Source organism: Apodemus sylvaticus, chromosome X (assembly GCF_947179515.1).
Source record: "Apodemus sylvaticus chromosome X, mApoSyl1.1, whole genome shotgun sequence".
NCBI classification, from domain to species: domain Eukaryota; kingdom Metazoa; phylum Chordata; class Mammalia; order Rodentia; family Muridae; genus Apodemus; species Apodemus sylvaticus.
The window spans coordinates 31176719-31313640 of record NC_067495.1 but is presented as its reverse complement, the minus strand read 5'-3'; the positions used below and the strand labels follow the sequence as shown (position 1 = coordinate 31313640).

The window sequence follows — 136922 nt, the reverse complement described above, 5'->3', positions numbered from 1 at the left end:
GAGTTTGCAGTCCTGTTGGTGACTGGGCAGTCAGGAGCACAGGATCTTTTCATGGCTCATAACCCCACCATGCCCAGCAAGGCTTTTTTTTTTCAGCCCTCCAAAGCACACGGGGTCAGAGAGTCCTGGCTTCATGCCTAGAGTTCTGCTGAGACCATTCCTCCAAGGTCCCCAGCTTTCAAGACTTGGGACAACAGCCTACTAAGCTGCTCTCAAAGGACCCACCTGAAGATCAGAAGAAAAGTAGATAGTATTTTGGAAACCGCCAAAGCTGGTAACCAGGGTCTCAGATATAATAGAGACACAGTCACCCTAGACAGCTCAGCCAGAGGTACTTTCAGCCCAGCTATCAGGGAGCCAGCTGCAACTGCTTCCTCAGCCCCGTCCTGTTCACCAGAAGATCTGCCAGCAGACATCAGAACTTCAGCCACCTCCTGCTTAGAGCACCTCTCATTATACATAGTCTCTCGGTGCCTCGGTTTCCTCCTCTCTGAAATATACGGTGATTATATAGTCTTATCTCTGTGTGGTGAGTATAGAGGTCAGCAAGACAATGTATGCAACAGTGAATGCTTAGCAATGTTGTACTGAACATGAATGGTTGGCCTATGGCAGAAGCTCAAGAGCCAGTTGTAGCTGTCACTCCCTACCTCCCTGGGTCTGCAAGCCTGGCTGTGCTCTGAAGGACAAGCCAGGATGCTTTTGAAAAATGAAATTTGCATTCAGAGAGGTGACCTTTGCACTGTGCTTATGAATAGTGACTCAGCTTTCCTAGTGTGTTTCCTCAGTATGCAAAGTGGATGATAATTTGCATCAATAGAGAGTTTGGGCAGGTCTTACACAGCAGCTAGTAGAGAGAAATAGAGTGTGAGACTTTGAACTCTGAGGACCCCAAGCTAGCTTGCCTGGTGTGAGGCCAATTTAAGCATCTGCTGTGAACACCTAGAGTGGCCAAGGGCCTGACCTGTGTTCCATTCTAAACACTCCATTCTCCCCTGCAACCAGGGCAGGACATGGCACTGGAGAAGGGGCGCACATCCTAAGCCTGCTTGCAGCTTTAACGGACATGCTTTCTTCCTCTTGGCACATGGCACCTAAGGGCCTGTTATTGCAACGTGTCCCTGCTTTCCTTGAGAGAAATATGGATGCTGTTAGCAGGAAGAGTGGGGACGAGAAGATGATCAGTGGGGAAAGTGCTTTGCAGTCAAGCTTCAGAACCTGAGTTTGGATTCCAGGGCCCATGTAGAGCTGCAAACCTCTGGAACCCAAGTCCTTTCACAGTGAAATGGGAGACAGACAAGAGAATTCCAGAAGCAGGTAATCCCAAAGATGGGAGGAGAAAGACAACCAACCCAAATCATTGTGGCCAAATTAATTAAATGATTAAATAAGCATTCTTATTCATGTACAAGGACTGCCTCTGCCTACGGTGGGGTTCAAGAGGTCAGCTTTGGTCATAGGGAATATAAGGGTTTTATAGCTCATTGGGAGGGGGGTTCTGAACAAAAGGACGACTTAGTGGGCAACAGGGCTACACAAGTAGAACATTAGCATAAGGTAATCATAACAAAGACATGTTTGTGAGATGATCATAGCAACTTTTTGAAACAAAGACATGATTGTCATTCCTGGAACAGGCAGTACAGAACCATTTGTAGTTAAAGTTACAGGTGGGGCATAATCTAATCCTTAAGAAACAGAGGTTTAATCATAAACAAGAATGAATCTATAAGATTCTTATAAGATAGCTTTCAAGCCTAATACACAAGGAAGCAGAACTGTTCATCAGGATAGCCTGACATAGGCAGCAGAGAACAACAAAAAAGACCGTGACTCAGACAAGGTGGGAAGCAGGGGCTGGCACTGGGGTTATCTTTTCTCCTCCACAATGTGCCCCATAGCACAGGTGCTTGCACTCACAAACATGCACACACATCATATACACAGAGGGGGAAAAGAATGAAGAAATGAACCTGGAATTTGTTGGGAAGGAAGAAGGCCAAGGAAGCAGATCTTGTCTTTTGTCTGAGCCACTGCTAGACTCACCTACCAAGGCCACCTGCAGCCATGGGAGAGTGAGGTCACAGACATGCAACAGACAGATCTGCTTTTCCTCAAGGCTCTGTCCCCACACCACAGTCTTGGCGCCTAATGCCACCCAATGCCAGCTGTCCTCCAGAGCACAGGCCCCAGACCAAGCCCTGCATGCCACCACCTCCAGCTCCACAGTGACTGGCTCCGGGATCACACCTCTGCTTCCTGTGGTTGTTTGCATAGTCTGTGGATACCACTTGGCATATAGTAAATGCTAAATAAATGTTAAATGTTACAATATAGGTAGGAGTAAGGCTCCTGGGACCTAACATTGAAAGAATTCCTTTTAGATGCAGCCCCAGATGCTATCTCTCCCGTCCGCTGGTGGCAGCCAGCTCCTGCTGCCTCTGAGAGCCTCTAATGACTGCGTGAGAGGCCCACGCTGCATTTGTAAAATGCTACCCTTCCTAAGCAGGAACCCTTGTGTCTTCTACTGCTGTGCAAGGCGCCTGTGAAGTGGACGGGTCAGGGTTTGTTTTTCATTTTCTGTCTACTGTTACCAGGCCCATGTGTGGAAGCACCCCCAAGCTCATCAAGCAGCCTTGGGGTTCCCTCCACCCTCGCTTGTGGGAGCTTTGACTCAACCCTGCTCCTTTCTCTCAATTGATCAGTCCAAACACCCACACTGGGTGCTTGTGAATCTCAACTTGACATGGAGGGGAAGCCCCAGAAGTACAAGCACCCTGTGAGCACATGCTTTTCCAGCACCTTTGGGGGTGCCACCTCTCACTGAGTCCCCCTGTCGAAGCTATCCACTACGCTATGTGACCAATAGAACTGGCAGGAAACCATTTCCAGCGTCCTCTCCCCCTCTCTCCCTGGGAGACATTTCAACTGGCAACGCTGGGGGGTGAGGGCCGGGTGCCTCCGGGGCTCACCGAGGCAGTGGCAGATCTAGGCTATAATTAAACCAGACTGTGAACATATTGTTCATGGAAACCTTAGCAGAACATGAGTCATGTTGGCAAAGTGAATCACACGGCCTCAGAGTTTCCATTTATATTTGCTGAACTGGGGGACTTTCTGCCTCAGTTCAGGATTACTGTCCCTTAGTTGGTCTCTTTCAGCAACACAGCCTCAAGGATGGACATTGCTAAGGGGCACTTGAACAGCCAGGAAGAACGCTGAGACTGGGGCTTAGCTGACATTTAACATTTCCTCAATGCCAGGGATTCCTCCCCTGGGAAGGATGGCACCTTAAGCTTGCCAGAGAGAGGAAATAAAAATAGAGGGACGATTATAATATATCTAATTGTTTTTTTTTTTTTAACGAAAATTGGGAAAAGAGGAAGATATTGAGGTTCTGGGCTCAGATGGCTCAAATGAAGTCTCATGAATACCTTTTGAGCTATTCAGAGACTAGGACAGGTACCAGGCAGTATAGTGATCACATGCATCCTCCAACGTCTATCTGCCTAAGCTTCCTGAGTCTCTATTTTGTCCTCTGTGAAGCAGGGGCAATGACAATAGCCTTTTCCTCACAGGATGGCTAGAAGGTTAGTGAGTGATGGGAAGGCTGAGAACGGTATGCAGAGGACAAGCTGATGGTCTGCTGCCTTTCATCACTGACAGCAACATCACCAGCCCTTCTGTGGCATCACTGAATACCCACGGAGCTTTGCAGAAAGCCATGGTCAGGAGACTAGGCAGAGGTGACATTCCCAGGGGAGGAAAACCGCACCCTATCGGGTCAGTTCTGCTATGAGCAAGGAAACATCCATTCCATCACGTGCCTTAGCGTCAAGCCTGAGTGAGACTCCTTCATGCCCTTCCATGGTACTCTGCCACACTGGCTCTCTGGGAAAAGGGAACAACTTTCTCCCTTGAGATTCGCAGGGTGGGGTCTATAGCAAATAGTGATGAGTGGGGAGCTGTCTGCCACTTTGGGCCATGCTCCTACAGCCATGACAAAGCCACCCTCATCACTCAACATTTTGGAGGCACATCAAGTTCTAACACTGTCACCTCATTTGGGTCCCTCCAGAGGTGGGGACTGTTCCAATGGCAGATTCCCTGGGAGCCGTTTCATCTGCTCACACCCAACGTGCAAGTGAAGGGGCATCAAAGAAACAAGACCCCCTTCCCCAATGTGGAACTGCTTTATCATCCTATATTTCCTATGCTTTGAACAGTTTTTATTGGACCAAGCTTCAAGTGATGAATTAATTTATCCTCTTGCAATTTATTAATTGAAGATGCACATAATACCCAAATGAAGTTTCCATTTGGTGTGAGATAAATGGTGTTCCCAAGCTGAGGGAGCTGGGATTCTTGCCAAGAACAAAGAAATGTGACATTTTCATTGGCCCAAGATAATCTTATTTGGAACATTCTCTGAAAGGCTTATGGCAATATCTGACAGGCTTTCTTTAAGATAACTTCCATCCTAAGTAGTTCAGGGACCCCAGGAAGGGAGTCATGTGGTAGGGTAGGGATGTCCTCTGATCTCACCATAGGATATTCTTACATAAAGACATCTGATACATGTATTCTTCTGGAGAGGAAGGATGCTAGGGACAAAGCCTAGAACACAATTCCAAGTTAGACTACCCACTCCAACAATCCAGACTTCATGGTGACAGTCATTACATGTTCCCCAGAATTGTCACCTTTTTTAACCCTCTAGACACAGACTCTAAAGTTCCACTCTTGGCCTGAGAAGCCCAAATCCCATGCTAGGAAAACACATTCCTAAGACAGGAAGTCTAGGGCCCTCCTAAGGGGCCACCTGAAGAACACATCCAACTGACTTAAAATTCTTCCTTACCAGACGTGAGGGGCGATTGACCATGGGACGCCAGCTATCCCTACAGTATAGGCTTAGCCCTACTACTCTGCTTGCCTCCTGATATGCTGGTCCCCAAATATGCTTCTAGCCTTCTGTGCTCACCATCCGATATGCTTACCACCCAATATGCTTGTTTACCTAGTATGCACAGTCTGGCCGATCACAGACCCTAGCTGATATGCCAGAGCCACTCACCAATGCTGAGCTAACCTTGAGCCATGTCTTTAATTAGACATGCTTGTCCTTGTTCTGAATCCCCAATACTGTGGAAAGGGCACATGGATTAGATTCAAAGGATATCCATCAGTTGGACTTGCCAACTCCACAAACTCATCTGTTACATTTCACTTTAAATATCATGCAAAAGACTTTAGAGCTTGACACATGCCTATAATCCCTACCACTGAAGAGGCTGAGACAACATGACTTTGAATTCAAGGCAAGCCTGGGCTGCATAATGAGTTCAAAGCTAGCCCAAGTGACATAGCCAAACTCAGTCTCAAAATAAGACAACAAAATGAAAACTTTTGAGCTGGAGAGATAGCTCAGCAGTTAAGAACGCTGACTGCTCTTCTAGAGTTCCCAAGATCAAATCCCAGCACCCACATGGTGGCTCACAACCATCTGTAATGAGATCTGACTCCCTCTGTGTGTCTGAAGACAGCTACAGTGTACTCACATATAATAAATAAATGAATCTTTAAAAAATGAAAACTTTCAAAAATCTCATTGAATAGTTTTTAGGCAGCTGTGTATGGTGGCACTGGGAGGCAGAGGCAGGAGGATTTCCAGCTCCTCCCTGGCCTGAGCTACACAGCAAGGCTCTGTGAAACAAAACAGAACAGAACGAAAATTCTGTTTGTCTAGAGAATATAGTAATAAGGGGGAATAGAAAATGAATGGCAATTTAATTAAACCTGAAAAATCAATCTCTGAGTAAAAGCAAACATGTCAGTTTATTTACCAAGGGTAATGACACTGTATTTTCCCAAGGAGACTGTCAGAGTTAAAAAATAAAAATCCAGATATAGACTCTCAGAGGAAAAAAAATGCATGAAACAATAAAGATTGAAAATAAAATGCCCAAGAATTTTTCAGAAAGAAGACTGGAGAGAAGGCTCAGTGGTCAAGAGCATTGCTCTTCCAGAGGATTCTGGTTTAATTCTCCCACCTGGCTTCTCACAACCATCTGCAACTCCAATTCCAGGGGATATGATGTCCTCTTCTGGCCCCTGTAAACATGTATGCATGTAGAGTACAGACATGCATGTGTGCAAACCACCCATGCCAATAAACTAAAAGTAAATGAATCTCATAAAAAAGTTTTAATTAAGGAAAAAATATTTAGAAAAGTGCCAATAATAAGTAAAAAGCAAGTGCAAAGGTAAGAAGAAAATTAACACTCAAAATATTCCCTAAAAGGATCGTATATATGACAGAAATAGAATAAAAACACATATCTATAAACTTAAGGGTATTATATACACAGGTGCCAAAAGCATGAGTTAAAAAAATCTGTAGAAATACAAACAGAACAAAATAAAGTTTAGTTTTAGAGGCTTCATTCAATTATCTTTTAGAATTATATATACCTAGGGTTGGGGCAGTGGTTCTGTAGGTTAAATACCTGCCATACAAGTTATAAGTACCTGAATTCAGATCCCAGAATATAAAAGGCTTCTGACACTGTAGGTCTGAAACCAGCAGAGTCAGGCAGATCCCCAGAATTCGTTAACCAGCTGGTGTAAATGAATTTATAAGCTCCGAGTGCAGCGAGAGACCCTGAGTCCAAAAGGTGGCAAGCATTAGAGAAAGACGCCCACACTTGTATATGCGCACATAGGTACATATGCATATAGCACACACATACAACAGAAATAAGAACTGCATATATCTAATAAATGAAATGTTAGCAAGGGTCTAAAATAATTGACACAACTAATAATTTATGGTAAAAGCAAATGCATAGAGTTTTACTGTGTGTACAAGATACTTTTTTTTTTTTTTTGCTCAAATTCAAAATAGTTCTGTCACCAGATGTTTGGGGAGGTTCCATGCCCACCAAGAAGAAATTCTACAGCAGATGCCATCTGGACATCCTCTAATTCAATTCAATTCAGTTCTGCCTGAAAATAGGGTTAGACTCCACAGGCTAAAGGCGCAGTGGCACAGGAGGACTTCAATACCCACCCCTACCCCCACCCCCACCCCCACACACACACTCCAGAAGCCACTCACAAGCACTTCTGACCTGGCAACTATAAATCAAGAGTTGCCACAGCCCTCAACTCGGGTTTGATTAATATGCTAGAGTGTCTCACATAACTCAAGGTAACATAGTTATCTCTTTAATATAAAAGATGTCACAAGGGATATGGAGAGATGCATATAGTCACTGCTGGATGGACATCCAAGAGACTCTACAGGGTTGGCTTTAGGAAGCTCTCTAAGCCATGTACTTTGTGGATTTCTATGAAGACTTCATTACATATGCACAACTGATTAAAGTCTTGGCCATTAATGATGAGCTTAACCCCTCTCCAGTCTCTGGAGTTTGGTGGATAGAGCTGAAAGCCCTAGGACTCTAATCCTACCTTGGCTTTTCAAGGTCTAGCTCCCAATCAGAAACTTTCTCAGGCTGCCCCTGCAGTGAGCTCATTAGCATGCGAAAGGACACAGCACTTAGAGGATTGAAAGGGTTTTCAGAAGTGTATGCCAGGAAATGGAGTGAAAACAAATATACATTTTACAATATTATATCGTTTTCACATGGAAAAAACACATTTATAATCATAGATTGGGTTCATGGCCACAAAAAAACCAGTTATGATTTCAGGGGGGAAAAAATCAAACAATGACCACATTTAAATATGGAATTTTTTAAATGTGGAAAATAAGGAACTTGGTTCCAAAAAACTGTTAGAGAGAAAAATCAACAGGAAATTACTTCCTAGTAAAGGGGACCACTTCACACTAAAGTTGACACATGCAGTGAAAGCAGTGCTCAAAGGAAATTTCATAGCCTTTAGCATCTTCATTATTTCAAATAACCTTTACAAATTAGATCTCGATGCCAATCTTTAAAAAAATTAGAAAAACAGCAAAACTTTAACTCAACAGAAATCAGAAGACAATTTGTAGAGAAAAGACCTGAACATGCAGGCACAGTGGGGCACATCTGTCATCCCAACACTTGTGACAGGGACAGGGAGGGCAGAAGATGAAGAATTTGAGGATATCCTTCATGACACCATGAGTTTGAAGCCAGCCTGAGCTATATGATATACTGTCTGAAAGGGAAGAAATGGAAATAACTAGGATAAGAAAAAAGTGAAAGAAAATGCCTTCCCAACTCAGAGGGTCGATAAGTTCAGATGCAGGTACTTAGGGCTGGAGACACAACTCAGTAGAGTACTTCCATAGCATGTATGAAGCCCTAGGTTCTGTTCCCCAGGGCCACAGAATCAGAGTGTAGTAGTACATGACTGTAATCCAAGCATTCAGGAAATAGAAGCAAGAGGATCAGAAAGTCCCTGGGTTTTTGTTTTTGTGTTTTTGAAGTGCTCCAAAACCACTCATAGTCGAGGCGATTGGAACAGCTACTTAGAAACTGTTTTTGCTGAAAAGCCTTTACTCACTTTGGCCCATAAGGTAAGTAAGAACAGGCTGAAAGCTTGGCTCTCCTGTAGCTCCCTCCTTAACTTCCAGCCAGATTCCTGCTTGATTCTATATAGACATGTTACTCCCTCAAGGCAGGTCTGTCTAAACAAACACCCATTGACATGGATGAAACACCTAATCTGTTTCATTCCCCTTCTATGCTAAAGACACAAAAATAAGGCATTGACTGAAACCTGCAATTGCCTTGGACTCCAAGTACAGCAAAGACCGTAGGACAGCCCACAGGCCCCTGCCCAGATATGGGCAAACATCTAGAACAGCAAGGCTCTAATCTAGAGCGATTATGTCCAGAGAACTAAAGTGGGTGTTGATAGCTTTAATGATACACTGGCCCCAGCTTGCAGAGTCAGTGCTGAGACAATGACTGTTGTGATCATAAGAAGAGAAAGAGCTATTAAGATATGTTCTATGGGCAAGTGGAGGAAGGGGGTGCCTCAGCCGGCCCATGCCAAGGCATCCTTTCCCCATGAGGGACCACACACACGACGGTATAATATAGAATAGAGTTTATTTAGGGCATAGAATGGGAGTTAGAAAAAGTAGTAGAGGCAAAGAAAGGCAGAGACGAGGAGAGAGTAGAGAAGAAAAGGCCACATGGAGAGAGGGGGGAAGGGAAGGGGGAAGGGAAGACCCCAAGAGGGCAAGAGAACAAGAGAGCCAAGAGGCAAGAGAAAGGGAAGAGACCAAGTATCTCCTCTTATAGTGGGCCAGGCCTACCAGGCTGTTGCCAGGTAACTGTGGGGAGGGGCATGCCTGGCTGTTGCCAGGTAACTGTGGGGGTGGAATCCAGACAGAGTACCAACAATAATGACTAGCATCACTCTTCACCAGGGCTCGTAAAGTATCAATGCCTCTTGCTCCTTGCTCAAATTCTTCTTCTGTTAAACCAGAAGTTCATGTCTGTATCTGGAAGATGGTCCTGGTGGCACTGGACCCCTCTGGTCTGGTTGAATGCCCTGCTCCTTTTGGCTCATTACTTTGGCTGATGTATTGGCATGGGTGGCAGTGCATAGCCTGCCGGGGCTTCCACTCCAGTTACAAAACTCCTCAAACCCAGATCAAGGGGGAAAAACGTAATAAAGACACAGAGGTTTACCAGAGGACTGAGAAATATAATACAGCTGGAGATTTGGTAGAAATTAAAATGTATACAATTTAGAAGGAAAGGATGATTGCTTTGCAAAATTAAAGCTACCAAAATTGACAAATTGCCCAATTAGTACAGAACCGTTTAAGAAGGGATGTATTCATCTACTATTTAAGAAAAAAAAAAGAAAAGCTCGAAGGTGACACTGGCCCTAAGCAGTTTCCTCTGGCCTTGAGGGACAAATGAATTCAGGGGCTACTTGCTCCTGCTGAATGTCTACCACGGAATCCAGAGCTCTCATTGCCAGCACCCACATTAAGTGCCCTACAACTGCCTGAAACTACAGCTCCAGGGAATTTGAAGACCCTGACTTCTACAGGCCCATGAGCTCATATGCATGACCACACTCACTAATACATACATACATATGCACACACACACACACACACACACACACACACACACACATGCATACATGCACAAACAGAAATACTTGTGTATACATAAAAGTAAAATCTTTAAAAATAGATGATAAAGCAACTATTTAAAATAGGTCAGGTAATTAGATAAAGGGTGTCGGAGATGTTACTACTGGACTCCTCCATATAACCTTGTAAAACTAGAACTTCACGACTCGAATTACTAGTTGGAGGAACAGGACCTGAGCTTTAGCCTCAGGAGGAGCTGTGACATCTTGAATTGCTAAAAGGTCATTAATCAACTTCCTAAACCTGGATCCAAGATCCCTAAACCATTTAAGATTATTATATAGTGGGAGGCTTTTACATTTAAAGTAGGGAAGGGAAGGAGGGAAAACCATTGCCCGTTCCTCTAAGAGTTAATCCCAATGGGCCTGCCAACCACTTGGACAGCAATGTTTCTGGCCAGTGTCCACACTCAGTCTGTGAGTGTTTTCTTCCACAGTGAGTGGCCCCCCTTTTGGCCACTGTCCACTCTTATTTTTGTAAATGGTACCTATCTTCTAGACTATGTTGTGCATGCCTGGTCTGAATTCTTCCAATGGAGATTTTAAGGGCAGGAGTGGGGAGTCTGGAGTGAAGACCCAGTAACAGAACCAGATGAAAATTGAGTAAACAAAACTAAAGTGATTTGTTGGAGAATCTCGTACCACATGTGTTTTGATCATATTCACTCTCTCTCCCCAAGTCCTCTAGAATCTACCCTCTTTCCTACACACCCAACTTAGTGCCCTGCTTTTTAAAGCCATCAACTTCATTGTTTTCTGTCTATGCAGTCTTATTTGAGGGACCTTCCACTGGAGCATATTTGACATAGATTCTTTAATAAAAAAAAAAAAAAAGCAGGATCTCACCGAGTGACCCTGGCTATCCTGGAACTCACTCTGTAGACTAGGCTGGCCTTGAACTCAACATAGATTCATCTGCATCTACCTCCCCTACCTTTGCTAAGATCAAAGGTCTGTCCTGTCACACTTGACTTTTGACTTAGATTTTTAATGCATGCTGACATCATTATTAATGTTAAGATAGTGGTTCTCAACACTGGGTGCACCTTGGACTATTTAGGGAACTTTTAAAATGTATCAATCTTCCAATTAACCATCTGATTCATACCAATGTGCACCCTAGGTGAGAGATAGCGTCTCTCTAGATTTCAGCAAATGCAGCATAAAAAGAAGCTAAAGCAGCAGGCATCATCACTTGTGCCTGATAACATGCACATCATCCAGATAAGTTGGAATTTCAAACAAGTAGTGACTACTTCCCTACACATTTCCAAAATATAAAAGAGGGTAGATCACACCAATAATACCAGCACATGGAAGGCTGAGGCAGGAAGATTGGCAGACTCCAAGTTAGACGCCAGCCTGGCCTCTACAGTGAGAACTTGTTTCCAAATACAAAACAAATCAAAGCAAAAAGCACATACTTTCATTTTTAAAAATTTTGCATTGTTTACATGAAACTTGGTTTCCTGGTCATTCTGTGTGCTAAATGTGACAACCTAAAATAAGAATAAATGAAGTCTGATATTGTAACTGTCTAGCTTGAAAATGCAAGAGATTCTAGAATTAATAGAAATATCTCCTAAGGAGACTAGATACTAGATAAAACCCAATAAACAGCTTTTTTCCTCTTTTACCCTAATAGTAAGTACCTGTAAATGCATATAAAACTGAAAAATTCCATTTCCAGTCATGTGAAATATAAAATATTTAGGAATAATAAGAGAAACATAAGATAAAAAGAAAATAATTTATGAATAAATGATAGGTATACTTATAAAAACATAAAATTTTCCCAATGTAACATATACATTGTATTCCATTGCAATTAGAATCTTCTGGAGACTTTCTTTTTGTATGTTGGTTTTGGCTTTAGAGTTTCATGATGAACTGGAATTCATGGTGTAGCTCAGACAGGACTCAAATGTGCCACAATCCTTTTGCATTACAGACATGAACAGTCATGCCCAGCTCAGTAACATTAGCAGGGTTTTTCCTTGTAATTTCATAGAGTTATATTGTTTCCTATAGAGAAACAAATGTCCAGAACTAGCTAAGAAAACTGAAAAGGACCGTAGAATGAGATCATGGCTGGAGAGCAAGCCACTAAAAATTGAATAAATATAGTATTAGTATGAAAATGGACAAGACTAATGGATGTATCTAGAAAATCTAAATTAAATACTGATCAGTTTGATAAATTGGTACCTGACACTAGAGCCAAGCAGCAGGAGGAATGTGGACTGGTCAATAAACAAGGCTGGCATACTAGGGCTCCTGTAGAGAATAATATAAAAATAAACTACAGAGCCACTGGATCAAGGGTTGAGATTTGCCTGGCTCCAGGTTCTGGGTCCATTCTCCAGTATTGAAAAAGGGGGAAAAATCACAAAAACATAGAAATAAAGCTCATTTTATACATATAAAAATAAATTATTGTACTATAAAAACCTGAATGTAAAAAAGAAAACAAACAAAAACATAGGATCTTGTGAGAATATTCCAGAGAGTGAATCTATGCTCTAGAGAAATTGGGAGCACCTTCTATAATAGCCGAAGTATTTAAAGGAAATATGAAAGTAATTACTATTTTAAAATATAAAAGTTTTATATAGCCAAAAGTAACATGAACAAAATCAATATAGAAATAGTAGGCACGGGAATACTTTTCAACCTAGAACAACTACAGTGTTAACTCTTTTTAGTTAGGTCTTGCTAGCTCAATAACTTGCAATCCTCCTGCTTCAGGCTTCAGAATGTTAGAATTACAGTCATGCGTCACCAAACCTAGCTAGGATTAATTTACAAATTGCTGAGAAAAAGATTTATAAATCAAAAGAAAAGGGGACCAAAACATAAGAAATAATTTGTCAAAAAGAAAAATCTAAGAATTTTCCAGCCATTCAAGGAATAGATGAACTCAGTAAGATATCTGATAATCTAACCGCCCCCCCTCCCCAATTAGGTATAGATCAGCATTCCCACATGTGCGCAATATGCATAGTACTTTTTGAATTTTTTACCTTAGTGGTCAAGAACAGTAACTAGCTAATCACAGTCAGGAAGCCGAGGGTGGTGGATCCTTATGTTCAGCCTTCTCCTTTATGATACACCCAGGACCCCAGCCCACGGAATGGTGCTTCCTATAGTTAAGACGAGTCTTCCTACCCCAATTAACCTAAGCTAGAGAATTCTCCACAGACATGCCCAGATATTTGTCTCCAAGGTAATTCTAGATCCTATCAAGTTTACCATCAATATAAAGCATCCCAGTAATCAAAGCAGAAGAATGACTTAAATTAGTCCTCCACAGCACTGAATATTTTTATGGTAGTTAAAAAGAGTAAATTAATGAACAAAAATGATCATGACAGTACTGTCCACAATAGCTCCGTGGTCTACCAGTAGATGGATAAATACATTCTGATACACTCACATAATAAAGTATTCTACAGTTATCAGACTGAATAAGTAAATATAAGTACATTATGAATGCTATAAATAATAATGTTATATTATAGGTTAAGATTGAATGGTTTCTTTTCTATAGAATCCCACAAAGGACTAAAGAAATTTATGTGGTTAAAGTCAGGATGATGGGTACCTTAGGGAAGTGAGTGGCACCTCAGAGGAGGCATAGATAGGAGTGGCTCTGGGGTACTGGGAATGTTCTATTTCATTTTAAAATTATTTTCATATTTATTTATTGTATATATGCTTGTGCAGTGTGTGAGTGCACAGGTGCCACTGTCTGTCTATAGAGGTCAGAGAACAACTTGGAGAGTCAGGTCTCTCCTTCCACAGTGGAGGTTCCAGGGATCAAACTCAGGTCATAAGCCTTTGTGGCAAGTGTCCTCATTCACTTAGCCATCTTGACAGCACAATATTCTATTTCTTAGTTCAGTGCTGATTATATGTAGAAATTCATTAAACACTGTACTGGTCATTTGTCTTCATTCATTTTCTGTTGCCTAGAACAAGTTTCCTGAAACTGGATAATTTAGGAACTGAAGAAGTATATTTGGGTCATGGTTTTAAAGACTGGGAAGTTCAAGAGTATAGCTTTGGAGTGTTTTCAACATATGGTACAGGCCTTCTTGCTGCGGAATAACATGGCAGAAGACATCACACAGCAGGGAAGGCCTGTGCTAGCTCAGGCCTCTCTTCCTCTTATGAAGTCATTAATGTCAATCACGGTCTCTCACTCTACTGGACATTTCTGATTCTTCGTGTTTACCAGAAGCCTTTTCTCTAAAAGTCATTAACATATGAATTTCGAGATTAAGTTTTCAACAGGAGAACTTTGCTGGGGGAGGGGTGCAAATTAAAATGTATCAGTATTCAAAGGATAAAAAGGCAGGCATAAAAAGAACAGTTCCTGGGGCCTTCAGTCAGTGCCATACAAGAGTAAAAGCAGAATCCAGACAATGATTATCTAATTCCCTTTTCAATGCAGTACAAAACAAAAGCTCTGTTACTGACTCAAAGTGTATATGAATATACACATCTGTGAGAATATAAATGGTCTTATACAGATTTATATGCAGAGAGTAAAAATATGGAACATGGGTTAGGCTAATATGTCTTCTGTATGTGAAGAAGAATGGATGAGGGCCAGGCTAATGTTAGGGAAGGAAAAGTGAAAAGAATAAAAGTGTGGCCTTGTTTGTTTTTTTTTTATTAAATACAGTATGATGCCATTTATGTAAAAATTGTTAGAGAAATTTAGAAGTCCTACCAAGGTTTTAAAACTGTGGCCCAATAGATGACACATTATATAATCCAAATGCATTACATATTATGAACATTTAATCACTGGATAAAAATATGAAATCTAAATATCATTAACAAATGCTATGCATGCAGTCTATTATGCTAAAGAATGCAAAAACTCTATTTATCACTGCTAGTAATATAGGAACTCAGACAACATGAAAATCCTTTTATTATAATCACCTAGATACACTGAGTAAAATCTAGCATGATTATTTTAAATGTACAACTACGCACACAAATAATGAAAGCCAGCCCCTGGGTGCAGGAAACAAAGGGGTAAAGCAAAAGCAGAAGAGGGAATGCTTGAGATAGCAGGGGGCATTTGTCTGCAGAGCCTAGGGGTTTGGGATTTAATACCCCTACATGGGCACAGGAAATGAGGCTTTGGGCTTTAGGGGGTAAAGAATTAAACTGAGAACTTCACATAAAGCCAAGACCCTCAAAGAACTATTTTATTTATGAAAAGACTTAAAAACAAGAGAGACTATGGGGCCACGGGGCTTTGGGTGGGAAAATAATAAAAGCTCTCCTAGAATTTAAAACCACAGGGCTACAATTCATTCTGCATTCAACTCTACCCACATAATTCAAAGACTCCAGACTAAAAAGTTACATAAGACCAGTTCCTTAAGCACTGATACCCCTGGGAACAAGTCAAACAAAGACATGGAAGAAAAGCTCCGACATCCCAAATATCATGGAATATTCCAGACATACAAACATATGCAACAACAACAAGAAGTGCTACTAATGATAAATTAACAATGGAAAATTACAAATTCCACAAGCGAACAATCCAGACTGATCAAGTGTCTGCACATAGTACAAACACATACACAGATCCATACAGGTCATACAAGAAACGCAATAAAGTAACTGGAGACTAGAAAAGAACCAGCCAGTTCTAAAATAGAACTCTGTGTGGGAAGCAGGCAAGAAGATTTAAAAAAAAAAAAAAAGAAAGAAAGAATAGAAATACAAAACTCACATAGTATACATGGCACGAATCATTTTTATCTTATTTATTTTTTGAGATTATAATTTCATCATTTCTCCCCCCCCCTTTCCGTCAAATCTGCACAGGACTTTACCTTGGCATTAATCTTTTTATAAGAGCTGGGTGTGGTGGCGCATGCCTGTAATCCCAGCACTCTGGGAGGCAGAGGCAGGCAGATTTCTGAGTTCGAGGCCACCCTGGTCTACAGAGTGAGTTCCAGGACAGCCAGGGCTATACAGAGAAACCCTGTCTTGAAAAAACCAAAAAAGAAAAAAAATCTTTTTATAAGGATTATAGAAATGACACAAATTTCTTCATTAAAGTAGATGAACAAATTCTAAAATAATTAGAAAATATGTCATGTTCATGAGCAGGAAGAGTCAGGAAAGTAAAAGCTAATTTAGAAATGATGCAATTCTTATTAACATCCAATAGCTGATTTCACAAGTTTGACGACCTAGTTTTAATATGTGGACAGAGGGCGAAAGGACCAAAGAAACTTCAACAATCCAGAAGAGAGCAGGGCTCATGCTGCCAGAAAGCAAGAAACGTATAAATCTATAGTATTCAACACATGAGGCATTTGTGAGAAAACAGTCCCAGAGATGAGTGCATGGTAACAAGGAGCCTCAAATGGGAGCCATGCGTGTGGGGGGCTTCCTATGTGACAGATGTGTCATTACAGATGAACAAAAAAGAAGAAACCATTCATTAAGTACCCCTAAATCATTTGCAGAGAATTAAACAGATAAATGCTCTTGAAAAGCAAAATAAATAAATTTTAAAAAAGAAAATATTTGAAGAACTTCCTTGATTTTCATTATTCACAGTATTTTGGGTCTATATATCCAAGTGAACACCGAATTAACAAATACTGTAAGAATGCTCCTTGGGGAAATATAGGGCCAGGTTCCTGCTAGACTTTGGCCTTCATTTGTATCAACTGACCAATATATATCTTGTTTTTAACAAATATCTCTTTAAAATGAATTCATTTACTGTATATTATTGATCCATTGACACTAAACTCATGCCAACAGTACTATCACATAGGCTTGAGTGAATTTTAGTTAGCACATGTATTTCCTCCATAAGGTACCTCACCACTTTCTTATACTTAGGAACACTAGGCAACAACACTCCACCACTAGGCTTGAGAGCCATTTTCAATAGCAAACTCTAAGAAAATACATGCGAACACACATACCACCACCACCCCATCCCACCCCTACACATTAGTTTAATATGAGACAAAAGAGAATTAATTTTGTACACAGGTTGAGGACATTCCCCCGCTCCCAACTGCTGCCCAGCCCATTATGGAGGACACCACACACTGTAGACCAACTGTTCTCAACCTGTGGTTCACAACCCCTTCACAGCAACCCTCTATCTCCAAAAAAACAGTCACACTACAATTCATAACAGGAACAGAATTACAGATATGATATAGCAATGAAAATAATGTTATGGTTGGAGGTTACCATGACATGAGGATCTGTATTAAAGGGTAGCAGCATTAGGAAGGCTGAGAACCACTTCTCTAGACAGAGAAAGCTAGGTGAAAAAAAAAAAAAACAGTCCAGCACAAGCAGGGGCGTATATCTCCACTCTTGCTCTTCACGGTGACATGATGTGACCAGCTGTTTGAGTTCCTGCCTTGACTTCCCTGGAAAGATGGACTGAGACCTGAGACCCAGGATTATAAGCCAGAGAAACCCTTTTCTCCCCTGTGATGCTTTGGATCAGGTGGTGTGTGTGTGTGTGTGTGTGTGTGTGTGTGTGCTTGTTTGTTCTTTGTTGTTGTTTGGGTTTGTTTTGTGTTTAACTCAGCAAGAGAGATGCTCATGTAGCAGATAATATCTTGGTAAAATTTGGCACAGAGTTACAGAATTTTTGTGAACTCATTTTTAAAGATTTATGGTAAATCTATAGTCATATTCCATTTTTTAGTCTCCATTAATATGGCTAGCTTTTTTTTTTCTTTCAGTACTGGGTCTCCAACCTAGAGCCGTGTGCATATTTGTTTTGAATTAAATTTTGTTAAAATTTAATTGTTTCTCATTGTTTGTTAATGGTAGTCTATTTTGTGGTCAGTTTTCATAAATGTTCCTGTGTGCATAAAATATGTATTCTTTAGAGTTGATCTTAAAAATCATATTTCAAAAATTGATTTCAGAGTTGCTGTCTTAGTCAGGGTTTCTATTCCTGCACAGAACATCATGACCAAGAAGCAAGTTGGGGAGGAAAGGGTTTATTCAGCTTACACTTCCACACTGCTGTTCATCACCAAAGGAAGTCAGGACTGGAACTCAAGCAGGTCAGGAAGCAGGAGCCGATGCAGAGGCCATGGAGGGATGTTTCTTACTGGCTTGCTTCCCCTGGCTTGCTCAGCCTGCTCTCTTATAGAACCCAAGACTACCAGCCCAAAGATGGTACCACCCACAAGGGGCCCTCCCCCCTTGATCACTAATTGAGAAAATGCCCCACAGCTGGATCTCATGGAGGCATTTCCTCACCTGAAGCTCCTTTCTCTGTCATAACTTCAGCTTGTGTCAAGTTGACACAAACCCATACAGTACAATTGTCCCGTTGTCAACTTGGCACACAAACACATCACTATTAAACCTCAACCCTTACTTTCTTATTCATCTCCAAGATCTAAATAACTTTAAGAGTTCCACAATCTTTATATATTAAAAGTTCAATCCCTTTAAAATATCCAATATCTTTTAAAATTCAAAGTCTTTTAAAAATTCAAAGTCTCTAACTGTGGGCTTCACTAAAATACTTTCTTCCTTCAAGAGGGAAACATATCAGGGCATAGCCACAACCAAAAGCAAAATTCAAACTCCAATGGTTCAATGTATGGAATCCAACTCACGATCTTCCAGGCTCCTCCAAGGGCTTGGGTCACTTCTCCAGCTCTGCCCGTTGTAGCACACACCTTGTCTTCTAGGCTCCAGCTGCCTGTACTCCACTGCTGCTGCTGTTCTAGGTGGTCATCTCATGGTACTGGCATCTCCAAAACAATGCTGACTTCTGCTGAAACTAGGCTTCACCAATAGCTTCTCACAGGCTCTCTTCATGGTGCCAAGCCTCAACTTCTGTACATGACCCCTTCAGCCCTGGGCCATCATTGCAACTGAGTACATTGCAACTGAGGCCTTCTGTGGCCTCTTACAGTGCTGAGCCTCATCTGTTCTTCATGACCCCTTCATGCCTTCAAAACCAGTACCACCTGGGTGACTCTTACATGTTACCAAGTCCAACCCACAGCATAAGGTACAACCTTGGCTATCTCTGGAACACAGTCTCTGTGCTCTCAGAAAACACTTCCCAGAAGATTTCACCTCAATGATGCTGGTCTTTACTTAATCACCACTAATTTCTTAGCTCCAGCTAACCAGCATCAATAGTCCTAGTAATGCAAAGTTTTAGTAGTTCTTGTATCTTATTAATCACAGCCAATTCTTCAGCCCCAGCTAACCCAAACCATTGAATCTTCACAATCAAAATAGCAATGGCCCTGATAAGAGTCTTTAATCTTCCCCCTGAAATTACACAAGCCAGGCCTCCATCTTCTGCACTGTTCTCAACATTGTCTTCCAAGCTCCTACACAACATCCCACAGAGCTCTTAACACCTAATGGATTTTCTAGTCCAAAGTTCCAAAGTCCTTCCACAGTCCTCCCCAAAACATGGTCAGGTGTCACAGGAATACTCCACTATGCTGATACCAATTTGTCTTAGTCAGGGTTTCTATTCCTGCACAAACATTATGACCAAGAAGCAAGTTGAGGAGGAAAAGATTTATTGAGCTTACACCCCCCCACACACACATACACTGCTGTTCATCACCAAATGAAGTCAGGACTGGAACTCAAGCAGGTCAGGGAGCAGGAGCTGATGCAGAGGCCATGGAGGGATGTTTCTTAGCGGCTTGCTTCCCCTGGCTTGCTCAGCCTGCTCTCTTGTAGAACCCAAGAACACCAGCCCAAAGGTGGAACCACCCACAAGGGGTCCTCACCACTTGATCACTAATTGAGAAAATGCCCCACAACTGGATCTCATGGAGGCACTTCCCCAACTGAAGCTCCTTTCATAACTCCAGCCTGTGTCAAGTTGACACACAAAACCAGCCAGTACAATTGCATAGATATGTTTGCACATTCACATATCTACATAGTATATACATATACATTTATATACATTCATTCACATATACACATGATGCATGAGGTGAATTAGGCTTTCCAATATTCCATATGCTCATTTTATATTTGCATAATAAGTTACTGACAAAGGTATATCACAAAGCTTCTTCTTACCAATTTAGTCCAGCACTTATATAAGTTTCAGAATTAATTAGACAGCTTGGTTATTAGATGCATATATCTAAAATTATTTTTTCTTCCTGGCAAATTATTCCTTTTAGCATTTAATAATAATCTTTTCTGTACCCTCAATAATATTCTTTGTACTGTGAACTGACTTTCCTAGTAGTAAGGGGCAAAAAGAGCTGCACCTGTGTTAAAGATTATATAAGGCCAAATGGTTGAATGTTATGATTATGGAAAATGAAAATGCTTCAGACAAAATCAAATTATTTTGGGCTATTTTAAGTCCCTTTAAAAGTCATTCTTTGCCCATTTCTAGGTTTGACATAATGCCATAAATTTGAGAGAGAACAGGGGGTAGGAGGTGTACAGGGGGAGGGGAGTTGTAGGGAGCAAAGGAAAGGGGAAACAGGAGTTCACGTTTCAATTTGAACACATTTCAATTTAAAAACTAAAGAATGAATAAAATTCACTTCAGATGTGTTCTTAACAAGCCACTAGCTTCCATCAATCTATTCTAGCATGATCATCAGATAGCATGTGAGGCCTATGATGGAAATTTCAGCACTTTGCTGTATAACCCACATAACCAACATTGCCATCAATGTATTCATGTGTTTTGATATATAAATTTCTTTTTTCTGTAACTATGAAAATTATGAAATGGGTACCATGTTAGCGCACATAGAATTGGAGGCAATGGGTATGAACACACATTTAAATAATCACTTATTCTTCAAGACAAAAGTTGCATTTTTCCATCAATAGCATTAAAACCTACCTTGTCTGATATTAGTATTACCATGGTTTCAATTACATTGCTTTCCTGCGCCCGGGGGTTTCTTTTGCTTTCCTACAAGTTTAGCTATTCATTTCCAAAAAAAAAGGTATCTAATACAGTTTATTCATTATTTCTGATACATGTAGCAGAGAGGCTCACATGACCTGGATTATTTCTTGATCTCAAAGTTCCAAAGCTTTAAAAATAATGAAATATAGCCTCACCCTTGGACAGAAATCAGTTGATATGTAATCAGAATAACAGAATAAGCTACAGAGGGTATATAACCAAGGCCCTGTCTTATCCATCAAGTTGGCAGACCATATTAATTATAGTGCTCAATGTGAATATATTGACTTTGTATTTCCAGCAAACAAGAAAAATAGGGGGTTTGTTGTTCTCACAGTCTCTCCCAAGATTCTGATATGGTTCTTATCCCTGAAGGTAGTCCCCCACCTACTCAAGATCACTGATTATGGAATCTACAAAAACGGTTTGATGATGGAAATATTTTATTCAACAATAGTTTAGTATGCATCTCATCCTCAGCCACTTACAGATATTATACCTAATCATTTTCTCTCCTCCTCTCCTTCTCTCCTCCTCTCTGGGTTCCTTTCAGTATGCTTCTAAATTTCTCTGGTCTCCTGGTCAGGTATCATTTGAGACCAGCACTAGGCTCAAACCCAGTTTATCACTGGCGATGTATGGATCACAATACTGGAAGTAAATCTCATGAACTGATATTTAACATAATCTAACCATTGCCAACCAAGTTGGCAGCTTGCTAAGGACTGCCAGCACTCACACTATGCTGTGAATTAGGGTCTACTTTTCTCTACTACTATGAATTTCAAGGCCTTTGTTAAGACTGAAAGTTGGCATCATCTGTTTTCAAGGAGGCTGGGAGAAGTGTTTGTTTATCTTAAGCAAAATTGCTCTCTGGCTTCTCATATTTATGTACTACATAGAAAGCCCTTAAAAACTCATTAAAGTCTATGTTGCCATCTTTGTTGAAGTCCACTGTGCTGGCAAGCTCATCAATTTGGGAATCATCAATATGAACTTGGTAATGAGCATTGAAAAGTTTCCACATGGTCCGAAATTCATCCATGGAGATCAGACCTAAAGGGAAACAGGCAAAGGTGATTAAGTGGTGATGTTACGACCAAACCTGCAAGAGTAGGGAGGAAGCAACACTGACTGAATAGTAGCAATTAGCAACTCACTAACCTGCCTGAGGATCAAGACACCTAAGGAGACAGGAGACCAAGGTTGTAAATGTGAGAAACAGTATGACATTTACAGCTACCAAGGTTCCTGAGACTATTCTAATGGCAAAAAAGTACATGGTGAAGAAATGGTGAGTAAGCATGGATGGTAGTGGTATAGAAATCATAAAAACTAAAACCCAAGGATGTACGACACAGAGGAGGATGGCAGAAGAGAGAACAATATCAGAGCAGGACAAAGTGCCCTGGGAGTTGAGATGATGTTGTGTGAGTGCACATGTATGTATGTGCACGTGTGTGCACATAGCCCATGTCATAGTGCAAATATAGAGCTTAGAGGACACCTTGAGAGTGCCAGTTCCTCTTTTCATCTTTCTACCATGTGAGTCTCAGGGACTGAATACATGTCATGGTGGTCAGCAGCAAGCCCCTTTTCATGAATCATCTTATAGACCTACTGTTGCCTGTTTTAATATGCAAAGATATACTTTTCGTGGATCACTATTGATAGCTTTTCTTACTCAAATGTCTCTGCACAGAGGTTGAGATGGTGGCAGGGTGCTGAAGATGGTACCCAGAGTCTCATATACAACCTGAATCTTTTAAGTTTGAAAATCTGTAATTGTATATCAAAGTTAAATTAAAACCAGGTTTTCAATTTCTCAAACTAATCAACATTCCTTTACCTGATTGATCAGAATCGATGATATTAAATATGATTTTCAGGTCAGATCGGTATCTGTACATAGTTTCAATTAGATTGGACTTCATCTAGAATAAAGATTTTCTAAGTGTTAAAACATTGAGAATTAACAGTCTAGATTAATTTCAGCAAATGTGACAAATACAAAATAACCTCGCAACTTCTTTTTCCCTATCTTTTTTATGATGCAAAGGAATAAGCCCAAGGCCTTGCATGTATGCCAGGCAACTACCACTGAACTAGACCTTAAGGTCACCGATTTACATATGGGAAGGCAAACCATTTTGAGTCAGATTAAAGACTTGTTCTTGGGTTTGCAGGGACAAAGAGTCAATGTGACACCAGGAAATAACAATTACAAATGTACATAAAAGTCATTCCATTTTGTCTTCTGTGGGTCTTAAAGGATAGGAACAGAAGACAAAGAAAAAGGCAATTTTCCTAGCGGTAAGACAGCTATTGAGTGAGTTTTGAATCTTAGACGCTCTGTGCTGAGGCCTATGATCTGAGTCACCATGGTAAACTGTCCCTACCATCCAAAGCCTTCTTCCTAGGAATATTTCCCAGTCTAGCTGCATGCTTCTCTATGGCCTTCTTACATTCCCTGCAAATGATTGTCAGAGTCTTAGTTCCTATCAGCTCAACATTATAACTAATTAGTGATGAAGTGCTAACCAGTTACTGATGGGATCTGATCGGGGTCCCTGCAGTATTGCCATTTTAATAAGATATTTTATATCTCATAATACCTTAAGGCATATTCTAGGGAAAATCAGCAAATCTGTACATGTATGTCGAATTTTAAATAGTATTATTAATGAGAGAATGTTGCTATGTCATTATATGTGCCCTTCTGGGAGACAGCACTGATAATAAGAATATCAGATTTAACATAGGTTTGCTTACAAAGCTTTTGATTGTTTATTTTGTCTATTCTAAACAGGATACACACATTTTCCACCCCCCCCCATCCATTCTCATTCATTAGATAATTCCACTCCCAACTTCGGAAAGCACTAAGTTGCTTAAAGGTAGTCCAAGGGGTGCATTGAATCCGATTTTTAGCTGGAACTAATATGTCACTCACGTCTTTCATAGGCTTTTCAATGTGGATATCGTCAAAGCTGGACATGTAGTCAACACTTCCACTGGAGTCAATGGTTGCCAGATGTGAACTCAGAGATCTCCATGGTAAGTTCAGACCCAAAATGCTCTCCATAGAAAAAGCCCACTGGGCCAATGAAATCTTTCCTAACAGCAACAACAACGACAGCAACAACAACAACATATGATTGGCATATAATTTCATAAAGATGCAAGCTCTTCCTCAGACCTAGTGGGCAGTCTGAGGTTTGAAGGCCTGAGGGCCCTCTACTCTCTTCCATGATCTGTCCTACCAGGCCCTAGAGCCTTGAAGGAGAAATAAGCAAAGTAAGTCTTTCATGTTCTGTAAATCTTACTGTCCTATATAAGAAATTCCAATTAAGCATTAAACTTTTTCTCTTTTCCTAATATATGAAGTAAGGTGTTACAAAAGATTTGGAAACACAGAAGACTTACTTTTATTTTTAATATTTTAGCATATCACATACCTATTTTCCCAACTAATGTTTTTGTCCTTAATATTACATTGTAATTTATCAAACCACATATGTTTTTTATTTTTCTCATTATTGAAGATATATATTCATTTGGAGCAACTTTATATTGGGGATCAAACCTAGTATGTGTAATGGGCAAGTACTCTACCACCAAGCAATATTGCCAAACCTTGGCTTTTGAGACAGTCTCAATATATTACACAGGCTAGCCTTCAAACCTACAATTCTCCTTTTATCCTTTCAGACTGGTGTGAACCACCTTCCCAAAACTTAAGTGATTTTAAATAAACAATTCTATTATTTCTAGTCTTTTTACTAAGTACATAAATATTTATACATAAATACATAGTTTCTCTTTCATATTTTACTTATTTTATTTTATGTGTATGAATGTTTTGCCTGTATGTATATATGTGTACAGTGCCCATACCTTGAACACAATATGGAGCTGAAGCTGACCTTGAATTCTTTATTCTTCTGCCTCTACCTCCCCAATGCTGAAATTAGTCATGAGCTAACACATTCAGGATTTATTCTTAATTGTCTGCTTTTACAAACCATTAACAGATTTCAGAATGGAACTCAGTTGGTAGAATACTTGTCTAACATGCACAGATCCTTGGGTTTGATTCCCAGTATCATATAACTTGGGCATGGTGGCATAAATTTCATATCCCCAGCACATAGGAGGTAGAGACAGAAGGATCAAAATTTCAGGGTCATACTCGGTTACATAAGGAGTTTAAGGCCAGATTGTTTTAGAAACCCTGTCTCAAAAACTTTTAAATAAAAAAAAAAAACTAAACCATAAAATCAGGGTAAAATATATCAATATAATTGTTTTTAGGTAAATTACACAATATCTTCATTAACACAGCAAATTACATTGACTGGGTTTTGAATGACAAAACAACTTGGATTTTCTATTATTCATAGCAAATGCCAAACTTGGTTGTGATATACTAGTATTTGACTATTTCATTTATGATTTTTCCATATAAATTTATCTATAATGAGCCTTTAATTGTTTTTTTTTTCTTGTCAGATTTAAGCACCAAGTTTATGTTGACCTCCTAAAATATTCTGTTCTTATTCTCTGGAAGTGGTGTAAGATTTTCCTTGTTTTCTTTAAGGAGTGAAGCTGTCTGAAAGCAGAGCACTTTCTTGTAGAAACTTTCCAATTTCTTCATTCTGTTCCTTTAACAGTTACAGAGTCACTAAGATTTTTGGTTTATTTCTGTCTCATCTTAGAGTGTGGGTATAGATGTATATATTTTAGGAATATCTCCATTTGATTTAAAGTTCTAATTCTTTGACAGATAAGTTTTCATAATGTATCTTAATGATCTTAATGTTTATAAATTATGTAATAACATTCTTTTCTATCTTAGCATTGGTTATTTGTACTTGAATATGTCTTCTCTAATTTGTGCTCTCTCTCTCTCTCTCTCTCTCTCTCTCTCTCTCTCTCTCTGTCAAATTTACCAGTTTCTTCAAAGACCTATTTTCTTATCAGTTGATAAAAATTTCATCATTTAAAAATATACGTATTCAGAGAAGCCATTGTTTCTCTAATTTTCATTCTGGAAAGTTTACATGTTAAAGTTCCATCACCACTCAGCTTGACTATTATCATTTCTACTGTAATTTTTTTTCGGTGATACAAGAAATGCAATGATTCAAAATAGATTTTTTTACTTCCAAAAGTACATGTTATATATCAGCTGTCCCTGAATTCATGATTCCTTTGCCTCTGGCTTGAGTATTGGGATTACAGGCATGTGCCACCATGCTGAATCCCCAAAGTGGTTTTTCTGGTTAGATTAGACTGAGCTATCGTGGTGTTCACTATGTCAGGGTCTAAGTGTATTCTATAGGATAATTTCTGATTTCTGAGGGAGGAGTATTAAAATCCCCTACTATGATGGCAGGGGGTCTGCTTCTGCTAGTTGCTCTGTCAGGCCTGTTCTGCATATTTTGAGGCTTTATCAGTAGGAATATAAACATGCAGCACAAATTTGACTGGCAAATTAAATGTTTGCTATCACAAAGTGTCCCTTTTCATGTCTAGTAATATATTTCCTCAGAGTCTACTTTGTTTGCTATTAACAGAGTATTTTCCAGCTGTGTTTCTGTTAATGTTTTCATGCTATTTGTGTAAATATAACTTTCAATCTTTGTATATATGATCCACTATCTACTGGCTTTTTTCTCAGTTGCTGATTAGCCTATCAGTTGAACAGTTGTGTCTTTGTAAAAAAAAAAAAAAATGCGTGTTTCTTCTGCTTGCGTTTGAATGTCCTCTTTTCTATTGGTGCTCGGCAGCTTCATTACAAGTGAACACAAGTGCAGATTTAATTTTATGTATCCTACTTGGGAATCAGTGTTTCTATTTTATCTCTAGGACTCTGTCATCAGTTCTAGAAGAACTTCAAACATTATCATATTACATATATCCTTCCTCCCTTACAGTCTCTTTCTTTCTTTCTTTCTTTCTTTCTTTCTTTCTTTCTTTCTTTCTTTCTTTCTTTCTTTCTTTCTTTCTTTCTTTCTTTCTTCCTTCCTTCCTTCCTTCCTTCCTTCCTTCCTTTCTTTCTTTTGTTCTTTCTTTCTGGTACATTGATATGTTAGACTTTGATCCTCACTAGATAGATGTTTATTAAGCCCTCTCATTTTGCTGTTCATAACAGTTTTTCTGAGACAAGGTTTGGCTATATAGAACAGGTTAGCCTTGGGGTTACCTTGTTGCTTAGGCTAGCCTGGAAGTTCCTATCTCTCCATCTAATTCTTGAAGAGGTGTCCAATCTTCTCTTTAACACAGTCGTTATACACAGTCTCACTCTCTTAGTTTTTTTTTTTTTTTTTTTTTTTTTTTTGAGACAAGGATTTATGTAGCCCAGGCTGGCCTCTAATTCCTCACTTCCTGTCACCTTCTGAGTGCTGGCATTACAGGTATGTAGCACCCACTCACTCTGCTTCCTCTTTATTTTAACAAACACAGTACTATAACTATTTGAGACTTCTTCCAATCATATTTCAAATGTTTCCAACACACATCATGGTTCTCTTTTGTTCCTTTTCTCCTTTTCATTTCTTAGACATTTTACATTTTGTACATGACAACTCTAACAGCTGATTTCCTTGGGGGAACTAGCTCTGTTATTTGCTGGTTTTATTGACTCTTATTCATCATAGCTCACCTCCTGTGTTTAGCACTCCTTAATTGCAAGCTCATGCTAATTGATGTTAACCTCTGAATATACTAATGGCTACAATTAAGGATGCTTTCCTCAAAGATACAGTTGGGAACATTATAGAATTTAGCCACTTTGAAGGTACAGAAACCCTGACTTCATCTTTCCCATCCTTCTACCACGCTAGACTTTAGTGTCAGGATGGTTGCTAGAGCAACATTAGCCTTCACGACAGGGTAAGCGCGCCTGCGCCTTTGGGGCTTACTCGTTAGTTTGTGCTCTCGTGTATGATTCAAACCATCTTTTTGTCATAATTGGTTTTCTTTTTGTTCTTGTTTCTTAAAACCAAATCTCTCTGTGTAGCTCAAGCTAGCCTCATACTCATAATTCTCCTGCCTCAGCCTCCCAGTGGCTGGGAATTACAGGCATGTGTCACTATGCCAGGCTCAAATAATCATTCAAAAGAATGGCAACCATGAGACTTAAGACACTGTGAAGCTGACAAACGCATTACAGGTCTGCATCCTGCAGACTCTCTCTCTCCACAGCCAACCAGACTAGAGGTCTAACTCATGGCTGTTAGTTGCTTGAATTCAAAGAAGCTTACTGAAAAGGAGATATATTCTGCTTTTTTTTTTTAATAGCAAATAATGGACTTTAAATTTTCTTCTATCATTCCATTCTAGCAACTAAGAACTAAAATTCCATTGAAGAAAACCTAGTCTGCATATAACCAGATATGTTGAGAAATGGTAAACAGTTTATTACCTGACCTACTGTGGTCACGGAGATGGAAAGCATTGATGAGGTCAGTTTTTCGTGCAATCATTCTTTCCTTTAGGATCCTGAAGGCACTGAATTCCATAGCACTCACCCTGTATTAAGAAAGCAGCATTTCAGTGGCACTTACAAACTCTCTCTGTCCTGCTTCATTTTTCTATGCTATGTTACAGCATACCGGTCTCCACTTTAAATAAATTGCCTATGTTTATATGTATTGTGCTGTTAGATAGTAAATGTATGCATTTTTGTCTGCATTTCGAACATTTGTTAGATATTTTTAAAATCATCATCGACATCATTGTTACTGTTTGAATACTTCCTTTTCATTTTCTAGACATTTTATCTCTTGTATTTGACAATTAGATATGGTGAGGGGGTTGTGTGCTTTCTACTGCATGTGTGTGCAGATGAGAGGACAACTTTGTGGAGCTGGCTCTCCCCTTGTACTTTTATGCGTGTGCCAGGATAGAGTTTTCTTCCATTTGAAAGACTCATGCAAATAATTATCTGAAAAAAAGGAACTTGTTATATGAGATATTGAAATTTACCATTACATCACTGAAACAAAATAGGCGGTGACTGTTAAAAGAAGATATGCACATGAGCAGAGCACATCATAGGAACCTTCAAAATCAGCTTCAACTCTTATGAGGTCACCCAAGCCAACAGAGGGTGAATAATTCAATAGAAAAGACAGTCTTTTGATTGATGCTAGGACATTTAGTCAACTATGTCAACGTAAACTTCTTCAGCTCATTCTAAAAGAAATGTACAATTTCAGAAAAGATTCATTTCTTTTTAATATTTTCGGTGTGGAACCGACAATACAAAGCACTATCTATGCATCAAAAACATGAAATGGCAGGTGCACACTGCAGTCGATGAATAATAACCACATATGTAAGTAAATTAAATAATCAGCTACAAAGACAGAGATCATGAGATTAGATAACTTCAAAAAGAAACAACATCACACTATATGTAACCTCAGAGGAGACCTAGTTTAGTTTCAAATGCACAAAGAGTTTGAAATAAAAGACAAAAACAAAACAAAACAAAACAAAAACAAAACAAAACAGCAACCGTATGCACTAGGGTGTCATACTAATAGGAGACAAAATAGACAGATGAAAGCTGGAACTTGAGTAAAGGGGAGGGGGGGGTAATTCATAATGATAGAACACAAAACAACTATAAACATATGTGAACTTAACAACAGAACCTGAAACTGCATGAAGCACAAACTAAAAGAATTAAAGAAACAGACAACTCAATAATGATGGCTGGAAACTTCACTGGCAGAATTGCTCCTAGTCCCTTGGGACTGGTTCTACTTGGTCACAAATACAGTTAGTAGTATTATCAGAGTTATATACCTTTGGTGAAGAGGGTTCAGGCATGAGGTACTAGTTACTTGGTACTGGAAAAATTGTGGACTTGTACCATAACTTAGTCTGATGTAAGCTCCTCGGTTGCTGCCTTCTTCATAATAATTAGAAGCAGAAAATACAGTAATGACCTGATTTAAAAAACAGAGGATCAACTTCATTAAGTTAGCTCTCAAAAGATCATTCTATAAAAGACAGGGAAAAAAATCTCTGCAAATTATCCAGGTCTCACATGATTTTATATGATTCCCTTGAGGGAAAATAAGTCTTCAGTCAGTGTCTCCAGTACTCACTATTTATCCAACATTCCCAGGGTGTGGCCCTGAATGCCTACATACTATTTTAGTGCTAAATCTTAGAATTCTCTTTAATGTGTAGTTTGTAAATTCTAATTTTTCATTTGGAATAAATCCCCTATTTTCTTATCTTGTAATAACTGGGGGGTCAAAATAAAACTTAGTTAGAAGCTCATTCTTTTTCTTTCCTACAAAGATGAGAGATTTAGAGGGGTCCAAGCTGCGTAGAAATGTTTTAAGAGCAGAGACATAATGATCTGGGACTATGGAAGCATGGTGGGCAGAATATGGAAAGACAATTACTTGCTGGTGACAGGGAACCTGGCGTGAATCCAATTCTGATCCAATAAGAATGTCACTTCAGATGAACCACTGCTATTTTCTAATTACAAATAGAGTCTAAATAATATGTGCCTTATTTATGTTAGTATGGGCCAAAAATGAATGAATAGAATTAAGAACATCAAAGTATCAGCACGGATTCTATATTCATTGTTATTTCTTTTTATTCACTATAAAGAAAAAAGAAAGGAACCATCCCAGGGCAACTGAAGATAAGAACCAGTTTCTTAGTCTTTACCTTTTCTAGCCTTGTTGCCATAAGGGGAACAAGTCATTCCATTTTAATGTCAGGAAACTAACCACAGTAAGTAGCTAGCTAATGATCACCTTCTCAGTGAGTGGAAAGGAAGTATGTTCTGTGCATTCTATCCTTTTACAGGGAATTGCAGAAGAAGAAGGAGAGCAAACTGAATTTTTTGTAAGGAAAAGTATGCATGTGTATAATATGAGAATTGGCTTACAATTAGTAAAAAATGAAGTGTGCACACATATGTGCGTGTGTACCTGCATGTCTCTCTCTCTTTCTCTCTCTGTCTCTCTATGTCTCTGTCTCTCTCTGTCTCTGTCTCTCTGTCTCTGTCTCTCTCTGTCTCTCTCTCTGTCTCTCTCTCTCTCTCTGTGTGTACTCAGTGTTATTGTTATAGTTTAAAAGTAATGCATTTGGTTATTAAGTTAGAAGGAAGTACACTTGTGATGGTTAATTTTAATTGTCAATTTGACTGGATTACTAAGCAGAGCATAGTTCTCAGTATGCCTGTGAGGACATCTCGAGACAGGATTAACTGAGGGAAGGAAGATCTTGCCTGAATATGGATGGTACCATCTCTTGGGTTGAGGTCCTGGACAGAACCAAAAAGGAAAGGGGAGAATGGCATCTGAGCATCAGCATCTCTTCCCTCCTTCCTGGTCAGCTAAGATGTGATCAAGCAGCCCTACTACCATGCCTTCTCCATCATGATGAACCATACTCTCAAACTGTGCATCAAAATATATCCTTCATTCCTTAAGTTGCTTCTTGTCACTTGGTTATGGCAATGAGAAGAGTAATTAATGCAGTCACATACCAGAATTTCTGCTTCTTGGAATAGTAGAGATTGAAGAATAGGCTAAATATCTCTAAGCATAATAGACACTGAAATACCATTGGTCAATTTTCTGTTTGATACTAAGGAAGACATCTCATGAGGTTTTAGGTAGGGCAACGCTGTGCGGGCTTGCTGCAAGAATTTCATCCATGATGTTAGCTCACCTTTCCATCATGAGAGATTTCATACCCATCAGGTTTACACTCATGAGACCTAATGAGCATCTTCAACTGGTTTTTATTAAGAACCTTAGAGGTAACATCTGGTCCAAAATAGCAGCCCCCTCCTCGGCTTGTGTTTGGATAACAGCCCTTTTTGCCTCTGGGGTCACTCCACAGAATGTCAACAATCTTGGAATAATAAAAAATAAATTAGACTTCTACTTATAAGTAACAGTCTATCATTTTTAGACTCCAATTTACTTGACAGAAATATTAAAGTTATCTGTAACTACAGATATGAACCACCTTGCCCAGTTAAATTCAGGAGAGAAAGTAGTTCCTTGCAATGAACATACATTAGGCTTTCTTAATATGCACAATGGGGCAAAAACCTGGGTCAATGGGAGGGAGATCTATCTTATCTCCTTGAATATATTAAGAACATGAACAGTGGTTCATGTTTTTTTCAAGAACATCTTAAAACAGTTTATTTGATTTATTTTTTTTTTTTTTGCATCCATAAGGATGCTCTCCAATTTAGCAGTACAGTTACTCACTGACTGGCTTCCAGCACATGTTCCAAACCCACAATGATTTTAATTCAGCTTAATATTTCCTTTGGTGGCTGGAAGAAGCAAATGCAGGTCACACAATACCCAGGACTGAAGACCCAAATTTTAAGAATATTTTCACAGAAAATCAGTGGCTGTGGTCTCTGATCTACATTGAATGCTTGAATTACTATGACAAGAGCTTAAAAAAGAGTGGGAAAAGAAAATCACCTCTTTTTCACTGAAGACAGTGACAACCTTGAGAAAGTTGTCTGGGTCCCAATTTGAAAATCCTTTAATCAGGTATTTGGGTCAACTGTCCTGCAAAGTACTTCAAGATTCTAATAGACAATGATTCTAAAAGTTTGTTAACTGTTTTCCATAATTATTTCTGCTGTTGCTATGTGTGTGGAGAATTGGATCAAAGCCTCATGAGGGCCAGGAAAATGTGCTACTTCTAAGCTACATCTCCAACCTGTCCATATCTAAATGTTTATTTGGAAAAGAAGCATGTCATTGACATTTTGTATGTGAGTAGAAGCCAGAGGTCTACACTGAATGTTTTCCTCAACTCTTCTCTCGCATTCAACCCATAGCTAAACAATTTAGTTGGACTGACTGGCCAATGAGCCCCAGAGACCAGCTGTCTATACCTCCCCAGTGCTGGGATTACAGTTGTGTGCTGCCACGCCCAACTTGTATTGCAGGTGCTGTGGATCTGAACCCAGGACCTCATGATTGCACACTAAGCACTTTACTTTTCAGGCCCCTTCCCAACCTATGAGCCTCGACCCCATTGTGGGTCAGATGACTCTTTTTCAGAGGTCATTTAAGACCATCAGAAAACACATACTTACATTACAATTCATATCAGTAACAAAATTACAGTTATGAAGTAACAAAAAATAATTTTATAGTTGTGGATCAGCACAACATGAGGAACTGTATTAAAGGATCACAGCAGTAGGAAGATTGAGAATTACTGAATTAAAAGAAAAGAGGCCATAAATTTAGGTGAAAGCAAATGGTTCATGGGAGGAGTTTGAAGGAGAGGGAAGGAGAAAATGATGTTATTATATTACAATCTTAAAATTTTTCTTAAATCGTTTAAAAATACATGTTGCTGGAACTTCATAGAAGCAGAATAACTACCACCCAAAGGGCTACTTTGTTGAGTAGTTCTATGTTACGTTGGGCAAATAAATCACTTTACTTATTTGAGTCTTAGAAATCACAAGGGCTAACAGCTTGAAGAAACCAGTGTCTCAGAATCCATAACTTGATTTCTTTTTACAGTTTAGAAATTATATACCTGATTATGTGCAAACTATAGAGATAGATTTAGAGAAGACAACACATTCTAATTACAAAGGTGAAATCATGTGTAATGTATATTTTGTAGGGACAACATCATCACCGTTGATGAAATGATATCATCACTCTGGTGAATGTTTTGGTCACCTACTTGTTCCCATTCATGCTTCGTCAAGTGTTCAGAAGGGGACTTGTCTAATTTGACCTTCCCTGGTTCAATATTGGCTGAACCCGATTTTTTTCTCTTTACTTCAGGTTCTTGATTCACTAACATTGGCGGCATCAACACAGATTTCATCTGCAACAAATAAAATGCTTTAGTTAAATATTGCAAGAACGCATGTCAGTTCCAATTAGGAATCTGTCCATAATGAGCCTCAACTCTGAAAAAGCATGCTAATAGTCTCCTACCTCATGAGCATTGTTAATTTACCAATGTGTCTGTCTGTAAGATGGGCCCATTCAAATATTTTTGTGCATTTTACAACTAAAGGTGCTACCTTACAGTAAAGGCTTCACTTCAGAAATTCTATAAGGGACCTCAGAGGCACGTGTGTAAGGTGCTAGACATACTGTAAGGTATTGTCGAAGGAAAGAGAAAATGCTAAATATAGGAAAAACTAGTCTCCTTCTGAGCCTTTCTCTATGCCTGGGACCTCTTTTTAAAGAGGGTATACATTTGATTTTGTTGTGTTTTCCAAGATAAATGAGAAACAAAACCATGTCGTGTCTATGAAACTTCTCAAAGGGGATACAGGTTAAAAGCTTAGAATCCCTTCAAAGTCAGTTCAGTGTAGTTCCTAATTAGACCTGTCAGCAGCTCATTGTATTGTCTAATCCTAGTAGCAAACTCATTTCTTTAAAAAAAAAGAAATGTTTTCAAAAATATAATGTGATAAACCCACTGGATAACTTTATATTATCTGAAACTGGGATTTTGCTCTTATCTCCTTTAAGACTTATATCATCACAGGAAGCAATTAAAATGTGTGTTTGTGTGTGTATGTGTGTACGTATGTCACATACACAACACACTGCACAGCACATATGTGGAAGTGAGAGGTCATATGGTTCTCTCCTTCCACCATATAGTTTCCTGGGATTGAGCTCAGGTTGTTAGGTTTGGGAACAAGAACCTTTAGCCATGGAGTCATTTCATTGATCCACAAAAAAACAACTTAAAAATCATATTTCTATTATACAGGTGACCACGGTTCAGTAATGGATAACTTTCTATGGCAGATTCTTAGTTTCTACAATAAACTATGTTATGAAACTCTGTTTTTGTTTTTCAAAACTAAAACTAAGTCTTATTCTAAGTATCTGCATGAAGCTGATTAGAAACTCAATCTCAGCTACTAATCACTAGTTCATAGCCTACCTTAGTCTTTCCCAAGCAAATGATCTTAGGTCTTAGGTAGAGCAGAATATTCTGGGGACCCTCTAGGCTTAAGTCCACATAATTCACTTCTGATTAGCTCATAAGGCAAGGCCTCATGGTCCCTTAGGAACATGTAGCTCTGCAGATTTCAAAGCTACTTACAATTGGGATGCTTTCCCTACATCCCCATAAGGCACCATGCCACCATTTTTTCTTCGGAGTCCTACTAACCATCCTTCTCTATACTACTGATTGGGAATTTGAAGACTACCAAACCAGAGCCTCTGCCTTACGGAATCTTTATTCTCAGTGTTGACCTCTACTCTGCTAACCTTACAAAATGCCTTTAAGGAATCTAGAATGGTGGTTACTATCAGGTTAGTTTCACCTGGAGCATTTTATTTTATATTGTTGATACTTTCACATCTTGGGACCCTGCTCACTGTAAATACTACCCCTCTCTGGGTATCACCATGGACTAGGGAGAGGGATTCTAAGAAAGTTCCTATCTACTTTTATTTTGCAGTGGTTTGGTCTTAAATTTCTAAGGAAGTATTCAGCAAGTAAAAAAATACTTATTACATCCCAGGTACTGGGGTTTTGCCAGGGATTGGAGAAACACAAGAATGCTGTATGAAAATAGCATCAGCATTCTTTACCTAAATTTGGTAACTTACGAAAGATATGTATAAAGGGCTTAAGAGTGCAAAAAGGGAACCTGATCGAGCCTAGTAAGGTGAAAGCGAAAGGTTAGTGAGAAGATGATATTATCATTCACATGTAGAGAGGCTCCCAAACCTCAAGTGCAACCAAGATCACATTTTTGTCTCTATCAGATCAAATACCAGCTTCCCAGATGGATTGGATATTTACTATTGGCCTTTAAAGGCCTATCAGGAACCTCATTTACTTCTAGACCTGGGGCTTCAGTTTAGCTCTGATAAAGGAGGAAGATGGCGCTAGTTGTGTACACTCAAAGAACCCTTCAGTAGGGGTGGAATCTTGACAGGCATCAAAGCCAGTTCCCTGAGAAGGTCTATACAGGTTCTTGTCCTGGCTGTCTTGTATTTAATATGGTTGTTTAGAGTTAAAAACAATCTGAACATAGTTACTCTGCTCAGTTGAAATAGAGCTATTTAACAATTTAGAAACAAATTTCTTTTATTTTTTATTTTGTTTATTTATTTTTTTTATTTTCTATGTTCTTTGTTTACATTCCAAATGCTTTCCCCTTTCTTGGTTCCCCCCTCCCCATAAGTCCCATAAGCCCTCTTCCCTTTGCCCATTCCCTAGAAACAGATTGCTATGTGGTTCTACTTATATGTGTTACCTAGAGTTCCAATGCGGAATGTTGGTCATCAGAACTAGAAGAAGGAAGAGCTAGAAGAAAAGAAACTGAGAAATTTCCCTTAGGTTTTCGTTATCCAGGCATTACAATTCCTGATACTTTCTACTAAACCCTTTAATACTGGATCATGTTCCATGTCAGAGAAGACATGAAGACCTAGCTTATAGATACTTTCTTTTGTCTTTTCCACTCTTTTCCTTTGCCCCGCTCAGTCATTTCGAGTGATCGGATGTCTGAGCATAGCATGTCTGAAAAGTCTTCTCCACACAGCTTCCTCCAACAGTCATGACATCTGGTGCACATTTGTTAGGTTGTATTACAGTTCCACAAGGATCTATTTTCTTTCATTCTTTTTTGTTTCTTTATTTTGGTTTTGTCGAGACAGGGTTTCTCTGTGTAGCCTTGGCTGTCCTTGGCATGGTTTCAGTGAAGGAAGTTCTGTGACTGGGTTGGTGGTCACAGCAGTAACAGTAGCACAGGGGAAAAGCACTCAGTGGCAAGCAACTTTACACTTACAAAAGGCAACAGTGCTATATGGCATTTCTTTTGCCACAATGGAAGTAAATTCCTTTAAACTTCTCTTCTAAAGCCCTCACTTTTAGAATGTATCTGAAGTGCTAATGCATCCCCCATTTTTCCATTTGCAACATGGCTTCTTTTTTTTTTTTTTTTTTAATGTACTGCATATAGAAAAACCACCTAGTTGCCATCATCAATCATGGCTTTTCTGGAGACTTTTTAATGTTCTCAGCTACAACAACCACCGAAGCACATAGTTATTTAAAATGACAAATGAAAAGAAGCATATTCCATTATAAATCTCTAAGACAAGATTCAGGCACATGTTACTTCTTACTTTATTTCTTTGTAGTTGGTGGAGTGTGTTCAAGTCTGTGGATTCTGATATCCCACCATGTATGACCAGGATTTCATTGTCAATAATTGTACCAATTGGGAGCCAGGTATAGACTTCTTCCAAGACTTGTAAGATTTTTTTCCCATGTAGCTGTAAGTAAGAGCTTTAGTCAGTTTTATTTTTCTGATTTGTCCAGTTAAGTGAATAGTCTCAATATATAGATCAAAAGCAAGTTTTCATGCCAACTGAAGGAAGCCATCGACCAACTAGCAAGTATTTAGCATGGAAATATTTTAATTCGGTATTTTTGATACTTTGATATCCTGGAGTCTTATTCATGGAGGAGACTACCCCGTCATGGCTAATTTCTAGAGATCTTTTTTTTTCCCGCTCCAGCCCCACTGTCTCAGGCCCCACTAGCTTCTGCCCTGCTCACTCAGCTTTCACGTGTAAACCAACTATTTCAGATTCCATACTTCCAAGGAATTTTCTTCTTAAATTTTAAATGTATTTAATTTTATTTTGTGTGCATTGGTGTTTTGCCTGCATGTATGTCTATGTGAGAGTGCCATATCTTGGAGTTACAGACAGTTGTGAGCTGCCGTGTGTAGGTGTGTGTGTGTGTGTATGTGTGTGTGTGTGCTAGGATTTGAACCTGGGTCCTCTGGAAGGAGCAGTGAGTACCCTAACCACTGGGCCATCTCTCCAGTCTGTTGCCCTAAGCGTTGTCCGTAATTTCTTCTGGCTCCACCTGACTCTCTCTCTCTGACTCTGATAATTCCCTGTGTACTATCCCTAATTTGGTAAACCATGTCTCCTGCATGTAGGTAGCTGAATAAAACTCCCTCCTTCATATTGGACATTTCTCTCTCTGTCTGTTGCACTAAACCTGAGTAAGAAACCCTGGGTATGTATGTTTAAAGCAATGCAATATGTTTATATCAATGCTGAAAGGGATCAAAGAACCACAGTGAAAAAGAAGATCTAAGATTCTATCATGGTGAGGGCTCCTGCTGTGCTTATTATTTTATTGGCACGAATTCTAATTAGTCAGCCCATCACCCTTCCTAAACCAACAGTCTGGTCTTCGTTGGCTCTTTTTATTTTTTTCCATGGCAAAACTAGTACAAATCTTACCTTGTATTTCTGTAAAATTTCTTTTGTGAAGCCATACCTGAAAGCAGATTTTAAACCATTAATTATTGCAAAAAGGAAAGCCATTGATGTGTCACTATTACCAAATAGTAGGAACTCAAGAAAGCATAAACTTAAGTTGAAATACTTAATCAGAGTCTTTTCAGAGAATTGGGAGAAAGAACAAAAGCAACTAATGGCACCATCTCTACTCTCAAGAAGCCTAGGTGGGGCAAGAAAATAGATAGTTAGCCAAGGAAGAGGTGGCCTCCGCCTTTAATCCCAGCCCTCTGGGTGGCAGAGGCAGGCGGATCTCTGAGTTCGAGGCCAGCCTAGTCTACAGAGTGAGTTCCAGGACAGCCAGGGCTACACAGAGAAACCCTGTCTCAAAACACCCCCCCCCCAAAAAAAACAAACAAAAATAAAGGAAAATAGATCCTTGTGGAACTGTAATAACTGTAACCTAACAAATGTGCAAATGTGCACCCTGGGCTCTGTAAAGGCTACAAGTATTTTGAGACAGATGTCATGACTGTTGGAGGAAGCTATGTGGAGAAGAATTTTCATGTAGATAGCATTGCTCAGACATCCGATCACTCGAAATGACTGAGCAGGGCAAAGGAAAAGAGTGGAAAAGACAAAACAAAACATCTAAGGTACGCTGGGTCTTCAAGTCTTCTCTGAAATGGAATGTGATTCAGTGAATGGTATTAAAGGGTTTAATAGAAAGTATTGAGAATTGTAATGCCTGGATAACAGATACCTACGTTTTCTTGCTTTAGGATAATATTGAATACCGTTTTCATGTAGGCCTGCAGGGACTGACACTTGATATGCCAGTCCTTGAGTCTGCCTCCCTGCCTCCCAAGTGCTGGGATTAAAGGCGTGCAGCACCACGTGTACTCTTTGTCTCAACAGGTAATATAGGAACAAAGCACACAGTCCCTATTGCCACACAAACCACATCATGTCAGGTTTCTCCAGTGTGACACTATACATTTTAAGATAAATTCTTTCCCTGTACTCATCAAAGGTGTCACACTGTTAGACTACTATCATCTTGTCATCTGTGGTGCTCTGAGTGAGAATGAGCTCAATAGGCTCATATAGTTGAAGGTTTGGTTCCCAGTTCGTGCACCGGTTAGGAACTGTAGCCCTGTTGGAGAAGGCATGTCAGTGGGGGTTGGTTTTGAGGCTTCAAAAGCCAAAGCAAGGCCCATTCTTTTTTGTCTTTCTCTGTCTCTGTCTATCTCTCTGTCTCTTTCTCTCTAGTATCTCTGTGTATCTCTGTGTCTCTGTTTCTCTCAGTGTATCTCTCTCTGTCTCTCTGTATGTCTCCGTCCCTCCATCCCTCCCTCTCTTCTTTCCTCCCTCCCTGTCTGCCTGCCTGCCTGCCCCTTGTGGGTAAGCTCTAAGTTCCAGCACAACAGCGTCTGGCTTGCCACCATGCTTCCCAACATGATGGTCACCGACTCAGTGTCTGAAACTGTAAACAAGCTCCTAATTAAATGTCTTCCTTTGTCAGTTGTCTTGGTCATGCTGTAGAATGTCTTGCTCATGTCTTGGTTAGCAATTGAAAAGCAAGACGACATCCTTACCTTTCCAGACTTCTCAGAAACACTAACTCTAATTGGCTGAACCATACTTTTAGAAAACTTCCTCCCATCCATTCTATGACAGTAAACTTTCACAGTATTCTATAACCTCACAAGTTTTCTTCTTCCACATAAGCATCATTATTAGAATTCTTCCTGATTCTGTCCTAGGCCATCCCTTCTCTTCACATTCTTCCTCAGTACCCTCACTTCTGCCCAGTCAGTGTTTCAATTACTGTCTAGTGTCAATACTATAGGGTAATACTCCAGGTTACACCTCATATCTATCTCTGGACTGATACTCAATAATACACCAAAAAAACTATCCGAGACTATGTCCATTCCCTTTCAGAATGATGCTGTTATGCTTTTAAACTCATGCCTATCCATCCTTGATTAATCCTTCTTTCAAGGCCTCCATATCAAGTTACTGAGCCCTGAACTATTATCACCCAAAGTCTTCTTAAATCTATATTGCCTTCTCCATTGCCCATTGTACTAGTCTAAATGGGAAGCTACCATTTCTTCAGCTCTTTCCTAATTGACATCCTTGTATTCACTCTTGCCCCTCTTTCTTCAATGATATTCTTATCCTTAGATACATGCCCATATTCCTTCATGACACTCAACCATCTTTTACATCTCCAACCCTACCAAGCACTGTCTTAGTTGGCCCTCTATTGCTGTGATAAAGCACCATGACCGAAGGCAACTTGGAGAGTTTTTTTTTCTAACTTCCATTCTCCAATCACAGTCCATCATGATGGAAACTCAGAAACCTGGCTGCACAGTATAGAATATCACTGTTTACTGGCTTGCTCTCCATCATTTGCTCAGCCTTTCTTCTTATAGCACTCATGTATAGGGTTCTGATAATACATGTAGATTGTTGTTCTTCATAGGTTTTGTTTTGTTTTGTTTTGTTTTTTTTGCATTTTGCTTTTATACCTTGGGAATTAGATCTGAAACTCTGTACTTGAGTCAGGTGTTGAGACTGCTCAGAAGACAAAAGTGATCTGCTGAGCTTTTATCACAGCACCCAAAAGCTTAGGACCCAATGCATGAGATATTACATAATCTCTATTTTCTAGAACAAATTGAATTCTTTTTTCCATAAAAAGAAAAGAAAAAGAAGGGAACATTTATTACCTACTGTGCCTTTCAGACAGAATTCTTAAACCATTTAATCAGTCATTATCCCTCAAATCTCCAGTGACTCACACAGTTCAAATACTATGTTACAGCTGTTCTCAAAAATGTTTATGAACAACTAGGCTAGAAGCAATTACCAGGACACAGAAAATACACATACCAATGTAAAATGTTGTGCCAGCTTCTGAGACAGATTTTTAGCAAGCTATGAGAAGCAACAGAAACTCCTGTCTAATTCTGCTTTAAACCATCCCTACCTGACCTAACATGACTACCCAGCATGCAATTTGAAATGCAAAGGGTAGGCATGGCAGAAAAAAGAACATAAGAAAAAGGAGGAGGAAACACAGGACTGGACGAAGTCAGAGGAGAGCTTCAAAGCACCTGAAACTTACCTAAAAGACTGGGGTTAATAAACAAGGATGAGGACTTGGAGATTTTCCTTATGATTCATCTTAGCCTTCTATACAGCTTCACCTACACCTGTCAACTGTGAACTCAAAGCAGCAGCAGTTTCAGAGTGGAAATTAAAGAAGAAGTCTAAAATGCACGCTACCTCAGGTTCATCATAAAGTCTTCATGGTTCCCTCTATTGAGGTGCAGGTCAGTGGGGTAGACAAGAAAACAAACCAGCAGGATCATTAGGATCTCCATGGAATTGTTTCCTCGATCTACAAAATCACCATTAAAAACATACGGATTGGTCCCTGAAGGCAGCCCATTCTGTGGAGAGAAAGGGAAGAAAGCAAGCTGTCAAAAGAATGTCAAAGTTATGTGTTTGTTCCTGTTGAAACAGAAGAGAGGCCAATCACTTTTCCACTGGGATGAACCTGCCTACTGGCTTGAGCTTCTTCTGGGGGCAGTTACCTGCAAGGGGCCTGGGACCAAAGAATGAGCCCAGGACAGCGCTATTTCACAAGAGATGGGGATTGTTTACTCTACTCTACACGTACCATGAGGTTTCTCTGAAGGAAGCTAGGATTTGCCCCGCCAAAATCAGAATATATTGTATGAAAACAATCCAGTAAGAAAGAAACACACGCTGTTACTACCAAAAGAGAATGCATAGTCCCATGCTGCCCTTGTCTCTGAAAACAGGGAGACCTTCACACACACACACAAACCCACTAACCTAACATCCAAGCGTTTTTCATTCAAAGGTCCTATACTAAACTTTATTCTCTCAATTTTCAAAATGACAATATATTCCTTTGCAGGTCACCTGTGATAATGGACATGCAAGAACTCAGGCAATGGGACAATGCTATAGGTATACTAGTGGGCAGATATAAACACATGTGGTAACTTTACCCACTATATATTCTGACTTACTGATGACTGGGCCATATCATCATCTATCATCTATTTTGAGTATTACTTTTGAGTATGTATGTATATTTGTATGTATGTATGTATGTATGTATGTATTGTTAAGAGGATACTTATAAAAACAATATTTTTAAATTCTTCTTTTGTCGGATTTCAAACTATGTAACAAAAACTTACTCCTTTATAGTTAGCATTTTAAATCATACATTTCAATATAAAAAGCTTTATAACACATGACTTAGGAATTCCAAAAATCAGTTCCACAGTGTAACATATTCTGAAGGTAAGCGAGGGAAGGAAGCAGTGGCATATTGTAATCACATGATTAACATCACAGTCCAGCTCCAGGTATACTATAGTTTTCACTGAGAAAGCTAACCTTTTCTTCATCTGCAAAATGGGAATGATACCCTCATTAATTACCATGCAATATTTGGGCACTGAATATTATATGTACATAAGATTCCATGCAAACTATAAACACAAAGACATTCATTACATCAGGATGTCTATGTTACTTCTAATTTTAAGATTATACTACTTTACATTCTCTTAATAGGGTTTATATGGTATAAACTGTTTATATGGTATAAACATGAGTTATAGTTATCAAAACTTACAGAAGAGAGGAGGATTCTGTGCCTCTTAAATTCTTTCTTTTCCCAGCCTTGGGATGCTTGGAATAAACAGCTGAGAGGACTGGCAGATTCTAAAAAATGTACAGGCTCTGAAAGGAGCTAAGGAATTAGCAGCAGAGTGTCCTGAGACAAGGACGTGGAAGGACCAACCCTGAAGGGACTGAAGGAACCCAGGGCAATACTGGTTGGGGTTTATGGAATGTTGGATCTTAAAAGGAAAAATGTGGGAAGATAGATATATATATATATATATATATATATATATATATATATATATATATATATATATAATAAAAGGTTTTTTAAATCATGGGAAGTCCTGGAGAGATGGCTCAGCAGTTAAAAACAAATACTGAATAATAGAGACCAACAACTGGACAGTGTGCAGAGAGTGAGACCTTGAAACACTCTGCTAAATGGGACATCTTCATCAACCCCCTCCCCTAGGGCTTAGGGAATCCTGCAGGAGACAGAAGTATTGTAAGAGTCAGAGGGGATGAAGGACACCAAGGAAATATAACCTACTAACATAACAGGACTAATGCACACATGAATTCACAAGAGTTTGTGGCAACATGCCAGGGTCTGTACATGTCCAAGCTAGATGGCATTCTAGCACTGAGATGGGGAAGTGGACATCAGCTCCCATCCATAACCAAGAAGCTACCCCCGGGTTGGCAACTCCTTACGAAGGAAAGATTCATTTTCTCCATTGGAATGTCACTGGGTATGCTGGATGGTTTTGTGTGTCAGCTTGACACAGAGTCATCAGGGAAGAAGGAGTGTCACTTGAGAAAATTCTTCCATGAGATCTAATTGTAAGGCATTTTCTAAATTAGTGATAAGTGGGGATGGGCCAGCCCATGGTGCCATTCCTGGGCTGGTGATCCTGGGTTCTATATGAGAGCAGGCGGAGCAAACGATAGAGAGTAAGCCAGTTAGCAACATGGCCTCTGCATCATCTTCTGCTTCCAGGTTCTAGCCCTGGTTGAGTTTCTGTCCAGACTAATGATGGACTATGATCTGGAAGTATACGCCAAATAAATCCTGTTTCTCTCAAACTTCCTTTTTGGTCATGGTGTTTTGTCACACCAATAGAAACTCTACTAAGACACTGGGTATAAACTACAGTTAAGGGTAGGCCTTAAGCCCAGCAGTAGATGGCCAATAAAAACAAACTCAGTGATTTTCTAGATTTTTTTTTGTTTCATATTGCTTTGTTAGGGAAATTTTTACTTCATTGGATTTTCTGCTTATATATTATGATTTCTGATTTTGTGCTTTTATGGGTTTTTGTTTGTTTTTCTGGTTTATGTTCTGTGTGTGTGTGTGTGTGTGTGTGTGTGTGTCTGTGTTTCTCATGCTTTTTCTTTTTTTCTTATTCTATATTCCTTTTTTGTGTTTGTTTTCTAAAGAGATAGAAAAAAGGCATAGAGTTGGGTGGGTTAGGAGGTAGGGAGGCTCTAGGAGATGAGGGAGGGGAAACTATGATAAGAATATATTATATGAAAAAGTTGTCTTCAATAAAGACAAAAGTATAAATACTTCTGATCCAGAGGATCCAAATTCTGGTCCCAGCACCCACATATGGTGACTGACAACTACTGCAACTCTAGCTTCAGGGGAATCTGATATCTCTGACCTTCAAGGGCACCTGGGTTCAACAGCATAGACACACAGATACAAACACACACTGAGACATACAAAAGATACACACACAGATACACATGAGGCCTTGTGAAGAAACAAAAAGAAAGAACAAAGGAATGAAGGAAAATAAAAAGAAAGGAAAGGAAGAAAGATAGGGGGTAGGAAGGAAGGGAGGAGAAAGGAAGACAGGGAGGGAGGGAGATAGAGAAAGATCAAAACCAAACAAAGAAAACTAATATGCTAATAATAGGCATTCCATGATCACAAAAAAGGAAATAATTAAAATAATACTGAAAGGAATTTTCAATGGCTAAAAGACTTCAAGAGCTGGAGAGATGGCTTGGTGGTTAAGAGAGTTTGTCAGTCTTGTAGAGGAGCCAGCACCCACATTGGGTGTCTCACAACAACCTGTAACTCCTGAACCAGAGAATCCAATGCCTTCTTCTGGGCTTCATAGATATCTACACTTATGTGCATATACACACATGTGCAGGTACACATAAAGATTTATTTATTTATGTGATTACTCAGACACACCAGAAGAGGGCATCAGATCCCATTACAGATGGTTGTGAGCTACATTGTGGTTGCTGGGCATTGAATTCAGGACCTCTGGAAGAGCGGTCAGTGCTCTTAACTGTTGAGACGTCTCTCTAGCACCAAATGCATTTTAAAATGAATTTTCAGTTTGATGTTTGAAAGAGCTCATGAATGAGAAGCATAATAGAGGAGAAATTCCATTACCAGAAATAGGTCTTAAAATATGCCAATGACAGGTGATGGGGGAGGGGAGAAGAATCAGCCTAGTAGTATACTTATCATCTGAAGTAGAGAAAGGCAGAAGATGGTAGAATAAAATCTATAAATTAAACAGAAAAATGGACTATGAGACAATAATTCTATATACAACAAAGACATCATTACTATCTAAGAATAGTTGGGAAATAATTGCAAATATGTAAGGGTTCAAAAGTTCTTCATACTAGAATAAGAATATGTAGTAGTTTAGTAGCACAAAAGCAATGAGCATGTATGCATGTACATGAAACAGTTTCAGATGCAAGGAACAAACAAGTAGACAATACAAAGTCACTGGGTTCAATGTGCTTGCATATGTTTCACAAAGGAAAGCATCCAACAAAATACTCCAGCCAAGTTACAATAGTAACAGTTTAAAAGTCTTCAAGCCAAGGAAGGACTACAGGGAAAGAATCCAATTGTCAAGTTAGGCTTCAAATATATTAATAAATATGAATCAATATGAAATTGTCAAGATTGCATTTAAGTACTAAGCAAGAATTCTAGAAACAGAAGAGGAAATTGTTTAAAATTACAAATACTATATATTGTTTAGATTAAATATACAGAAATTAATAAAGTTCACGGTCTAAAAAGTAGGGCTGGGGATGTAGACTGCTAGCTTAGCATGCATGAAAACCTAGCACTGCATAAAGCTGAACATGATGGCAGTCACCAGAAATTTCAGCACTTGAGACATGGAAACAGGAGAATCAGATATTCAAAGTCATCCTCAGCTGCATAGAAAGTTCAAAGATGGCCTAAGCTATATAACATGAAACCTGGCCTGGTATATAAGTAAGTAAGTAAGTAAGTAAGTAAGTATATAGCATAAGAAATTGATGTTTTACTGAATAAATGGGAATCATGGTGTGCTAGTTAGATTCATGTCAACTTGATACAAGGTAGTTATAGTAGAGGACAGAAAATGCCTCCATAAGATCAGTCTATAGGCAAGCCTGTAGGATATTTTCTTAGTGATCAGTAGGAGAGGACCTAGCTCATTGTGGGTAGTGCCATCCTTGGGTTGGTGGTCCTAGGTTCTATAAGAAAGCAGGTTGAGGAGAGGCCCTTGGTCCTGTGAAGGCTTGATGCCCCAGTGTAGGGGAATGCCAGGACAGGAGTGGGTTGGGGGGATGGGGGAGTACCCTCATAGAAGCAGGGGGAGTGAGAATGGGATAAAGGGTTTCTGGAGGAGAAACTGGGAAAGAGAATAACATTTGAAATGCAAATAAATAAAATATCCAATTAAAAAAAAAGAAAGCAGGTTGAGCAAGCCATGAGGAGCAAGCCAATAAGCAGTACCCCTCCACCATTTCTGCGTCAGCTCCTGCCTCCAGGTTTCTGCCCTATTTGAGTTCCTGTCCCAACTTTCCTGATACTAGTATCAATACTCTGTTATGTCTGCAGACAGCAGTCTAGTATAACTGTCCTCTGAGAGGCTACACCCAGCAGCTGACCGAAACAGATGCAGAGATCCATAGTTAAAGGTTAGACAGAGTTTGGGGAGTGTTGTGGAAGAGTTGGGGGGAAAGATTGAGGGCCCCGGAGTGGATAGGGACTTCATAAGCAAACCAAGAGAGTCAACTAACCTGGACCCTTGGGGCATCATATGGACTGAATCAACACACACACACACACACACACACACACTATGCCCCATGGTCTTTATGCATTCCTCCAACAACTAAGAGGGGGCTGTCCCTGACTCTGTTACTTGTTTGTGGATCATGTATCCCTAACAGGGCAGCCTTGTCTGGCCTCAGTGGGAGATTATTTGCCTAGTTTTGCAGTGTCTTCATGACTCAGAGTGGGTGTAGCTAGACTAGGAAGGAGGGGCATGTAGTCTCAGAGTAGACAAGGCTAGATCCAGAGTAGGCAGGGCTAGATCCAGAGTAGGCAGGCCTAGACTCCGAGTAGGCAGGGCTAGACTCAGAGTAGACTAAGCTTAGACTAAGGGCACTTTCTCAGAGGAGAAGGGGAGGGGGAAGGGGCAAAGGGGTGTGTGGGGGGACTGGAAGGGGGGCTGTGATTGGGATGTAAAGTGGATAAATAAATAAATAAATAAATGGAGAAAAAAGAAAGATCACTAAAACAACCCAAAGAAAGAGAAAACCAAAGCAAAATAGTAAAGAAGAATAAAAGAAAAATTCAAACATGCAAATGAGTTAAATTTTTACATTAAAATATGAAAGATGTAGTAAAACAAAACTTCAAGTAAATGTTATTCCTTAAAAAGCATATAAATGGATTAGAGATGATTGCAAACAAATAAATACAACAGAGAAGACAAAGCTGGAAAGAGTAACAGGAAACAAAATGGAATTTAAGATTAAGATATTAACTGGGTGTTGTGTAATACATCTATAATCCTAGCACTGGGAAGGCAGAGGCAGAAGGACACAAGTTTTAGGCTAACTTTGTCTACAGAGCAAGTTCAAGGTCAGCCTGAGCAACATAAGCAAGACACTGTCTCAAAAAGAGATGATAGTAGCAATATCCCCGAGTGGTACAATACTTGCCTAGCAAGCAGAAGGTATGATTCCCTAAGACCAGGAAAATAAAATAAAATATTTAACAGCATCAGAGCATTTCATCATAACATGTTAAAAAGCCCTTTATAAGACTCAGTGAAGCAGTATTTGGCAAAACCAGAACGGGGAAGTGGGAAGGGGTGGGTGGGAGGACAGGGGGAGAGAAGGGGGCTTATGGGTCTTTCGGGGAGTGGGGGGGCTAAAAAAGGGGAAATCATTTGAAATGTAAATAAAAAATATATCGAATAAAATTGGAGGAAGAAGGTTACTAGTTAAAAAAAAAAGAATCTACATTTCGTGAACTTGTAATCACCATCCAAAGAAGAAATATTTGCTCCATATTCTAATCACAAGTAGAAGAATAAACCGTTTAAAACTACAAAAGTGGGGATGGAGAGATGGCTCAGTGGTTAAGAACACTTGCTGCTCTCCCAGAGGTCCTGAGTTTAATTCCCAGCAACCACATGGTGGCTCACAACCATCTGTAATGGAATCTGATTCCTTCTTCTGGAGTGTCTGAGGACAGTGTACTTATATCAAACAAATAAATCTTAAAAAAAAAAAAAACCTAATGGTTGGAGATTTAGCTCAGCGGTAGAGTGCTTGACTAGCAAGTACAAGGCCCTGGGTTCGGTCCTCAGCTCTGAAGAAAAAAAAAGAAAAAAAAAACCCACAACCTATAAAGGTGGTGAATATCCATGTTGAATTATTGCTTAAAATAACCTCCATAAATTCTTGACACTCCTTTTTAAAAGGTAAAGTCTAATTTTCTTCGCCTTGAGTGAGATAGACTTAATGACCTGCTTCTGGAAACAGACATAGAAGTAGAAGTGATTGCATGAAACTTTAAAGACTTAAGTCATAGAGGACACAGCAGCGTCCTACTATTTTCCCTTAGGTTACTGACTTTGGGGGACACTAACTGCTATTGTCATGAGAATGCTCAGCCAGCCATGTGGAGAGGCCCATGAGTTTAGGTAGGAAATGAAATGCTCTACCTAGATGCATATGAGTTAGCCAGATCTTTTCATACACTGTACTCATACATAAAATAAATAAATAAAATCTTAAAAAAAGATTTGAAGATTTATTTTATTTTATGTGTATAAGTGTTTATATGTATATATTATATATTTATACTTTAATATAAACTTTACTAGATATAAGGAAGTTTTTACAAATACAATATAACTAATTTTTCAGATGTTCATGCAAATTTTGTGAAAATTAGCTTCACACTTGGCCCACAAGAAATCTTTAATACATGCCGGGCAGTGGTGGTGCACACCTTTAATACCAGCATTGGGAGGCAGAGGCAGGCGGATTTCTGAGTTCAAGGCCAGCCTGGTCTACAGAATGATCCAGGACAGCCAGGACTATACAGAGAAACCCTGTCTCAAAAAACAAACAAACAAAAAGAAATCTTTAATACATTCAAACTGAAAAATATCTCATAGGACATTTTTCTTATATCAAAATCCAATAAGATTTGGAATAAATAATAAAATATGGCTAGAAAAATTCTTGCTCCATGAATTAAGATTCTTAGAAATTAACAGCTGGAGTCTTGATAAGCAGTGGATCAAAGAAAAAAATTAAAGATTTGTATTTTCCATGAGGGCTAAGGGGAAGGCTCTGTGAGTAAGCAGGAGGAGCTGTGTTCAAATTCTCAAACACTCATTAAAGACTGGTGTGGAGGTAATGGTCTCCACCACACTAGGAGGCAGAGACAGTAAAACAATAGGAGACGGAGACAGGAAAATAGTAAGCATCACATTCTTTGTAAGACCTTGTCTCAAAATACCATGTGGAAAGTAATAAAGACAGACACTAATGTCAACCTTTAGCTTTCATATATGCCAGCAGGAGTGCACACACATGCATTCATGCATGAATGCACCCCACACATACATATGCAGACAGGAAACCAATTCCTCACCCCACCCCCACCATTTACAAAAAAGAAATCTTAAACATATACTGACCTCTTCTTAAGTTAAGCCTTTCAAGGCAATGACTTCAAAGCCTGGCAAGATTTATTTGGATATATATCTGTCTTGCTGGTTTAGAATTAGTCAAATTATTTTGCATAATCTAAGTTAGAACACATTTTAGTCTTCAAATAATAAGACAGCTAAGTCTCCTGTGACATGAGTTTCTGGGCTCTTTAGGCTCCTGCTACTGAGATTTCCCTTAGTTCCTTTCAAAGGAGCAAAAACTCTTCACTCAGCTCCAGCAAATTCAGATTTACACTGCAGTTAATAAGTAAAACATCATTTATGACATGGATATTAAGCCAAAAATTATAGAAAACCCAGGGTAACCACAATTCTGAAAAGCACTCTGAAGGTCCGCAAGTGATAAAAAAAAAAAAAAGTGAATTGACTAGACACACAAAAATGAGACATTTTCCTATATTCTCACCTAGTTCCTATTGAAGCATTTTATAATAGACATCTGAAACTTATTTCAACATATCTGAACATTTTCCTAAGAAATATCAAACAATAACTTCTGGGCTTCAATTCCGTAATATCACAACTTTCATTTTTACCACCTCTGTTTTGAAGATCTCAGACACAAAGATTTGACGATCCCAGGGGCAGCATGAAGTGTCCCAGTGATGGGGACTACAGGATTAGATTATCTTCACTGTGGGAAAGTTATGAGCATGGGCTCAGGTGGAGCAGTGAGGGGAAGGAAGGAAGAAAAGGAAACGGAGACAGCACAGATCCCAATAGACAGTATGAGACCCACAGGGTTGAAAGCTAATTAGGTGCTTTGTGTCCATGTCCAGCGCCTTTTCAGCTGCAGGAGCACCACTCTCAGCACCAATTTAACAAACTCATTCACTAATACTTGATCTACAATTTCAAGCTTTCCATTCAATGAAGGAAAATGTCTTGTAATGTTAGCAAGGCTGAGGCTCTAAATGAAGTATTTCAAATTGGTCACTCCAATTAAGCAAAAGTGGCTGATTAGCATTAACCTTTTCAGAAAATAAAATCGAAAAACATGACCTAACTAATGATATGTAAATTGCTTCACTTGATGATGAAATTACATTTGAAGACATATAAAGTGGAGGTGCCCTTTTAGCAAAGGTCTGTTGTGGTTAAGAGTGTGGTACCTAGAGGGGAAAAAAGTCCCAAGCCAGATGGGGTTGAGTGATCTGAAAATATCTCAGAGTTAATGTGATAAATGACAAAAACATTAAGGATGGCCACATACTAAACAAATGAAAAACTAACAACAATTCCTCAAAAGCAATCATTGCTCTGAAACCCAAAAATTATTGCAGTATACCACAGGAAAGTTTGTAACAGAAACTTCCTTGCCCTTCAAGGCATTCCTTCATGATTCGGGCCCTTATTAAATTATTAAACATCCTTAAAAGAATGTGAAAAGATGAAGATCTGGAGAACAAGGCTAGCCTTGGCTGCCTCATGATAAAATAATAAATAAGTCAGCTGTGATGTAACACACCAGGAATGCCAGCATTGGGAAGTTGAGGGAGAATTGCTGCAAGTTGGAGGTCAAACTTGGTTTCATAGCAGGATCTTTTCTCAGACACAAAACCTAGCCAGTTCATCTAGGAAGCTTCAGTGAAGTTAGTGTCCCACCAGTCAGTTCCCTTAAAACTCCCAATCCCACTCATAATAAGTCTTCTCTCAATTATCTTTTCTTCATTGTGTTGCCCACAACACAATCCCTGTGCTAGGAACTGATTCCAGGGGATCTTTTAAAATCAAACATCCCAGTAAACTGTATCTGTCAGGGCAGTATTTTCCTCTTAGTCATACTATATTGCCAGCTATGAATGAGATAATATGCTAAAAACTTGGCAATATGAAATGAATGATTCCCACAGTTTGTCTTTGTAGGTTGCTCTAGTTTTTACATGATGCTTATGTCTTCAGTACACAGAGGCCAAATAAAAAGCTTACTAAGTGAACAAACTAGTAGAAAGATTCATTTTTGTATATGATCAGTTATAATGATAAAGGTTTTGACCCTGTAATCCCTCTACTCAAGGAGATGAGGCTAAGGATCACAAGTTCAGTGGATGCCTGAGCTCTGGGATGAGTCTACTGATCACCTGAGCAACTTATTAAGACCCTGTCTCAAAGTTCTTGTAAAAAAGTGAAACAAAGGATTGAGGATATAGTTCAGTGGTAGAGTGCCTGCCTAACATATGGGAGGCCCTAAGTTCAATTCCCTGCACAGTAAAACAAGTCTTGAGTCAAACCTATCACTTGGAAAAGAAAAGTAAAATAGTTAGGCATATCAGTGATATTACTGCCTCTCACATTTGGTTGACCTGGGCTAAGCTTGAGCACATAGCCCTGCTCATATTATAAAGAGGAACTGATGAGGAAGAAGTCATATAACAAAATGCTAGCTGAGAGGTGAATAATTGTTAGTGAAGGCAAAGCTTCTGTTTTATTAGGGTTGATGGAGAAGAAAATAATTATCCATACTTAAGACATAAATATTGGGGTTAGAATTGAGCAACCCAGAAGTGTCCAGGACACCATAAGAAGACTCAGAGTCACCTAACCTGGAACTATGGGAACTCACAGAAACTGAACCATCAGCCAAAGAGCATGCAGGGGCTGGACCTAGCCATCCACTCCTACATTTGTATCAGGTGTGCAGCTTGGTCTTCATGTGGGTTCCCTAATAATTGGAACAGAGATTGTCTCTGACTCTGTTGCTTGCCATTGGATCCCCTTTCCATACCTGGACAGCCTGATTAGACTTCAATGGGAGAGGAGGTGTTTAGTCATGGTAGGACTAGATGTCCCACGGTGTAGTGGTACCCAAGGTGGAGGCTGGGAGGAGATAATGGGGGGACTCATAAAGGTGGGACTGGGAGCAGAGGAGGGATGGGGAGCTTCGATTAGGATGTAAAGTGAATAAATAAGTTAATTAATGGAAAAAAAGACATAAGTGTTGGACAAATCTAGCTTTAAATTTTTAAAAAAAATTAAAAATTTTCCAACACGATACAGCTGGCCAAACTGCTCCCCCAAATTTAAATTTTGTTTCCTTTAAACCATATAATTAAATGAACACAATTTAAAGTATGACTACTAAGCTAGCTCTGAGTAAGCTTTGAAGATCAGGGTTCACACCAGCATGACTCAGCTCGTAGCCCTGGCCCGTGCGCTGAAGTGAGTCACTGCACTGGACTGGGATTCAGTGAGCTGGTGCAACACTGATTGAGAGCAAAATAGTCAATTCAATTTAAGACTTTCTAGAGTTCAATGAAAATGAAGGCACAACAGATCCAAACCCATGGAACACAATGAAAGCAGTGCTAAGAGGAGAACTCATAGCACTAAGTAGTGCCTTCATAAAGAAATTTGAGAGATCTCATACTAGCAACTTAACAACACACCTGAAAGCTCTAGACCAAATAGAAACTGAAGATAACCTAGATGCCATTCAGCTGAAAAATGGATAAAGAGAATTTATACAATGGAGTATTACTTAGCCATTCAAAACAATGGCAACATGAAATTTGCAGGTGAATGGATAAAAAAAGGAAGAGAATGTCCCAAATGATGTAACTCAGACCCAGAAAGACAAACATGGCATATACTCACTTATAAGTGGATATTCATAAAGTACAACAAAGCCATGCTACAAACCACAGACCCAAAGAAGATAAGTAACAAGGAGGTCCTAAGGGGGGAATCTTTAAATATCACTGAGAAAGGGAGCTGGATGGAGAGAGGAGACCAGATAGGGGACGGGGGAGGGATGGGAACAGAGAGATGGGGCAGGGAGAGAGAAGGAGTACTGGGAGAGACAACTGGATTGAGGGGGAGGGAAGGAACATCTTTGGGCTGATCTAAAAATCTATGACAATGGAAACTCCCAGGAATCTGTGAGGATGACCCTAGCTAAGACTCTTAGCAAAAGACTTCCAATGGAGGGATTGGGACACCAACCCGACCACAAAATATTAGGCCCACAATTTGTCTTGTCTACAAGATATGCACAGGTAAAAGTTTGAGCAAAATTTGAGGGAAGGGCCAACCAATGATTCTCCCAGCTTATGAACCATAGCACGAGAGTGAGCTCGCCCCTGACACTATTAATGATATTCTGCTATACTTGTATAGCCTAGCATAACTGTCATCAGAGAGGCGTCATCCAGCACCTGATAGAAACCAATACAGAGCCACAGCCAAACATTCCGCAGAGTTAGGGGAATCTTGTGGAAGAAGGTAAAGAAAGATTGAAGAAATTAGAGAGATATCAAGGATACTGTAAGAAAACCTACAGAATCAACTAACCTGGACTGATAGGGGCTCACAGAGACTGAAGTGCTAACCAAAGGGCATGCATGGGATAGAGCTACACCTGCACATAGTAAAAGTTGTGCAGCTGGGTCTTCATGTGGGACTCCTAAAACAGGAGCAGGGGCTGCTCTGACTACACTGCCTGCCTTTGGATCCCTTTCCTCTAACTGGGCTCCCCTGTCTAGTCTCAATAGAAGATGGGCCAACCTTGGTCCTGTGAAGGCTCGTTGCCCCAGTACAGGGGAATGCCAGGACAGGGAAGTAGGAGTGGGTGAATTAATGAGCAGGGGGAGAGGGTATGGGATAGGGAGAGGAAACCAGAAAAGGGGATAACATTTGAAATGTAAATAAAGAAAATATCTAATAAAAAAGAAGATATGCCAAGGCAGGTTGATATCCTTTGGGGGTCCTCCCCTTTTCTGAGGAGAAGGGGAGGAGGAGAGGTGACATGCGAGGGAGGGGCTGGGAGGAGAGGAAGAAGAAGCTGTGACCAAGATGAAAAGTAAATAAATAACTGAATTAATAAAAACATCAGTTAGTACAAATTCCTTTAGAATAATAATATGAGGCCTGGCATATGGTGGCACATGGCTTTAGTCATAGCATTTAGGAGATAGAGGCAGGTGGATGAATCTCTGTGGATACAGGACAAGCCTAGTCTACATAGTGAGTTCCAAGGCAAACAATGCAACATAGTGAGATCCTGTTTCAATGTGGTGGCGGCAGCAGTGGTGGTGGCGGTGGTGGTGATACAAGCTCTGACCTCAGCCCTAGGGAGGATAATAAAGAAGGAATATCCTGGATATTAGGGAAGCCTGGACTTGAGGGCAGAGCCTCGGTTATATAGCAAGATTGTGTGTGTGTATGTGTGTGTGTGTGTGTGTGTGTGTGTGTGTGTGTGTGTGTGAGAGAGAGAGAGAGAGAGAGGTGTGTGTGTGTGTGTGTGTGTGTGTGGGTGTTCAGCACTTTTTCTAGTGCCATCATTGAAAATATTAATGATATTCATGACCTGCCCTCACTGCCTTATCATAGTTATTTTTTGTTTGCCTTTTAAAAGTAAAGGTTATTGTGTGTGTTGCAGATATATAACACGATGTTAGAGGAGTCATACAAAGACCAAGAAAGCAACCACAGAGATTCAAATCAACGTGCTCATCATCTCATAAGCTACTCATATAATTATGCTCATATATTGGTACTCACTACTAAAATCTACTCATTTAGCATGAATCCCAGACACAGTGAATAACTGAGCACAGTAGGTTCACAGCTTGATAAACATAAAACCAAAAAGAAGCATGACAAGAAACAAAAGTGAGGAAAGTCTTATCCCTTGCAGTAGGTAAGGGAACTTGGAGTTGTTTTGTTCCCCCAAGCAGCATGTTCTTGCAATGAAAGTAGCACATGAAATAGCCCACAAAGGGGAGGGAGGACCTGTTGATGGGACCACCCACCCATCTCCAAAATTTTTACCCAGAATTGCTCCTGTCTAAAGGAAATACAGGAACAAAGTGTGAAGGAAAGGCCATGCAGAGTCTGTCCCACCTGGGGGTCCATCCCACATGCAGACACCAAACCTAGACACCATTGCTGATGCCAAGAAGTGCTTGCTGACAGGAGCCTGACACAGCTGTCTCCTGAGAGGCTCTGCCAGATCCTGACTGCTATAGAGGAGGATACTCACAGCCAACCACTGGACTGAGCACAGGGAGGAGTTAGGGGAAGGACTGAAGGAGTGGAAGGGGCCTTATCTGGCATCAATAGGAGAGGAGGCCCTTGGACCTGTGAAGGCTTGTTGCCCCAGTGTGGAGTAACCTACTGCTAGGGCAGTGAGGCAGAAGTGGGTGGATGGGTGGGGGAGCACCCTCATAGAAGCAGTGTAAGGGGGGATGGGATGGGGGGCTGCAGAGGAGAAACTGGGAAAGAGGATAACATTTGAAATGTAGATAAATAAAATAAAAATATATGTTGTAGCAAAAAATAAACGAAGAAAAGAAAGTAGCATATGTGTTTTACGTAGGAGAACTCATTAAGGGTGGGCATGTTCCTGGGACTACTCAATCAGGAAGTACATATCTGAGCATGTCCAGCTTAAGAGGGAAAAGACAGTAGACACTTTTTTTTGAGCATGCTCAGCTCAGGGTCACAGAGCACACATTAAAAGGTTAAAATGGTGGATAAGGACATTTTGGGGGCATATTTAGCTTGCATCACAGAGAAAGCAAGAAGGAATGCATCTGGACATGCTTGCTCTCCACAAAGGTTTTAGCTTCAGAAAGGAAAGGACACTTTGAAAATTCATTAATACAGGAGGTTTTTGGTTTTATTAATATAGCCCTCATGTTGTACATAAAACTACTTTTTTCAGTTTTTCAAGGTGAAATCTGCCCATCCTCAGTGGCCCTTCCATTTTCCCCCAGTTAAGTCAGGCAAGTGATGTGTTTGGTTTGTCCCATGCCCAATCTGCATGCTACCTTCTCACACTGTTTGGTAAAATTCTAACCCATTGCTCTTACATACCACTCTCAAATATCCCCCTACCTCCTTCCACCCCAGTCTATGCATGAGTAGCTTCCTTCTCTTTTACTGCAGGGCCCTGAATAATGTCACTGGAGAACTCTTGAGATGTCTCTAGCTTCCATTTGAATGCTATATTTTCACCTTTAGTTCCTTTTATGACGCTTCCTACCACCCACCTCCTCCTGTTCAGTCTTTACATTAGCACCTTCCCGTTTTATATGTTCCATGTCACTTTGCCAGTGCAATTAAAGAACTGTGTCAGAATACTCTGTCCTGATCTCTCTACTCCAGGACTCAATCTCTGATCATACCTTAGTATCTTTAGCTCCTCCTTAAAAAGGTTTCTTTTCCAAATTGCTTGGAATGTAGTGACCACTGTCCCCATTTAACTTGTCCAGCCATTTTTCTTTTCAAGAGTTTTCCAAAGTCTCTAGGGAAAGACTTGCCGGACTGTTTTGGTTACTGCTGTCCATATTCTATCCTCAAGCAATAGCAGGGCTGAAATTTTGAAAGTTTAATATGAAGTAGTGTGGTAAGCCAGACAAATAATTCTTGTGTTGGACAACTTGAGACTTCATTTAAGTATTCCTCCCTTCCCTTCCCTTCCCACACCTTTCCAACTTGGCCAGAGGCATTCCCATGTCATGATAAATAAACTCCCTCTACTTAATTATTAATATAGCCCTCATGTTGTACATAGAACTTTTTCAGTTTCTCAAGGTGAAATCTTGCCATCCTCAATGGCCCTTCCATTTTCCACCTGTTAAGTCAGGCAAGTGACTTCTGTATATAACCTCATCCAGAAAGAACTCTCTCCACAAATATAGACCCCCCCTTAAGGATGCTGGTGACCCCTGACTCCAGCATCACTACTGTGGAAGAAACAAATCTATTTCCTACAAGGAAAAACACTTCAGGGGCAAGGGAGTAGAAGGTCTGAAACTTTGCCTGACTCCTTCTAGACCCAGGACCTCTGACTAAATGTCTCCATCAGCTCCTTAGCTTTAGGTCCAAGGGTCAACTCATTCAACACATGTTTTCCTGGTACTTACCCTCCCCGTTGCTGATATTCTTTTACTGATCCTTGTAGCTTGCCTTCTGGATTCCACCTCAGACTCTCATATCACCTGGGACAATTTCACCTGCATCTTTCTACCTCTCTTGCTCCCTAAGGCCCTTCCAGGTATTCCCCAACTCTAGTGCACATTCTAATACTTTAATCCTCCCATTCTTCCCATACTGGCTTCTTTTTCTTCATTCCCTAGCTTGACTCCTACAGCTATATCCAGAAGTTCTCTTTACTAACTCCATCAGCTCCATACCAGAAAGGCTTGTCTGGAATTCCTATACCAACCAACTGCCTGGGGGAGCTTCTCACTTCCTCTGTACACAGTCCCTAGCTCTGGACCTTGTTTAGGCTGTCGGAAATGTCATCCAAATCCTCTCCAAAGTGCCAGGTCCATTGACTTACTTCTAGTTTGACCTATCCCATTTTCTTTCAAGTTGCCATTATGGATAAATGAAACAAAACCTTGCATTTCTGTCATAATGTGGATCCTTAAAATGCCATCGAATGAGAGAGAGAGAGAGAGAGAGAGAGAGAGAGAGAGAGAGACCATGAGCTTGAAGATGGGTTGATAGAAACATAGAGATGATCTTGAAGAAACTGGGGGAGGAGAAAGAATATCATCAGAATATATTAGATGAAAAAATTTTAAATAAAAATAAATATTAAAAATACAAAATGCTCTTGGTTAATTACATCACTTTATCCATAAGACAATGTATGGAGTGGAAGCCCAAGATAATGTGGAAGCCCAAGATAATATGGAAGCTGGAAAACAAATTGTGGTTAATTTTGCTAGTCTTGAGGATGATAGATGGAGAATAAATGCATTAATCAAAAAGAGACATGTAAAAGACTAGTGTTAAATGACAGTGCTAGGGCTCCAGGATCTGTTTTCTAGATATGATCATTCTAGAAGCAAACATTTTTCAGGTAGCAACTGTTACCTCAGAGAGAACAATGAATCCAGTCAAAGAGATACAGATCAAGTCTGTGTCAGCCTTGCTGCAACTTTGTGCACAAGATGAAGCACCAGCAGAACAACTGAGCTCAGAGCTGCTAGAGCAAGGTCGACATTTACTAAAGGACTCTCCCTTCATGCCCAATTAGTGTGGGATAAAAGGGAAATCTCATTATAGAACATGCTAATTTCCAAGCAAAATAAAACAGATTACATTCCTCTTCATCCCTTGCCACCGTAACCTTTATGACATAATAAAGACAGACATGCACACATTCTAACTGATATACAGATAGCCTCAGTGTTGAACAAAGAATCTAATTACATTTTTGAAAAACAAATTTTATGAGATGTGTGGGAAACTAAAAGATGTATTTCTACAAATCTTTGAGCTTTGAAGATAAAAAACTGTCATATTGCATTTATATTTGTGTGTATAGACAGACACACAACAAAACTAATATTGTTATCTGCCCTAGGACTGCACTCACTCAACAAAAGCACAAGTAGTTAGGAAAACAACCATTTACCTTATAGAAAATCAACATAAGATCATCCAGTTTCCCATGCAAATCACCTGGAACACAAATGAAAAATCAGTATTCAGTAAGAACCAAGACGAGATGCTTATTTTGTTAAAGAATTTTAAATCTCAAATACCCCAAGTATTCTCAGGGGATTGGGATTTCCACTTTATGTTGATGATACTAATTCATTACTCATTTTGCTTCCATGGATTCTTTCTTTCTCTCCAATGGTACATATGGGGTGGGCACAGCAACTGGAACTATTTGATCTAGGAATTTATTTATTCTGAATTAAGCTCTATACTAAGAATTTTATGCTTACTTTCTTGTTCAATCCTTACCACCACTCAGTGAATAGCATTATCATCATCTTTATATTCCAAATGAGACTCAGAGTAATTATAAAACATATGCAATCACCCTGCCACCAAAATCTGAGCTAGAATTCAAATTCAGCATCCTCTCACCTCAAGATGATTTTCTCTGTATTGCCTATATGTTAATGCCTAGGAGGGCAGCAAAAATAGCTATCACAGGAAGCATTGACTCTCCAAGGACTTACAATAAATAGTATCTAGGCAACTAGGCACTCAACGCATGTATTTAATCACTGAATCCATAGCCATTCATTTGTTTGGTTTTGCTTTATTTTACTTCAAATTTTAAAGATTTAAAAATTATAACCAGATCATTGAGACTCTTTTTGATGAGATAGTTATGAGGGAAAAAAACAAAAGCCAGCTAATGCAAGCTATGAATATAAGACTCATTAATAAAAAAAGTGACTATATGAATATTCAAAATTTCTACTTGGATAAATACTTTTAGGTAAAATATTTATCTTTTATAATCTTTTATCAAAATTTGTATTCAACTTAATTCCCAGATAATTTAAGAACACTTTTTCTCAGTTTATATAATATCCCATAAATAAGATAAATTACATTAGATATAACAAGGTTAAAAACCCTACATTATTAGCACTTTTTATAAAATTGCCAGAATAGTAAAAATAAGATAAAGAGCATATTGATGTTAATGGATACTTAAATGTCAATACCTTTATATAATCTCACTCTAAAAATTAAATAAATATTTAATATATCTTGCCAATTATTTTGCTTTCTTAATTTTCTTCAGAGTGATTTGCCTATTAAAAATATAAGTATACTAACCATGGAGATGATAATTAAAGTGCTTGCTTTTGAAGAAGACTTGTGCTCAGATCCCCATCAACCATGCAAAAAATCAAGGTACAGTGGCCCCATCTGTACCGTCAATGCTGAAGGCAACAGAGACAGGCTCACTGGCACCCAACCTTGCCAATCAGTGAGCACCAGATTCAGTAAGAGACCCTGTCTCAAAAAGTAAAGTGGACAGCAATGGAGAAAGACATCCACCACCAATCTTGTTTCTACATGCATACATACACATTCACATGTGCATGCATGCATACGCATACACATACACACATACCACCACCACCACCACCATCACAGCCACTACTACTTCCATTACCACATGTACAGAAATTTGAATATGAAGGATTAGAATAACTGGCATGCTAAAATATGAAGTTGCTTCAGCATATTTGCTTTTATCTTTACCAAGGATGCTATGTGGAGAAAAATATGTGGAAATAAATGTCTCAAATGTAGGGTCCCTTAAATGAATGGATTTATCTAGTCTGAACAGACATGTGCAAAGATGGCACCCTCCCTAATTTGAAATGTAGAAGACCTTATTTTTAATGCAACCCTATCACTGACTGACTGAGTAAGCTAGTGTGCATGGTACCATGTGGAAATGCCTTGGCAAATTATGTATTTCTCTCTGGACCTCTATTTCATCCATAAGAGCAAGACATAGGAGCTTTGAATATAGTTCAGTTATAGAGTGCTTGATAACTCTATGATAACCCCTGGGTTTGATCCTTAGCATGGGGGAAAAATTAAAACCTTAGCTTTTAGTAAAAGGACCAGAACATCTCGGTAAGGACTTTTTAGTTCTCATATTGTGAAATTCTAGGCCTCCCATGACCTCTAATTCATTTCTTCTTCTAAGGTACAGTGGCACACATCAATAACCTCGATACAGATAGATCTGCAGTAGCAACTGGAGGGCTAATGAAAATACAGATCCTAACATCTGTATTTGACTGTTAATGTACATGTGGGTAGAAAGCCTAGCCCCTGGCTTTAGAGGCTTCACAGATTGGCATGGTTTCCTGAGCCTTATGACCCAGCGTTCTTTATTTCCCTCAAAAGCAAAGCCTGCTGTAGCTTTGAATAAAAGGTCTCTATGCTAAGGTATATTATTGTCTAGAGTGATCTGGTGGCCTAATTCGGTCGAAATTAAACCATTAGAGAATCTTCAAAAGACCTGAGTCAGCCCAATGTCATGAGATATGTACTGCTAGATCAAGTCCCTGTCACCACTATGAGATGCTGGGAATGGAAAGGGTTTAATTAGATTGTCAAATCCACTTCTACCTGCCAGAGTAAGAGGACGTGGGCTAAAAACTGATTTGGAAAATAACAAGCACTGTTTTGTAACCTAAAGGCTTAATTAGAAGTTAGGGAATTGCTGTTCCTTCCATACACCCCACTCCCAGACAGTGTAAGCATGCTGAGCACCAACTGGGATGAATTTCAAAGTGGACTGTTTCTAGAAGCAATATCCTGCCAGGCTGGCCTATAAGATAACAAAATCTCAACTCTTATTATTTAGAAGAACAAGAAACAGATTTTGGGGACATTCCCACTCCTTTAAAAGCTGCAAAGACCAGTTGGAAAATCTAAAGCACCAGCCAAGGGCAGAAAAGAATTTCATCTCCACCCGCCTTGGGTGTTTCTCTTTCCAGTAGAAGTGGCATGCACACAGAGGACCACCTGGAAAAAAACACCATGAAACAGAGATAATGAGAGCCAGTCAGAGGGCAAAGAACACTTATTCTACCCATCAGTGGCTCTCCATATTAAAATGCAAGCTGCCTTTAGAAAAAGCTACAAGAGTTCTTTAATTTCTCACATAATTAATTCCTGCCAGCTGGTATGCAAAACAAAGACAAGATGGGGAACAGTATTATCATGATAGATAATTCTATATTAACATTTTCCCCTCAACACAATCCAATTTACATAGTTTTCAAGTTAGGCAAATGATGCAGGACCAAGAGGCTCCTAAATATTAATGTGACAACTCTCTTCTGAAACTTACCACAGATTGTTATCTCTTTGGCGGGAAAGGTTTTTATGTGACTGAAATTTGGCATTTGCTTCAGGACTCTCATGGCTTCAAATAGCACCTCTAAGACATAGTGAGCATGAAGTATCTGTGAGAGGAAGCAGAGGAAATGGAGATAATGAACTCGGGAGAAAGACATGACTGTCGAAAACTGTAAAAAGGAAACATACGAGCACATTTTAGGTTGCTGTATTTCAGGATAATCTTTAAATTATTCTCAAATAGATTATTCTAACATAGTGTCCAGTATGTAAAAAGCCCTCAGGAGAGATTTGCAATGGAATGAATGAATGGTTCTCATATTCTTCTTTGGCACTATCCATTTGCTTTCAATATTTCTGATTATTCTTGGTCCTTAGATCCGAAGAAGAGTAATGGGAAAGCAGGGGTAGGGGAGATTAACTGCCCAAAGAAAGTGTTCAGACAAAAGCGTAACAAGAAGAATCATTTAAAAGGGGGGAGGAGTGTATACCATGTGTGTTCTTTTGTGATTGGGTTACCTCACTTAGGATGATATTTTCCAGTTCCACCCATTTGCCTAAGAACTTCATGAAGTCATTGTTTCTAATGGCTGAATAGTACTCCATTGTGTATATATATACCACATTTTCTATATCCATTCCTCTGTTGAGGGACATCTGGGTTTTTTCCAGCTTCTGGCTTTTATAAATAAGGCTGCTATGAACAGAGTGGAGCATGTGTCCTTATTACATGTAGAAGCATCTTCTGGATGCACTCACTGATAAGTGGATATTAGCCCAGAAGCTTGGAACACCCAAGACACAATCCACATATCAAATGATGTCCAAGAAGAAGGAAGGAGTGGCCCCTGGTCCTGGAAAAGCTCAGTGCAGCAGTGTAGGGGAATACCAGGACAGGGAAGTGGGAAGGGATGGATGGGGGAACAGGGGGAGGGAAGAGGCTTATGGGCCTTTCGGGAAGGGGGGGATCAAGGAAAGGGGAAATCACTTGAAATGTAAATAAAGAATATATTGAATAAAAATTAAAAGGGGAGAAGGAAAAAAGAAACAAAGCAAGGAAGAAAAGTCTGTGCATAAAGTGTAGCTTTTTGTTGAGATGCCCTGCTACTTGCAATTAAAAGTAGGTGTTGTTGAGCTCAGAGACCTCACAAGGGAGCCGGGCAAGCATCCCAACTCCCCGAGCCTCCTAAGTATGGCTCTGGAATTTGGTGTACAGAATGGTCAGAACAGCAAGCACATTGTGAAAATATGCCAAACTGAAAAGACTTGGATCACTCCTACTTATGACTACCTCACCATTCTCCTCCTCTTACAGCGTCGACAGGGCCATTATTTCCTACGGATTTACTCTGCTTTCTCTCTTACGCTTAAAAAAAAATCCAATGTGTCTTTCCCCTCATTTTGAAATTAAGAAAATTTCTGGGCTGGAGAGATGGCTCAGTGGTTAAGAGCACTGACTGTTCTTCCAACGGTCCTGAGTTCAAATTCCAGCAACCACATGGTGGCTCGCAACCATCCATAATGAAATCTGACTCCCTCTTCTGGAGTGTCTGAAGGCAGCTACAGTGCACTTATATATAATAATAAATAAATATTAAAAAAAATTAAGAAAACTTCCAAACATATACTCCAGAAAGAAAAGATAACAAATATGTGACTATCACACAAACTTAACGTATATCAACAAAGCTTTAAGGGTCAGGTTGACTTAGAATTGGGATGGCCAAGATGGGGCTCATTTGTAATAGGAAATAACAGAGTGCTTAAAATGGAGGCTAGTTATAATTGAGATGTGCTTCAGGAACAAAATTCACTCTGGATTTCAAAGAGTTGGTAGAAAAAAAGCAAAAATGTCTCAATCATTTTAATATGATTGTATATTGAGATGTTTCATATAAGAGACATACTGAATTAAATACATTGATAAAACTGATTTTTATCTGTTTTTTTCTTTTTTAATACAAATACTAGAAAATTCTAACTCTGTGATTCATATATTACTATGAGACCCTCATTTCCTGTCCATCTAAGACTTAATGAACCACCAAATCTTTCCTTCACATAAGCATTCTAAAGGCTTCCACAGCTTTTATTTAAAACTTGATTGAAAACTTTCCTTCAGTTATATTGTATTACTTTTTATTTTCCTATTTATGTATTTGGGTTTTTAACATAGGGTCTGGATCTCATTATGTAACATAGATTGGCTCAAACATCATGACAATCCTTCTGCCTTGCTCTCCCAAGTCCCTGGATTAACATTTTATTTATATATTTTACATCTTTGCTATTTACTTAATGGGGCATACATGTATCACAGTATATGTGTGAAAGTGAGAGGACAGCTATGAGCATAGCTGTTTAGCATACCTTTAATCTACAGATTTCTAATGCTGGCTTAATTTGTCTTTTTAGTTTTTCTGGCCCATTGTACCACTAATCAGAGTAACTGCATCTAAAGAGATTTTTTTTTTTAATTTATGTTAACAAATAGTCACTAAAAATATCTTATAAACACATAAACAATTTTAATATTAATATAGTTTTCTTGAGTAAACTTAAGATTGACTAAATTTGTTAATACAAACAAAACATTTTGTATTTTTGTAAACATACAAAATTAATATAACCAGGTTGGCATGCCGGCATACTCTAATCCCAGCACTCAGGAGGCAGAGACAGGTAGATCTCTGTGAGTTCGAGGCCAGCCTGGTCTACAGAGCAAGTTCCAGTACAGCCAGGGTTACACAGAGAATCTCTATCTTGAAAAACAAATAAAATTAATATAACCACGAATTAATATTAAAATGTATGTATAAATGTTTAATCTGTAAAATAAATGTAATATACATACTAAGTAGCTACACACTTATCTAAAAATAAGAATAAAGCACTGGTGTATACAACAACATGGATAACCTTTGAAAGCATTATTTCAAGTAAAAGAAGCTAAACACCAAAGGCTGCATATCTTCCATTAATATGAAATATTCAGATTAGATAATCTGTAGAAACAGAAAGTAAATTAGTAAGTATCAGGAGCTGGGGATTGGAAGAAAAAGAGTGACTGCTAATGAGTATGAAGATTCATTTTAAGATGACAGAAACATTTTGGAATTAAGAGCCCTTGCCGGGTTTATACAAGGCTGTGGGTTCAATGTCTAATACTGAAAAATAATTTTCTAAAAAACTCTAGCACTAAATCGTGGTGAAGGCTGTATAACATTTTAATATATCAAAACAATATTTTAGTCACTTTCCTATTTCTATGACAAAACTACAACCAAGGCAATTTGTGAGAAAAAGCATTTAGGGGGCTGGAGAGATAGCTCAGCAGTTAAGATCATTGACTGCTCTTCCAGAGGTCCTGAGTTCAATTCCCAGCAACCACATGGTGGCTCACAACCATCTGTAATGGGATCAGATGCCCTCTTCTGGTGTGTCTGAAGACAGCAACAGTGTACTCATATACATAAAATAAAAATAAATCTAGAAAGAAAGGAAGAAAGGAAGGAAGGAAGGAAGGAAGGAAGAAAAAGAAAGAAAGAAGGAAAAAGAAAGAAAGAAAGAAAGAAAGAAAGAAAGAAAGAAAGAAAGAAAGAAAGAAAGAAAGAAAGAAAGAAAGAAAGAAAGAAAGACAGGAAGAAAGACAGGAAGGAAGGAAGGAAGGAAGGAAAGAAGGAAGGAAGAAAGAAAGAAAGAAAGAAAGAAAGAAAGAAAGAAAGAAAGAAAGAAAGAAAGAAAGAAAGAAAGAAAGAAAGAAAGAAAGAAAGAAAGAAAGAAAGAAAGACAGGAAGAAAGAAAGAAAGCATTTAATTTGGGGATTGTTTCCAGAGGGTTACAGTAGGGGACTGTCATGGCAGCAAATATAGTAGCAGATATGGTGCTTAGAGACAGTAAGTGAATATTCACATTTTCTCAATCCAGAAGAACTAGGCAGAGAGAATGTCTTTTTTTAAATCTCAAAGCCCACACCCAGTGACATACATCCTCCAATCAAGACACACACCACGTAATCTCCCCAAAACAATTTCATCACTAAGAGACCAAGTATCTCTATATATGAGCCTATGGGGGTCATTATAAAACCACCACAACAATGAAATCACATACATTGAAGTAATTAAAATGATCAATTTTTATATGAATTTTATTTCACCTTTAAATATACATGTATATATGCATATATCTATCTATATCTATATCTTGCTTTTACAAATAATGCATTCTATACTGTGCTTAACCTTGATTCTTCACTTAATATAATTTTCTGCATTTATACAGCCAAAATTGTTAAACATCTCTATACTTATTCCTTGCATCAATGTTGCATATTTTATGCACTTGAACACACTGACCATGTTTCTTTTAACTCTGAATCTAATGATGGAATTATCTAAATACTCTACAAGTCTATTGCCATTATTTTATTTCATGCATCTCATATCCTCATAGGCCTGGTTATGTTTACACTGAGTTCTAGACATTTTATATGAAAAACTATAAAAATATTTTTAGGCCTATTTTCTCTGAGAGAATTTAAATTTGCAGTTGGCAGGTGGCCAGAAGAAATAGCTACCTAGTATGATCTCAAATCATTTTCAAAAATTAGATGATTCAAAGCTCAGCTTCTGTTCCTGCAAAGCCAATTTATAACTTCTAGTTCACTCATATTTCTGCAGTGGGTCTTCTAGTGCCCTAATCTGAGAGTGAGGATTTGGGATGATGTCAGAGAAAAGGGTGATGTGGAAAAATGCCAAGGGCTGATCTTTGCAGAGGAAGATTGAAAAAATCAAACAAAATTTATTTTGCTTAATTTTCCTTTTCTTTCTTGTTTGCTTTTGTCTTCTGGCATTCAAAGAAATTTCTGTTAAAACATTAACTGAAAACAAGCTATAGGAACAGATGTTTCAAAACTGTTCACAACCTGACTTATCAGACATCTATAGAACACTTCATCCAGCAAAAGAATACTACACATTTTCCTTAAATACACATGGAACATTCTGCAGGAGAGACTAGATGCTAGGCCACAAAATAAGCCTCACATTATTTAAAAAGATTGAAACCAAGCAGAGTAACCTCCCTGATCAGAATGGAAAGAACATAGAAATCAGAAGCGAACATGGGAAATTTATAAATATATTTGAACATTATACAACCCTTTAGCAATGGAGAAAAAAAGACAAATTAGAAAAAATTGGGGCATGAAAGCCCAATATATCCAAACTTATGGGCTATAGCAAAAGCATGCCTAACAAGGACTATATAGCTGCATTTTAAAAAGTGCTCTTAAATCATTAACATAAGAATGCTTTAGTGTGGGCTGGAGAGATGGCTCATCAGTCAAGAACATAAGCTGCTCTTGCAGAGGACCCAGGTTTGGTTCCCAGTACCTAGATGATGGCTCACAATCATTCCTGACTCCAGTTTCTGCGAGCCTAATGCCTTCATGCCCTTTTCTGATCTCCTTAAGGATAATACACATATAAATGATATAAATAAAAAAGAAAAGAATAGTTTAGCACACTCAAAAAAGAACACACTGTACCCAAAGGTAGCAGTTGGGAGAAAATAAGGACTATGATAGAGATAAATGAGATTTAAAGTACCCAAACAGATAATCAACAAAAATTGGTTCTTTAAAACAATCAAGAGGGCTGGAGAGATGGCTCAGCAATTAAGAGCACTGAATGCTCTTCCAGAGGAGAGGTCCTGAGTTCAAATCCCAGCAACCACATGGTGGCTCACAACCATCCGTAATGAGATCAAATGCCCACTTCCGGGCTATATAAAGACAGATACAGTGTAGTTACATATAATAAATAAAATCTTAAAAAACAATCAAGTTAAAAACAAAAAAGCATTTAGATATATTGACTGTGGCAAGGAAAGGAGAGGGAGAGAGGGGAAGGAAGGAAGGGAGGGAGGGCAAACACTCACACACATAAAATAAATCAATCTTGGAAGAGGAATGGGGAACACAGCCAAGTCACTTCACTGATGAAATACAATGAGTATTAAAAGAAGCATTCGTAATCTTCTTCAAATTCTTCACAAACATGTTAGAAATACTTTCTAACTCACTCCATGAAACTGCATTAGCCTTACAGCAAAGCCAAAATAAAAGTTATGAAAAGAAATTACAAACCAATACATCTATGAATATAGATTTTAAAGTCTTCAACAAAATGTCAGTGCATGAAATACAACAGTGTTTTGAGAAAAACACACCGCAAGACCAAATGGAATTTATTTCAATAATACACGGGTGAATGAAGATACAAAATTAATCATTGTGTTAAAAGACATTAACAGAATGAAAGAAAATACACACACACACACACACACACACACACAGACAGACACAGACACTCACTATAGTTGATATAGGAAAAACATTTCACCAAATCCAACATATTTTATGTTAAAATTACTCAAAAAAATAAAACCTCAAAATAAAAATAAACTTTCTCAACCTGAGATAGTGAAAAACTCTCATCTAACATGAAACTCAAAGGCAAACCACTCAACACTTTTTTTCTAAAACCTGGAACAAAATAATTGTGTCCACTCTTGCTACATGTCAACTCTAAATAGTTCATAGTAAAAAGAAAAATTGAAATTCTTAGAAAAAACGCACAAGGAGATCCTCATGGTCATGAATTTGCCAATGGATTATCAAAACACATGCAACAAAAAATATAGTGATATTAAATTGACCTTCAGCAAAATATAAAACTCTTGTGTATCAAAGTACATTATTAGGAAAGTGACTATTTTGCACACACACACACACACACACACACACACATATATGATATAGATGCATATGATATAGATACAGATACAGGCGCAGACATAGACATAGACAAAGATATAGCTAGATACATATAACAATTAATGAAAAGAGGTGAACAAACTTGAAGGAGAGTGAGGAGGGTTTGGAAGGAGGAAAGGGAAGGGAGAAAGTTGTAATTAAATTATAATCTCAAAAATAAAAAGTACAAAGTAAAAAGACAAACTAAAGCAAGGGGAAATATTTTCAAGTCATATATATGTTAAGGTGCTTATATCTGGAAAGAACATTTACAACTCAATAGTAAAAAGAGAATTGACTTTACACCCAACAAAGGTTCTACATACATATTTCTCCAAAGAAGGTATACAAATGGCAAATAGGTGAAAAGATACTAAACATTATTAGAGAAATGTCAGTCAAAACTAGAAATAGACATCATGTCACACACATTAGGAAAGTAATAACTATAATTAAATAAAAAGTATCAAGGAGTGGTATAAGTAGAACCCTTATGCATAGCTAGTAGAAATGTTCTACCACTTGCAGAAGAACTTAATGTAGCCATAAAAAGAAATGATGTATCAATAACATGCTCCAACATAGATAAATATTAGAAACTATGTTTAATGAAAGAATCCAAATACATCACGTCTATATAACATAACTTCCTTTATATGAAATATCTAGAGTAGGCAAATCATCAGAGACTGAAAATAGAATAGTAGCTGCTTAGGGTAAATAAAGAAATACTAGTATATGGGAATGATGAAAATGTTCTACAATTAGATAGTACTAATAATTGCACAAGCATAATAAAACTACATTAAAACCACTGAAACGTATATTTTTAAATGGTGGAATTACAGTTTGTGAACTGTAATTAACTTTGTTAAACAAAGTGAGCCCTAGGTGTCACACAATGTGCCACAATTCCCATGGACATACATGCTACAACATTTTCATTCCTTCACTTGCTAGCTCTGAGCAAGAACGAGGGCAGCTTCTGCTTGAGGTTACCTGTTGTTGCTTGAAGGCCCGAAGAAGTACATCAATGTCAGTAAACGTCAGAGGAAACTGCAGCCGAGGACCATCATAGGAGTCAGGCACATCTATCAACCCCACGTACTCTTCTCTTTTGCTTTCCCGCCTCCTGTTGTCAAAAAGTCGACTTACTAATGCTGAAAAGGAAAGGCAAAGAGGTGTAAGATGAAGAATCAACATTCTAATGCTTAACAATACACTGTGCTGTTAAGAATGCCAACACACTGGGGGCTGAGGAGATGGCTCGGCGGGTAAGAGCACTCACTTACTGCTCTTCCGAAGGTCCTGAGATCAAATCCCAGCAACCACATGGTGGCTCACAACCATCTGTGGTGAGATCTGATGCCTTCTTCTGGTGTGTCTGAAGACAGCTACAGTGTACTCACATATAATAAATAGATAAATCTTTAAAAAAAAAAAGAATGCCAACACACAGCATGTAAAACTATGAGGAATAACTGTTTCTTTTTTTATTTTCTATATTCTTTGTTTACATTTCAAATGCTTTCCCCTTTCCTGGTTCCCCTCTTCCCATAAGCCCCATAAGCCCCATAAGGCCTCTTCCCTCTGCCCATTCTCCAATCAACCCCCTCCTACTTCCCTGTCCTGGTACTCCCCTACAATGCTGGATCAAGCCTTTCCAGGACCAGGGACCTCTCCTTCCTTCTTCTTGGGAGGAATAACTGTTTCTGAGGCTAATGACTAGCATCCCTTCCTGGAATTGCACTTCATCAAAGCAGTGAATCCACAATCAATAGAGAAGAGACCAATAAGCACATGATTGGTCAGCCGAGGTATTTTGATGTTCTTGAAGCACTAATTCTTTTGTCTACTCTGACTTATCAGACTCTTACAAGCAAGGCTAAAAGCATGAGCAATGCACTGTATTTGGTTCAAACAGCTGCTGCTATTCATGATCTACATAAAATTAAGCCACAGCATTCAATTTTTTCCTTGTTAAATACTTCAGAGGATTTTATTACCTTTAATTGATTTGTTTTTCTCTTTATATACAATGTCTCTTATGTGACTTCTGCTCCCCCCCACTCAGGAACAAAGCAGATGAAATGTAAATGGCAAACCATAAGCAGAAATAGCCAAAGGTCTCTCTCTCTCTCTCTCTCTCTCTCTCTCTCTCTCTCTCCCTCCCTCCCTCCCTCTCCCTCCCTCTCCCCCCCCCCTCTCTGATATTTATGTATAGTAACAGACTTCCTGCATTGGCCATTATGAAAGGCAATTTAGTAGGGCTGAGACCCACAGTCATTTCTTGCCAAGTTGTCCATGAAACAGTCCCTAGACAGAAACCTAGACAATTCAGGCAGAGAAAGATGAAAGAGGATGTGCTACACTAGTTGCAAAGCAGCCTGCCACAATATTCTATCCTAACTTTTATCCATGCTTTGGGGAATGTGATTTTTAGCTATTTTCTCTTGCTTTCAATATAAGCTAGGCTCATGTCTTATACTACCCTGAACAAAGTGGTCCATGGGCTCGCTACCAGCTCTAAGTCTCAGTCTCAAGAGGCCTTATATGATTCCATGCTTTCTGTTTTGGAACATTGCCATTTCCACTCAGCCCAGGCTGTCCTACTGAAAGGCCAATTACATGGAGTAGAATAGATCAACCTCTGTAAGGATGTCCTAGATCAGCTAATAGTTGGCAGACCTCTAGATACACAAGTAAACTTCAGCCAAGATTTAAAAGCCTGTCAAATCAACTATGCCAAGATCAGAAATGTTTGGATAATTTGTAGACTTGGTAGTGAAAAAAAAACTTGAATACTTGAAACTGAGATAATACTTGAATACTTGAAAATGAGTATTATGACAATAAGAAATAACTGACCAAGAGCACAACTAAATACTCTTCAACTCATCAACACTTATTTGTTATTAAAGATGTTGTAAGTTCTCTTAAAAAACTCTTTTTTGAATATTTAAAGTTGGTCACCTATAGAAGATATGATGATAATGATGTAGACAGAATGCATGTTTTCCATGATCAATTATAATAAGCAATGCTGTCAAGAAGTAAATTTATAATTTTTCTAAACTAAGAAATAACATCTAATAATTACATCAAAATATATCCTAAATTTTGGTATATAGGATATATTTTGCTGATAGTTGATAATGCTTTATAAAGAGTAGAACTGAAATATAATAAAATCTATATTCAATGAGATTAGCAGACATCATTTTTCCTTTAGTTTTAGTCTGATACTTAAGAGCAATTTAATTATTCAATTTATGTTAGAAACCAGAAATGCAGAACATCCTGCTAAACTTTATTTCAGATTCATCATGTAGGCAGTGACGCCTAAATGCTCTACTTAACTATCCTAATGATCATGCCATCCATTTCAATTGGGAATTATCCTCCTGCAAAGGAAACCTGAAATATCAGGCAACTCTTGAGAACAACCAAGAAGTGATACCCCCACCCCCAGGAACTCCACAAGAACCCCCAGCAGTTTTTCTGTATCAGCGAACAGAGTCTGTAAGAAAATCATCATGAAGCCCATATGACTAAGCTAAGAACTAAGAGAGCTTGCTTTTAGGTGAGGTATTTATTGCATGACTATAGTGTTTGTGGAAAGGGATGTAGAGCCTTTGAAATGTACCTGACTTTAAAACACAGATGCTAGTGGAAAAGAGAAAAAAGTTCAATGTATAGGTTTGCATATGCCAATTCATATGGAGACCCATACACACATGCAGCCCCCTTTCAAGTTCTCAGAAGCTTGGCAAGTCACTTTCTGTTGCCTGTACCTTCAGTATAATTCTCTCTTTAGGCTCTGTAACACAATAAAACATGGCTGAAGTTATCTCTAATTTAAAACACTATTCCTTCCCTCCCCCTGTTCTCCCACCCAGGTTCTTTCCAGCTTCTGGCTAATATAAATAGGACTGCTATGAACATAGTGGAGCATGTATCCTTATTACATGCTGGGGAATCCTCTGGGTATATGCCCAGGAGTGGTATAGCAGGATCTTTCGGAAGTGACATGCCCAGTTTTCTGAGGAACCACCAGACTGATTTCCAGAGTGGTTGTACTAATTTGCAACCCCACCAGCAGTGGAGGAGTGTTCCTCTTTCTCCACATCCTTGCCAACACCTGCTGTCTCCTGAATTTTCAATCTTAGCTATTCTGACTGGTGTAAGGTGAAATCTCAGGGTTGTTTTGATTTGCATTTCCCTGATGACTAATGAAGTTGAACATTTTTTAAAATGTTATGTGACTTTCGGGGAGTGGGGGACCAGAAAAGGAGAAATCATTTGAAATGTAAATAAAAATATATCGAAGAAAAAAAAAGAAAAGAAAAAAGAAAGAAAAAACCAAATCCAAAAAACAATGAAACAAACAAACAAACAAACAAAAAGACTGTAAAAGAGAAAGTGTGCCCAGTTTTGGCACTGGTGTTCAATACAGTAATTGAAATGTTATCCAAGGTAACTAGGAAACAAACAAGCAAAGCAAAGCCAACAAACAAGCAAACAAAAATCAGAAATAGCTTGCCCCCAAATTGGAAAGGAAGAATTAGATTATCTTTGTCACAGATGGTATGATCTTATATGCTAAAAGCTTAAACTAGTCCACAGAATAATTTTTGAAGCAATCAATTAAACCAGTACGGATACAGCACACAACATTATTTTTGTGATTTCTATAAGTAGTTCTCTTTCTACACACCAATAATGAATCACAGAAATAATAATGAACAAAAAATAAGAAATTACTATTTGTAATTCCATCTAAATAATAAACTACTTCGGAATTCACTTGATTTAGAAGGTGAGGTATCCATGCAGGAAACTGCATATTGTTTTTAGAAAACATTACAGAAAACAGAGACAATCACGTGCTCTCTGATTAAGGGTTGGAAGAATGAATATTCTTAAAGCATCAGTACCACATGGAATGATGAACACCCATTCTTTTTGTGATGAAGACCCTGCTTGGTTATCCAAGCAATGCTTGAACTAGGGCATTCAAATGATTTTCCCACTTTAGTATCCTGAGTGCTGGGCTTCTGCCCTGAATCACAGCCCTTCCTCCCCTCATAGTTTGTTTTAAGGGTCAAATCCTCCTTCTTTGCCTCTTCAGCAGTGGAACTCCAAGCATGCACCACTGTGCCCAGATTTTTCTGTGAATTCTGGAGATCCAAACTCAGGTCCTCATTCTTATACAGCAAGGACTTTACTAAGTGAGTCATCGATCTAGCCCCCCAAACTCTTTTTGTCTTAATCTATTTATTTATTTTACATCCCAATTGCAGTTTCCTCTCCCTCCTCTCCTCCCAGTCCCTCTCCCATCTCACCTGCCCCCAACTCCCAACCATTCCCTCCTCCATTTCTCTTCAGAAAAAGGCAGGCCTCCCATGAATAGCAATCAAACATGGCTTGCCAAGTTGCAGGAAGTCTAGGCACCCCTCTCTATTAAGGTTAGACTACACAATCCAGTAGGAGGAAAGTAGCTCCCAAACTCTGAGCCATTGTGATTTTTACTCTGTATAGAAACACATCTATGTTATTTATATACTCTTAACTGATATATTGGAGAAACTCAACTCGGTGAGGCATGAGTGAAAAACTAACTCAACAATGAAAACTGTTTGTGTGCTAACCAAAAATTAATTTTCAAAGATCATGAAAAACATTAAGTCATTTAAGTTAAGAAAATATTCCATTTTCCTGGTCACTGCCTTCGCCCATGTTGCAATTAGTCTCCTTTTCATTGGCTAATAACACATTCTGTCAATGCCAGTGGTTGAAATTCAAGTCTAATTATGTAAAGAACAAAATAAAATATTCTTTTAGAATCAATAAGCTTAGTATAGCCCTTGCTTCTATAGATATAATGACCATTTCTTAAAATGTTTAGTGATAAATTAATGGAACTATTTCTCTATTTCAGTTCTTCAATAAAACTGCACAATATGAAACACTTGAGATTATTTTAATTTTGGTGTATCTGCATGAATTTCTGCCTGCATGTGTATATTATAGCACATGCATGCCTGGTGCACGGAAAAGGCAAGAAGAGCTCCTTGGATTCCCAGGCACTGGAGTTACAAATGCTTGTGAGCTGCCACATGGGAATTAGGAAATGAACCTGGGTCCTCTGCAAAAGTAGCAAGTGCTCTTAACTGTTGAGCCATTTCTTCAGCCTACAATAGGAAATATTAATCTATATTGAATAATTCTCCTTCAACTGGGCTGTTATCAACATAAAATTAGTAATAGAGCATCTCTTCTAATAACTACTGTATATCATGTAGGAAAACCAAGCTTTAACCTTTCTAAAGCATATACTGTCCTGTGGCCTGTAACTAATAAACAAGCATTCAATGAATGCAAGCAAGCAATATATGAAGATTTGTGCAACATTTATTTGGAGTTAATCCTTAGTTGTTTGCTGTATATAACTGTGTGAACATGGATTTAAACTAATTAAATATAATAAAATATTAACACAACCAAATGATACCTCTGTATATTGTTATAAAAAATAACTTTTAAACAGTTGCCTTCACCATGCTGTAACTTCTCGCTTCTCTACTAGCTGAGATCAACTAAATTCCTTCACTACCTATGATTCAAACTTACAGAAAAGATCTTGGGGCTAGTGAGATGGCTTAGCAGTTAAGAACACTGACTGCTCTTCTGAAGGTCCTGAGTCCAGTAACCACATGGTAACAACCATCTATAATGAGATCTGACACTCTTCTGCAGTGTCTGAAGACAGCTACAGTGTACTTAGATATAATAAATAAATAAATCTAAAAAAAAGATCTTGTCTTTCATCTGGACAGGGAAAATGTATATTTTCAAGAAAAATTTGAAGTTCACATTTTTTCTCACAAAGATAGTATCTGTTTAATAATAACCATCCACACATTTGAAAACAAGGTCCACATAGTGCTGGACAAAGAAAAGCACCATATGACATTGGTTAATTCCTAATTATAAATCTGAGTGAAAATCATTAGTGACCATATATTAAATTCAATGGATGCCAAGATGACATCTATTAGAGTAAACATTATTTTTTATTTAAAGAAAAACATGGAATGGAAGGATACTCCCTTAACATAATTATTTTAAGTAAATAGGTGATACTGGTTTCCACTGTCAACCACAAAAAAGACTGCCTATGTTTATTGTTTTTGAATATACTTTTGCTTTCTCTAGACAATGCAGTAAGATATGAAACTGAAATAAGAACAGTAACTATTATACAAAAAATATAATAACAAAATTCTTTTGATATGATTAAAAATAAACTCAAGAAAAACTCCAAAAATTGATAAAAGAATTAAATACAATACAGAGATTAATCTCACAAGCTTAAATCATAATTTCATCATTGATAAGATAAATAACCTAGGACGATCATCCTCAAACCCTCAGATTCTACACTCAAAAAAGATAAATAATTAATACTAGTAATCTTATTAGCCATGAATACTAGATGAAATTATGGAAATTACTGAAACGCATAGTACATGGAAGAATTTACTACAAAACCATCCATAACAATACATAAACTACTAGTAATATTCAGTAGAAGCACACAATAAGATATGGTCATAAAATTTAATGGAATCCTACAAATAAGTAATGGGAAGATGGCATGCTGGAAAATATTCTATTTACCATAGCAACAAAAAATGTAAAACACTAGCACCACAAAATTTATATATCTATATCTACACACACACATACACACACACACACACACACACACACACACACACATACATACAGGTATTCTTAAAAAGCATTTATTTAAACTGTGTGGTCTAAGAGGACATTTTGGTTGATGGAGAGGCAGAAGAAAAGTCTAAATAACACTTGCATATGACTCAGCCTATTCCCACCAGTCTCGGTTTAAACCTATGGCAACTTTGCCTTTTTAAATAAAAAAACCTGGAGAAGAACCTGTTATAAATGCAGACAGGGTACTTTTATGGGGCCTATACTCTCTATTAAGTCCTATGATCCTGTTTTAGCTCTGCAAGAAGAACAGGGACATAAACTGACATGGTTGAGTTTTGCTTAGGATGTAGTGTGCTTGTCAGCATAAGTACTACTTTAGGACCCCTCTCCCTTTTATAACCAAAATGTCTTGAGAAACTGCATGTCAAAAATCAGTCACTATCCGGGCCTAATATCTGGGAATGTTTAACTTTCTGGCTGCTAAAAGATCTTAGCACTTCAGCTAAGCAGAGGTTGTCTGGAATCCTCCCACCAAAGAAGGTGTGAGAAATCAACCTACGAAGTCCATTCATGGTGGCATATGCAAGTCATCCTGGGGCTCAATAGGCTGAGGCAAAGTGATTAAGAGTTCAAAGTCACCTTATCCTTACTGAAACTCTGCCTCTGGGAATGAAAAGGAGAAGGGAAAAGGTGAAGAGGAGCAGAGAGGGAACAGAAGGATGGAGGAAGAGGAAGGGAGTGAAGAAGACAATACATATGCTCACCAAAAGATCTATATACATAAATATGCAGGGCAGCACGATTATACTGCCAAATTAAAAACAACCCAAGCACACATAAACAACAGAATGCATAAATTATAGTGCATTGTTCAAATGCTATTCAATGATAAGAATGACTAAATTACAATAACATGAATGATCTCACAAACACAATGTTGAGTAAAAAGAAGCTAGATTCAAGGTCTATTGTGTATGCTTCTACTTCTACAAATAAATCACAAACAAGCATAATTAATTTATGACACAGAAGTTCAAAAATAGTTCCACAGCATGGCGGCAGTTGGGTTCTAACTACACAAAGCATAAGGGAACTTTCTGTGGCTCCAATAATGATTGGATGATTTTTTTTTTTTTTTAATTTTGAGAGATCTCATGTAGCAAGGATGACTTTGAATTTCTAGTCCTCTTATGTCCACTTCAAAAGCTGAGATTGTAAGCCTGTGTCACCATGCTTGACTTCCGCATTGCTAGAGACTGAGCCCGGGCCATGAGCCTAGCATTCTGTCAGTTGAGCTACGCCCTCGCCATCATGTGTTAGTTCTTGTTCTGAGTACTTGTTTCCTGGACATGTTGTCTTTGAGAAAATTTCAGTCATATATAATTTGTATATTTTCCTATAATGTGCATTATATTTCAAGAAAAACACTGTTCCCTTCCTTGAGAAGAAATGTTCTGTTATATTTTTAAATCATGTAGAAAGTTTCTTTTCCAAAATGCAGATTTAAAAAAAATGGAGAGTCTGAGTAAATATCTCTGAGCTGCAACCCAGCCATCTGTAGCTCTAAAACCCCATAAAAATGATTCTGAAGTGAGTATAGAATAACATATTAGATCTTTAGTAAAGAGAACCATGTTTCATTTCATCATATTTTGCCACCCAAAATAGTTTTGACCAAGAACAAAAATCACAAATGGCTGTCTTCAAAACAGTTCTTTTAATTTAAAATATTATTTATTTTATTTATATGAGTACACTGTAGCTGTCTTCAGACACACCAGAATTGTGCATCAGATCCCATTACAGATAGTTGTGAGCCACCATGTGGTTGCTGGGATTTGAACTCAGATCCTCTGGAAGAACAGTCAGTGCTCTTAATCTCTGAGACACCTCTCTAGCCCTCCATTCAGTTCTTAATCACCAGGGTTGGCTATTCCAGCACTCAGAAAGCATCTATGGCTCTATAAATGCTTTCATTAGATTCACTTGTATATGCTTGGCTCAAACCATGCCACTAAAACACCACTCTTCTAGCCACTTTGAAGAGTATTTCTAGGCCAGCAAGATGGCTTAGTGGGTAAAGTGCCTGCTGTTAAGCCCGATGACCTGAGTTCAATTCCTAAGATCCACATGGTAGAGAAAACCAAACACTACATCTACACACATGCCATCCACACCCATGCCATCCACACCCATGCCATCCACACCCATGCCATCCACACCCATGCCATCCACACCCATGCCATCCACACCCATGCCATCCACACACATGCCATCCACACACATGCCATCCACACCCATGCCATCCACACACATGCCATCCACACACATGCCATCCACACACATGCCATCCACACTCATGCCATCCACAACCATGCCATCCACAACCATGCCATCCACAACCATGCCATCCACACCCATGCCATCCACACACATGCCATCCACACACATGCCACATGTGTGAACACATTCTCTCTCTCTCTCTCTTTTCTCTCTCTCTCTCTTTCTCTGTATGTGTGTATGTGTGTATGTGTTTTTTAAAAAATTAGAAAAATCTATTTACCAGATTATTTGAAGATGTTCTTAGAGGCTTAGGCAGACGGCTCAGTGGGTAAAATCATTTCCTATGCAAGCCTGAGGACCTAAGTGTGGCTAATTTTTCAGCCTAGATGAAAAATTCTAAGCTCTGCGCTAAAATGTCAGGTGTGGTTGCACTCTTCTGTGAGTTCATCACTGGTGGAAGCTGGAGAAGTGGGGGTTACTGAAAAACAGCGAGCTCCATGTTCAATAAGAGACTGTGTTAAAGGGATAAGGTAGGCTGATCAAGCCGGTAAGCTGATCCCCTCCTCTGGACTCTACATGCACACACATACATAGCTCTCTCTCTCTCTCTCTCTCTCTCTCTCTCTCACACACACACACACACACACACACACACATACACACACACGGGGAGGGATGTACTTAAATACCTTACATGTTGTTAAATAAAAACAATGGTTAACACAAAGGGCTTTTTGTTTTTGTTTTATTTTGTTTTGTTTTGTTTTTACAGCTTTTAGATTTGGCACTTGGAAGTAATAAGATTTTATTTAGCAAAAAAAAATTGTCTTCTGTATAATTATAATTTTAAACTCCTATACTATCTGCCTCTTATTCAAAATGTTTATATAGATGATAAACAAATTGATGATATCTGCATTATAGAAAGTATCTTAGTCCAGTTTATGCTATTGTAGCAGAATATCACAAATGGGATAATTTAGCGTAAACATGAGTTTATGAGTGGCCTTGGTTGATTTCTAATTCTTTTAAATTCTGGTTCAGAAAAAAAATCCAAACTAAAATGGGTCTTGTGTACCTTAAGTATGAAACAGCTGTCAATTTTTAAAAGGAATTATTAAAACAATTAGTGTATATTACAGATTTTCAATATTCAGATATAAATGAGAAATAAAACATAAACTACAAACTAAGGGTTCTAAAAGTTTGGGAAATGTAAGATCTAGGAGAAATGTTTTGTAGAAAGTTTATGCTGTAACTTATAATGTGACTGAAAACATCACACAGCAAAGAAGAGGAGTGGGGCCAGATCCTTATTCATAAGGTCACCACTGTTCAAATAATGAATCCATTATGGAGAGTCTCTAACCTAAACAGCTCCTACAGGGCCCACTTTACAACACATTTCATGAACTCTGGGGGAAATATTAAAGACAAAGCAAACATACAGACCAGAGAGAGTGGAAGAAAAATTACATTTCATCTAACATTTTCACCTTGATTCTGTTGCATGAAATACGCATAATACTTGGATTTTTGTAAGCATAGAAGTTCCATGGGTAAAACATAAGATCTTCTTTACTAAGCTATTGTTATATATCAACAGATTGTGCTTCAAGACAAAGTATTTAACAAATGAATGCTCAATATTATCATTTCTTTTTAATTAAATGCTGATTTAGCAAATCTCATTCAGATAAGAAAAAAACAAACAAGTTGAACTGATTCCCTTAGTTGTTTGTTGGATGTGATGCAGACAAGAAAACTAAGCATCTTTTAATTGCATAGCATCTTCCATTTCCATTTCCATTTCCATTTCCTAATGAAGGCAATTCAATGACTAACAACTGCTTTTCAAAAGCCTATACTTTAGGAGTGGAATGAATGTTTGGCAGTTAAGATTACATACTATCCTTGCAGAGGACCTGAGTTCATTTCCCAGTACCCACATTGCAGTGCTGGTGACCTCCTGCAACTCCAGCTCCAGGGCATCCAGTGTCCCCTTTTGATGTCCATAGACTCTGTACTCACCTGCACACACCCATACATACACAGAGTGTGGGTGGGTGGGGGAAGGGCAAATGTGGGATGGGGGGATTAGTGGAGGGGTATACAGGAAGTGGGTATCATGGAAGGGAGGATTGGTGGAGGGGATAACCAGGAAGTGGGGTATCATTTGAGATATAAACAAATGGGATGATATATATATATATATATATATATATATATATGTGTGTGTGTGTGTGTGTGTGTGTGTGTGTGTTTTAATATATATTAAATTTAATATACATATTAAATTTATATTAAAACCTTAAAAGGATAACTTTTCTTCCCACTTACCTGAATCTTCATTATTTGTCTTTGTATAGTTTTCCAACATGAATGAAAAGAAGTTGGATAGCTGTACAAGATAAAATTATACAAATCATTAAGAAAGAATAAGAAGCCACTACAGCAAATAGCAGAGTTCTACTGAAGTCCCTTACTCTCCTGCTGTGTTCATCTTCCTGCTGCAGCACATGCCAAGAGTCACAGATGGGCAACAGCACACAAAGATGCAGAGGAAATTACATATTCCTCCTTCCCTGGGAAGCAGCCCAGCCACAACTGACTGCAGCAAGAGTGTGACCACGTAGTTCTCCACCTCCTTGCCATGGATGGGACAAGCTATGATGTATTTCACATTTAAGCACATCTCCTGGGATCGGGCTGAAGTTACACTTATCTAGAAAGTTTTCTTCATTATGCTCTCCATTTGTATCTGTTTGGAGGCATAATAAGTACTGTTTAAAGTCATAGCCTACATGGGTTTGGAGAGATTGCTCAGTGGCTATGAGCACTTGCTAGTTTCTCAGAGAAACATGGTTTGATTCCCAGCGCACACAAAGCAGTTTACAAAAATATGTGTAACTCTAATCTCAGGGGATTCAGTTCCTTTTGTCCTCCATGGGTACCCAACACACACGGTGAACAGACATACATGAAGGTGCAACGTATATACACACAAAAATAAATACTTTTTAAAGGCTTCTGATCAAAGCAAAGGAAACATTGAATCTTTTTGTTGTGGTGGTAGTTGGTAGTAGTAGGTTTTGGCTTTTTGGTTTTGGTTTTGCTTTTGCTTTGTTTTGTTTTGTTGGTTAGTTTGGTTTGGTTTGTTTGATTTTTTTGTTTTGTTTTGTTGGTTAGTTTGGTTTGGTTTGTTTGATTTTTTTGTTTTGTTTTGTTTTGGTGACACAGGGTCTCTCTATGTAGTTCTAACTGCTGGGGAACTCACTGTATAGACCAAATTGGCCTCAAACTCATGGAGATCCTCCTGTCTCTGCCTCCTGAGTACTTAGATTTAAGACATGTACCACCATGCCTGGCCTAAGAAGGGTTTTGCCAACTTAACTTTTCTTTTGAACGTGGTTTAATAATTTTTAAAAACTACAGTCTGAGATTTAAATATGGTTGTTAAAACTTTAAACAATGTCAATGGAAAATAATAATACCCTTGTCTACTCATCAACACCACCTTGTCCCTGCCAGGAGCCACTATGCAGAGTTTTCTGTTTTTTTTTTTCCAGAGTTCATTTGCATGCTTAATTTTATTTGACATACTGGGATTAAACTCTACGTAAGTTAGTTCTTTCATTAATAACTATAATGAAGAATGTTCGAAGATCATTTTATGGTTAAAAGGTATTCATTTTTATCAGTGAGTATCAAAGCTAGAGGTATGAATTTTATGTGCTGTAAGCTAAAGGACTTCCACATTCACAGATTTTCTTTTAGAATTGTCATTGGCTTGTTCCCAGGAAAATCTTTCATTTTTTTTAAGGCTCTAAAGTAGCCTGTCTCAAGGAGTTTGGAGATAGCTTTGGTGGCAAAATGCTTGCCACAAGAAGCTGACTTTGATCCCAGGAATCTATAGAAAAAGTCAAGCATGGCAGCATCTACTTCTATTCCCAGAATTGGAGAGGCAGAGACAAGAAGGTCCCCAGCAATCACTTCCCTAAGAGCCTAAACTAATTGAGGCATTATAGATCTAAGGAAACATCCTATCTCAGAAAAACAAAGGTGAATATCTCTTATGGAATAATACCCATTCCACACACATACACATGACTGGGCACACAATCCTATACCTACACACACAGAACATATGCACACACAACTATTTTTCCTGAGCTGAGGATATGGCTCAGTGGTATAGTGTTTACCTAACATGTAAAAGGCTCTGGGCTCAGCCCTCCCACTTGCAATTTAAAAAAATCCATTCATAAAGTAATGACTTCATTTACCATTAGGGAATATGCTCAAAAAATTGAAAAAGACTATTTTTATTAGTTAGACATCTGGCATTGTTCTAAAAATGCGAACTTCGAAGCTGAAAAACATCTTCTCAAATCATAATGTCTCAATATCTACTTCCAAAACAATGCCATACAGCCTCGGTGAGAGCACTTCATGTAGGTTCCTCTGCTTCAAACACACCCATAATTTCATTCTTTCAATACAAGAGGAGAGGGAAGGAGAGAGAGAAAGAAAGAGGAGGGGAAGAGAGATGGGGAGTGAATGAGGGAGGGAGGGAAGGAGGGAGGGAGGGAGAGAGATGCTTCTTGCCAAACAGACCTGCATTTGGCCTTGCTCGTCAGAATATTCAATAGACTGGAAGATGGCGAGGGCATAATGCTGTCTGGCCCTCAGTCGAGCTCTGTACCGTCGGTACCAATTTTGGATGACTAATGCCGCTCTCACCACTGCAGGCCCACAGGATATGAAAGGCAGAGAAACACAATTACATACAGCTTTGGAGGAAGCAGGTGCTTTAACAAGAAAACAATCAAACAATTTTGTTAGTCCTACAAAATAGGAAAATTATAAACAATGAGATTGACCTTTATGCTTTTTATAAAATGTCCTTAAGTCTCAAACACTCAGAGAGCTCAGAGAGCAATGATGTCATAGCCATTACGGGTAGAAGTTTCAAAGGAAGATTGCCTGAACTTGGTACTTCCTGGCTGTCGGTCACTAGGAAAAAGAGTGCAGACTTGCAGTGAATGCATACCATGGAGTATCTTGTCACTATTAGAAGCAATGGATTAAATAAACCCTTGGAAATATGGGTGTGAGGGCTGATACAAACCTAGATTTATGTACAAAAAGGGAAACAACTGAAAAAATGCCTCCATAGATTGGCTTATGTGGGGTATTATCTTGACTAATGATTGATATGGAAGGACAAAGCCAATTGTGAGTGGTGTCACTTTGGAAAGGTGGTCCTAGATGGTAGATCAATCATGGTATGCACTCACTGATAAGCAGATATTAGCCTAGAAACTTGGAATACCCAAGACGTAATCCACATATCAAATGAGGTACAAGAAGAACGGAGGAGTGGCCCCTGGTTCTGGAAAGACTCAGTGTAGCAGTATAAGGCAAAACCAGAACAGGGAAGTGGGAAGGGGTGGATGGAGGAACAGGGGGAGGGAAGGAAGCTTATGTGACTTTCAGGGAGTGGGGAGCCAGAAAAGGGAAAATCATTTGAAATGTAAATAAAAAATATATCGAATAAAAAAAAATAAAGTGCGGGGCAGGGGACAGACAGAGAAAAAAAAAAAAAAAAAAAAAGAAAGCAAACTGAATAAGCCAGGAGAAGCAAGCCATTAAGCAGTACTACACCATGGCCTCTCTATCAGTTCCTGCCCCGGGTTCAACCTCAGTTGCCCCAGGAGTTCTTCTATTCACCAAGCAGAGACATACAGGTCAACAAGGTTCACCAAGTCCTTACAGTCCCTACAGTCCTCTAACACCATGAAGCTAAAACAGAAGTACCTACTTATGTCACTTAGCCAGTAAGTGGAAATGGACAGTGAAAACTAGAGCACAGACCTGCTTCTAAGGCCCAAGCTTTTTATCCTCGAAGAGATGTTGACCTATTGCTACTCCTCAGTTCTCCATTTACACAATGATATAATGAAAGAAATGATCACTAGACTTTCATGTATTTAGTAATAACAAACTTGGGTTTTTTTTCTGTTTTGTTTTGTTTTGTTTTTTCGAGACAGGGTTTCTCTGTGTAGCCCTGGCTGTCCTGGAACTCACTCTGTAGACCGGGCTGGCCTCGAACTCAGAAATCCACCTGCCTCTGCCTCGCAAGTGCTGAGATTAAAGGCGTGCGTCACCACCACCCGGCAGTATTAACAATGTTAATAATAGATAACCAAGCTGATTTCTAATTAATAATTCAATACTTTCAGTGCCCACAAATATCTTCATCTCAATAAAACATGTAAAGAAACTGAGTTCAGAGCAGCAAGTATGTTGTTCAACGTCACCTAGCATAGTCTGATTCCAAACCCTGAGTTCTGTCTACAAGGGACAGTTACTTCATTCACTATTCATTTAGACCTTTCCTCAAGCAATACTACAGAGCAATAGTGTTAAAAACTGCATGGTATTGGTACAGTGACAGGCAGGAGGATCAATGGAACAGGATTGAAGATCCAGAAATGAACCCACACACCTATGGCCACTTGATCCTCGACAAAGAGGCTGAAAACATCCAATGGAAAAAAGATAGCCTTTTCAACAAATGGTGCTGGTTCAACTGGAGGTCAGCATGCAGAAGAATGCGAATTGATCCATCCTTGTCTCCTTGTACTAAGCTCAAATCCAAATGGATCAAGGACCTCCACATAAAGCCAGACACTCTGAAGCTAATAGAAAAGAAACTGGGGAAGACCCTTGAGGACATCGGTACAGGGAGAAAGTTTCTGAACAGAACACCAATAGCGTATGCTCTAAGAGCAAGAATTGACAAATGGGACCTCATAAGGTTACAGAGTTTCTGTAAGGCAAAGGACACCATCAAGAGGACAGATCGGCAACCAACATATTGGGAAAAGATCTTCACCAATCCTACATCAGATAGAGGGCTAATATCCAATATATATAAAGAACTCAAGAAGTTAGACTCCAGAAAACCGAACAACCCTATTAAAAAATGGGGTACAGAGTTAAACAAAGAATTCTCACCTGAAGAACTTCGGATGGCGGAGAAGCATCTTAAAAAATGCTCCACTTCATTAGTCATTAGGGAAATGCAAATCAAAACAACCCTAAGATTTCATCTTACACCAGTCAGAATGGCTAAGATTAAAAATTCAGGAGACAGCAGGTGTTGGAGAGGGTGCGGAGAAAGAGGAACACTCCTCCACTGCTGGTGGGGTTGCAAATTGGTACAACCACTCTGGAAAGCAGTCTGGCGGTTCCTCCGAAAACTGGGCACCTCACTTCCAGAAGATCCTGCTATACCACTCCTGGGCATATACCCAGAGGATTCCCCACCATGTAATAAGGATACATGCTCTACTATGTTCATAGCAGCCCTATTTATAATTGCCAGATGCTGGAAAGAACCCAGGTATCCCTCAACAGAAGAGTGGATACAAAAAATGTGGTATATCTACACAATGGAGTACTATTCAGCCATTAGAAACAATGAATTCATGAAATTCTTAGGCAAATGGATGGAGCTAGAGAACATCATACTAAGTGAGGTAACCCAGACTCAAAAGGTGAATCATGGTATGCACTCACTAATAAGTGGTTATTAACCTAGAAAACTGGAATACCCAAAACATAATCCACACATCAAATGAGATACAAGAAGAAAGCAGGAGTGGTCCCTGGTTCTGGAAAGACTCAGTGAAACAGTATTTGGCAAAACCAGAACGGGGAACTGGGAAGGGGTGGGAGGGAGGACAGGGGAAGAGAAGGGGGCTTACGGGACTTTCGGGGAGTGGGGGGGGCTAGAAAAGGGGAAATCATTTGAAATGTAAATAAATTATATCAAATAAAAAAAAAAGACAAAAAAAAAAAGAAAAAAAAAAACAAAAAAAAAAAACAATGTTAATAATAGATAACCAAGCTGATTTCTAATTAATAATTCAATACTTTCAGTGCCCACAAATATCTTCATCTCAATAAAACATGTAAAGAAACTGAGTTCAGAGCAGCAAGTATGTTGTTCAACGTCACCTAGCATAGTCTGATTCCAAACCCTGAGTTCTGTCTACAAGGGACAGTTACTTCATTCACTATTCATTTAGACCTTTCCTTCCTTTGAATAATAACCACTAATTACTAAATACCTAGTAGAGTTTGGCAGTAACTGAGCACTACATGTATCACCCTTTCTATTCCTCCCCAATGCAGGGAGGGATGGTAGTTAACATCCTTCTATCTCTGTTTAGACTCTATGCAGGGCATGGTTGAAATCCTAACACACATGGAGGAGTCACGGCTTTCTCTGGGGAACAAATGCATTCATTGGGTTCTGTTCTGAGGCAGTACAGAAAGACAGTGAGAATGAAGGGGATGTGGAAGGGAGAGGAGCCAGCCTCTCACCTTGGAGTCTGCCAAAAGTATTAAGCCAGCTTTGAGTCAAATATTCCACAGGTATAGGATATCTCATTGAGTTTTTGGTCAGAGAGACTCCACAGGACCCCAAAATAACACAGCCTATAGCTATTATTCTTTTTTTTTTTTTTACCTTTTTTTAATCGATATATTTTTATTTACATTTAAAATGATTTCCCCTTTTCAGGCCGCCCCACTCCCCGAAAGTCACATAAGCCCTCTTCCCTTCCCCTGTTTTCCCACCCACCCCTTCCCACTTCCCTGTTCTGGTTTTGCCCTATACTGCTACACTGAGTCTTTCCAGAACCAGGGGCCACTCTTCCGTTCTTCTTGTACCTCATTTGATGTGTGGATTATGTTTTGGGTCTTCCAGTTTTCCAGGCTAATATCCACTTATTAGTGAGTGCATACCATGATTGATCTTTTGAGACTGGGTTACCTCACTTAGTGTGATGTTCTCCAACTCTATCCATTTGTCTAAGAATTTCATGAATTCATTGTTTCTAATGGCTGAATAGTACTCCACTGTGTATATATACCACATTTTTTTTGCATCCATTCTTCTGGTGAGGGACACCTGGGTTCTTTCAAGCTTCTGGCTATGATAAATAGGGCTGCTATGAACATAATGGAACATGGATCCTTATTGCATGCTGGGGAATCCTCTGGGTATATGCCCAGGAGTGGTATAGCAGGATCTTTTGGAAGTGACATGCCCAGTTTTCTGAGGAACCACCAGACTGATTTCCAGAGTGGTTGTACCAGTTTGCAACCCCACCAACACTGGAGGAGTGTTCCTCTTTCTCCACATCCTCTCCAACACCTGCTTTCTCCTAAATTTTTAATCTTAGCCATTCTGACTGGTGTAAGGTGAAATCTCAGGGTTGTTTTGATTTGCATTTCCCTAATGACTAATGAAGTTGAGCATTTTTTAAGATGCTTCTCCGCCATCCGAAGTTCTTCAGGTGAAAATTCTTTGTTTAACTCTGTACCCCATTTTTAATAGGGTTATTTGGTTTTCTGGGGTCTAACTTCTTGAGTTCTTCGTATATATTGGATATTAGTCTTCTATCTGATGTAGGATTGGTTAAGATCTTTCCCCAATTTGTTGGTTGCTGATTTGTCCTTTTGATGGTGTCTTTTGCCTTACAGAAACTTTGTAATTTTATGAGGTCCCATTTGTCAATTCTTGATCTTAGAGCATAAGCTATTGGTATTCTGTTCAGGAAATTTCCCCCTGTACCGATGTCCTCAAGGGTCTTCCCCAGTTTCTTTTCTATTAGCTTCAGAGTGTCTGGCTTTATGTGGAGGTCCTTGATCCATTTGGATTTGAGCTTAGTACAAGGAGATAAGGATGGATCAATTCGCATTCTTCTGCATGCTGACCTCCAGTTGAACCAGCACCATTTGTTGAAAAGGCTATCCTTTTTCCATTGGATGTTTTCAGCTCCTTTGTCAAGGATCAAGTGGCCAACCAATACCAATACCATGCAGTTTTTAACACTATTGCTCTGTAGTATTGCTTGAGGTCAGGGATACTGATTCCCCCAGAATTTCTTTTGTTGTTGAGAATAGTTTTAGCTATCCTGGGTTTTTTGTTATTCCAGATGAATTTGAGAATTGCTCTTTCTAACTCTATGAAGAGCTGAGTTGGGATTTTGATGGGTATTTTGTTGAATCTGTATATTGCTTTTGGCAAAATGGCCATTTTAACTATATTAATCCTGCCAATCCATGAGCATGGGAGATTTTTCCATTTTTTGAGGTCTTCTTCCATTTCCTTCTTCAGAGTCTTGAAGTTCTTGTCATACAGATCTTTTACATGTTTGGTAAGAGTCACCCCAAGGTACTTTATACTGTTTGTGGCTATTGTGAAGGGTGTCATTTTCCTAATTTCTTTCTCAGCCTGCTTATCCTTTGAGTATAGGAAGGCCACTGATTTGCTTGTGTTGATTTTATAATCTGCCACTTTGCTGAAGTTGTTTATCAGCTGTAGGAGTTCTCTAGTGGAGTTTTTGGGGTCACTTAGGTAGACTATCATATCATCTACAAATAATGATAGTTTGACTTCTTCCTTTCCAATTTGTATCCCTTTGACCTCCTTATGTTGTCTAATTGCCAGAGCTAGTACCTCAAGTACAATATTGGAAAGATAAGGAGAAAGGGGGCAGCCCTGTCTAGTCTCTGATTTTAGTGGGATTGCTTCAAGTTTCTCTCCATTTAGTTTGATGCTGGCTACCGGTTTGCTGTATATTGCTTTTACTATGTTTAGGTATGGGCCGTGAATTCCTGTTCTTTCCAAGACTTTAAGCATGAAAGGATGCTGAATTTTGTCGAACGCTTTTTCAGCATCCAATGAAATGACCATGTGGTTTTTTTCTTTGAGTTTGTTCATGTAGTGGATTGCATTGATGGATTTACGTATATTGAACCAGCCCTGCATCCCTAGGATTAAGCCTACTTGATCATGGTGGATGATCGTTTTGATGTGTTCTTGGATTCGGTTGGCAAGAATTTTATTGAGTATTTTTGCAACAATGTTCGTAAGGGAAATTGGTCTGAAGTTCTATTTCTTTGTTGGATCTTTGTGTGGTTTTGGTATCAGCGTAATTGTGGCTTCAAGGGAGGAGTTGGGTAGTGTTCCTTCTGTTTCTATTTGGTGGAAAAGTTTGAAAAATATTGGTGTTAGGTCTTCTTTGAAGGTCTGATAGAATTCTGCACTGACACCATCTGGTCCTGTGCTTTTTTTGGTTGGAAGACTTTCTATGACCCCTTCTATTTCTTTAGGGGTTATGGGACTGTTTAGATGATCTATTTGGTCCTGATTTAATTTTGGTATCTGTCTAGGAAACTGTCCATTTCCTCCAGATTCTCCAGTTGTGTTGAGTATAGGCTTTTGTAGTAGGATCTGATGATTTTTTGAATTTCCTCAGTTTCTGTTGTTATATCTCCCTTTTCATTTCTAATTTTGTTAATTTGGATACTTTCTCTGTGCCCTTTGGTCAGTCTGGCTAAGGGTTTATCTATCCTGTTGATTTTCTCAAAGAACCAGCTCCTGGATCTGTTGATTCTTTGTATGGTTCTCTTTGTTTCTACTTGTTTGATTTCAGCCCTGAGTTTGATGATTTCCTGTCTTCTACTCCTCCTGGGTGAATTCGCTTCTTTGTGTTCCAGGGCTTTCAGGTGTGTCATTAAGCTGCTAGTGTATGCACTCTCCATTTTCTTTTTGGAGGCACTCAGGGCTATGAGTTTTCCTCTTAGCACTGCTTTCATTGTGTCCTGAAGATTTGGGTATGTTGTGCCTTCATTTTCATTAAATTCTAAAAAGTCTCTGATTTCTTTCTTTATTTCTTCTTTGGCCAAAGTGTCATTAAGTAGAGTATTGTTCAGCCTCCATGTGTATGTGGGCTTTCTGTTGTTTTTGTTGCTATTGAAAACCACTCTTACACCATAGTGAACTGATAGGAGGCATGGGATTAGTTCGATCTTCTTGTATTTGTTGAGGTCTGTCGATTTTGGAGAAGGTACCATGAGGTGCTGAGAAAAAGGTATATTCTTTTGCTTTAGGGTGAAATGTTCTATAAATATCAGTCAAATCCAATTGGTCCAAAGCTTCAATTAGTTTCACTGTGTCCCTATTTAGTTTCTGTTTTCCTGATCGGTCCATTGAGAATAGTAGAGTGTTGAAGTCACCCACAACTATTGTGTTAAGTGCGATGTGTGCTTTGAGCTTTAGTAAAGTTTCTTTTATGAATGACGGTGCCCTTGAATTTGGCGCATAGATGTTCAGAATTGAAAGTTCTTGGTGGATTTTTCCTTTGACCAGCAAGAATTGTCCTTCCATGTCTCTTTTGATGACTTTAGGTTGAAAGTCAATTCTATCTGATATTAGAATGGCTACTCTGCCTCGTTTCCTGAGACCGTTGGCTTGTAAAATTGTCTTCCAGCCTTTTACTCTAAGGTAGTTTTTTGTCTTTGACACTGAGGTGTGTTTCCTGTATGCAGCAAAATGTAGGGTCCTGTTTCCTTATCCAGTCTGTTAGTCTATGTCTTTTTATTGGGGAATTGATTCCATTGATGTTAAGAGATATTAAGGAATAGTGATTATTACTTCCTGTCATTTTAATGTTATTTTTATATTTGAGTGGTTATCTTCTTTTGGGTTTGATGAAGGAAGGTTACTATCTTAGTTTTTCCAGGGTGTAGTTTCCCTCTTTGTATTGGAGTTTTCCTCCTATTATTCTTTGCAGACCTCGGTTTGTGGAAAGATATTGTGTAAATTTGGTTTTGTCATGGAATATCTTGGTTTCTCCATCTATGGTGATTGAAAGTTTTGCTGGGTATAGTAGTCTTGGCTGGCATTTGTGTTCTCTTAGAGTCTGCATGAGATCTGCCCAGGATCTTCTAGCTTTCATGGTCTCTGGTGAGAAGTCTGGTGTGATTCTGATAGGTCTTCCTTTATATGTTACTTGGCCTTTTTCCCTTTCTGCCTTTAATAGTCTTTCTTTGTTTAGCACACTTGGGGTTTTGATTATTATGTGACAGGAGGTATTTCTGCTCAGGTCCAGTCTGTTTGGAGTTCTGTAGGCTTCTTGTATATTCATGGCCATCTCTCTCTTTAAGTTAGGGAAGTTTTCTTCCATAATTTTGTTGAAGATATTTGCTGGCCCTTTCAGTTGTAATTCTTCACTCTCATCTATGCCTATAATCCTTAGGTTTGGTCTTCTCATTGCGTCCTGGATTTCCTGGATGTTCTGGGATACAAGCTTTTTGCATTTTGCATTTTCTTTGACTGTTAAGTCAATGGTTTCTATGGTATCTTCGGAATCTGAGATTCTTTCTTCTATCTCTTGCATTCTGTTGTTGATATTTGCATCTATGTCCCCTGATTTCTTCCCAAGGTTTTCTATCTCCAAAGTTTTCTCCCTTTGTGATTTCTTAGTTGTTTCTATTTCTGTTTTTAGATCCAGGATGGTTTTGTTAAGTTCCCTCATTTGTTTGTTTTTGTTTTCCTTTAATTCTTTAAGAGATTTTTGTGTTTCCTCTTTTATGACTTCTGCCATTTGACTCATTTTCTCCTGCATTTCTTTAAGTCTTTTTTTTTTGTGTGTGTGTGTTTCTTCTTTATTGGCTTCTATCTCTTGAGCCTTATTCTCCTGAATTTCTTTAAGTGATTTTTGTGTTTCCATAGGTTTCTAGCTTATTCATGTTCCCCTGTATTTCTTTAAGAGATTCATTTATGTCCTTTTTGTGTTCTTCTAGCAGCATCATGAATAGTGATTTTAAATCCAAATCTTGTTTTTCTGAAGTGTTGGCGTATCCAGGACTTGCCGATGTTGGAGAGTTTGATTCAGATGCTGCCATATTGCCTAGATTTCTGTTAGTAGCATTCCTACGTTTGCCCTTTGCCATCTTGTTATCTCTGAAGTTAGTTGGTCTTGTCTCTGGCTGATGTTTGAGCCTCCTGTGAGGCTGTAGTGCTATTTCCACAACAGTGGATGGCTGGGTTTCCCCTGTCGCAGATTGCTGATGTGCTGCCCTCCTCTTGGGTGCCCTTGAGCCCTAGTGTGCCTTGCCCCAGATTGTGTCTGTGAACCAGGTGGTGCCTGTTTGCTTCTTCAGGGAGTGCTGATGGTGTATGCTGCCGGGACCTTTTCTGCAGGAATCAGCAGAGTGCTGATCACTGCCAGGCAGCTGCTCCCCCAATCGGGTTGGTGCACACAAGGCAAGCCTAGCTGCTCAGGCCCTGTGTCTAGGCAAAATCCTGGCAGGGTTAGGCCTCGGGCTATGAATGTTAACTGGTTCTGTCTGGTAGCCAAGATGGCGGCGTGCGCATGCTCCCTGAAAGTGCCGGGAGCGTGTGCTAGGGTAACAACCTCCTGGCCTGGTTGGCACACAGATGGCCCACCGGACAGCCCAGGGCCTGGAGGCAGTCCAACGCCTGTTGGGCTTAGATTCCTGCTGTTAGCCTTGGGCTATGACTGTTAGCTGGCTTTGCCTGCTAGAACTCTCTGGCATCCTGCAGCCAAAAGTGGAGGAGCATGCATGCGCACTGGGAGAGATTACAGGGCAAATAACCTCCTGGCCAGGTTGGCACACCGATGGCCCCCCCAAAAAGCCCAGGGCCTGGGTGCAGGCCAACGCCTGTTGGGCTTAGACCCCTGGAGATGTTGGCCTCAGGCTAAGTCTGTGTACCTCAGGCTGTTGTTTCTCTCTGAAGTCCCAGAGCCATGATGTTGGTGGTCTCTCATAACTGACTGGCGGGAGGCAGATTTCTGATGTGGCTTCTGTGCGCTGAAATGCCCCGTAAATCTGCCGCTACTTGCAGCCCGGCTGGCCAGCGATGGTCAGTGGTAGTGGGAGCAGGGCCTGCTTGGACCCTGTCACCTTGGTTCGACTGCTGTAGCCCTTCCACTGGACTAGTTGCTGCTGCCACCGCCGCTGCCCGAGGGCTATTATTCTTGTTTACCCACCAGAATTAGATAATAAGACACTATTTCTAAAGATACCATGTGCTTTTTTACACCATTCATGTATTTCAGCTGGTGAATACAACTGGAAGCTTCCTCCTTTCTGTCTAGTTTTCTTAGTGTTAGAAAGGGGCTCTGTAGAACTTGATGGGGAGAGAAGTCATCCTCAGATTACTAGCTGTGAACTCTGAAGGCCATAATGCATTATGCTAGGCAAGAAATGCTTACTGGTACAAGAGTGCTATGGCTGTTATGGGGATAACTAAGAAATTTCTGGTTGGATTTGAGGTCTACTTCAAAGGATCATGCCTGGTACTATAAACCACAGCTGCGGAGGTCATAGGCCTCAGGATAAAATTTACTACTATTTTTAGGCAAAATAGACATAATGTCGAACTGAATATTTGTGTTTAGGCACACAGAATGATGCTGCCTTCAGTCTGGGCCAGAGAAGTTCCTGTGTGCAGTAGGAAATGATTAATGCAAAAACTCATAACTAAGCAAAGTCTTGCTAATAAATGACTTTTAAAAGATATTTTAAAGTTTGTATATGTGAGTATCTTGCAAACATGTATGTATACCAGGTACATGCCTGGTGCCCACAGAGTTTCAGAAGAGGTGTGTTGGATCCCTGAACCTGGAGTTATGGGTGGTTGTGGGCCACAGTATTGGTGCTTGGGATTAAACCTGGGTCCTATGTGAAAACAACAGGTGTTCATTACTGCTGAGCCCTCTCTCCAGTCCTATATATGACTTTTGGACTCCAGGAATAAGGAAGCATCAAGAAATAAAGAATTGGAATGAAGAGCTAGAGGATGGGAAAGGGCATTGTTAATTGCTATCTTTTGGACATGACTGGCTGTTACATCCATGAACTCAGATCAGTGAGGATTAATTAGGATAACCCTGATTACATGTGTTAATTAAAATAGCAAGTGCTCTGAGCAGACCTTGGGCACAAATGCCGCAGCCAGTCCCACAACACCCAGAGGAAGCTCCCCTCCCAAGCACTCTGACTGACTGGGCTCATCAACATTCTACCATGTATGGAACAGGAGTCCATGAGGCTCCACCCCTCCATGACAATCGATAAGTAGTTAAGGATTGTTATGGGAGGTAGAAGTGATATTCCTCAGTGGTATAGGTCACTGGTAAGTTGACCTCACTCAAGTAAACAACCTTCAACCCATGCTCATATAAACAACCCTAATTAAATGTGTGATACACAAATGGACATTAAAGTAGGAAAATGATTTGTTGGGAAGAAGTTCAGTGTGGGAGGATATGAGAAAAAACAGAGGGGAGAATATGATCAAAATACATTTATATGAAAGGAATTATTTTTATTAGATATTTCTTTATTTACATTTCAAATGCTATCCCCTGTGAAAACCTATCCCATCTCTGCTCTCCCTGCTCACCAACACACCCACTCCCACTTCCCTGTCCTGACATTCCCCTACACTGCAGCATCAAGCCTTCACAGGACCAAGGGTCTCTCCTCCTATTGATGTCCAACAAGGCCATCCTCTGCTACATATACAGCTGGAGCCATGGGTTCCTCCATGTGTACTCTTTGGTTGGTGGTTCAGTCCCTGGGAGCCCTGGGGGTACTGGTTGGTTCAAATTGTTGTTCCTCCTATGGGGCTGCAAACCCTTTCAGCTCCTTGGATCCTTTCTCTAGCTTCTCCATTGGAACCCTGTGCTCAGTCCAATGGTAGGCCGAGAGCATTGAAATAGCAGGTACATTGAGTAGACCTCAGGAACAAACTCTGCAGCCAGTCCCACAACACCAAGAGGAAGCTCCACTCCCAGGCTCTCTAACATGCCAAGGATCATAGGATCAGAGATGAGGAGGACACAACATCTGTCCCAATCCCAGGAGTAACTGGGACCAGCAGGATTCAGTGTCACTGTAACCCCACCTGACCAGTGGCATAGGTTCCTTTCAGTCTGGGCTGGTGCCCTGAGCAGGCCTTGGCCACAGACTCTGTAGCCAGTCCCATAACACCCAGAGGAAGCTCCACTCCCAAGTACTCTAACACGCCCAGGATCCCAGGATCCCAGGATCCCAGGAGTTTGGTTACACCAGGATCTCAGGGTCCCAGAGGCAGCTTGATTCCCAAGAGCTCTGACATATCCCAGGATCTCAGGATCACAGAATCACAGAACCACAGGATCACAGAGCAGCTGGACTCTGAGGAGTTCTGAAACAACCAGGATCACATGAAGGACAGGATCCAGTAGATATAGCGAGGGCAGGTAGCCCTACAGATAATCAGATGGTGGGAGGCAAGCATAAGAACATAAGCAACAGAAACCAAGGTTATTTGGCATCATCAGAACCCAACTCTCCCATCATAGCAAGTCCTGGATACACCATCACACCAGAAAAGCAAGATTCGGATCTAAAATCACTTATACCTAAACCACACAAAGACCAAAGAAAGAAAGAGAACTTCAGACCAATTTCCCTTATGAACATTGATGCAAACATACTCGATAAAATTCTTGCCAACTGAATCTAAGAACACATCAAAATAATCATTCACTATGATCAAGTAGGCTTCATCCCAGGGATGCAGGGATGGTTCAATATATGGAAATCCATCAAAGTATCCACTACATAATCAAACTCAAAGCAAAAAAAACCTTGATCATTTCATTAGATGTTGAAAGAGCATTTGACAAAATTCAACCCCCCTTCATGATAAAACTATTCTGAATAATAAAAGAAATTCTGGGTGAATAACCATCCCTGACATCAAGCTGTATTACAGAGCAATAGTAATTAAAAAACTGTATGGCATTGGTACAGAGACAGGCAGGAAGATCAATAGAATAGAATTGAAGACCCAGAAATGAACCTGCACACCTATAGTCACTTGATCTTTGACAAAGGAGCTAAAACCATCCAGTAGAAAAAAGACAGCATTTTCAACAAATGGTTCTGGTTCAATTTGTGGTCAGTCTGTAGAAAAATTGCTAATTGACCCATTCTTATCTCCTTGTACAAAGTTCATGTCCAAGAGGGTCAAGGACCTCCACATAAAACCAGATACACTAAAACTTATAGAGGAGAAAATGGGGAAGAGTTTTGAGTACATGGGGCACAGGGGAAAAGTTCCTGAACAGAGCACCAAAGGCTTATGCTCTAAGATCAAGAATCAACAAATGGGACCTCACAAAATCTTCTGTAAAGCAAAGGGCACTGTCAATAGAACAAAACAGCAACCATCAGATTGGGAAAAGATCTTTACCAATCCTACATCAGATAGAGGTCTAATATTAAATATATACAAAGAACTCAAGAAGTTAGACTCCAGAGAACCAAATAACCCTTATTTAAAATGGGATACAGAGATAAACATGGAATTTTCCACTGAGGAATACCGAATGGCTGAGAAGCACCTAAAGAAATGATCAACATCCTTAATCATCAGGGAATTGAAAATCAAAATAACCCAGAGATTCCACCTCACACCAGTCAGAATGGCTAAGATCAAAAGCTTAGGTGACAGCAGATGCTGGAGAGGATGTGGAGAAAGAGGAAAACTCCTCCATTGTTGCTGGGATTGCAAACTGGTACAACCACTCTGAGAATCAGTCTGGTGGTTCCTCAGAAAACTGGACATAGGACCTGAGGACCCAGCTATATCACTCCTGGGCATATACCCAGAAAATGCTCCAATATGTAATAAGGACACATGTTCCACTATGTTCATAGCAAACTTACTTATAATAGCCAGAAGTTGGAAAGAACCCAGATGTCCCTCATCATAGAAATGGATGTAGAAAATGTGGTACATTTACACAATGGAGTACTACTCAGCTATTAAAAATGATGACTTGATGGAATTCTTAGACAAATGGATGGAACCAGAAAATATTAACCTGAGTGAGGTAACCCAATCACAAAAGAACACACATGGTATGTACTCATTGATAAGTGGATATTAGACCCAAAGACCTGAATGTTCAAGATACAATTCACAGACCATATGAAGTTAAAGAAGAAGGAAGACCAAAGTGTGGGTTCTTTGGACCTTCTTAGAAAGGGAAACAAAATACTCATGGGAGCAAATATGGAGACAAAGTGTAGAGCAGAGACTGAAGAAAAGACCATCCAGAGATTGTCTCACCTGTATATATATATATATATCTATATATATATAGATAGATAGATAGATATACAGATATACAGATATACAGATATATGTATATAATTAAAAATAGCTAAAACAACAACAAAAAGGAAAGAACAAAAATGAAAAGTAAGTCACCTTACTTGAGGTTGAGGAATGTACCTCAGTTGCCTGTCTGCCTGTCATGCACAATGCCTTGTCATGAATCCCTAGTGATGAAGAAAAAAACAGGTGTGGTGGTATGCATCTGTATTCCCAGCACTTAGAAAACAGAGGCAAGGCAGCAGAAGTTCAGTGGTCCTTGGCTACAAAGCAAGTTAAAGGGCTGCCTCAACTTCATGACACCCTATCTTAACAAGACTGCCTACATAGAGATAGTATTCCTGTTCTATAATGTTTCTACAGAGGACAGTATCACATGTGATGAGAACAGAGACTATGAGTTTGAAAGTACCACACCATTCTACATGGTGATGATTTGTGTCTGATTCCAGATGCCAAGTTGGGTTCCATGGACAATAGTCATACACCTAGGTTCTAGAATTAAGAGACCTGAGTCTGGCTCTGCATTTCCTCACTGACAAGCAGGGTGACCCTAAGTCATATATCTCTTGATCTCAGCTGCATTATTTGGCAAACTATGGCTAATGACAATTCACAGGAAGGATTATATAAAATAAAATCAAATTCTCTACTTACATCTGGCACAAAGCAAATGTTCCTGATTTGTCTTGCTCATGAACCTCTTACCTAGGTTTTTTAATTTCTTGCAAAATATACAATAATTATCATCACACAGAAACAAGAATCTATTAAAAAACAAACAAATGGAAACAACTTGGCAATAGAAACGTGGCAATAGAAAAGATTCTTAGGCAAATGGATGGAGCTGGAGAACATCATACTAAGTGAGGTAACCCAGTCTCAAAAGATCAATCATGGTATGCACTCACTAATAAGTAGATATTAACCTAGAAAACTGGAATACCCAAAACATAATCCACACATCAAATGAGGTACAAGAAGAATGGAGGAGTGGCCCCTGGTTCTGGAAAGACTCAGTGTAGCAGTATAGGGCAAAACCAGAACAGGGAAGTGGGAAGGGGTGGGTGGGAGAATAGGGGGAGGGAAGAGGGCTGATGGGACTTTCGGGGAGTGGGGGTCCAGAAAAGGGGAAATAATTTGAAATGTAAATAAAAAATATATCGAATGAAATAAAAAAATAGCAAAAAAAAAAAAAAGCCATCTGTGGGTGTTCTTATGGTGTCCTTGACTCCTCTGAATTTCAATCCTTTCCCCCTACCTGGACAGCCTAGTTAAGCCTCAGTAGGAGGGGATGTGCCTAGTTCTGCTGGGACTACATGTCCAGGGTGGAGTGATACACAAGGGGGGCTAACCCCTTCTCTGAGAAGGGGAGGGGAAAGGGATTTGTAAGGGAGGGACTGGGAGGAGAGGAGGGAGGGGCTGTGATCTGGATGCAACGTGAATTTAAAAAAAGAATCTTAACATGGGCAAAAAAATGAAAAGAGAAAAAAGAAAAGTGATGTGTGCTGGGTTAAAAATAAAAGGACAGATAATTTACTAAACCTATGCTGTTACTTCCCAAGGGATATATATGGCAGTAACTTTTTCTCCTCCTGCATGGAATTAATGTGATAAGAAAAAGAGACCTTCTTACACATCGAAACAGCAAGACCTAAAGCAGCTCTAAGCCGTCCAACAAGAAGAGAGCTAGAAAACACTGATCTTCATCTCCTTGAGATATATTGAAGCCAACAACCCCTCAGGAAGTCTATCACATTTGGGTTATATCTTGTGCTACTTTGGAATTTTCTGATCCAGAGGAGAGCCATCAGCTGGATAGTGTCACCTTGTAGTGTGTAGGTGGGCTCTCAGGCACAAGGTAAGAGTTTTATAGGCCTGCTATTGGTATGCCTTTATCAGTTACTTCCCATCCTGGAGAGGTTTCTGAGGAAATTGAATGCTCAAAAAGACAACAGTAGGGTATGGATCAAACCCCACTTTATTGCTCTACTGTGGCCCAAGTATTCAAAACACCAGTGCAGAATTCTGTCAGGGGCCTGAGTTGGAGGTTGCAGGAAGTTGGAAGCTTGAGATGTAAGTAGGTCCTTTTTTTTTTTTTTTACTTCACTGAGATGAGCTCCCCATCTCCCCCTCAAATGCCCTCTAATTCCAGTTGTGTTTCCCCATCCTCTTTCCCTCCACCCACTGTCCCTATCCTCACCTGCACTCAGTCCACCTACAAAATCTATTTCCCCTCCTCAGGGCAATCCATGTGCCCTACCTTGCTCCCTCCTTCTTACTGAGCTTCTCTGGGTTTATGGATTGTAGAATGGTTATCCTTTACTTTACAGCTAATATCCACTTACAAGTGAGTACCTACTATGTTTATCTTTCTGGGTCTGGGCTACATCATTCATCAATTCATCCTTTTCTTAGTATAACAAAATAAAATACAATAAAATAACTATCATATTGAAGATGGACAAGACAAATCAACAAAAGGAAAAGAAGCCAAGATAAGACACAAGAACCAGTGACCCACTCTTTCTATGTGTATTTCTCTTTATGCTGACTGGCAGAGATGTCTTATCTTGCTTGGGTTTTGTTTTTTAAACAGGAGGTTCCTTGGCAGTTTGTTAAACCAGGACTCTGATATCTGGAATTATAAGGTATTCAGACTCTGCTTTTGAAAGCCTGCTGGCAGAGGCCTTTTGAGGAAGCACCAGGATACGCGAAATGTTAATGTACCTTTAAGGAGCCTGGCAGCCAGTCAGGACGCCACAGAACACAAGTGGAACAGAGCTCATTAAAAGGAATTCAAGCTAGCTGGAAAGAGAATGGATCCTCAGGTGGCAAAGGCTTTAACAGAGAAGGCAAATTATTCCCTCAACTTCTCAAAGCCTGGTAAGAATAGAGTATGGCTCACCTCTTGGTGGGAACCACAGGTGCCATTATTGTTACCTTGTTTACCTATATTTTATAGCTACTACCTACAAGACAATGGGGCTGTTCTAGCCCAACTTCCAATTTCACTTTAGAAACAATATTAGACACAAACTTTGCACACATGAGATGTTCACAAAGCCACTGTTCCTATGTCAAATGTCACAGGCAAGGCATAGTCACTTAGTCCCAGCACCTCATGTTCTAGGGCAGGAAGATGGCTGAAAGTTCAAGTACAGCATGAACTACATAGTTAGTTCTAGGTCATCCTGGGCTATAAATGGAGCCCATCCCCACCCCACCCCCACTCTCTCTCTCTCTCTCTCACTCACACACACACACACACACACACACACACACACTTGTAAATAACAAAGAAAGGAATGTTATTGCTAGCATGACAATATTAATAGGTAAGGCCTTTGGGGTATCCTTCTGTCCCTCATAAATGGATTGGCATTGTTATCTTAGGAGTGGATTCCTGATGAAAGGATGATTTCGCTACATTCTTCTCTCTTCGTGCATAGGCTTTCTCACCACCCCATGTTCTCAGTCATGTTATGAGGCAGCAAGAAGCCCCTTATCTAATGTTAATTCCTTCATATTAGAGTTCTCTATCCCTACCTCTGTGAGAAATGCCGTTTATAAATCACACAGTCTGAAGTATTCTTTTAAGGCAGCAGAAAATGCACTACAACAGGACAATCAAAGCAGAGAGCTAATTAGTTGATTTAAGGTTGCTCATCCACAAACTCTGGCTTCCATGCAGAGCAAGGGGTAGCCCTGAAAGGCATGTTTTTACATTTTTAGACTGTACTTATTTGTTTGCTACTGGTGGTAGTGGTGTGTGTCTGTGTGTACATGTGCATGCTATAGCACACATGTGGGAGTCAGAGGACACCCTATGGGAGTCATTTCTCTCCTGTCACCATCATGGGTGCCACAGATCAAACTCAGGTCTTCAAACTTGGCAGCAAGCCCTTTACACACACAACCATCTTGACAGTCCCTGAAAGGCATTTTTGAAAGACTTTTTTGAATTGTGTGTGTGTGTGTGTGTGTGTGTGTGTGTGAGAGAGAGAGAGAGAGAGAGAGAGAGAGAGAGAGAGAGAGAGAGAGAGAGAGAGATTATAGGGGTCTGTAGACGCTAGATCCCTGTAGAGGGAGTTACAGGTAGTTGTGAGCTATCTTATGTCACACACACACACACACACACAATTCTCTGCAAAAGTCCTATATGCTCTTCACTACCTTGACATCATCCCAGCTCCAGACATTTTCTGGACTAAAGCATGAAGCTCAGTCTCCAAATGATGATGGGTGTTTTCAAATCATCAGTTTCTTTAAGAGACTATGGGGATGATAGGTTTGTTTTATTTGTTTTGTTAAAAAAAAAACTCTCATAGATAGGGTTGGTGAGTAGATGAACAAGTAAATAAAATGGCTTCTAATTCTCACTCTTGTCCAACTGGAAAGTCAGAGGTTTCTCACAAGGATAAAATTATCAACTCCTGAAGGTGTAATTAGAATACTTCCATTTTGGTCTTTACTGAACCAGGTGCCAGCTGTGTAACTTCAGGCAAATCAAGTAACCTCTCTGGACATCATTTCTCCTGTGAACACTGACAACTTTGGGTTTATGTGATCTCTAAGATGCTTTCCAATTAGAAAATATTCAAACCATCTGCTTTTTTAGTGACACAGCTGCAGCCAACTTATTATTGCACATAGCAAAGTTGAAAATAACTATTGAAGGACAAAATATGATGTGAAAAACGCCATGCCTAACCAGAAACTTTTGGGAAAAAAAGAATGAGACAAATTTTCAAGGCTACTCAAAACTAAGTAAGACTTGATTGGCACTGATCTAGCTCAGTGGAACACTTGCCTAACTCTGGTTTGCATCCATACCACTCTTAAATAAAACTAAATAATGAATAAATAAATTATCCCTATAGGAAAATATAAGTCAAACTACAAATAACTTTGGTTTTCCCATCAAGGAACTGTGGCTAAAGAATTGTTTCAGGAATATTCTTTTTTTTTTTCCTTTTTTTTACTAGTATGACTCGCCACCCCCCCACCCTAAGTCTTGTCTTATTTTTCTTGATTGTTTGGTTTATGTCAGCATCTCTCCACGTAGTCATGGAACTTGCAATTCTTACCTCTGTCTCCAGTTTGACTGTGGCTGCTAGTCTGCTGACTGGCATGATTAAGGATGGGGAAAGATGAATGGAGAAGAAAACGAAGACCAGAGGGAGCTGAAATCTACTGATATACAGGCAGATTCTAGGGCATCAAGGTGTCAGTGTAGAAAAGAGATCAGAGAATGAGATGATAACTACAAAGGTTTCCAGGGTAAGCCACAGTGGCAGGAAATGAAAGCAAGTAACTGAGTCTCACTGACTCAGGCTGAGTCTCCAGCCCAACATTGAAATTTTTTGAAGAGTGTAGAATAGTTGTTTATAAAATATCCCTCAATTTTAATTTTTCTGCTATTCTTGATTTCATCTGGGTTATATATATTGCTGGGATATACAATTTGTCCTTCTCTGGGCCGTTATCAAGGAGCACATGATGGTGCTGGGAAATTGGCTCAGCAGTTAAGAGCACTTATTTGCTGTTGTAGTGGATCAACATTTAGTTGATGGCTCACAAGCATCCATTATCTCCAATTCCAGGGCATCTGATGTCATCTTCTGACCTCTATAGGCACTAGGCATATGATACCCATGCATACATGCACATAAAACACTCATAAACAATTTTTTTTTAAAAATCTAAAAATAATTAAAAAATAAGCACATGATACTCAGTCTCGTCAATAATTATGCTAGGTTGGATAGCTTGGTAATGATGATAGCCACAGGATCGGAAATCCACTAATCAAGAAGTCCAGTTTTGTCTCCCTTTAATAAACAATTTGCTGTAACATGCTTGGAGACTATGGGGATGGTCTGCCCTACAAAGTATCTACTGAGTTTTGCTTAAAGCCATTGCTTCCATGGTGGTGACAGAACAGTCAAGTTCTAACTCATTCTTTCTCTATATTAGAATTTGGATTTTCAAACACCCCATTGAAATTCCTATTTTATCCAGCAAGGAAATGGCATAACACAAAGATTACAAACAGCCATCTTATAGATGTTTACATTACACATGTAATCCTTGGCTACACCACTAGTTTAGGAAAGTGTGAAGCTCTAGCTAGGTAACACCAAAATAAAACAAGATAGCTCAGTAAAACACTCGGGGCAGGACAAAAGCAGTATCCCATTTTCTGTAAGACCCAAGACACAATTCACATACCAAGTCATTCCCAAGAAGAAGGAAGGAGAGGGCCCTGGTCCTGGAAAGGATTGATGCAGCACTGTAGGGGATTGCCAGGACAGAGAAGTAGGAGGGGGTTGATTAGAGAATAGGCAGAGGGAAGAGGGCTTATGGGACTTATGGGGAGGGGGGAACTTGGAAAGGGAAAATCATTTGGAATGTAAACAAAGAATATACAAAATTTAAAAAATTAAAAAAAAGAAAATTAAAAAAATTTAAAAAAGAAAAAAGAAAATTAAAAAAGATTAAAGAATAACTTTAAAAATGTTTTAAAAAGAATCATTAAATTGCAGTGCTATTGTATTCTTAACTATCTAAAAGAACTGTAGCTAGGTGAAGGGATCAACCTCATTTTCAAGTATTTTAAATTTTTCTCTCATATGCCCTATGAACACTTCAGTAATGATGTTTAATCTTAGAAAAAATTAATGTCTTGACGACAATTCTGTTTTGTCTCCCTTGCTATTAATTACTAATCACATTTGTTCTTCAAAGGTCAAATACAATCAGAATTTTGTCAGTTACACCTGCTAAAAGCCTAATAGAATATGAGCCATAATTTTAGAAATGTTCTGATTATGGAAAATAACTGGCAACTGGAGCTTAGGTACTGCCCTTTCTGATATTAATTTGAATTATGTCTCTCTGTAACAGGATTTTCTAATGATTACTAGGATGCAACCAGAAAGATGGCCCAGTAAAAGCTAAAAGCTAGTTTTAAATAAGTCACTCAAATGGATAATGCCACATCATTTTATTTCCTGCCCTCTGAGATTCTTGATTCAAAAATTGATATTTAAATAGCTTCTATCAGGGTCTGAAAATGTTTAGCAATTTAAAAGCAAAGGTGTGCTAATCACACAAAAAGTAAAAGAAAAAGTGAAAATTCATTTAATTGGTATATAGAATTAAAAGGTTGATAGAACTGAGTTATTTTAGTTTTGTTTGGGATTTTTATCCATTTTACTCAAACAAGAAATGTGTTGTATTATCAAACCTACACAAGTCTCAAGGCAAACATGTTATCACATCAAAAAATGATTGATTCACTATTATTAAGAGGGACTACAATTTCAAATGAAAAAATAAGTGAACTCCTTTTACAAAGAAAACTTTTAATGGGAAGTCTCAATAAACTAGGAATTTTAACATATGATGCAATGAAAAATGAAGGCATAGAATTAAAGTCATAAAGCCACCGCAGAGGAGCATGAGGGTAACAAAGTAAGAAGCCTAAAAGGAACCCAGGGGGCTTTCATCATTTAAAAGTTGGAAGAAAGTGGAGCCAGTGAGAACAATTCAGACAAAGACATAAAAGGAAACCTGGAAGAACGTGTTGTCACTGAAGCCAAGGGCAATAACTGTTTTAAGAAAGGCATGTTCAAAAATGCCATGTTCTGCCAGAAAGTTGAGCAGAATCCGACCAGACATGCTCCACTGGCTTTTGAAGCTATTTAAGATTTTTTTTCCTGAGCTAGGACTAATAAGGAAGTAAAAGACAACAATTTTGGGAACTGGGAAATTCTGAATATAAGGTTATCTATTTGTAGATACTATCACCTATGTTAAATTTCTTCAATATGATTCAGTATTGTAATTATGTAAGAGAATATCTATCTCTTTAGGCCATTCATGGGGAGGTGTATATAGGTCAACATAATAATGGCTTTAACTTTTTCTTTTCAAATGGAATGAAGATTGAGGATGGAAAGAGAGGAAGGATAACAAAATGTGAACAGGTGAAGCCAGCTTACAGGTATATGGGGATTCACTGTCCTCTACACCCACATAGAATTCGGGTTTTCAATTAACAGTAAGTTAGAAGGAAAGTAACACAAAGTACAACAAAATCTCATGAGAAAAATAAGGAGGCTGAAGTGATGACCCAGTGGGTCTCACTGTATAATCTGAAGATGTGAGTTAGGACCCCAGCACCCAAGTAAAAAGCCAGGTTGAACCATGCTTGTCTGTAATGCCAACACTTTAGGGAGTGAAGACAGGAGGGAGGGGTAGGAAGGCTTGCCAGATGCCAGCCTAGCTGCAGATTCACTGAGAGGGCTTTAAAAAAAAGAATAAAGCAGAAAGACATAAAACAAGGCATGTTCTTCTCTGGTATCTATTTCACTAAGGAAGAAAACAAAGAGGTGGCAGCTTAGAGTGACTTCTGCTACATTTCCCCAGTACCAATAAAGACTGCTTAATAGCAACTATAACAACAACAACAACAAAAATAACAACAAGAATAGCAAAAGATTCTCTAAACTTGGAGAACATTCATTAGGGAATATGAAAGATAAAAGAAATAATTTCATAATTCATTTCCCTAAGGTCCTATATTTAAATATACATTTAAAATTGAAAATGAGGGCTGGGCACATAGGGCTGGAAGGAACCATGGAGATTCTCTGGAGCAGTTGTGAAGAGCTTTGAGATTTTTAAATTACTAAACTAACTTTAAGTTAAAGAAATCTTTTTTTTTCTAAATTTAATCTTTAAAATGTTATCAAGAATTACAGAAATGTTTGGTTTCCTACTTAGTTTTTTCAGATTTTATTAAAACTTGTGAAATATTTACATATACAAACATTTTGTGCTGCAAGTGAGGCTTCCAAAAAGTAACATTTAGGATGATTAAAAATATCTCAAGAAGGATGTGGAGAAAGGGGAACACTTCTTCATTGTTGGTGGGATTGCAAGCTGGTAAAACCACTCTAGAAATCAGTTTGGCAATTCCTCAGAAAATTAGACATAGTACTACCTGAGGACCCAGCTATATCTCTCCTGGGCATATACCCAGAAGATGCTCCTACATGTAATAGGGACACATGCTCCACTGTGTTCATAACTGCCTTATTTATAATTGCCAGAGGATGGAAAGAACCCAGATGTCACTCAACAGAGGAATGGATACAGAAACTGTGGTATATATACACAATGGAGTACTATTCAGCTATTAAAAACAATGAATTCATGAAATTCTTAGGCAAATGGATGGAACTAGAAAATGTCATCCTGATTGAGGTAACCCAATCACAAAAGAACACACATGGTATGCACTCACTGATAACTGGATGTTAGCCCAAAAGCTCAAAATAAACAAGTTACAATTCATAGACCACAGGAAGCTCAAAAAGAAGGAGGACTGAAGTGGGGGTGCTTTGGTTCCTCTGAGAAAAGGAACAAAATACTCACAGGAGCAATATAGGAGACAAAGTATGGAGCAGAGACTGAAGTAAAGGCCACCCAGAGACTGTCCTACCTGGGGATTCATCCTATAAACAGCCACCAAACCCGGACACTATTATGGACGACAAGGAGTGCATACCAAAAGGAGCCTGTTATGGTTGTCTCCGGAGGGGCCCTGCCAGAGCCTTACACATACAGAGCCAGATGCTAGCAGCCAACCATTGGACTGAGCATGGGGTCCCCAATGGAGGAGCTGGAGGGTGGACTGGAGGAGGTGAAGGGGTTTACAGCCCCATGGGAAGAACAACGACATCGGCCAGCCATACACCACAGGACTCCCAGGGACTAAACCATCACCCAAGGGTACACATGGTTCCAGCCAAAAATGTGGCAGAGGAATGCCTTGTTGGGCATCAGTGGGAGGAGAGGTCCTTGGTCAGGTTAAGGCTTAATAGATGCCCCCAACAAAGGGAGATGGAGGCGGGGAGGTGGGAGTGGGTCCGGTGGAGGGGCACATACATGGAGGCAAGGGGTGGGAGGAGGGGTTGGGGTTTTCCAGGAGGGGGAACCGGGAAAGGTTATAACATTTGAAATGTAAATGAAGACTATATTCAATTAAAAGAATCCTTTATCTCTACCCCCAATATAACTGAACCAGATCTCGAAAACAATAACAACAACAAAACAGTTGAGTGTGAAGACATCTATCTACCTGTAATACCTCACATGCAGGAGGTGGAGACAGAAGGATCTCTGAAGTTCCCTGGCTAATCTTGCTGAGTTGGTGAGCTACAGGTTCACTAAGGCTCTTTCTCAACATGGAAGGTTAAAATAAAAGTGGTCAAAGAAAACGCAGAAAATCAATGTCTGTCCTCTACATGCAGTCTCTCTCTCTCTCTCTCTCTCTCTCTCTCTCTCTCTCACACACACACACACACACACACACACACACACATACACACACACACACACTTGTAACAGCATTTCAGGTGGCTTATCATATAAAATCTAAACTTTGTCTCACGTATTCAACAAGAGATAGTGAAAGAAAAAAAAAAAAAAAAAAACTAAGTAAATAGCCCTGTGATGGTTATGTGGTCATCTTGACAAAATCTAGAATCATCTGGGAAACGGGCCTCTGCATAGGCCTGTGTGAGATTATCTGGATTACTTTAATTGAAGTGTGACGATCTGGGCAAGAGATCCTGGTCTGTAAAGTTGAAGAAAGGGAGATGAGCAGCACCATGAATTCATCAATTTGTTTCTTGTCTGCAGATGGTGTGTAGCCAGCTGCCTCAAGCTCCTGTCTTAATGACTTCCCCACCAGGATGGAGAACGTGGAACTATGAGCCAAATTAAATCTTTTCTTAATTTTCTTTGGTCAGAATATTTTATGTATTAAAGTACTATTTAAGCCTTTAGATTCAATGAAAGACTTAATATTTAGCCCCTTTCCAGCCTTCCTCCCACACTACCAACACCCCATGGAGATGTTATGTCTTAGTGCAGGCTGTCAATTTCCTTAGCTTTCCCCTTTAGACCACCCAGTCTTTCGTTTTAGCCCAACTCCATTGCTTTGTTACTGACCCTGAGAATCACTCTGTCAGGGACCCCACAACCACAAAGCTTGGCTAAGACTCAGAGCGGGCAACAGCAAAGAACATGAGAGCCATACAGACCAGATATCTTCACCATGGAACACCTCAAACATCATAACCCCAAATACCTAGATCTCAGCACAAAACCATGAACACGAATGGCTAAGCCATTATGTTATGCCTCTTCGAGAAGCCAGCAACACTATTGCAATAGGACCCAAGAAAAGCAATCTAGCTGAAGCACACGACAAGGTCTTCAAAATAATATATTCAAGGACCTTAAAGAGGATTCGAATAAATGTCTTCATGAAAACACAAGCAATTTAACAAGATAATAAAAAGATTTCAAGCCATGAAAGTAGGATTTAACAAAGTAATAGAATCACTAAAGAAAACTCAAAACTAAAATACCAATAGATTACAAGACTTGAAGATGATGTAGAAGAAATAGTAGCTCAGTGGAAGAAAATGTTAAATCTAAGAGAAAACAGAGAGGAAAAAACTTTCAGGAAATCTAGGACATTATGAAAAGACCAAACATACAAAGTATATGTATAGAGGAAGGAGAAGAAAACCAGGTCAAGGGTACAGAAAATATTTTTAACAAAATGATAGAAGAAAATTTACTTAACCTAAAAATTAGAGTTGCCTGGCAAGGTGTAAGAAGCATTCAGAATACCAAATAGACTGCACAATAAATGAAATTTCTTCATAGTATATAATAATCAAAACACTAAACATACAGAACAGAAAAGAATTGAAATGCTTCAAAAGAAAAAGACCAAGTCACTTATAAAGACAGGTCTATTAGAATAACAAGAGAGAGAGAGAGAGAGAGAGAGAGAGAGAGCATAAAGTTGTGTGGATGGGGAGGTGGGAAGGATCTGTGAAGAGTTGGGGGAGGGGAAACATGATCAAAATATATTGTATGAGAAAATTTTAATTCAAATAACATATTTCATCCAATACCCATGGGATGGTGCCTCCCATATTCAAAGTGAGTCTTCTCCCATCAGATATTCCATGTGGAAGTACCCATGCAGACAAACACAGAAAGTATGTTCAAGTGATTTTAAATCTGATGATGTTGACAATAAAGACTGAACAATACAAGGACATTTACTCTCTCATTCTGTAGAGAATTTAAGCAAAGTTCTGACTAACATAATGAAGTAATAAAGTAAAATAAAAAGCATTGGAAAGAAAGAAGGAAAACTAATCCTATTTGTAGATAACATGATTTTTTCATTTTATGTTATTTTTATTAGATATTTTATTTACATTTCAAATGTTATCCCCTTTCCTCAGTTCCCCTCTGAAAACCCCCTATCCCATCCTCCCTCCCCCTGCTCACTAACCCACCCACTCCTGCTTCCCCATCCTGGCATTCCCCTATACTGGGGCATCGAGCCTTCACAGGACCAAGGGCCTCTCCTCCCTTTGATCTCAGAACAGGCCATCCTCTGCTACATATGCATTTGGAGCCATGAGTCCCTCCATGTGTACTCTTTGGTTGGTAGTTTAGTCCCTGGGAGCTCTGGGGAATCTGGTTGGTTCATATTGCTTCTCCTATGGTGCTGCAAACCCCTTCAGCTCCTTGGGTCCTTTCTCTAGGTCCTCCATTGTGTACCCTGTGCTCAGTCCAGTGGGTGGCTGAGAGCATCCCAGTTACCAAATCCAGACACTATTGTGGATGCCAACAAGTGCTTGCTGACAGGAGCCTGATATAACTGTCTCCTGAGAGGCTCTGTCAGTGCCTGACAAATACAGAGGTGGATGCTCTCAGCAGATGACATGATTTATAAAAAAAAAATTCTTAAATAATTAGCTCTTCATGACAACAACTTAAGTTACAAAAAACTGGGGGATACAAAAATCATTACAGACATTTATAATGAACATTTCAAAACTGTTAAAAGAATTTTATTTATAGTAGCATCCAAGAGAATAAAATACTATGACTATAAATGGAAAGACACTATATTCACAGATCTCATGATTCAATTGTTAGGCTGGCAATACTGCCCAAATACATTCAGATTAGCCCTCCTGAACATTTCATGTGGATTTTAAAATATGTCCACAAATTAACCATAAAATCCTTATGAAAATGCAAAAGACCCAAAATACCTAGAGCAATCTTATAAAAGAAAAAGTCTAAGAGACAGATTTCATATAGAACAGGCTAGCCTCAAAATTGCTTTGTAGCCAAGAATGACCTTGAATTTCTGATCCTCCAGTTTCTATATCCCAAGTGCTGGGATTATGGGTGTGTACCTCCAGATTAAAACCAAGACTTTGTGCATGCTATGCAGACATTCTCCCAATTGAACTACACTAAAGCACAAGATTTTTTTTTTTTTTTTTGCGGTGCTAGGAATAGAACCCCAGGCTTTCACACAGGCAAGGCAGTCTACCACTGAGCTACAAGTCCCAGTCATCAAGTTAATTGATTTTTATGAGAGTGTCAAGATGACCGCATGAAACTCAAGAAGAAGGAAGACCAAAGTGTGGATACATCAGTCCTTCTTAAAAGGGGGAACAACATACCCATGGAAGGAGATACAGAGGCAATTGTGGAGCAGAGACTGAAGGAGAGACCATCCAGATACTGTCCCACCTGGAGATCCATCCCATATACAGTTACCAAACACTATTGAGATTTGGATATAAATACATTCCTTGTGCATGATGATCTGATACTCCTAATATCATTTGTTGAGAAGACTACTTTTTTAAATATCTTTTTAAAGATATTTAAAACACTATTGTGGATGCCAACAAGTGCTTGCTGGCAGGAGCCTGATATAGCTGTCTCCTGAGAGGTTCTGCCAGTGCCTGACAAATACAGAGGGGGATGCTCACAGCCAACCATTGGACTGGCACAGGGTCCCCAATAGCGGAGCTAGAGAAAGGACCCAAGGAGCTTACATACTCATAGAAGGAACAACAATATGAACCAACCAGTACCCCCAGAGCTCTCAGGGACTAAACCAACAACCAAAGAGTGCACATGGAGGGACCCATGGCTCCAGCTGCATATGCAGCAGAGGATGGCCTGGTCAGAGATCAAAGGGAGGAGAGGCCCTTGGTCCTGTGAAGGCTTGATGCTCCAGTGTAGGGGAATGCCAGGACATCTAAGTGGGAGTGGGTGGGCTGGTGAGCAGGGGGAGGGGGGAGGGGATAGGGGGTTTTCAGAGGGGAACTGAGGAAAGGGGATAACATTTGAAATGTAAATAAAAACCATATCTGATTTAAAAAAAGAAAAGAAAAAAGATATTTAAAAAAGTAGTCTTCTCAACAAATGATATTAGGAGTATCAGATCATCATGCACAAGGAATGTATTTATATCCAAATCTCATGTATGTGAAAATAATTTAAAATAGATAAAAATAAATAAATAATGTAAACTAAAACTACAAAGACTTTACATGTTAAATATGAGAATAATAAATCTTAAATCTTAAATAAGCTAGACTTTGCCAAATTTGAAAACTTTTTCATTGCAAAGAACACTATTTCTTTTTTATTGGATATTTTCTTTATTTATATTTCAAATGTTTCCCCTTTCCAAGTCTCCCCTTCGGGACCCTTCTATCCTATCCCATCTCCCCCTGACTCTATGAGGGTGCTGCTCCACCCATCCACCCACTCCTGCCTCCCTGTCCTGGCATTCCCCTACACTGGGGCATACAGCCTTCACAGGACCAAGGGCCTCTCCTCCCTTTGATGTCCAACAAGTCCATGCTCTGCTACATATGTATCTGAAGCCATGGGTCCCTCCATGTGTACTCTTTGGTTGGTGGTTTAGTCCCTGAGAGCTCTGGGGGTACTGGTTGGTTCATATTGTTGTTCCTCCTATGGGGCTGCAAACCCCCTCAGCTCCTTCAGTCACTTCTCCAACTCCTCCATCAGGGACAAACCCTCCGTGCTTTCCCGAGGGTCTTTCTCTCTGTGTGCTTGTTGTGTGTGTTTCCTCGCTCCAATAAAAGCCTTTCTTTGGCAGGTGATTCTATCTGCTGTTTGCGAATTCCCTCAGCTGCAGCCTGTGGAACTGGATATTTTCCCTGCCTTTTAACTCTTTAACTGGCAGACAAAATGAACCTGATCAAGACCCCTATATGGTAATACAACTGACCTGAGGATTCATATGTAGACTGAACTGCAGTCCATCCTAAGCTTTAAAGCAGTGCTTCTTTGCCTTCCTAATGCTGTAACCCTTTAATCCAGCTCCTTATGGTCTGGTGACCCCAAACTAGAAAACTATTGGCATTGATACTTCATAACTGTAGTGTTGATAGTGTTGTGAATTGTAACGTGAATATCTGACATGCAAGATATCTGATATGCGACTCCTGAAATGGTCAAGACCCATAGGTTGAGACCCACTACTCTACAGTATAAAGTGGTTCACAAAGCAGTAGAAAGAGCTACACTACCTCACAGCAACTCTGGGGTTTAAAAAAATTGAGCCTTTATTGGGTCCTATTTTCTTTAATTCATAACATTTCATTTGGGCTTTCTGGTATTGCACTTACATTAAAATCCAAAGATCTAAAAGATTTCAAAGATACCTTTGAAAAAGATTTCTCTTCCTCACCTTCTTTCTCTCACACATACCCTTTCCCACGAGGAAATATAAACTTGGGTCTCTGAGATGGCACCACTAAACTCAATGGTGACCGTTAAGTTAGATGGCAACTAGAATACTTGATGGGTTTTGTTATATTTTAACTGTATTGTAAAGAAATTTAAAGACAGGAGCAGTGCAGGAGTTCTGGTCCCCCTGCCATGGGATCTGCAGAAAATTAATAGTTGCAGGAGGAGATATTTCTCCAGTAGTATAGCCACTGATAAATTGTCCATGCTTTTGCAAATAACCCCTCACCCATGCTTCAGTAAGTAACCTGAACTAAACTTGTTGGTCTACAAACTAAATGAACCAAAATACTATTATTTCCCAGTTCCAAAGAAGAGTGGGAGAGGGAGGATGAAGAAGAAAAAAAAAAGAAAGTGAAAAATAAACTCATGGTAGTAAGCAAGTGCTAAAAAAAAAAGAGAGAGAGAGACAGAATGATAGTTCAAAGCCAGCTTGGACCATGCCTTAAACCTGAGAGGATGATGCATGCTTGGGAGGTAGAGGAAGCAGAATAGGAGTTCAGGGTCATCCTCAACTTCATAATGAGTTCAAGCCCATCCCAAACTATAAGAGACCACCTCAAAAACAACAACAACAAAGCAAGGCAAATCATTGAATGAGAAGAAATACTTGTTAGCTATGTATTTGAGTGAGAGGTGAGTATACGTTGGTAAACATAGCTACTTTCCAAATTATATATTTGATAAGAAATTTGTATATAGAATACATAAATAATTTTTCCAACAAAATAGTATAATGATAACAATGTTTAAAGTGGGTGGTATAACATGGTAGCACATGGCTATGAGTCCAGCACTCAGGAGGCAATAACAGAAGGATTATTACTTTGAGGGTATCTATGCTACATAGCAAGTTACAGGCCCCATGGGCTCCCTAGTAACATTCTGTCTCAAAAAAGTGGGGGTATGAATGCTCTTAATGGATGCTTACTCTAAAGAGACTGGTACAAATGGTCAATAAACACATGAAAAGAAGCCCAAAAGTATTAGTCATTAGGCAAGTACAAATAAAAACACAATGAGATGCTTCAGAATACCCACTAGGATGGTTATGATAAAAGACAATCAAAAACTGTCGCCAATGATTTTGAAAAATTGTAACACCAACACATTGCTGGTAGAACCACTGAATGATATAGTCACTTTGAAGAAGTAGTTTAGAATTTTCTCAAAATGTTAAGCATAGAGCTATTATATGACCCAGAAATTATACTCATTGGTATATGCCTAGAAAACTGAAGGTCTATATTTACAGAATAGCTTGTATATGAATGTTCACAGAAGCATTGTTCATAGTAGTAAAAAAAATAGAGAAACATAGAAACAACTTATAAACTAATATCTACTAATTAATGAATAGGATAAACATAAAATGATCTGTTCTCACATGAAGTATTACTCAACAGTAAAAAGGAATATAATACTGATAGATGCTACAAGAATGAAGCCAAAACAAAGGCTACATAGTACATGGTTCCATTGAAATAAAATGTCTGCAATAGATAAAGCCATAGAGACAGATCATGAATTAACTGTTGTTGTGAATTTAGAGGAGATAGAAAATGATTGAGGTTTTACTTTGGAGTCATAGAAATATTTTGGAACTAGACAAGGGTGGTGGATATATACAATTGTAAATATACTAAATGCTGCTAAAGTTGTTTACTTTGATGGTTAATTTCACGTTATGTGAATTTTGTCTCAATAAATTACTTAAACTCTAAATTCTAAGCTAATATTTCCATTTATGAATAACATTATAGAAGGTGAAAAGCAATTCAAAGAGCTAGAACTTACTTAGGTCCCCTGGATGTTCCGTTATGAGTACTGACATCATCGAGTGGGAGTTGGAATCCAGTGCTGCTTTCTCTGTAAGAACAACAGGTGCTCTTAATCACTAAACCATCTCTTTAAGCCTTAAATCTATGATCTTTTTAAAAGATTTATTAATTTTTATTTTATGTATACAAATGTTTGTGTGCCATGCCTGTGGAGGCTAGAAGAGACCACCATTTCTCCTGAAACTGGAGTTTCCGGTTGTTGTGAGCCACCATAATGGTGCTGGGAACCAAACTCAGATCCTCTGCTAGAGCATCAATTACTCTTAACCACTGGGCCACCTCTTCAACCTGAGTTTAGTGTTTTATAAAACCTAAGAAATCTGACAAAGTGTAAAGGGCTGGGCCGGAGAAAGTGACGTGAAGGAGAAAATGAGCAAAATACATATAAACATGAGACATTACATGATGTGCATAGAAAGGTGTCCTTAATGTGGCCCTTTATTTGTTCAGTCGTTTTGTTAAAAACAAATAAGGCAAATCAATTCCCCTGTCTGTGTTGTTAATAAATGACTGCTATGGAATAGGTTGTGACATATGTAAAGATTCCAAACAGGCATTGTATCTGTTACACTCCCTCCTACTTTCAGAAATTAGCCTGCAAACTTACCAAAATTTAGCCAAGGAGAACAATAATTGATCCCAAAGAAAAATACCCTCAATTAACTAATATAGGATACTCTACCCTAAAGTTTCTACCATAAGCCTGGGGAAACTTTGAACTGAAATATAAAATAAAGTTTGCTTGTAGAAGCTAGGTGCCTTCAACACGCAAGCAAGTTTCAGCTAGATTCCATGGAAAAGTAAAATAAATAAAGGGAATATTTAAGTCTCTTACTGTTCAGATAAAGAAGTAGATAGGAAATCTATGCAGGAGCAATGCACTTCTTTTGGAATCAGATTGCCTACTTGGCATTCTCACTAAATTATTTTTAAATCTTAAGTCAAATCTCATGAAGTTCTGTGTTGAACCTGACACTATTGTGAATGCTAAGAAAGGCTTACTGACAGGAGTCCGATAAACTGTCTCCTGAGAGGCCCTGCCAGAGCCTTACAAATACAGAGGATGATGCTCATAGCCAACCATTACACTGAGCATTGGGGTCCCCAATGGAGAAGTTAAAGGACTGAAGGAACTGAAGGGATTTGCAACCCCATAGGAAGAACAATATTATCAACCAACCAGACCCCCCTAGAGCTCCCAGGAACTAAGCCACCAACCAAGTAGCTCTGGCTACATATGAAGCAGAGAACAGCCTTGTCAGGAATCAACAGGAGGAGAGGTCCTTGGTCCTATGAAGGTTTGATAGATGCCCCTGTGTAGGGTAATCAAGGGCTGGGAGGTGGGAATGGGTGGGTGGGTGGAGGAACACCCTCATAGAATCAGGGGGAGAGGGGATAGGAGAGGGTGTTCCTAGATGGGGGGGGTAATTAAAAGTAAAAATATAACAATAAAATAAAGTATCATCAAGTTATAAAATCTAATAAAATTCAGTGACCCTACTAAATGTCACATATGTGTGGTATACCTATTACATGACTATAGAAGAAGTACATATAAATCCCATTGTCTTTTTGCTTTCCTGCCATGGATACTTTACACTGGAACATTTTAACTGAAACCAAATCAAACATCTCTCTTAGATAATACTTTGTGTGATACCATAAACTCAAAGTTGCATCTTCCTACAGGTGGTTTCCAGGTTCCCCCAGTATTTCACCTTCAGTCTACATAATGATGTTTCTGAATCATGCAGGGCAGCTTGAGAACCGTGGGAATAAACACGAAACAGGAAGGAGTATGGGTCTGGCTTCATCCCTCATTTTCATTCATAAAAACAGGTTTGTCCCCAGTACTCACCTTTCTCAGATTTGTTGCCTTTTTTTGAAGAAGTGCCACATCCCATGACTTCTAAAACATGGTATGCATACAAATTCAACCCCCAGTTCCAAGTGAGAGAGTGCTTTGTGCTTCAAGAAGCCACTCAACTGATTCCCTTCAGTCCATAGATACTATGTGGAAGACATAGGAGGGAGGGAAAGCACTGGTTAACCACGTGGTAGCCTAGGGTCTGTGCAGCAGGATTCATTTCATGTTTCTGAATTGTCCTTCATCATATGATGTGAAAGTGACCACACATAATCTGACCCTTGTTTATTTCCCAGACCACAGGAACATCCACAAAACAGCTATAGTTTTTGCTACCACACCAAAACGATAGTTTCCCATGTCTAGGTCAGCTCGAGCTGTGTATAAAACCGAACACTAAAAATGAAAAAGAAACGTTGAAATGTAAGAGTGTATAATTTATAATTAAAACAGGGGATGGAATATGAAAGAGCTAATATAATTCAGTTGTTTTGGCTTCAGAACTGAAAGTAATTAATTCTATTTAGGCTTTTACACAAAAATTGGAGACTGACTATGAGACAAAAAAAAACCCAACACATTTAACTATCCCAAAAATCAAATCAAAGTGAGTATTGGGCAAATTTCCTTAGAATAAGTGAGGAAGGGGCTTCCTTACAAAATAGGGGGCTCAGGGCCTCCCCTAAAACTTATAAATCATAATTTGAAGGTGTCCTTAATTAAGTTTCCAAATGTGGCAGAGGCTGCTCCAAAGCCTTGCTGTCTTCCTTCACACTTACTATGTCCTTCAGACAAGGTCACCAGATTGGTGCCTTTAGAAGCACATGATGAAGGATTTCAACAGGGTTTCTCTGGGCAGCATGCCATTACATCATTTCATGTTGTCACTGGTCACCTGGGCCGGGTATGTCTTTTATGTTGTGATAGTTTCAGATGGCCTATTTACATTTATAGATAAGAACACAGAGAACAACTGCATTTTTCTTCTACATTAAAAGCATTAAAAATTTCAACTTAACTAAAGAAAGGAAACATTGAAATTACCAGACTCAGAGTATAGTTCAAGGAAGCATAGCATGTGCTTGGCATGTCTGATACTTAAGTCAGTGGTTCTCAGCCTTCCCAATGTTAGGGCCATTCAATACAGCCCCTCATGTTGTGGTAACCCTCCCCCAACCAGAAAATTATTTCCATTGCTACTTCATCACTGTAATTTTGCTACTGGCCTGAACCATGCTGTAAATATTTTTGGAGAGATAGGTTTGCTAAAGGGGTCTTGACCCACAGGTTGAGAACCACAGCTCTAAATTTGAGTCTAGGTACAAAAATTAAATCAATAAATTTTAACTAAATAAAAAAATCAATAATAACTGGTTAAGTAATAATTGATTCTTTTTAGTCATTAATAACCTTAATCAGTTGTTCTGATAACTGATTTCCTTATATAGTAAATTAATTAACCCTTAAACATTGGGTTGTTTTAAATTAAACAGGAACTTCTTTTGTGGATTTCTTTTTTGTTAGTGGTTTTGTTTCTGCATGTTGAGTTTTTTTTTGTTGTTGTTGCTGTTTCATTTTGAGACTGAATCGTATGTGGCCCAGGCTGGCCTCAAATTCCCTATGCAACCATGCAAGAATGACCTTGACCCCTAATCCTCTGCCTCCACTTGATAACAAACATGTACCACCCAGTTTATGCAGTGCTAGAGGCTTCATGCATTCAAGGCAAGCACTCTACCAATGGAGCTAACATAATTCAGTTGCTTTGGCTCAAAGCTGAAAGTAATTAACTCTATCTAGGCGTTTAACCACAAATTAGAGGCTGACTATGAGACAAAAACATTGAATTATGCCAAAACCAAATTAAAGTGTAAATTTTGGCTATATTCCTTAGTATCACTAAGAAGGAACCTTCTTACAAAAAAACTAAACTAAACTAAAAACAAAGAACAACAACAATAAATCTGACGCCCAATTAATCTGAGATTTTCCGATCCCCCTTTTGTATGTTTTGTAAATCAAATTGTTGTAAAATAGTTTAAAGGTTAAAACATTCTATCCTGAAAGGAAGCTCTTTAAGTAGAAAGGTATTATTTTTTTAATCAATAATAACCTTAATAATCATTTATTCTAGGGCTAAAGAGGTAGCTCAGTGGTTAAGAGCACTGGCTGCTCTTCCAAAGGTCCTGAGTTCAAATCCCAGCAACCACATGGTGGCTCACAACCATCTGTAATGAGATCTGACGCCCTCTCCTGGTGTGTCTGAAGACAGCTACAGTGTACTTACATATAATAAATAAATAAATCTTTTAAAAAAACATTTATTCTGATAAGAACTCAAAATAGCTTCAAGAAGTCCCTGAAACTCACTAGGCTTCTCCCTGCTAGAGTAAGCAATAAAGAGTACTGAGAGTCAGTCTCAGAGAAGCAATTCACTCTCAAAGGAGTCAAACTATAAAGAAGACTCTGAGACTAGAGCAGCTGCCTGGAAGATGCAGAAACCAGCCAAGCTGCCTGGAAGAGATTTAGACCAACTAAGTCACTTGGAAGGGGTTCTCCAACCTGCTGAGCTGCCTGCAGGCTGTGCAGTCTGCTCTAGGTTCCCAGATTTTGTGAGCTGTCTGTCACCCATGCTGGGGAGGGCTTTGGTGATGTAATTCTCTTTTGAGTCATTTCTGTCCCTGTAAGTAACCCCTCACCTGTACTCAAGTAAGTAACCCATCTCTCTCAAACCCATTGGTTGCATTTTGGTGCTATCCATACTTTGGTTTGTTATGAGCTTCCTGTCTGGGGTGAGTAGAGTTGTATGTTATGTCGAACAACACATGGATAAAAATGTTCAAAGGCAGAATGAAACTTGTGATGCTTCACTTCATTCTTCAGGGTCACCATAGATTCACTATATTTATGATCTATAAGCCTAAGCATATTTGTTTAGGAGTTAGGGAAAGAGAAAGAAGAGGAGATGGAGCAAGTGGTCTTGGGAGGGGAGGGAGGGAGGGAGGGAAGGAAGGAGGAAAACAGTTTGGCAAGATTTGAATAAAGGAATTAAAAACATTTAAAGGTGTTAAAGACCTTTAAAATAATATGTATACAGAGTCAAGGAAGTTAAGCAACTTGCTTAGTGTCATATAGACCTATAGTTGTCAAATATTGTTAGTAATTAGAATTATCTAAGGAACTTTTTAGAACTTCCAATGCTCAGCTTGAAACATTAAATTAGAGTCTATGGGAGTTTACAAAAGACTGATGCCCAAGTCCTACCCCTTGAGACTCTCCTATCATTGTTACTCGATGGTGGCGAAGTATCAGATGTGGCGACTACCAGGATGGCTCAGTCAGTAATGTGCTTGCTCTACAAGCATAAGAAACCGGAGTCTCGTCTCCAGTACCAAGTTAAAAAACAATGCAACAAAATCCAAATAAAACCAACCAAACCAAGCAAAACAGGCGTGGTAGTGTACACTTGTAACGCAAACAATGAAGAAGCAAAAACTGGACAGATCCCTGGTTCTCAGTGATCAACCTGGCCTAACCAAGGATTTCTTGGCCCATGAGAGACTTTGTCTCGAAACAAAAATACAACAATAACAAATGTAGACAGTTTCTGAGAAACAATTCACAAAGTTAATCTTTGGCTTACACAGTACACCTACACATACATGAACACACACACACACCTTACTTGTATACACACACACACACACATATACACACACATATATATATACACAAATAATAAAAGATAACTAAAGATGCTGTTAAAAAATTTTAATAGGCCACAAAGTTTGACAGTCCCTACTAGAGAACATGCTAGCAAATGCATGATACCACCCAGCAATTAGTTTTCTAGCAATGCTGTTCAAGCTTTCTATTTGAAACTGAATTTTTCCAGTCACAATTACAAACCTGTAGTTTGGGGCATCTTACTCACTTTTTAAATTAGAGCACCATTTGCACTCTCAGGAATTTCTCAAAGGTCATTTGTAGTATAGTTATGGGAGAGCAAGTTCTTTGACCCCCGGAAGTAATTATTCCAGACCCATCATCACTCTCCAAGTCAGTGCTTTCCAATGAGGGAGAGAGTTAAAATGCAGATTCCTAGGCTGTATCAATAAAACTAGGCATTTCTTGAAACCTGCATTGAAGCATGACTATGGGCTGGGGTTGTGTGTAGCTGAGTGGTAGTGCTCTTTCCTAGCATGTCCAAGAACTTCAGGTTCAATCTTCAAAACTGTAAAATAAAATAAAGTTGACCCTTTAGGGAACAGAGATGCAGACAGCCCACATATTCCAGGTCAAAAAAAAATACTATCTTCCCATAGTATCCACGTTTCCTTGGATCTTGCTTTATCTGTATGCTACCTCTTTTGTCCTGTTTTATGAATTGTAAGAGTAGGACCTTGAGGGGCTGGAGAGATGGTTCCACTGTTAAGTGCACTGCCTGCTCCTTCAGAGTATGCTAGCTCTATTCCCAGAACCCACCTGTTAGGTCACAATCATCTTTAACTCCAGTACATGGGAATCCAATGCCCTCTTCTGTCCTCCACGGGTACCAGGCACACACATGGTGCACAGACATACATGTAGGCAAAGCATGCATGCACATAAAAATGTTTTAAAATCTTAAAGAGCTGGACCTTGAGTAGGCAAAAAACATTGGATAATAGGAAGTGATATGCTTTAATCCTGACTTTCTTTTGCCAGGAAAAAAAAATAAGTAAATAAAGCAGTGTCTCGTCAGAGATAATTGGTTCTCAGTCTCCTCAAAGTTAATTCATCACACAACAAAATTACATACGAAAGATTTATTAGAAAGCTGAGCACAGTAATACATGCCTATGCTCTCAGCACTCAAGAGTTTGAGGTGCTGGATAGAAATAAATCTATCAATACTCAGTCACAGATGGAGGATGAGCACACAGGGCCCTGTCCCCCTCTGCTGAACTATTGGCTACTGAAGGATTCTGGGTGAGGTCAGTCATTGTCTTCAGGTGGTACTCTCCAGTAAACCCTTCAGGCTTCATTAGAGACTTTCATGCACAGGTACGTTCACAATGACCTTGGCTAAGTTGGTCACAAAAGAAAACAAAAAGATGTGGATGTGGGAAAGGGACCAATAGGGAGAAATAGCTTACAGGGGTGGGAAGGTGGGACGAGAGAGTGAGGGTGAGCATACTCGGGATGTATTATATGAATGTATGAGATCGTTGAAAAGGGAGCCACGGGCTTGCAAGATGGCACAGTGGGTAAAGGCTCTTGCCACCTACTGGCCTAAGTTCAATCCCTGGGACACACACAGTAGGAGGAAAAAAACCTAATTCACAATATTGTATTCCGACCTCCAACCACATGTTGTAACAAGTATCACACATTTACACAAAATAATAAAATGCAATAAATCTTTTTTTACATGATGTCGTCCTTTTATCAGATATTTTCTAATGTTATCCCCTTTCCTCATTTCCCCTCCAAAACCCCCCTATCCCATTTCCCCTCCCCCTGCTCACCAACCCACCCATTCCCTCTTCCCTGTCCTGGCATTCCCCCTATACTGAGGCAATGAGCCTTCTCAGGACCAAGGGACTCTCCTCCCTTTGATGTCCAACAAGGCCATCCTCTGCTACATATGCATCTGGAGCCATGGGTCCCTCCATGTGTACTCTTTGGTTGGTGGTTTTGTCCCTGGAAGCTCTGGGGGTACTGGGTGGTTCATATTATTGTTTCTCCTATGGGGCTGCAAACCCCTTCAGCTCCTTGGGTCCTTTCTCTAGCTCCTCCATTAGGGACCCTGTGCTCAGTTCAGTGGTTGGTTGTGAACATCCCCCTCTGTATATGTCATGCACTAGCGGAGCCTCCCAGATGACAGCTATACCAGGCTCCTGTCAGCAAGTACTTGTTGGCATCCACAATAGTGTGTAGGTTTTGGTGACTATATGAGATGGATCCCAAGGTGGGGCAGTCTCTGGATGCTCTTTCCTTACGTCAGTCTCTGCTCCACACTTTGTCACTGCATCCCTTCCCATGGGTATTTTGTTCTCCTTTCTAAGAAGAACCAAAGTTTCCACACTTTGGTCCTCCTTCTTCTTGAGCTTCGTATGGTCTGTGAGTTGTATCTTGGGTATTCTGAGCTAATATCCACTTATCAGTGACTGCATTCTATGTGTGTTCTTTTGTGATTGGGTTACCTCACTCAGGATGATATTTTCTAGTTCCATACATTTGCCTAAGAATTTTATGAATTCATTGTTTTTAACAGCTCCACTGTGTAAATGTACCACATTTTCTGTGAATGAATGCAATACATCTTTTTAAAAAGAACCTGAGAAAGAAGAAATTTCATTAATTTGTAAAAATAAGACTTTGGGGCCATCCTAAAATACATAGGAAGAGCTTTTCTCAAAAACAAATCAAAGCAAAAAAAAAATTTCACCAGGAACTTAAAAACCACGAAACTTTAGTTCATTTCTGTTAAACTGTGAGCTTGATGCTCAGAAGTTTCCTCATGAATACCCCTTGAATCTCAGGAACCTGTATAGTGCATTCAAATAGAATGTTTGATAAATGCTGAAAAGATAAAAAAGTAATATTTCTAAGCCAGGGTTTCTTAAAAATTAATTACTAAAAATCATTATTGTTGCATCACTTTATACACAGACATGTGCTATTTTGATAATATAAAAGCCTTTTATTAAAGTATAAGTGGGTAGTGCTTATCTTCTATCCTTTGTTAAAGTGTATTTTAAAACCACGATGAAACGAAATGGTAATTGTTCTAGAATTATTTGGTTGTCAGAAACAGTAATTGACTATTAGAATTTTGTGCTATTAATTATTAAATTATTTTGAACCCATTATTCTCTCTACATTAATGGACAAAGGGTAAAAGGAAGGGGGGAGAAAGAGAGAAACAAATCATTCTGTTTAGTGCTCACCAAAACATGAGTTACTTAAAGATTGGATCCACTGTCTCAAGCTGCCCAGCCCAGACCTTGAAGCAGAATGGGAGGTGATCTGTGAGCCAAGTCCATGTGCATTTGAGGACACCTCTGACTGCAGAGCTGATAAAGGTGATTTAGAGATTTTCCACTCCTTGGTAAAGCCTAAGCTTCTATCCCCACCCTCTTTCAGCATTAGCAGAACATTTAGTGCACTAATGCAGTCTGAAGAACAGATTCCCACAGGAGTTCTGAGCTTCAAGGGGGCAGGGATTTCTCAGGGCTTCCCAAAGCCCCACCAACGCCCTGGTTGAGGGGGACACACATACACACTTAGGAGAGCATCTTGTATCATGAAATTATCTCTAGGATTATACAAAAGATGGCTTTAAAGAGCAAACATGAACCAGTGAGTCATCAGGGACTCATGGGCAATCAACTAGAAGGCTTGTCCTATGTGCTTAGGGGAGGTCTGGAGGGCGGGAATGCTCACTAGAGTTCATTCTTTTCACCCTTGCCACTCTAATGGCAAAGCTGAAAATATGTGGAAAGAATAAGTTTAGCAAGTGCCAGCCTAGCCTCCTCCTCGTTCTTAACTCATTCTTCCCATTATCCTTACTGCAAAGCATATCTCCATCCAATGCCCACACACACCTTGGCTCAGACACCCATGGTCAATCAAAAGACTGACCATGAGTCTTTTGATTTCAGCTATGCAGCTCCCCATGTCAGAAGGTTAGCTTTCCCTAAAGGTGCTGGTTTTGATAAAAAAAATTGCTACTCATGTTCTGGCCCTACAGAAGTGAAATCTTGACCCCAGAGTCAGTCCCCTGTGGTCAACTCCCTCCTTACCATCATAATGGGAATCTGGCAGGAAGGGATAATTAATTCTCCATGAAATATGTAAACACTTGCCAGGAAGAAAAAGGGATGGGTACTTACCAGGCTCTCATTTTCCTGCCTTTTTATTGGAACTTACTGAAACAGTTTCTCTAGCCTGCTGTCTGTGGCCTAGATATACTTAAGAGAGATAAGCGGGGTAGAGAAACCCCTGGCCAACTACACTAAATATGTCCTTTCCCCAACTCTCTCATACCTACAGCAAGATATTATACCATTTGCCTGTGTCCAGGGTCTTAAATGGACAGAGAGGCATAGAAGACTGATGTGGTGATTCTTCCAAATGAAAAGATCGAAAAAGTATAAGGAAACTATATCAACTACTGGGAAGCACCAGAAAGTATCTGTTGACACATTCAAAATTATTATAACATAATCAGGCAACAGCTTGGACTGACACCAGGCTTTCCAAAGTTTGTCTGTCTGTATCATTTATGGTTTTAGAGCTACAGGTGGGGTAAATATCCCACCAGTTCAGGAGAGGTAGTGTTGAACAGGTTCCTTACTGTAGGACTTCTCAACAGTAAGTATTGTGAGGCTCTAAGCAGATCACTGCTTTCCAAAACTTCCTAGCAAGGGACTCTTTTGATGCAAAGTGTCTCATAAACAATTGCTGCTCCTAAGTGCTTAATGCTGACCCAGTGGAGCCTTGGTTTCGAAGTCAGACAAACTAGAATTTGAATTCAGTTTGTCTTTAATTCTTCTATTTGTAAAAAAAATGGGGGATAACAACACATACCTAATGGACTTGTACTCAGTATGTAGTGAAGACCTTGCTAAAACCAAAAAACAGCTTGAACAAAGAACAGCCCTTCTTAGACAGCATAAAGTTAGGAGGGGCTGCACATGACAGGTACCCAATGGATTTACTCAACTCATTTCCTTCAGAATATTTTCTTTGGGGTCTCTCTGAGGCTCAACCCTCATGGGAATCTAAAGAATCTTGGATAACTGAAGAGTCACAAAGAAATAGGCTCCCTAGGCCCCACCAGGGCACTCTGATTGGAAAGGATGCTGGCAGCAATGATAATAGCTAATATCACTATTGTTTATTAAGGCATTCACTCACCCAGTAAGTACGTTGTTATATTTATAGTATTCTGGTGAATTTTTAGAGCACATCTTCAAGGTGGGATCATCATCACTCCATTTTATGATGAAAATAAAACTCACCAAATATCATATTTCTTGTCACAGGTTATTAGTAGCAAAACTAAAACCACTCATGAATCATTAAAGAATGATATTTGGACACGGTGGCACATGCCTATGTTCCTGGCACTTGGGAGGTGGAGGCAGGAGGTTTGGGAGTATGAAAACAGCCTCAGTTACACAATAAGTTTAAAGACAGCCTGGGATATATAAACCATGGCAAATAGGTGGGCAGGGGGCAGGGGGAATGGTGGGTAGAAGGCAGCAGGCAGAGATAGGCCTAAACTGGGCATGGTGGTTCACGTTTTAATCCCTGTATATCAGAGAATTACTTTAAATCTAGGCCAGCCTGAGTTATAGAGCCAGACTGTGTCTCAAAAGCCAAACAAAAGAAGGAAAGTGCCTACCCACTAAAAGCCTAGCTAGGTCTTTCAGGATCTCTCTATCATTCTATACAAGAATCAAATCAAGAAACAAAATTTTTCACCACTTCAAGGAAATAGTACCAATTCTTGCACACAGACAGAAAGGTGGTGGTCTTCTAAGATTATATGAGGTCAAAGGAGAGAAAAGGAAAATTCTAAATGGAAAATTACATACAGCAACGTGGGAGACACTCTGTGAGGTACCTGTCTCGAGGAGTTTCTCAAAGTATCACTGTCTTCATGTCTTAGCCCTCACCCAAGGAAAGTATAGAATTCTTTCCAAATATCAAATTCATTGGGAATAGGCTGCAACTCTTGAGAGTGCAAAGTCATCTGCACACTCCTTTTAAATAATGCCACTTGCTTTACAAATACCAATGCTGAAAAGAAGTCATTGTGAGCAATAAAATATAGTTTAAGAAGTACATATTCCCTTTCCATATGAGGTATGTTTATAGCATATGATTTTGCTGACCCATAATTCATAAGTACAAACAAAAATATTACCTGTGTCTTCTGCTTGGCCAGTGCAGAGATTTTCTTCACTCCAGGTGTTTTGGGAGAAACAAAGATGAGAAAAGCCTTGCCTATGGAAGAATTCAGAGGTCTGAAAGGAAAGCGGCAGTTTCAGTACTGTCTGGAATACCCCTAACACACACACACACACAATATCACATGTCACATCTTTGAGGAGAAAGTTCTTGCATAAGTAAACACACACACACACACACACACAGAGAGAGAGAGAGAGAGAGAGAGAGAGAGAGAGAGAGAGAGAGAGAGAGAGAGAAACACAATAGCTATAACAGTGCCAAGCTACTGTGCCTTTCAATATGGAAGGCACACTGGGTACACACATCCTAGAGAAGCTGATGAAGCCTCTAAGGTGTGGCTGTCTGCCACAACCCTGCTGTACCCGGCTGGATATAAAGGAGTGTGCTCAAGTAATGGGTTGCAATCTCAGTGGTCACATGACTGCTTCCAGAGGGACCATACTCCATCCAGGCAGGACCTGACTGCTGCTTGCAGAGGCAAGCCACATCAGCATGAAATAGAAAACAGAAATTCAGTAACTAAGGGCAGAAAAAAAAATCCTTTGAATCAAATGAAGGTGACTTTTCGAAAGCAATGCCATGGTTTGTGTGTAATTAGAAGAAAAAAGTAGGAAATTATTCCTTAAGACTAAAAAGACATCTGTTTAAAGTAAATGCATTTGACAACACTGTTAAAAACTAATTTTTAAAAATTTTCTATTGGGTATTTTGTTTATTGATATTTCAAATGTTATCCCCCTCCCCGATTTCCTCTCTGAAAACTCCCCATTCCACCCCCTCCCCTGCCTCTACAAGGGTGCTCCCCCACCCACACACCCACTCCCACATTCAAAACCATTTTGCATGACACTAGTATTGTTTCTGCAGTTCAATTAACTCCTTGAGGGAGAGCCTACCTGTGAAAGAAACCCAGCTTCCTTATTATCAAAAACTAAACAGGGCGTTAATCTGCAGTTCTACAGAATTTCAGAAGGAAGAGGCTGGAGGCACACATGAACATTCAAAGCAACACTAGCATTAGCTGCCGCCACTGGCAGCAGCTCGTCTACCTTCTGGAACAATCCGAGGCCCAGATTTCCAGAGACAGCACTCCCGTTGGAGACACATGCTGGCTATTAGCTAACCGACAGCAATTTCTCTCTCAGACTCTCACTAGGTGGTAACATCCACATGTTTTCACTCCTTAACTGTCTTTAGGCTTTGGCAACAAGATTGACAGGACTCTAACCATAACCATTTCATAACCTTACCCAAACTGGTCTTTAGTCCAATATCCTTCTACAATTGAGAACCACAGGAGATCTAACAAAATAGCGACTAGTTTGCTATTGAATCTAATGGAATCACTTTAAAAATAACTGGGAAGGCAGTTTGAAGTTTCTGTATTTTATTAGCATATTTAATATTTACCAGAGAGTCTCATTATGAGGCACTATATCCATACAGGTTTTCCTGGCAGGAACACTAAGGCTAGGATCTGATGAGGCTGCCATGCACATTGTAAATGATAGCATAATTACCCAGGCTCCCCCTCTAAATTGTGGACCATGTAGCTACATGGCTAGCTTTCCAGCCAAGTGCCTGTTCGATGCGCAGTGATTAAATGATGGCTATGTCTAGATGCAGTTGTTCAAATGTCACCTCCTCTGTGTGAAGCCTTTTCTGAATCACCGAAGGGGAATTAGTCATCCTGACTCCTGGCTGGCAAAGCCATGGGCGTGTCCCATCACAGAGCTTCCCAAAGTCTGCTCTAATTTGTCCTTTTACAAATTAGACCCCAAAGAAAAAGGACTCATGCTAGTCCTCTTGGCATCCCCAGCCTTGGATACACAAGAGGTACTCAATAATTATTTGTTTAATCACGGGAAAAAAAAGAAAAGAAGGAAAAGAATTCAGAGAGTTATTTTAACAGCCAGTCTCTGGACCATGAATTAGATTGGCTATATACCCTTAATATAATTTTAAAAAAACATAGAACGACTTCCAAGGTAGGATTAACAGATCAGAAGCCTGCCTCCACATAACAAGTGAATGAGCAGAGTCGGGATAACAAAGAATAGATGCAAAAAAAAATAACCAAGGGGTTAATTGGGTAGCTAAAGGGTGTGTACCACATGGCTCCCAATGTAGCTCTTGAAGGGTGGGGGCACAGAAACCTCATACAAAGGCAGTGTACCTTCTCCCCAAGTGTTACTGCAGATTGCTCCTTCATGCACATATACATATACGCATATGTAACAAAATAATCAAAGAAAAAGAGGCAATGAATCTGAGAGGAACTAGGGATGGGGAATGAGAAGGGTTAAAGGGAGGAAATGGAAGGAAGAAAAGTTATGGATATTTTAATTGAAAGAAAAAGAGAGAGTAGGTTGCTAGCCAGGTCTCATGGCACAAACCTATATTCCTAACAATTTTTGTAGGCTGAAATGAGAGGATCACAAGGGCAAAGTCTGAGTTGAAGGCTAACCTAGGCAACTTACTGAGATCCGATAGCTGGTGATATAACTCAGGGGTAGAGTGCTTCCTTGGTGTTCATTGGTATCTAGATTTGATCTCATTAATGGGAGGGAAAAATCTCTAGGCTTTTGACTAGTGCTATTTCCAAAGAAAGCTGGATAAAATATCAAAACCAGTACATGCATAAGTTTCAACACAGAAATACAGTAAGAAGAAGTATGCAGCCTAACACCTCCAAAAATCATTATTGAATGTAAAGATACTGAGATAGTTGACATACTGAACAAAACATTAAAAGGTCTGTTTTAAGTAATAAATCAATGATGCTGAGTGTGGTGACATACAACTTTAACCTCAGGCTTTTGGTAGCAGAGGCAGGCAGATCTCTATGAGGCCACCCTGGTCTAAATAATGAATTCCAGGACAAAGTTACAGGGAAAGACTGTTAGAAAAAAATTGTTTCAAAGAGGAAACAAATGGCTAGATTAGGTAATGAAGTCAATTCAGGACATGGATGAGTAAGTCAACAAATGTGGTAGTTTGCATTAAAATGATCCCATAGACTCCGAAGTTTGGAAAGAAAGGTGTATGGCTTTGTTGAAGGAAATACGTCCCTGGGATTGGGCTTTGAGATTTCAAAGGACTGGTTCAATTCCCAGTATTCACTTTCTGCTTCCTGTTTGTGGATCAAGTTGTGAGTTCTCATCTGTTCTTGCTGCCCTTCTTTTGGCTTGCTATCATGGCCTATAAATTTCTGAAATTGTATGCCCTAGTAAGTGTTTTCTTTTATACGTTTTCTTAGTTGTGTTTTATCACATCAATAACAAAGTAACTAAGATACTAAGAAAAAGAAACTAGAAGAAATGAAAAGAAAAGAGAAATAAACAGCAATGAAAATTTCAGCAAGGAAAAAAGTTATGAAAGTTGAAAAAAGATTGAAAGTTCAAAAAGCATATTAGAGATATGGCAGACAATAGCAGAGAAATGTTACATTAATACGCTGATAAAGAAAAATAAACTGTCTACAACAGTTGAGAACTCTGGGACATAAAAAAGAAGCCAGACCTAAGAATCCATGAAGCATGAATTAGAAAAAGAAACAGAAAAATACTAAAGGACTAGATAATCTATTCAATGGAATCATCATATAAAACTTTCTAACTCTATGGCTACCAAGCACAGGAGACATGTAGAACCCTAACTGGGTTTCTATTGTGATAAATCACTATGACCAAAAGCAACTTGGAGAGGATGGGATATATTTTAACTTACAGTTTGTTTGACATTACAGTCTATCACAGAAGGAAGTCAGGACAGGAACTCAAGGAAGGAACCTGGAGGCAGTGGCAGATACAGAGGCCATGGAGGTGTATTGCTTATTAGTTAGTGCTTCATAGTTTATTTATTCTGCTTTCTTATACAACTCAGTATCACTTGCTGAAGGGTGGTGCCACCCATAGTGGGCTGGCACATCACATGTCAATCATTAATGTAGAAAATACCCACCACAGAATTGCTTACAAATCAATCCTATGAAAGCATTTCTCAATTAAGATTCCTTATCCAAAACATAATCCACACATCAAATGAGGTACAAGAAGAAAGGAGGAGTGACCCCTTGTTCTGGAAAGACTCAGTGAAGCAGTATTCGGAAAAACCAGAACGGGGAAGTGGGAAGGGGTGGGTGGGAGGACAGGGGGAGAGAATGGGGCTTATGGGACTTTCGGGGAGTGGGGAGCTAGAAAAGGGGAAATCATTTGAAATGTAAATAAAAAATTATATCGAATAATATATATATATATATATATATATATGATTCCTTATCCATATCAGGACAGAGAAATAGGAGGGGGTGATTGGGGAATGGGTGGAGAGAAGAGGGCTTATGGGACATATGGGGAAGAGGGAACTGGGAAAGGGGAAAGCATTTGGAATATAAACAAAGAATATAGAAAAGAAAAAAGAAAAGATTCCTTCTCCAACAAACACACTATCTATAACATATTATTATCATAATGACAAAATAACACAACAAAAAACTGTTAAAAACCACAAAACAAACACATAAATTCATAAAAGCAAACCTATCAGAGAAACATCTGACCTTCCATCACAATACCCCAAATCCAGAAAGCATGGAGTGGTATCTTTCAAGATCTAAAAGTAAATTACTAGCAACGATTAGTCCTTTAAGCAATGGTATTTTAACTTGATAGGGAACCAGGCTTGGTGGTGAACACCCATTATCCCAGCATTTTGGAGGCAGAGATAGGCAAATATCTGTAGGTTTGGGCATAGTAAGTTCTAAGCTAACAAAGGCTAAATAGTGAGAACTTGTCTCAAAAAATTGATATTCTCCAATTAATCACTGAATATGCACAAGAATGAAATTGGATCTTTACCTCACACTATGCAAAAATAAACTCAAAATGGGTTAAAGTCTTAAATGAAAGACCTGTGTTCATAAAGTTTCTAAGAAGAAAATGTGAAGAACTTCTTGGAATAACAACAAAGGTTTCAAGCTTTAATTTTGACAGAGATTTCATAGAAGCAATACCAAAAGCAACTCAAACATACAAATAGAATGAAAAGCTGAATATGGTGAGACACACCTGTAATCTTAGTACTTGGGAGCTGAAGGCCTCCTTAGAACTCAGGAGTTCTAAGATTATTCTTGTATGCATAGTGAGTACCCGGGCAAAGCTAGACTACATAAGATTTTCAAAAGACAGACAGACAGCTAGTTTATTCAATTATGCTGAAGGAAGGAGACAAATGGTAAATAAAATATAGTATTTGCTGGAGCATACACATAAGTAGATGAGACATGGCATTATATTACAAATGAAAAATCTTCCTTTGCTGTTCTATAAACTCCAGTCCAGGTACCTCTAATAGCACTGGACACAAAAGCAATATTACATCAATAAAAAATAAAAGTAATATGGTAAGATAGAATCTCTAATAGGACAAATACAGGGTACTATGTGGCACAAAAAGCCCACAGAGGGGGATGTGAGAAGGCTTTCTGACAGAAGCGACATATGACCTAGCTTCTGGGCAGAACTGAAAATAAGTGAGGATAAGATTGGTTCTCCTAGGGACCTCATAAAATTACAAAGTTTCTGTAAGGCAAAGGACACTGTTAAAAGAACAAAACGGCAACCATCAAATTGCGAAAGGATATTCACCAACCCTACATCTGATAGAGGGCTAATATCCAATATATACAAAGAACTCAAGAAGTTAGACCCTAGGGAACCAAATAACTCTATTAAAAATGGGGTACAGATCTAAACAAAGAATTTTCATCTGAAGAAATCCGGATGGCCGAGAGGCACCTTAAGAAGTTCTCAACATCATTAGTCATGAGGGAAATGCAAATCAAAACAACCCTGAGATTTCACCTCACACCAGTCAGAATGGCTAAGATCAAAAACTCAGGAGACAGCAGGTGTTGGCGAGGATGTGGAGAAAGAGGAACACTCCTCCACTGCTGGTGGGGCTGTAAGATGGTACAACCACTTTGGAATTAAAAACAATGAATTCACAAAATTTTTAGGCAAATGGTTTGATCTGGAAAATATCATCCTAAGCGAGGTAACCCAGTCACAAAAGAATATACATGGAATGCAATCTCTGATAAGTGGATATTAATTAGCCCAGAAGCCCTGAATACCCAAGGCACAAATTGCATAACAAATGACTCCCATGAAGAAGTATGGAGAAGGTCTTGATCCTGGAAAGGATTGACCTAGCATTGGAGGGGAGTACCAGGACAGAGAAAAAGGAGGGAGGTTATTGGAGAATGGATGGAGGGAAGAAGGTTTATGGGACATATGGGGAGGGGGGGATCCGGGAAAGGGGAAATCATTTGGAATGTAAACAAAGAATATAGAAAATAAAAAATATTATTAAAAAAAAAGATTGGTTCTCCTAGGCAGGGGGTGGGAGGAGGGGTTGGGGGTTTTGGGGTAGGGGAGAAACCGGGAAAGGTTTTAGCATTTTTTTTTGTTTGTTTGTTTTTGTTTTTTCGAGACAGGGTTTCTCTGTATAGCCCTGGCTGTCCTGGAACTCACTCTGTAGACCAGGCTGGCCTCGAACTCAGAAATTCGTCTGCCTCTGCCTCCCAGAGTACTGGGATTACAGGCGTGCACCACCACTGCTCAGCTTAGGTTTTAGCATTTGAAATGTAAATGAAGATTATATTCAATAAAAATTGGTAATATTAATCTTAATAATAAAGACAATCTTAACTGAACACACACACACAAAGATTGGTTCTCCTAGACATGTGCATTCTACAGCACATAGCAAGGATGTACAATGTGGATGTGAAATCAAAACCAGAATGAACTGCATTCTTAATAATAATAGCAAAGATGTCCTGTCCATCTCCTCAGGAGGAACTGACTCATCCGTCACTGTCTGCCCCTTCTCATTTCCCCACTCCTCTACTGGCTTTGCCTTCATTGTACAAGTATACTTCTTAGTCAGACATGGTGGCACACATACAAAACTTCCATCCCAGAATTTAGGAAGCAGAGGCAGGCAGATCTCTCTGAGTTCACAGCCAGTCTGTTCTACCTAGAGAATTCCAGGACAGCCAAGCTACACAGTGAGACTACCCCTGTCAAAAAATAAACAAAACACACGCGCGCGCGCACACACACACACACACACACAGAGAGAGAGAGAGAGAGAGAGAGAGAGAGAGAGAGAGAGAGAGAGAGAGAGAGTTCTTATTCTAAAATGTTAGTCTCAGGCTATGCTAGGGAGGAATCCTAAAATAGTATATTTGTTTAGTCAGACGGTAGCAACAAACTGCGAAAGGACAGAAGAGAATGGAAAATGTTGGCCACCAATACAGGCAAGAAGCAGCACTGCAGGAAAAGCTCTCCTATTTCACACACTTCTTGGAACTGGCCACAGCTCTAATTTCTGCCAAGACAAAGTACTCCTAATATCTGCTATTATGAATCATGACATAGCCCAAGGAATATGCTCCAATCTAGGCAGAGCAACAAGATTGAATAGACTGAGAAATACCAACATTCACTTATCTGCTTGGCTGGCGATATTTAAGGAGTCTATCCTGTCATGGTCCCTGGTGCCTTCAAGTTCAATTGTACCAAAGAGATGAGAACACAGAACAGGCTTCCCAAACATAGTAACTAATAGCTATCCTGCTGGTGTTGGGGCCACAGTAGTATGCAGTCCCACCCAAACAGTATTTCTGATTCCTTGTAGTCTTCTAAATTGGTTGCCTGGTGCCCAACAAATACACAGAGACAATATTAGTAAAAAACCAAAATATTAAAACATATCTTTATCTATTTTCTTTGATCACTAAGTTTTCTATTCCCACATACATAACCAATACGTGACTTTAACAGTCTCATCTGTGAATAAACATATGTCTACATCACATGCCCATTCTCAAAAAATGTTTACTGGAACAGGGTTAAATAGGATAACAGGTATAAAAAATTGAAAAGAAGTTTGATTTAAAGGTCCTGCTCTCTTTTGAAGAGACTAAAGGAATACCAAGTATTATATTGTACATAATATATTACAATTAAATAAATAAAAACAGTTAAGCATATCTCCAAGGATGAATTCTTGGTGTTGAAAAAAACCACAGCAAGAAAGAGAAAAGGGAAGTCAGATTTGAGTAGTCACATATTATACATAATATATTCTATTTAAATAAATAAAAAGGCTCAAGCATATTTCCAAGGATGAATTCTCAGTATTGAAAAAACTCACAGTGAGAAAGAAGAAGTCAGATTTGACTAGTCACATGAAGTAGTTAAAATAGCTCTGCCACTGACAAGTAAAGCCCTCAACCCCGAGACCATAGTCAATCACTTTACATTCATGGTCCACTGAGCTATGCATACCCCCACAGTAGGTAAGGGCTCCTGGCACCAACAATTCAGCCCACATTACTCAGACAACACAGTTTCCAGTACTAACATGTAAAGGCCTGCAGATTCAAACCACTGGACCCAAACTTTCCCTACTTGCCCAGTTCCTGGTGCTGATTTATAAAGGAGCCCTTAACCCTGAACAAATTGTTCACACCTCTACAGTTCACTGGTTCCTAACACTGACAATTAATAATCCTCAGACCATCATCAGCCCCAGCCCCACATTCCCATTCATCCAAATAACTCCAAATGCACAAATTTCAGTCCCAAACCAGAAACAACATGAGACCATGTCCAAGAAAATATGATGTCTCCTCCAAAAATTAGTAATCCTATAATATGGACCCAAATGAGAAGGACTTAAAAAAACTCCCGATGAAAGAATTCAAAAAGTGTTTATAACTTTGCTCAAACAACTCAAAGAAGATAAAAGCCAAGAGATGAATGAAATAAGGAAGTCAAATTTCTCATACCTAGAAAAAGATGCCAATCTACATATGAGAGGCCTAGAGAATATCTAATGGACAGGA

General features: G+C 39.2%; 1 protein-coding gene across 1 annotated transcript; it reads right to left on the bottom strand.

Annotated features, from left to right (window-relative positions):
* Nucleotides 1-21956: 21956 nt before the first annotated feature.
* On the bottom strand, nt 21957-85361 carry Ppef1 (protein phosphatase with EF-hand domain 1). Its single transcript, XM_052170205.1, has 16 exons — nt 85337-85361; nt 84178-84305; nt 81901-81961; nt 70531-70691; nt 62704-62818; nt 59488-59534; nt 41704-41870; nt 38404-38440; nt 37267-37416; nt 33833-33979; nt 31820-32005; nt 29921-30063; nt 28530-28636; nt 24054-24217; nt 22950-23034; nt 21957-22156 (listed from the first exon to the last, which is right to left on the bottom strand). The coding sequence occupies exons 1-16, from the start codon at nt 85359-85361 to the stop codon at nt 21957-21959; spliced, it is 1923 nt and encodes a 640-aa protein (XP_052026165.1).
* Nucleotides 85362-136922: the final 51561 nt, after the last annotated feature.

What these genes read in the sequence shown, in the direction of transcription:
- Ppef1 (XM_052170205.1), bottom strand. Translation starts at nt 85,361, where the DNA reads ATGGTGTTAGAGGACTGTAGGGACT. An exon ending in GACAAATAATGAAGATTCAG is followed by an intron (nt 70,692 to 81,900) that starts GTAAGTGGGAAG and finishes TTTCCTTTTCAG; the next exon opens with CATTAGTAAGTCGACTTTTT. An exon ending in TTGAAAAGCCTATGAAAGAC is followed by an intron (nt 23,035 to 24,053) that starts GTGAGTGACATA and finishes TCTTTATTCTAG; the next exon opens with ATGAAGTCCAATCTAATTGA.